A 137490-nucleotide genomic window follows, 5' to 3' on the forward strand; every position below is an offset into this window, starting at 1 on the left:
ATCAGAACAAGCAAGAACTTATTACTCAACTAAAAGATGTTTAGCTCGGAGTAGCAGACAGACATTTCTGATAAAGTTTGTATGTGTATTTATCACACTAGCAAACTGCACAGATCTGCAGGAAAAAAAAGGAGGAAGCAATTGTTCCCCCATTCTAAATGACTTAATTTCTTTTTTTGTTTACAGAAGTGCTTTTTTGTCTTTAAGAACACTGCTTGTTAGCAAGAACAGCTGAAGCCAAGCATATCTTACAGCACTTCACAAGCAAACAGGAATCTAACAGTGGCATATAACTAGTCTCAGTCCAAATAAAAATCTAGTTACCACTTCAGCCACTGTTTTACCCACACTATTACTCCTCATATTTACCCCACTTCCAGGCAAAGGTTACAATCTGGACTTGAGCCCTCAAATCAGCATTCACCTCAAAATAAAAACAAAAGATCCTTTCTGTTTCTGAGCATGCAAGAAACCTTGCTCCCACCCCTAAGGGATGAACACTGAGCTTCTTATGAAAAAGAGCTGAGAAACATGTTCCAGTGCACCTTGCTCACCACAAGAGAGCAAAGGAGGAAACCATCTATTCCTGCCCCTTTTAGATTCAGCTGCAGCTTGCACTGAGCTTGTGAAAGTGAAGTATGTCAGAATAACATCTCTGAATTATCAGATTATAGAGTGGTGAACTTGCATCAGCCAGCTCAAGACTTTCTAGCAACCAGGGAAAAAAACTAAGTTTATGATCCCAGAACATCAGTCTGACAGCAATGGAACAGGTTCTGGAAAGAAGGTGTCAACAGCATTCCAGGAAGATGCTAATTTCTCTCAGCATCTCCCCTTCAGACTCACATTTCTCCTACTGAAGGGTTAAGAGCTGGCACAGGATCTCATGATTTTGGTTTTGTTCCTGCCAACACCCCCCAAGACATTTTTAGGCTTAACAACTCCATCTCTCCTACTACTGCTCCCACCCTTCTCAGACACACCTCCCCAGAGACCCTACAGCACTTGTCAGCAACAGGGGAGTACTGTGCAGATCCACTTCTATCAGTTCCTCACACCACTTTTCATTATGAATTCCACCTCGTGAACTCTAAAACTGACCTCACTCTTAAAAAGTAGTAAGAAGGTTCACCCTTTGTATTTTAACAGTGTATTTGCACCATAGGTTGATGTGGACACATTCTTACTTGTCTCAGACTTGAGGACAAAGAACATACTGGCTTGACCCTCCACAGTCACTATTTCTTTCCTCCAGAGAAAGTACATTTTAATAGGAGTGGCTCATCCTTCAGGCAAGCTTCCCACTCTTATCCAGTCACTTCCACTGATTTTTGAGATAATTTACTTGTCATTAGCCAAGTATTAGGAACAAGCTGCATTCTCCTCTTCGCAGCAGAATAGAGACTAGATTCCCAGTTCTGAATTCTTGCAGGTTTAGAAATCCACCAGCATAGCTGCAAAGAATTTTTGTTCTTTGGCTTACCACTACTAAAACTACATTAAATTCTCAGATGGGGAGCCCTGAGCTATTCACAAGCAAGCCTTGGAATAGAGTGCAGAGAGCACTGAACCACATAAACCATTGCAAGGAACATGTTTGGAGGAAAAACATTAATAGAAAGTACAAAGTTCCCAAAACAGCTTCGCAAACAAGGATGCTTCCTCCAAATATTAGTGAGTTATATTTAAGACCACCTCCTCAGGCTTGCAGAGGTGTCAGCACATGCACTTTTTTGGAGGGGGGAACAAAAACTAAGGCATTGAAATACAAGAATAAACAGTGTTTTACTTAAGCTAATTCTTTTATCCTTTAGTTACTGAGGCAAGACAGTGGTATAATTCTACAGCCTGTGTATTGAGGGTGCAATGGGCACGAACACGCTACTGCCGAGATGTGGGTGACAGAAGGTAATGCCATTTCTTGACTACAACATTACAGACCGCTACTGTTCACAACAGACCACATAAGGTTGGTATCAACCCCAAGGCTAGTGGCAAGTCTGTAAAGAAACCAAGTATGCAGGGTCAGACCCAGCACAGGCCACCCACAAAAATACAAGGGAACTGAAGCCAGCCACCCTGTACCTCATTTACCTTAGTCCAGATTGTCCTTAGACCTGACCACTGGACAAAAATTTAATCCTTTCTCCGTGCATCTCAATAGGAAAACCAAGTCCTTGCAGACCAGCACTAAGTCTTACCTCATCATTGCAAGAAACTTGAACATCAGACCATTACTGGAGTATCTAGTTATGTATCTAGTTATGAAAAACATTGCAGAACTATACCAGTTCCCTCCTTTAGGGAGCAGAGGAAGGGTAAGGAAGGTTGGAGCACAATTCAGCAGGTAAGTTCCTTTAACTAGTGAAATAATTTAACTGCAACTGGTGTTTTGATGCTACATAAAGCACCATACACCAGCCTGAGGTAATTAACAGCTTCCTGACAGCTAACACCATGACACAGACATACCAGTCTAACCTTCTTCCATGATATAAATTAAGATACTTACTATGGATCAAATCAAGTCACTTGACCAGCAAAATGCTTAGCAGAAAGCAAATCACAGAATAGTTATTGAAGGAAGTTGCATAGTGTTATCAGTTATTGGGGGAAGGAGGAGGTTGATATCATATTTCACTTTCACTCTATCCCATCCTTATTTTTCTTCCTCATCTCACAGTGGCTTCAAGCTTTCCCAGGCCACAGCATTATACAGACCGAATTCAGTATATGAGCTTACTCCAAAAGCAAGCCCATCAGGCAAGGCTTACCAACCATTTAAACAAAACAGACTTCTATTTACCTAAAATTCTACTTCGAAGTCTATTAAAATGAAGATACAGCATTTAACAGGTAGTGATGTTCAAGAAGCATCACAGAATATTTTGCATTTTTAGGGGTACTGGAATAGGAAGAATATGGTCATTAACATCTATTGCAAGAAAGCCTTTCCACAGAACTAAGAAATACCTTTCTCCTCCTACTCATTATACTGCTTCCTAATACACTTGTAAGGATTTTTACACTCTATCCTAATAGTTTTCCCAGGACAATATTTCTGCTAGTCAGCATCTTGTTTGAAAGCAGTATCAAGATTTGGATTTTCAGATCATGCCTGTCTGACAAACTACAAGTGAATTTTTAAGAGTTTCCACAATATACCTGAATTGGACAATTGCATGCAGCTGAACTTAGTTTAGAACTAATGTAAGTAACAGCCTTTCTTCCCACATGACACACCTAAAGATGTATTTAGGCATTATCTGATACAGATTATAACTGCTGCCATCCTCAGGTTTAAGCAATCACATGTTCCTGAAACAACACCCCCTCCCTCCCCTTTTTGGCTACTTTCAGAGGAGCAGTTCCAAGATTCTGATGTGCCACAATGAACAGTAACTTTAGTGATACATGGCAGACTTTAAACACAGCTACTATACACACCCACAAATATGCATAATTTAGTTAGCAATAAGCTTAACACTTAAGTCACATAACTCTGGGTTTGAATCTGGAGTCCTAATCCTTTTTCCACCTGACAATGATTAAGCAATTATAAGATTTCATTTATAATCAGGTCAAAATCATCCTCTGTTTCTTTATTCCTACAAGGAAACAGGCATTATTTATTTGTTTCTTCTAGACTACCAACACATAAGTTGAGCTACTCACTTTACTCTGTAGTAACTTGGCAGTCTGTGGAAGTTAAAAGGTAGGTTCTTCCACAGGTGGCAACCTGCAGCAGAAGCTACATATGGCTTAGAATTAGGGCCAAAATTAAGGCAGAACAAAGAACAGTCAGTGGAGTCCAAGCTACCAAGATCCAGAAGAAGGAACACAGTCTAGACTAGACTCTTCAGGCTGGGCGCAGCACCAGAAAGCCAGTCTGCCTGGACTCTGCTCCCCATAGCAAATTATCTCGCTCATAGCACACGCTGCACTACAGGGGTGGCAGGATAAGGGAAAGGGTCACGCTCCCCCTTCTCACAGGAGCACATCTTCACATCTTTTTTTCAAGTTACTATAGCATCAGAAAACCACTCGGTTACCCACGAACACTGATGCCTGCGTAGTAGCGTATGTTAGCACAAGCAAGTTCTCCAGAAGTCCGCTTTGGCAAAGACACACCACGCGCTAGAGACAACGTGGTTTAGTTTACTATGCAGCACTCAACTCATCAATTCTCATCTTCTAGAAGGTTCAGATGTGCATACAAAGACAACCCAGTGTCCATCACCAATCATTACATGGTACTTCAGCACATTCACAAGGGCAGTCTGTGAAGCGTTACTTCTGCTGGTGAGGAACTGGGGCTTCCTGCACTTTCTGACGTGCGATTGCTTGACTGGAGCTAGCCGCAGGCACCCCGGACCGCACACCAGCGCTGCCCCCCGCGCCCAAGGGGCAGACAGCAGTTCTTCCCCCCAGCACCGCCCTGGAGGGCCTGCGGCACGGCGGGACCCCGGCCGCGCCCTGAGGGCTGGCTGGACTCCGACCGCCCTGACCTCACGTCAGTGACCTGCGTCGCCGGGGTTAAATGAAGTCCAACAACGCACTAAACGTGTCCGCCCCTTGCCCGCGGTAAACGAGCGGGACGGAAGGCAGGTGCCAGCGAGACCTTGGGCGCTGACAGGCACCGTCTGCTCGTGCGGCCGGAGGTGCCGCCTGGCCGGCGGCGCCGTGCGCCGCGAATGGCGCGGGAGCGAGCACGACCCGAGCCCCGCCGCAGGCCCCGCGCCGTAGCTCCAGCCCGGGAGCAGGCCGCGGCCGAGGCCGGCTGAGCCCCCACCCGCCGCACGGCGGCCAGGCCGCGGCCCAGCCGCCCCCGGCGCACGGCACGCGAGGGCGCGCGCGCCCTGCCCCGCGTCCCCCGTCACGGAGGGGCGGGAGGGCACCGCCGGGACCTCCCCGGCGGCGGGGCGGCGGCTGCCCCGCGGGCCGGGCCGGGCGGCTCCCTGCAGCGGGTCCCGCAACCGCGCGCTCCCTTCGGCGCCGCGGGGAGCCGTCCTCCCGCCGAGGAGGGGGCCGGGGGCGCCCGAAGCGGGAGCGCTACTTACACCGACAGCATTGCCTCCCTTCCTCCCCGGCGGCAGAGAGCCGCCGGCGGCCCACCTCCCCCAACCGCTCCGCGCCTCAGCCAAGCCCTACCGGGATCCAGGGCGGGCCCGGCGCGGCGGCGGCGCCGCACGAAGCCAATGGCCGGGCGCCGGCAAGAAGCGAGCGAGGAGCCAGGCAGGCGCTGCGAGGTCGGAGCCTGCGGAGGCGGAGCCTGCGAGGGCTTATAGGGCCGGGCCGGGCCGCGCCCGGGAAGCCGCGGGCGCTCCCAGCGCGGCGCCATGTGACTCCGCGGGCGCCCAGCTGGGACGAGTTAAACCGAGTGGCGGCGGCGGGGCAGCGGGCGCGGCGCGGCGCGGCAGCCGGGGGCAGCCAGCTTGCCGGCTTCCGTTCTCCAGAGCTTTAGCCTTCGCCTGTCTCTTTTCTCCTACCTCCTCGGTGTCTGGCACTTTTCAAAAAGCGGCGCCCGATCGCTGGAAGCGCTGGCTGCCGTTCAGCGCGGGGCGGATTAAGCCGCCCCGCTTCTCCTGTGCGGTGGCAATATCCGGCGGGGAGCGATGCTGCCGGCCCCCCGGGGCTCCCCGCAGCCCGACCGGGCTCCCAGAGGCGCCGGCGCCGCCTGAGCAGCCGGCGGAGACGCGAGGCGGGTAAGAGGGTGCTGAATGCATGCGCGACCCGAAGCTACCACTTGCCATGTGTGTTGGTAGTATCTGGCTTGGGCAGCTCCCTGGTCCCGGTACCGGGTAATCGGGGCGGAGCGGCAGCAGGGCAGAGCGGCGGGGACGCGGCCCCGCGCCGCCGCCGGGACCATGGTGAAGGAGGAGTGCAAAGCGCTGCTGGACGCGCTCAACAAGGTGACCGCCTGCTACCGGCACATGGTGCTGACCATCGGCGGCACCTCGGACTCCCAGAACCTGCGGGAGGAGCTCAAGAAAACCCGGCAGAAAGCCCAGGAGCTAGCGGTGGCCAACAGGAACAAGCTCACCACGGTCCTGAAGGACAAAACCGTGAGTAAGGAAGATAAAGCCGAGTTCGAGAGGCTATGGGTGATTTTCTCCACGTGCCTAGAGATCCTGGAGATCGACATGAGGAGAGCCCTGGAGCTGGGCCATGAGTTCCCGCTGAACGTCCCCAAAAAGCATCTGATCCAGACAGGCATGAGTGGGGGAACCTCTGGCGTGGCCGCCAGGGCCATGAGCGTCCAGAACATGAAATACGAGGCTGAGCACAACATAGACGTGGTGGATTTGAAAGACCTAGAGAACGAAATCAACCAGGTAGGAGAGATGATGTACGAGATGGAAATGAAGGTCAATGTCCCCCAGTGGACAGTAGAAGCTAAGCAAGACCCAGGGGCTGAACTAAAATCCACCATCAGCGTGGGCGCTTCTTCTATTGGCATGATCTCTGTGGAGGAAAATAAATCCTTCTGCGATATCAGCAAAGTTCTAGCTGGGATTATTTTCTCCGCTGTGCTCATTATCGCTATTGTCCTGGCAGTGTGTGTGGTGAAACTCTCTTAGGGTGGTGCAGGCTCTGACAAGAGCGACCCCTCTCCAGTCTGTCTTTGGAGTGTTTCACGCCTCACCTTTAATTTCAAAACGGGTCACTTGAATGAGCTGAAAATTTAAACCTAGCACTTGAATAAACAAAGGAAAACTTCTGCTTCTCAATATCCTAAAATGCACAATTTGTTTCTTCTTGCTTTTTGAAGAAAAGAGATGCAAATCAGCCTGCAGAATAGGATGTCCTCATCTGCTGGACTTGTAACGGTTAACTATGAAGTATCAGGGTATTATCACTCCTGGCTATAACAGGGATTTGTCCGCTATTAATAGATTGCTATTCTCAGAAGCCTGTATTTTTCGTTCTTGAATAGGCTCTGCTGTTTGCTGCTGGTCACTGTTTACAGCATTTGGGAGTAACACAAATTTGGAGGCTAACACAGGTGTTTTGTCTGACAAAGTGCGTAAGTTGTTTTTTTCATCAAATACACAAAATATTATTTCAGTGGAGGAAAAGGGGAAGGATGAAAACCCCAATAAAAGAATGTAAACAACCTCTGTTTTAGATAAGTTAATGGTTGGGGAGGGGGGAGGTATGGAGGAGGATGGAGAAAACAACAAGCAATGTTTGATACCAAATACTGTTTGTTGATTTAGACCGGATTGTACAGAACCCAGTTGCATGGGTTGGCACAGTGTACGCAAATGACTAATGGCTTTCCAAATCAAGAGAGAATAAAGGGAAAATTGCATATTCAGAAAAATACTAGCAAGCCTCATTCACATTTACCGTGATTTTGTTTTCCTCTGCAGAACGGCTGATTCTTACCAGTGGTTAAAATTTTTCTTTCTGTAGAAGCGAAGAGCTCATACTTCACAATTAACTATGAAAATAGAAGCAATGAATCTACCCACAGCAGAAGCAGTAATTTTTGAAAACAGATTCTGGCAAACAAAAATGATACTGAGTTAAAGCAGACCTTTCTAATAATAAAAAAAAAAAAAAGAGATCCCCTCTCATGTTCACAGGCAGGGATTGATGCCTATATATGTACAGTCACATTTCTGCAAGCTCCTGAATTCTTTGCAGAAATCCAGACAAAGCTAAAAATGTGTCTCAGTTTCAGATCTCATTCATGTCTGATTAATCATTTGGGAAACAGGAAGCCTGTAGGATTAGTCCGATTTGATACACTGCAATTTTGGGAGGTAAATGCAACAGCAGCATAAAACTTCCCAGTGCTTCCCTATAAAATTGTCAACGTTTAAACGTAAACCTGGGGGTACAGACACTAACTTTGCAGAGAAGCTCTAGAATTTTTTGTAAAACATTTATGTTATGTATTTATTATGTAACTTAAGGAAATATCTTCCGTTACTGTGAACACACACTATCACACTACCTACAGTTCAAGAATGGTTTGTACATACTTTATAGTGCCATAGGTGTATGAGGCACTCCACAGGCAAATATAAAGACCCTGTAATTAATGGGTTTTTAATAAGTTACTATTCTACTTTAATAAGTTACTAATTCTACTATTCTACTACTGCCCATTGATTATGGGCACATTATCAAAAAGTAACAATCAGACATGTTTTGTGAAGTTACTAGACAACAGTCTTCATGCTTGTTAAATAAAATCATGTTGACAACACTCATAAACAGCCAATATTTTTGAGTTAAGAACTAAACATACTTTTTGAAAAACTGCAGCAAACAGTTTATTCTTTAAAACTTAAGAGAACTGGATTTGGGGAGAAAAAGTGTGTGACAACTTTGAATCTGGTCACTTGTAGGTGAGAATAAAAAATGTAGGTGAGGAAAAATAGTAAGTGGAGGCCTGAATTAAAGGCTATAGACTATCATCATGTTGAAGGATAATATGAGTTCTGCACATCGATCCAGTCTAACTCCATCCTTCTGGGAATTCACAGTTTTGTAAGACGACCCAACATTCCTTTCTATTGTATTTCAGTCATTCCATAGGATGTGTTTTATACGTAGTTAATCTAGGTTCGCGGAGATCCCTGGCAGCATGCTAACAAAGTCAAGCCTGTATTTATCGGTGCTACTGTTTCAGTCTGTCTAGAGAAGGTGGAATTACTCTGTGTTGATTTAAATGAGATCTCCTTCACAATCATATTGAATAAACATATTTATGGAAAATACAGCAAAAGCTGCAGGAGAATGTACGTATTTGGATTGCCGTTGCTAGTCACTAAGGATTTGTGGGTATTTTCACTCTTTGCACTCTCCTTTTAGTTAGTTCACCGGAAGGTGGACAAGAAGTTGGACTCTATACTGTGCTTCTTGAAAACTCCATGTTCCTTTTGAAATCAGATTGTTTAACCACATGTTCTGGAAACCCAAGTAATGCAAGTCTGGTTTCTGGTGGATAAGTAAATAGTAACACCTACAGCATTCATTTTGTATCTTGGTATCCTGAAATGGGTATACTGTTTATCCACGGTTAGTTGTGTAGAAGAATTTTTAAGAATACGGAATCTCATCTTCAAAAGCAAGCCTCAGTGAGTTGGTATATTGTAAATTGTAAATTTTCAGTCCATTGCATTTTTTGGAATTCGGACTTTTTGATACAGGACTCAAATAATTCATTTAAGTAGCCTGTAATTATGTAAGTCTTGCTTCATTATGAATATGCACACAATTAGTATTTAAAAGATTGGACCTTGGAAAAATAATGCATTTTCAAATCTTAAGACAAAGCTGGCTAAAGATTTATTCATCATTAGTTTGTTCCTAAAAATCTGTATCATCTTATATTTAGGCTATCTGAAATTAAAAGATTAAGTAGAATTCTAAGAGAGGATTGGCACCATCTAAATGGATAATGTTCCTGCCATTAATCTCCTACACTTGATACAAGTGTACGCTCAATGTGACAGAGTTCAGGCGCAGGAGCGCACCAAATCAAAACAAGATGAAACTACCATTGCCCAAAAGTACTGATACTTCTTTTAAATTAAGAAATAAAGAGATGTTGTAGATTTGCAGTCTTCATTCCCCCCCCCCCCCGCCCCCCCCCGAATGCAACTGGAAGGAGACTGGAAATGCTATTTTTGTAAGTGAAAAATGGGAAATCAAACTTCAAAATACTCTATATTTAAATAGCATGATGAAAATGCAAATACTCTCATGCTGTTCAGTGAATGAGAATGTTACTGTGTTTTCAGTACAAAAGAAGATAGTCATTGCTTAATTTCAATGTTGTTCTGCTTCAGTTCTTTTGTCTTTATTCACAGGATACACATGTTAAATTTGCTGTATACTAAAATCTGATTCCTGACTTGAATTACACTGTTTTTGCCTGTGCATGGGTGGTATTTTCTACATTTTGAGTAATTCAAACTTGTTACTGTCACTATTTATTTAACTTAGAATAAAGTACATTCTTATAACTTACTGGTTGGCTTGCAGCAGTAATTAAAACCAAACAAAAACTGGAATATTAATACAGCTTGTCAGTAAGCTCTTCTAAACAAAAAGTTCCTATTTCAACCACAGGAATAAAAGTAATATGCTAAGCCCTCTCATTACAGTTTTCTTTACATAAATGCACCCTTCTCAAGCTCCCAAAGTTGCATATAGTGATATATCTTAATTTTTACTGCAAGGGAATCAGCAGTCTAAAAAGTCAAGAAATCTCTGCCTTAGGAAACAGCTACAATAACATTTAGGATAACAGGGATGATGTTGCCTTCAGCACTGCTCGTTCAGTGTTGTTAAGTAAAGTACAGAACCATTGACTTGGGCTATTGAAAACTGGAGAACGTATTAGACTAGACTGCCGTATTAGAGCCTCACTGTGTCAGGACCCAAACTCTGCCCCCTTTCAGCCACCAAAGCTTGCATTTACTTTAGCAAAAGATACAAACAACCTAACGAGTGTGAAATTTGGTCCTGTGGTATTGATAGCAACAATGATCAACAGTTGTATCAAACTATCAGAACTGAGTCTGTTAAATGCAGCAATTTGTAATTTTATTCCAGGACTTCCAGTCTATCACAAAAAAGCCATCTACACTGTTTTTTAGCTTACTAACAAAGACAACACAGAACCACAATTAAAGTGATTCTCCTTATGTTGCAAACAATGTAACATCAAACTTCAGCATTATGAATATGAAATAAAATTAGTTTCAAAATTCTTCAAGTAAATCTGAAAATATTTTTAAGTGAATGCAATTATTTAAAAATGGACTAAACGACTGGTGTCATTAGCTTTCAGATTAAAAATTAAACACATGCTTATTGTTTGTAGTCTGAAAGGATTGGTTATGGGCTTTCTTTTCCTTCTCTTGCAAGGTTTGTGTTGTTCATGTAAATTTTCCAGAAATACCTTCTATTAAGTGCTAATGGAACTCCTAGTCAACATATTTACCCTTCACAGATTTTCATTATGTAAAAAGTCATTCAGGAAGACCAGTGGATTACAGATCTCTAAGTGCTTTCTCTCAATACGATTATGTAAGTCTTTTAATGCAGGAGAAGATCTGGACAAAATAGTAGTCAACATGTGAGCAGCATTTGCTATGGTAAGGATCCAGAAAAAGTGGGATTAGAAAAGAACGTCTTTCATATAAAATTATCTGCATGTGTTGAGGGAAGGACAAGAAAAGGATGGAGATGCATGTATGTAAATATGTCTTCATCTTATGTTAGCAAAGTATGCTTTTTGTTAAATATGATACAATAGGATCACAATGTTAAACTATAGCTTCTCTGTAAGAAGGTAGTATCCTATATCCAGTGGGACAAAGAATGTAAAATATCCCTGAGTGGAACTGACTACCCATTCTCTGATTAACTCAATACAGAGTAAGATTAAAAATGTCCTTATTTGCTACAGGTTGATATCAATTTTACAAAAGACAACCCTTTTCTCTCTGTTTCACGCTACAAGGAACTTTCTGTTGGAAGAGGGTAGTCCGAGAAGGCTGGATTGTGTCATCCATCCTGACAGCTTGCTGCTGCAGTACCGTGATGCAGTTGGAAATGCAGCTTAATCAGCTACCACTGATCAAACCTGTGGAAAGGTGAAAAGTCACATGGCATTTAACCAGCATGAAGGCTCTTCTGCATCTTCTCATACAGACAAGCACAAGCATTTCATGCTGGAAGCAATGTGACTAGAAGCCATGTAGGCAAATACAAATAAAATTACAGCATCTCTGAAAACCTGTCACCCACAGAGGCTAGTTAGCAAAAGCAATTATGTTTATTGCTCGGTTCCAGTAATTTTGTCAGAATATCTACTGTGGTTTTCGTAAGTGTCGGAAATTGACTTCTTGAGCCTCCACAGGGTCAGATGGTTTTTTTTGTTTTGTTTTGTTTGATTGAACTGTATGTTTTATTTACACTTTATTGCATGACATTATTTATCCTATACTTACTAATAACATCTCCACCAAATTAAACAACCTAACAAATCCTCTAAAAGCTAGTTCTAATTCAAGTGCACAATCATAGTATAAATGTGTGGTCTGTTATTTTGCTCAGTTTTCCACTGAAGTCTATGATCAGTCAAGTCTGTCTCTTGCACACAAATGTTCAACTCACTGACGTGTCACAGCACTAAGGAATTACATAGCCTAAAACATGACTTCAAAAATCATGGAGTTTTTGTAAGAATAGTAAACATCAGGTCATACAGCCATGTATAATTGTCTTGAGAAAAAAAAGTTATTTAAAAATTCAAATGCAATTCCTTTGTACGATCTGGAAAAATCTATATATAAATAGCATAAACCTTGGGAGAAAAACAAGTGAGAAAGGTGGAAATGAGAAAAGAAGATAAAAGAAAATATTTAACTATTTATACCATATAAAATGACTGAGAAGTACCTGACACACCAAACATGATACCCCTTAGCAACTTAATCTGTTAATTGCATGTGTAACTTTATATATAAATACACATTTGAATTCTGGGTCCTAGACAGTGTGGTCTGAATCATTACCCGTATAAGCCATTACTACTCAGTTTAGTGAGAAATTACATGTGTGAAGACTATTCATGTAATTAAAATCTGCAGAATTAAAACCATGATTTCAGTTTGCATAAGACATGTAATCCATTATGTGTCTGTTGGAAGTAGAACATTTCCAGTTGTTAATACTATCTGTAACCTAGTTTTCTGATCTGCTTTGATTTGTTGGAATATTGTTTTGTATAAAGATAGCTATATTTTTCATTTTTAGTCAATCTATATAATGGTGCTATAATCATAAACCCGCATTTCCTAGATTTGGCAATTATTCACATTTTGGACATAATACTTGGAAAACTATACAGTGAATAATCTATTTACTTTTTATAATATTCGTTAAGTCTGCCTATTTGTTGATATTATATGAGCTAAACAATCTTAAAAGCCTTAAAAATCTTAAAATGTCATTTTGAAATAAGTCAGCTTAAGTAGACATGCTCAGTGAAATCTCTTAATTTTTTATTACTTGAGGCTGTAACAATTTGTTCAATATAGTAGACACTACATCTTTATGGGTACAAAGCTTTTACCAGATGCATATAAGTTAAACCAAGAACTTACTTAGTATAATCATCTCCCAACTCATAGGATAGCATGTAAGCCAAATAAAGTTGTAAGATAATGGTGGACCTTGTTTTTAATCTGAAATTAACTATTACAGTGATGTGATCTGCACTAATCTGTATGTGCAAAATAATTTTTGCAATGATGCGACAAAAAGGAATGAAGTCGTTCTATTGCTAAGTATTCTAATCACACACAAAAAACCCCAGAAAGCTAATTGTATAATCATTTCTGTGTATCTAGTGACCCAAATCTTTTTTGTTTAAACAAACTGAAGTTTTCTTTTTCTCATAAGCACTAACTGGAAAGAAAAATGTTGATGCAACCTCCACGTTGCTGAAGTATGATCCCACAAAGAATTATTATCAGTGCAATAATCTTACAGTGTTTCAGTTGACGTAACTTTGGCATCGCTTCAGATGGGTTTATTTTTCAATACAGCACAATCTGTTTTTGAAAACAACCTGAGATACAAAAGTATTTGGGGTCCATTAGGTTAACAATTGTATGTTATATATATTGTTCGTATGTTGTATGTAACATTAGGTCCATTTGTATGTTCTGGCATACAAGAAGGATGAAAGATAGTCGAATACTTAATTTTTTAGCAAAAATACTTTTTTTTAATCATTTAATCTGGAGGGGACCTCTGATTCTCCAGCCTTCTCTCTTACATCTTACTGAGTGTCACACGTATCTCTAGCTAATTCTTGCTATGGGAAGACTTTTCTCCAAACTAAAGTCTCCCGTATTCCCAGCCTACATACTAGTCCTTGAAGCATAATGCCAGAGCCCAGCTGAATGTAGAATGCCCTTGTGCCGGAACACTTACACTACAGTAACAGAATAAACTAGTATTCTTGGTTTAAGATTGGCATTCCTGAGTAACAGATTTTCTCAGATTTTCCATTCTTTCTGAAATCACTCATAACGCTATACAAATTATAAGTACAAGTGAGATGAGCTCTGCTTTTAGCAGAATACATTGAAGAAAGAAGTCATCTAAGTTGGAGATGAATAAATTAAACATGCTTTATAGATAACCTTACATCTAGTTTGGCTTTAAGACATTTTCTATATTCATTTGAGCTATCTCCAGCAAGTTAGTTAGAGCTCTGAGAGAGTAGATACATGCACACTCACAACGCTTAGCTTTTGCCTTTCCTAGTAGGAAACTGGGACTAAAACACCCCTTTGCACCCTTGATCTTTGCTCACAGAGTTTCTGAGTGTTCATCCTTAGAACCTCCTGCCACCTCCAGTCCTGATAACTGGGTCAATGAAAGACTCATATGCTCCTGGAATTCTGCATGAGATTACTTCAGCTTTGTCACGAACGGATATTGAACTACTCTTTGTAAGACAACACTGAAAGGAAGTTAAAAAATTGCCATCAATAGGGTGAATATGCGGACCCTTAGGTAAGGAATGTCATCCTTCTTAGGGGAAGAGGTACCTTACATACCCCAGGACTGTGTGGAAAAAGGCAGCAACTGGATTAAATAGTAATGTTTGCCTTAACTTGCACACACACTTGTCCATCTTTGGTCCCAAAGGACTGCTTCAGATGCTGAGAACAGTCATGACCAGTGTTATAACCACACAACTATTTCTCTACTGACAGTCCTGCTATTCTCTATGTGTTTGAGGGTGTATATGTGTGTATATACAGCAATGTATATGCCAGCCACACATTGAATTTCCACCCCCCATGCAAGAACGCCTGTGATATTAGATCTGCTAAATTTAATACCAGTGGATACCAGTGAAACCAGAGGAATTGTTTTCCAGGATATTCTTGTTTTACATACTAGCACCTGTGAGACTTTAGATTGCGCTAGGTAAAAAATACATAAAAACATCCCATTTAGAAACTTAAGATAACAATATAATCTGCATTATTCTCTGTTACCAGATTTTCCTAAAGATATTCTGAAACAATGTTCCAGTGACATGGCATTTTTGTCATAGTAAGACAGTTTTGTATATGTGCTGGTATTACAACTGATTTGAAAATGATGCTGTTCGTTACCAGTATATGGCTACTTTCTACTTAAAATGCCTTTATGCTGAAATGATCTGACATAATGGACCCTCAATCTTTTTGATCAGCCATCAAGCTCGTTGAACGTTAAATCTTGAAAAACCTCAGTAGTTTAGCGATATTTCACCAGTAAAGCAGCTTTTAGGCAAAGCACATTCCTAACAAGACGCATACTTGACACAATAAAATAGGTAACTATACTAAGAGTGCAGAAGGCAAACAAATACCAGGTGAACATCATTATTTTAGTTTCAGCGTGCCATCTACTAGGAAACAGGCGCATTAGTGGACTTTATGCTTCCATTGCCTAAGATGGTAATCATTGATGAGCAATAATGATTAAATTAGTATGAAAAAGGAGGCTAGAGTTACAAGATGTCCCAGTTTTGCTTGTCTATTTGGTCATGAGGAAGGAAAGGAGAGCAGACTTGTTCATTGTCTGGCTATACTGCAGCTGGTGTTCTGCCCCAGTTTTAGTATAATCAGCTGGCTGGTTGACCTATTCTCTGCCGACTGCAGTCTGGCATCAGGATGAACTTACAGCCCAGCTGTGTCTGTGTAGACCTTGACTGAATTTTTGGTTTTGTCAATTGACGTATTCCGGCATCCCACTGGTTTAATAGCCACTAAACATCATTCAGTTACGGTGAGCCACATCTCACAGGCATGAAGTACATGCTCAAAGAGAAAATAAAATGGAGAAGTAGTCAGAGGCATGTGCAGGTATGTGGGTACTTGCCAAATGGAACCTAGCAAGAGAACGATTATGAATAGGAGGAGGATTCTCCATGTTATATGCAAATAACCTTCTTACAAAATTTCTCAACCTGTATCATCAGCTTTCTTCTGCTTAAATGCCTTACAAATTCAAAAAAAAAAATCTATGATTAAATTGAGGAATCAAAATCAAATGTTAAATTAACAAAATAAAATGTTTCCTAAAGTGAAATGTCTGTTCAAAGGACTTTTTCAAGGTTTTGTTATCACGCCTGAATATATCTCTTTTTTTTTCAGGTAACAAGGTACTTAAAAGCCTCAAAACAGAGCAGCTCTGTAATAAAAAATAATTAAAATTCTACGCACTCCTCCCCTTTGAAGTCTACTAGAACAAATTCAAACAACTTGGGAGCATGACATGCTTAATTAAAGACCTAAAATTATTTTTGTTATCAACATGCCTTGATGTGGAATTGAGATAAGGAGATTTCTCTGAGGGCAGCTGGCGGGTCAGCAGCAGTATTACAATTACAAATCGGAGTCCTTAGTTCCTGACCCTGTGCTGATTCCTGGGGCTGTAACTACAATCCCTTCAGGAGTACTCGGGAAGACTTGGGGGTCCGTTCAACATTCACATCTTGTCATGCTGTAAATACACTCAGTGCTATGAAACTACTCCAAGCCATAGTTTGTCAAGTAAATGGAAAGCCCTTGCCTCGTTTCTCTCAGCCATTCGCCCCGTGCCTGTAAACCCTCTGTATTTCCTTAAGCTTTTGCCCTTTGAGGACACTACTTACCGGCTTAAGGCTGATCGGGGCTGAGGCATTACTGTTCCTGACCGGCCTCCACCCCACCACCTCTCTGGGCGGGCCCAGCGCTCACTCGGCCGAGGCCCGCCGGGGTTTCCCGCCCGCGGCCCGGGGTTGCAGTGGCTCCTCCCGGAGCCCAGGCGGCGGTGGCGCCCGGGCGGCCCAGCAGCGCGACCGCGGCCCCCGCCGCCGCCGCCGCCTCCTCCACCCCTCGCGATGAACTCGGGGCTGCGGCACTGGAGGGAAGCGGCCACGCTGCTGCTGGCGGCGGGCACGCCGGCGCGGCTGCCGCGCTCCCCGCTCGGCCCCTTTGACTATGAGCTGCTGCTGCTGCAGCGGAGCTCCCGCAGCGGCTTCATGCCCAGCGCCCACGTCTTCCCGGGGGGCCTGGTGGAGGCGGCGGATTTCGCCGCTGACTGGCTGGGGCTGCTGCCCGCCTCGCCTCAGTTCGGGTTGGGCCTCGTGAGGCCGCCGCCTCTCGGCAGCAGCCGGGCCCCGCTCTTCGCCACCGACCGGGAGCGACTGGGCTCGCCGCTGCCGGGGGAAGTCGCCTTCCGCATCTGCGCTATCAGGGAAACATTCGAGGAGGCGGGAATCCTGCTGCTGGTGCCGGGGCGCGGGCCGCCAGCGGGCAGCGGCCCGGCCCCCCTGCTGCCGGCAGAGCGCTTGCCCCCCGCCGCGGAGCTGAGCGAGTGGCGGCGCCGGGTGCAGGAGGACCCGGCCTGCTTCTTGCAGCTCTGCCGGCGCCTGGGCTGCGTCCCCAATATCTGGGCGCTGCACGAGTGGAGCAACTGGCTGACCCCTGTCGGCAGGGCTGGTCGCGGCGGCCGGCGCTATGACACGGCCTTCTACCTGTGCTGCCTGGAGGAGCGGCCGCCCCACGCCTCGCAGGACGACCACGAGGTGACAGCCTTCCTGGTAAGAGCGCCTCCAGCCCCGCCGCAGGGCTGGCACAGGAGGTGCCCGGGCTTCACCGCGCTCCTTCGCACGCCGCGCGAGCAATCCGATGGCAGCAAACGCGAGGGGCCCTGCTTCTGCCCCACGCAGCCCTCCCCTCCACCGGCCTTGCCTCGGAGGAACCGCCCAGCCCCTGGCCTGTTTGCCGTGCAGTCCCGGGGAAAAGGCGACCGAACAGCCGTCCGAAGGTCTAGCCCTCTGGCCGTCCCGATAACGCTCCCTGAAGGCGTGAGAAAAAGGAAGGGAGTTTTCATCGTCCCGCTGATCCTCTCCCTTGTACACCTCTCCTTCCCGTCAGCAACCGCCGCTGCCCCCTTTCGTCAAACGTGCAGCTGTAACCGCTGGCAGAGGAGGGTGTTTCTTGAAGGTCATTTTACATGAAGTTTTATGGCACAGGATGAGTGTCACGTCCGATCATTTTCACACTGAATTACTGTATCTTTCAAAGGTGGATGACAAGTAATCGCTTTTTATACATTCATTCGTGCGGTCTCGATGGAGTAGTGTTGTTATACCCTTAACATTCAGTATGCTTGGAGCAATCCGTGTGGGATGTATAGAGTGTTCCAGGGCTGCAAGAGCTGATAGTCATTTTTATCTTTTCCAAAGTTACTTGGAGTATTTTAAGTAGCATATAAAGTTGTTGAAATAGTGTATTATTAAAAACATTTTTGGAGCTATATTGATTTATTTACCATTTTATTTTAATTGGAGGGGGTAAAAGAGTAAGAAACTTCATGAAGAAACTTCTTAAAGACAGCTCAGGGTGAGGTACATTAGGGTCTTTTAAGTTTTTCTAGAATTCTGAGAAGTTTGAAAGCAAGTTAGAAGTAGATGAGAAACCAGACAGTTCTGTAAAAGTTTACCTAACCATCTTCATATTACTGATGTTTCTGTATTTGTTTTTTGAACAGATCTTGCTACAGAAATTTAAAAGTACCCGAGATCTTATCTTCAAAAGAGTTCATGTTTGTTATAATTTTGTTAATAACAGTATAAATCTACTGCAAATGCTTGCACACATTTATATTATCAAATTCACCATGTGAGATGAAATGAAGATTACTAATTGTTTAAACATGCAGAACAACGCAATGTTTAAGCATTAATAGCTGGGTGTTCATGCTCTGAAAACAATGTGTATAGGAAGCAGATGTTTAGAGGTAACTTGGTTCTTGAAGCATCAGTAGCAATCTCTGTTAACTGAGTTCACATTGAGTTTAAGGTTTTTTGTTGCTTTCAGTAGACTTTTAGTCAGGCCCCTAAAACAAGTCTTCATTTTATCTTCTAAACTTGGCATGCCTACATGTAAAATAAAAACTTATTTTTATAGGAAAAAGAGTAATTTCTACAGATTGCTTTTATTATGTTTTTTCATTTTTTTTTTAAAGTTCTTTTTGTTGTTGTATTTTGGTGTAGTTTATACATGGATTTTATTGGTTTCAGAAAATTTGGACTGTTTCAAGCTCTTTTTCTGTAAAGACTTCCTTGCTAATGTCTTGTAAAGTTACTGGTACTTCCTATCTGCTGATGAAACTATTACTTCAAGGCTTGTTTTCATCTTACAGTGGTCATCACCTCCAGAAGCCATTGAATGCTTTAAATCTCAAGAAATATGGTTTGCTCCACCTCAGTTCTATGAATTATGCAGGCTGTGCAACTTTTCTTCACTCCGTGAGTTACACAAGTTCAGCTCTGATCGAGCTCTGGAGGGATGTGAACGCTGGATGCCTGTGATGTTAAATGCTTCAGATGGCTACATTCAGCTATTGCCAGGTACGAACACAGACGAAGGTTAAGTATTGAAAAACGTGGGAATTAATACATACTCAAGTCACATGACATAAACCCATCTATAACTGTAAGGAAAATATTCTTTTAAGTCAAGTTACTGCACACTTTTTCTACTGTTTGGCTTCCTTCTTTGATACAGTTGATAATGGCTACTGTCAGAGACAAGCTACTGGATCAGACAGCATAGTTATTTCTGTACTTACTCATAATCTCATATGGTTGCCATTAATATCTTTATGAAGAAATAAATTATAGCATTTCAACTTTTTTCAATGTGAAGGATGTATTAGAACTCCTATTTAGTCCTTTTCAGTGGGAATTATCATTTACTTAAGTTATCCATTTGTCTTTGTAAGGGCAAGCAGATCAAGCATAGCTGCAGTATCAGTCTTCACAAATGTAGTGACAGGGCAGTGATCTAAAAAGATACACTAACTCATTTTCCTCCTGACCTTTCTACTTAAGTCTCTCTCCTTTCATAATCATGTACATTTTTGCCTTCTCCTTAAGAAAAGCTGCATCTACTATTTATTATTTTCTGCTTCTTTAGTTCACTTTTCATTATGCTTTCTGCTGTCCTTTTTTTTTTGCCACTATTGACCTCTAGAATTTCTGTATTTGTGGTATATTAGCACTCTTGCACAGGAGTAACATGCATTTATATGGCAAAACACTGTTTTCTTCAAAAAACAGAAGTAAGTAACAGTTTCTTAGTCCTACTGTAGCCTATCTTTATACACTTGGAAAAGTATTTGTCTTGTTCTCCACCTATTACATAAACTCATAGCTGACCAGGCTATGATTATAGCATGTTATTATTATCAGGAACACTGGAACATTCAAAGCAACACCTTGAATGTGTGCTGCAGTATCACTGACAGATACTTCAGAAATTTATGGCTATATCTTTAAATCTGAAGACCTTTAGAGGCAATTTATTTTTGTATTGTGAAATACATTCCCAATGATTTTCAGGTTCTGATAAATATTAAAAAATGGCTAGTGTCACTCAATCAAAAGGCTGAAAAATAAGGTAGGCAATGTATAACAAAAACTTTTTTCCTGCCCCCAGGAGATGAGTTATATCCGGAAGATCCAGATTATACAGGAGAAAAGAAAATAATCATGTCAACAGATAAGAAGGTTGAAGATCTCATGAAAGAGGGTAGTGTATTTCACAGGATAGTAATAAAAAACATCAATGATCTTGCTGTCTATGTTAATATTCAAGCAAAATATAAACATATGAACCCATTGATGATTAACTCTAATTGTTCAGATTACAATAGCAGATTATAATATCTGTTTGGTTTAAAGCTAATTTTTAATTACATATTCACTGTGTTGTTGGTCCTTTCTAACCATTGCCAAATAGTCAGGAAAATATTCCTTTGTCCTGGCAAAGCATATTGTGTGTGTGTCATTTGAGATTTGTGTGTACCTAACTCTTTGAGTCTTTGAAACAGCACAGTTGTGCCAGTAACAATGTTTAGAGGCTACTGAAAATTTAACATAACCATCAACTTAATTATTGATTAACTTAAATGCAATTTGATGGTAATTATACTGAGCCATTATCACCTTATTCTACTAACACACTAATTGCAGAATATGCTGCAACACTGTTGGGTCACACAAGCCCTTTTCTCACTGAAAATTTAAGAATGTATTATGTTCAGAACAAGTATGTTTTGAGTTGAAGCATAGTAGCTTCCCAAAGCCATCCATTAGACAACTGTAATGTGTGTCTAGGAATGAATGAAATCTCCCATTCTATTTCTGCTGACATCTCCCAGTCTATTCTCTTTCATTTTGGGGAAAACCGGTGTATATGTGTATATATAGATTTATTAGCTAAAATTCACTTTTTAAAAAAAATATTGTAAAGTTAACGCTTATATTCAACATACCTAAATTCTTTCTACTAACGGTAATTATCCAAAACCTTACAATTTTCAAAGGTAGATACAATTTAGGCAAACTAAGTCATCTATCAGATTGAGTGCATTCTCAACATTCTTTTTATTCATTGTAATTTCTATCTTCAAGTTGTTCGCAATTTAAAAAGTAGAAAAATAAATTGTTTAGCTCCAAAAAGATACCAACAACTTCAGGGAATAATGTACTATCTTGGAAACTCCCACTTCCATATTTCAGCATCCCACATTTTGCTTCTCAACTACTTCACTAAATAAACTGAGATTTAAAAATTTCAGAGGAAGGATTGCTGCTTCCTTTTTTGTTTTGGATTTTTGTTTGGTTGGTTTTGTCTTTTTTGTGCAATAAGTGGAGTAAATGGAGCAGTGATGTTCTTTAGTTCTGAAGTTCTTTATCTGGAAGAAGAATGAATGATGACTTGAGATTAGCCAGTAAAGTTGTTCAGAAAGCTTTGTTTCAGGTTTTGTTCTGTATTTCAATTAAAATCTTCTGCAACATTTTCATGAAATTGGTTTGTAGCATTCATTTGGATTGGAAAAAGAAGTGTGTCTGTCTCTTCTCTCAGCATGCTCAGACTGTTCCTGGTTTTGCAGGCCCTATTGAAATTTGTATATGTCTGCTAAACATGGATCATGTGAAGCACTATGTTATGTATACTGTGTATTATGCAGTATAGTATCTTCTTCAGAATATTCTGGCTAACTCTTCTGAACATGAAGACAATAGAAAAATTAAAATGGAAAGTAGAGGAAGCAAAGAAAGTACCCTGTATTACTGTCTTACATGATTTTTAGCTTTTTGAGGTTAACACTGGCCACTATAGCACTAGAAAGACAAGAGGGAAAGGCATGCTTATGATCATATTTGTGGTGTCTATAGTAACAAATATCTTGGCTTCAAAAATGATTCACTTATTTATTCATGATGGGCAAAATAAGTCATCTGAGTAATTGCTAGGCTGTTTTACAAGTTACAATGAGAAGATACACAAATGTAACAAGATACATCATTGATAAAGATGTTGTATTGGTTGGGCTCTCTTTTTCACCTTCTGTGTAAAACCAAGATGCCTTATTTTGAGCTGCTAGACGGTAATGCAGCAAATTAAGGTTATCCTGTCAGCCCAGGAAAAGGGGGACAGAGAAACACTTGCTACACAACAACAATCAAATAGAAATAGTCAATGCAACAATGGTAAACTACTCTATTCTGTTCCTGCAGACAGAGGCTTAAAAAAAATACCCTATCTGTCATAATTGGTAATAGAATCATAGAATGCTTTGGGCAGGAAAGGACTGTTTAAAGATCATCTAACCCAAGACCCCTGACATGGCAGGGACATCTTTCACTAGATCAGGTTGCTCAAAGCCTCGTCCAACCTGACCTAGAACACTCCAGTGACAGAACATCCACAACTTCTCTGGGCAACCTGTTCCAGTGTCTCACCACCCTCACTGTAAAAAATTTCTTCCATATATCCAATCTAAATCTACTCTCTTTCAGTTTAAAACCATTACTCCTTGTGCAGTCACTGCAGGCCCTAGTAAAAAGTCTCTCTCCATCTTTCTTATAAGCCCCCCCTTTAAATATTGAAAGGGAACTGTAAGGTGTCCCCAAAGCCTTCTCTTCTTCAGGCCAAACAACCCCAATGCTCTCAGACTTTCTTCACAGGAGAGATGTTCCAGCCCTCTGAACATTTTCATGGCCCTCCTCTGGACCCACTCAAGCGAGTCCATGTCTTTCTTGTATCAGGGACCCCACAGCTGGATGCAGTACTCCAGGTGGGGTCTCACAAGAGCAGAGCAGAAGGAGAGAATTGCCCCTCTCGACCTGTTGACCATGCTTCTTTTTATGCAGCCCAGGATACGGTTGGCTTTCTGGGCTGCAAGTGCACATTGCCAGGTCATATCCAATTTTTCATCCACCAGTACCCCAAAGTCCTTCTCCGCAGGGCTGCTCTCAATCCCTTCATCACCCAATGTGTACCGATACTGGTGATCACCCCAACGGAAGTACAAGAGCTTGCACTTGGCCTTGTTTAACTTCACAAGTTTCACATGGGCCTACTTCTCACACCTGTCAAGGTCCCTCCAGACGGCATCCATTCCCTCTAGCTTATCAACTGCATCACTCAGCTTGGTGTCATCTGCAAACTTGCTGAGGGTACGCTCAATCCTACTATGTCACTAATGAAGATATAAAACAGTATTGATCCCAGTATGGACCCTTGAGGGACACCACTTATTACTGGCTTCCATTTGGACACTGAGCCATCGACTGTAATTCTTTGGATGTGGCCATCCAGCCAATTCCTTACCCATCTAATAGCCCATCCATCAAACCTCTCTCTCTCCAATTTAGAGGCAAGAATGTTGTGGCAGACCTTGTCAAAGGCCCTAGAGAAGTCCAGGTTGCTCTTCCCTTGTCCACTGATGTAGTCACTCCATTGCAGAAGGCCACTAGATCAGTCAGGCACTATTAGCCCTTGGTGAATCCACGTGGGCTGTCTCAAATCACCTGTCTTCCATATGCTTCAACATAGCTTCCAGGAGAATCTGTTACATGATCTTACCAGGCACAGAGGTGAGGCTGACTGGTCCATAGTTCCCAGGGTCCTCCTTTTTAAAAATGGGTGTGATATTCCTTTTTTCCAGTCACTGGGGACTTTGCCTGACTGCCACAACTTTTCAAATACAGTGGAGAGTGGCTTAGCAACAGCACCTGCCATTTTCCTCAGGACCCTGGGATGCATCTCGTCAGGTCCCATGGACTTGCCTCTGTTCAGGTTCCTCAGGTGGTCTTGAGCTTGGTCTTCTCCTATGATGGAAGAGACTTTATTCCCTCACCTTGAGAGTCAGGGACTTGAGAGATGTGGGAAGAGTGACTGCCAGTGAAAACTGAGGCAAAAAAATTGTGAAGTACCTCAGCCTTCTTCATGTGGGTTCTCACTAGATCTCCCATCTTATTTATCAGGAGCGTGGGGTGTATACATTTTCTTAAGTCCTTTTCTGACCAACATATCTGTAGCAGCCCTTATTATTCTTCTTCACATCCCTTGCCAAATTCAGCTCCAGCTGTGCCTTAGCTCTCCTGATCCCATTCCTATACACCCAGGCAGCATCCCTATGTTCTTCTCTATGGATACATATCCCTGCTTCCAGTGCCTATGCATGCATTTCTCACACTTCAGTTTGACCAAAAGGGCCTTACTCAGCTATGCTGGTCTCCTACCCTCCTTGCCCGATTTCTAACATATGGGAATCAACAGCTTTTGTACTTTAGGAAAAACATCCTTAAAGAGCTGCCAGCTCTCTTCTGCTCCTTTATCACTGAGGGCAGTTTCCCAGGGGCTCCCATTCACTAGTTGTTTAAACAACTGCAAGTTCACTCTCCTAAAATTCAGGGTTTTCACTTTACTCTTCATCTGGCCCTTATCCCTCAAGATCATGAATTCAAATATACAAAACAATGTATATAAGAAAATACAAAAAAAATGAAGACATTATGTAATCTTCAACTGCTTTGATTTTACAATATAGTCTTTCATAGTTGCTGGAGAGCCTCCTTCATGATTTTTTTAATTGTTCTGTGCCTTATGGTTGTTCTACCAGTTTACTTTTGTGGTAGAAAGTATCTATTAGGAGAAAATATTTTTAGGAAAGAAATTATTCAGCAACCTAGATACAGGTTAGATTCTTACAGAAGTTTTTACACACCTGCGTGTTGCTGTACATTACGCTGTTAATTCTAATCTAAGTTCTGCTGTCTGTCAAAACCAGCTACTTCAATACTAAATCCATATCTTAAGTGAACAGTCTGCCTCTGCATCTTGGATTGTCTCCTACAACTTTTTTTTTCCCCACCCACAAAAGCAAAGTGGTCCAGTAGGGGGAGCTTGAAGGCCAAAGGACAAAAAAGTAACAAAAAAATACCAAAAATACACTATTTTACACCAAAAGTTATAACAATCATTAACTGCAAGCATAAATGGCTTAGAATATACATACAGTAAACACTTTTTAAGTTTAAAATATTAATGATTAAAGCTGTAGTTTCAAAATATTAAGCCACTCTAAGTATGGGCTTCTGCCCAAAGAGGTGGGCTTTATTTCCCAGCTGCATGTCCCGTGCCCTTCTCTTGGGCTGGCACCTTGTCTATGCAGCCTTGCACAATACTAAATCAGGCCTGAAACACATTTTTATTTTTAAAAGCTTGAATGGAAAGGGTAATATAACAGAGTGAATTAAAAAAAAAAAAAAGTAGCTGCTTTATCACAGAGCTTGAAATGCCAGAGTGAGGTAACATTTTCTTTAAGGCCTAAATGGTATGGGACATTTACAACAGCTGCTTTCTGTGGTGGGTATGTATATATTTAAGTAGCACAGCTGAACTCCAACAGAGAAATGCCAGGTGCTCTTTCTACCCATCTACCTAGTTTTACACACCCTTCAAGAACATGCCCCACTTCAGACTTTGCGGCCCCTGGGAAAAACGCGGGCCGCAGAAGCCCTGGCTGTTACCGCCTCACAGTGAGGGGTGCGGCCCTGCCCCGGGAAGACACCACCACAGAACAACCCCAGCCCGCTGCCTTCCAGCTGCTCCACCGCGTTCTTCTCCGGCCCCTTCCCTCCTCAGCCCGAGGCACCGCCAGTGCTGCACGGCGACTCTTTCCCTGCCCAGACCAGGAACAGGAGAAAGGCAAGTCTCACTTAAGGCTCATTTACCACAACAATACACTTAAAGAGACAAGAACACACCATTACAGTTCCCTATTCCCGCTCTGACGGCGCGCTTTCTCACCTCGGCCACCCGCCCGACACCCCCTCGGCGCGGTACACCACATACACAGCAAACACAACGCCGAGTCCCGCCCACCTGCACCGCGGAACTGGAGTCTGCGGCCTGCCTACGCATGCGCACTGGGCGGAACTGCGCTTGCGCACGGGGTGTGATTTTGGAGGCGGGAGAGCCGACTGTTTCTGGAAGCTTCTAAGGAGAGCAGCAGGGAGTTTGTGTAGGGCTGTGTTTGGGCAGTTGTAGCCATGATGATGTTGGTGACTAAGGTTAGGGGGCTTATTTTTATGAGGAAGAGCGTGAAACTAAGGCAGAATATGAAGGAAACTGGCGGGGGGGAGAGGGAATAAAGCAAAAGCCATCGTTTCTGAAGTCTTTCACTTTTTGCCGTGCTCTTTTTTCCCCTTGCACTGTGCATATTAGATGTGGGTTTTTTGGAGGGTATAAGCCTCACTAGAGAGAGAGAGGGTGGTATAGTGAGTTGGTTATTTTTTCTAGGAGTGTTTCTACCAGAGTTGTGCTCCTGGAAAGGCATGCTTTTATCTTTTCTTGTTGTGTTTTTCCTAAGGTAGCAGTTTGGGGTGAGGGGTTTAGTGACCTCTTGCATCTTTACAAGGTAAATATCCTTAGTGTTGGGTATGGGATTTGAGCAAACATTTGTGGTTTTATTTAGTTGTTAGTAATGAAGTGGGTATGTTGTTATTAGGACTATATTAGGAGAGTTAGCCTTTTACATGGATGTGCTTTATGCTTGGTATTTTGTTAGGTCATTTATTTGTTTGGCACCTCTCAAACTGAGAGATTAGCAGAGGCTATTTATGCCTCTCACATTACTCCTAAAGTAAAAGTGTGTATTTTTTAAGTGTCTAAGGCAGCGCTATGTATCTCGGGTTATAGTATATTATGGTGCAGTGTTAGAGACTTAACATGTAACCTGGAGGATATGTTCATGTCATATGATATTAGGTAAAGCTTCTAAAATAGTTTCAGCTGTTTAATTGTAGTAGCAAACTGGGAATAATTAGTACTATCTCTTAGCAAAGCATGTTGCTAGTTATGACCACAGTGTAGCTGTGTTGCTTCTTATTTAGCACTGACTTGTTCAACACTAGCTTTAGAAGTGGAAGGCCAATATCTTGACTTTCCTCTCCCAAAACATTTTACTAGGCACCTACTTCCAGTGTGAATTAAGTTTTAAGTGGTAAGCTAGACGCTACAGTGATGATACCATGATGTGCTGGTTTGTGCCAAAATGAAATGCAAATTACTTCAGCCTGTAGGTGGTTTATTATTCCATTGTAAATCCTAGGTATGATACATATCATTGCAGATGAATGTAATGTGAAATACCGGTAAAAGTCTCTGTTACAGTAAAATCTTTTGCTGAGGTTGGGTCTTCTGTGTTAGGTTTTTTTAATGATGTAAGCATTTCCTTCTGGTGTTTCTGCCTATTTGGTCATGTAGATAGATTGTAGCAGCCCTTGCCTTCCATCAGCCTATTTCTGTCAGCCTTTGAATGTAAGATAAGTGGCTATATACTGCAAGTAGGTTGAGGATAACAGGTGTGTTTTGGTGTACTAAAAACTGATGTGGTTATATGTAAACAAGCGTGAATGGCAAATCTTAATTGGGCTTTGACATAGTGCCTCATTAAGAAGGCTGGTTTGAACTCTGATAATGTGTAAATCAGTTGCCTAGACTAATAATACTCCTGAGACAAGTAAAAAAAATCTAGATGTTTCCTTTAGGTGTACGCTCTTTAGATATGCTTCAAAACAAATGTCTGCTTTAAAAATGGTTAATCAAATGTTTGGTGTTCTTTTACAGTAGTGTTGAGGAAGACTTTAGCTGAGAAACATGGAAGTCTTGCTATTAGAGGTATGCATGGGGTTTTTTAAGTCTAAAGGATTGCTGTTTGTTTATTTCAGTGCAACTCTCTGGAAGTTGGATTTACAAACAAGATCATGCTTCTTTATTTAAATTCAGCAACACATTCTTACATGTGTGGGGTCATATATAAATTATGTACATTTTGTCATTTCTTTTAGGTGTTTATATTGGTTTCATTTCAAAAGAGGTCAGTAGGGATGCCGCTAAAATCTAAAATGGCAGATGTGCAACATAATCTTAAATAGAGTGTAGTATAGTACTAGATTCTAACGAATTCCATAAGAGATCACGGAAAAATCATTTTCCCAGAATACAGCCCGGACAGCTGACTCAGTGGATATTCTATACCATATGATGTCATGCTCAGCAATAAAAGCTGCGGGGAAGGAAAGGGGGATGTTTGTGGTTATGAAATTTGTCTTCCCAAGTCAGCGTTACATGTGATGAAGCCCTGTTTTCCTGGAAATGGCTAAACATCTGCCTGCCAATGGGAAACTGAATGTGCTCCTTATTTTGCTTTGATTGCACGCGCAGCTTTTGCTTTACCTATTCAGCTGTTTTTGTATTAACCAGTGAGTTTTCTCACTTTTACCTTTCCGCTTTGGTCAGTCAGCCCACTGCAGAGGAGTGAGGGAGCAGCTGTGTGGTGTTTAGCTGCCTACTGGGATTAACCCACAACAGCTGGCGACCCGGATCAGCTGAAAGACTGGGATATAAAGGTTTACAAAGGCTAAGCAGAAAGCTGTCACCCCATTTTAAAGAAACTGACTGTCTTAAAGACTCTGAGGAGAAAGAAAAGCCCATTGGTGGGGTTTGTTGTGTGTTCTGAGGGTTTTATTTATACATACTTCTTGAGGACAATACGGAAGGAAAAAGCTTTATGTCTTTGCACTTTACCCACTGTTTGGTTTAACCAACTTGTTAGATAATGCTACTACCTTTTTGACTACGCGTGGTATTAACTGCAGTGCTGAAGAAACTTGCAAGTTGAGAAGTCATTTAATGAACAAATGGTCTGAAGTTGAAAGGTGTTTTGCTTGTTAACTTCCTGTATGATAAGTATTGGTCACCATAATTTTTAAGGTACCTCACTAAAGATTTTGAGTTTTATTTTTACATTTGCTATTCAGATGTTCCTATCATTTTAGCAGGAGCTAATAGTATTTGTTATTCTATTCTAACCCTGCCCCAGATTGAAGATCCAGGTTGCTTTTGGGTTACTATGAAAGGATGTGGGCCTTACATAGTCGATGAGATAGAATATAAAAACCTGAATGCTGAAATGAATCGATTCTATGACAAATCTTATGAAGATGTGGCTGAAGTAAAACCACTAACGGTAGAAGAAGGCCAGGTAAAATCATTGCTGTATTGTGTGGATAGAGAGAAATAGTCTGTTATTTGCATTGGTTTGGGGGTGAAGTATCCAAAGGTATGCATTAATCTTTTTTTTTTTAATATTGCTATGTAGAAAAGTAGACAATGGCATCTGTATGGGTTATATCTTCTTATCTGTAAACTTTGTAACTACATAAGCTGCAATCTTGCATTTTAAAAGGAAAATAAAGGGCTGTATAATAAATACTACCTTCTTGCCTCTAAAAAAGCTGAGTGTAATTCGCTCCATTTACAAGAACCTGCTGTCTTGTTCTTTCTTTTTCAGACTTGTGTGGTTTTCAGTGAGGAGCTCAAATGCTGGTGTAGAGCGATTATTAAGTCAATCATGTACTGTACAGATCACTATCAAACAGAATGTTTTCTTGTGGATTATGCCAAATACATTTTTGTTAAATCAAAGGAGTAAGTGTTTCAGTTTTTTGACCCTGTCACTGTAATATATTTGTTAGTTAATGCATACAGATAGTATTAATATTTATTTAGATTGATAGTGACAAGGCTTTGGTTTAATTGAGGTGTGGGCTGTGTCCACAAGAAACTGCTAGCCATATGATAGGCCCTTGCAAGTGTGGATGCAAACCAGTCTTTGTTTTGTGAATTTTTAAAGATGCTTGCTATTGTAGGTTTTGGTTTTTTAAAGATTTGAAATAGAAATAATGTCAGTTTGTTGTGACTGAGATGTATGATTGCCAGTTAACATTATTTATATATACATTCCTCTCTTATGAAGTGATTATATACTAAAAAATCATAACCAGTGAAGAGCATTCACAAAGCATATGTGGAAGCAGGGTTTCACTTGCTGAACCAGTGTTTGACATCTAGACACAAATATGTGGGGTTTTTCCCACTGCAGTTTACTAGCTTGTTTAATTTACTAAGAGCTGACAGTCTGTTTTGGCATGGTGCAAAAAGGTGAGTTTTCACAGGTTCTGAGTTTTTAATAAAACCACTATGGAACCTACTGTTTTTGAAAAATCTAAAAAATAACTGTTCCAGCTCTTAGCTAGGTTTAAAGTTAACTTCTCTAATAAAATACGCAACTTTGAGTACAAGAAGCTTTACCAAATGTTTTTTTGTAGTATTCCACAAAATTAAGAAAGCTTATTTAAAATATTTTAAAATAAATCTTAAGTTAAATAATGTTTTTTAAATTGAATGTTGCTGCATTGGAAAACAACCTGACAATGCCCTGAGTTTAAAATGTGTTCAGCTAGAAATAAATGTGTGATTTACTGCTTTTTCATTGTAAAATAAAAAATTGAAGAGCAGTGATAAATATATGGCTCTTAAAAGCTTGCTATCTACTGTGTCTTGCTGGTTATTCAAAGCCTCCAATCAAATCAAGCGTAAAGGATAAGATTAACACTCTAGTGATACCTTTATAAAGAATAAATTCTTCTTAGGAAAATGAGTACAAATGTAAATTAGTGTATTTATTATGTTTACTTCTTGCTGATGTTAATCATACCTGGTTTCTCACACAGAAGTGATAACTGCAAAATGGAATATGCAGTGCCAGGTGGTATATGTGGTAGTATGAGGGCTAAATATCCTGAAAACACTTCAGACTGTAGTGGCGAAGGATCAGAAAGATTTTGAGTAAATAGGAAGTGTATTCATATCCAGAGCAAATCTGTTCACTAATTGCTCCTGGTACCACCTCTCTTGGAAAGAAAAATAAAACAATGGTTCCAGGGTGTTTCGCAGTGGGAACCAAACTTCTGGAGGAACTGTGTTGTCAGAGGGTAACGGAAGGATGTGTAATGAGACCAATGGCTTTTGGAGAATAAAATCTACTCTGTAAAGTGAAATAATATTCTGCTTTGTTTTTAAGCATTCGAGTTGCACTGGAAGCATTTATGCAGATCCCATATAGAGCAAAAAAGTGTAGACTGTATCGCACAAAGCCAGTGACGTTGCGGATCGACTTTTGTGAAGATACTGCAAAAATAGTGTAAGTAGAGTTTAATGAATGTATTCCATTCATAAAATTCTTAAGTGTGACATTTAATTGCAGAATTTTTTTTAGAATAGATTATGTTTCAAGAAGACCATAGGAAATCAGATTTGGAAAACTGCTTCTATTCCAGAGGAGCCTTTCTTAAACAGAACTGCTTTCTTAGTGATTCTTCCTTAATGATTTGGGTTTTATTATTCACCTGTGTTTGACTCTATTTATTTAAAAACCTTTGGAAGTTTAGACAAGTTTCAGGCAGTTCTTGCCTTTGTCTATCATCCCAGAGCTGTGTTTCTTGATTTCTAGCACATGAACTTCTTCACTTATCTGTCCGTACTTGCTGTTTCTTACAGATGCTCATCTTACTCCTGATACTCTTATTTTTGTGATAGTTACGTGCTTAGCTGACCTGAAGTTCTATAGCTGTTCATGATTAGATCACTGGGGAATACAGCTCCACAGCAAGAAAGCTACTTTGGTTTGTGTCATTAAAGGATATTCAAAGCTACATGTGGTCAAGTGTTTTTTTGTGTTTTTTTCATGCTCTGGTTTGGAAGAAGAAACTAGTACTTGATTTCCAATATTCTGACAAAACAAATATTAGCATAGTTTGGATAGGAGTATCATACATCTTGAGTGGGCGATCGTTGAGAATTATCAAAAAAAGTAGTAGATGGTTGTATTTTGTTTACTGTATTCTTCAGTTGATTCTTTCTTACTTTAGACTTGAAGTTACAGAAGATGGTGAAGAGTGAACTTGATTTTCTGCTACAGACATTTCAGTGTTTTTTTAAGTGCTCATTCAAAATTGCTCAATACATATTTAATATGTTCCGCAAGCGGATACTTGCTTTATTTTTGGTTATTCTGTTTCATTTCTAACCATCATATTTTATGTTGGATGTAAGCCATCATACCTTGACAAAGCAGTATCCAGTAATTTTTGATCAGCTCATTTTATTGATGAGCTGAAATAATATTATCAAGACTGAAGTTACATTCTAAGTAGTAAGATTCTGCTAATGTGTCTAGTTGGTGCACTTCCTAAGATTTAGCATGACTTGAAATAATTTCTTTACATGCATCCAAAGTTTTTTCCAAAATTACCGTTTTAATTTTTGATGATGCGGGATTACTGGTTGTGTTTATTTTCCTAGACCAGCCAAAAGATGGGATAGTGCTGCTACTCGGTATTTTCAGAACCTTCTCAAAGGTAAATAAAACATCCTGCAAAATCGTAATTGGCACTTCTATGTTGGGAAAAATAAGCTGTTAGAGAAATGTAGTACTTGTGTATATATATTTGATTAGATTTAAGAATGTTGTATATTAAAAATAAAGGAGCTACATAAGGGTTTTTTGTATGGACTGACTGAGGCAAAAGTATTTGTGGAGCTGCATCTTGAGTACTGTGGGCTTCCATGCTGCATAAATTTCGATAGTTGACTAGATACTATCTGGCTCTTGGACAGGCTAGATAAGGTAGCGCTCATGTAACATTTGTTTTGAACAGTGGAGCCTTTCTGTGTATTTAGCTTGAATCTTTGAATCAGCATCATGGCTGTATTTTTGTAATTTTGTACAAGGGATGGCAAGGTCTGTTTTAGGAGTTTATCCTTTCAGTTGTGTTTTGGCAAGTATGTAAGCACCAGCTCAGAAAAGGAGTGTCTTTATTATAGTTGTTAACAAATTGAGCTCCAAGTAGTTACTTAGTAAGCTAGAACTGCTTTTTTTCCAGTCTGTTCTTGTTGGTTCCCATGTTTGGTGTTTCAGTAGGTCATCCAGTCTTTTTCGTATCAAGCCTTCTATTTTGGTAGGAGACGGCTTTTGGTCTTACTAGAAAAGCAGGTCTTTAGTGAGATTTTCTAATCTTGCTTACATTAGTGTGCCTGAAAAACTACCTACCTGCTCACTCACGAGTATAACAAACTCCACATAAAAGGTATTTGGGGAGGAGAGGATGAGTTTATGAAAGCAATAAAGGGTCTTTAGGCTGATAATTTCACACACTGACTGGGACATAGCACTTCTCAGGATTTACTTTTTTTTTCCCCACACACACATGGAAGTGTCACTGTGCAAAGTAAAGGTTAGTAGGGGACGATACTAACATTGAATTTAATTTCATAGATACTCCCAGACTGTACCATAAGTAGTAATACATACTCTTTTTTTTAATTACTAGCACATCATTAGTGTATGCAGAACAACTGCTTCAGAATTCACTAACGGACTTTTATCAGCTATGTTTGCTTGAATGAAGAGCCTAACCAAGCTATACAAATGTGCAAATATTTACCTTTCTTGAAAGAAGTTATGGCAAGCTTGGAAAGTATGCATTTGTACTACAGATTGTCAGAGTCTAAAAGATAAACTAAGAGTTTTAGTGTAGAACTAAAACTAGTTTTTGTGGAGAGGTCATTAATCTGTTTTGGCTCTCAATCTTTGTTCAAAGACTGAGGACAACTTCATTTTTGTAAGTTTAAGTTTTTATTGCCATGTTACTTTCTTGTTTCATGTAAAAGTTACTACATTTGTACTAGCTTCTCTAAAGAAATAGGTTACACATCCAACTGTGATTTCTATTTTTGTGTATCTCTGAAAGTACAAGTGAAAAATACTGATAATTTGATAAGGGTTTAACCTTTTTACTTGTTCCTGTGTTTATTACTACATTTAGCAACTACCCAAATGAAAGCCAAGTTATGTGCTGTAGAAGATAACACATTTGATGTTTTTCTTTATGTGACAATAAAAGATGAAAAGGTAAGATACTTCTATATCTACAAACTTATTTATGCACTTTGTTATGCAAGTTATAACTTTGCGATTAGTTTAGGACTGAAAAGCATTACTTGCAAGTGAGTTTCATAATTTCTGAGAGATATAGTAGAAGCTACATCATTAACTCATTAGAGGTTTTGTTCTGTATTTCTGTTGCTTGTGAACTTCTGGAGGAATTCTGAGAGGCAGAAATCCCACTTTTCTTTATGTGAACCTCTTTTTGGAAGGTATTGACAAGCAAGTGAAGTCCAGCAAGTACTTCAAATGGACAACTATGTGAATTATTTACTGTACTTTTGCACCTTTTTGTGGTATCATACTTCAAGATGTTTCAATAAGGCAGTTGCATAGTATTATAAAAATAAATAGAAGTTCACACTTGCTTTTGCATGAGACTGAGTCCTCAAACCTTTGGAAAAAAGCCCCAAAACTAGTTCCACTTGCCAAAACGTGTAACTTGTGCTAAATTTCTGCTGTGGCTACTGTCAGACTTAAGCAGCTGTATGGTAGATACAAGTGAATGTATTTGAATACTGCTTCTGCTTGGGTGCTTTACCAAAGCTTTTAACACTGGAGCTGTGGTCTGTGCTATAGACAATAACTTTGAAAGTACATATTAATTTGAACATCTTCTCTCAGTTCAGAATCCCAGTTGGCAATAGTGTCACTGATCTCTGAGCCAATGGAGTTTAAGAAGTTTTAGGCTTTGTATTACTTTTTTCTGCCAGGTTTTGATGCATGCTGAATCAAAAAGAAACAAACCAGTTTGACTTACTAACATTTTTTTTAATTTTTTAGGGCTCATAGAAAAAGTTGAGTACAGAATTTTAGGCAGAAGCTTGAAACTGACAACTAATCAACACCTGTTTAGAGAACATACAGGAATATATGACTGACTTTCTTGTTTTGGAGTTAATATTCTTCAGACAGCATTCACTGATACTGCTTATGTCTTACTGCTATTGCTTAAAGCATCAAATAAATTCTAAACAAGTGTGTGGTGGTGTAGCTTATTGCTTGTTCATAGTAGTGAATAAATATCTTGGTTTTTTTAGGTGTGCGTTAATGATGATCTTGTCTCAAAGAACTTTGCTCGTTTTGAGGAAGCTAAAGAGAATACAGGGAGTTCTGCAGATTATCAGGAGGACCAAACATCATTACGTGTTGAGTCTCTTCCAGTGAAAATTGTTAATCCTGCGCTTGATTTCAGGCCAGTGCTGTGTCAGAAGAAGGTATCAACAAATCTTGAAACAGGTGGGAACCGTGTGTGTCAGAAACAATCATACATGCAATGCATCGTGTGTCTTTAATTGGATATGTTAAACATGAACCTACTGTCTCAGTTCAAATCCAACAATTGGATCAAATGGTACCCTTCTAACAAACAGTGCTTATGTATCAGACTTTACAAAGACCAATCAAACCATCCGATGCAGGAATACCGTAAAGCTTTTTGTACTATATAAGACAAAGGAAGGCTGAGGGTGAGTTACACAAGTGTTTGTTGATATACTTAATAGCATTAGATATTACTGAAATAACTTGTGGCATTGATCAATGATGCATTACTGGTTTTTTGAGTTTGGAGAAATTTAGTTGAACAGAGGTACTTTTAAAACAAGTGTTCACCATAAGTTGTCTGATTTATAGTGATTCAAGTCTGTCTTTTTGAAAGAATGCAACTTTCTATCCTTGTTCACTCAGTTCATCTGCATGGTTATCTTTATGTAAAGATAACTATTTTTTTGGTTGTTCTTTTTGTCATTAGGAAATGATACAAGCAACTAAACAAGTCAGTCACAACCCACTGTAAATAAGAATGCTGGCTTTTTATGTGGTCAGATAATTAGAAATGTGTTTCTGCATTTTTTTTTGCTTATCTTTTTAGGTCTTGCTGTTTCCACTTCATTTCTTGAAGAGACATACCAAAGGTCAAGCACAGATCTAAATGAAAATACTGTGCCTGTAAGTATTATATTTTGTATTAAATTGTCAAAGATGAACTAAATTAAACATATGTGGGACATATTAGGAATACTGTAGTTATCTAGCTTGTTCTTCTATATGTAACATAGATCTGGGGGACTGCTCTGATTCTTGACATAGTTAAAAAAGAACATTCTACTTCAGTTTATTTTTTTTTAATTGCAAGATTTTAAAAACAAAGTGCTACAGTCCTTGAAAAGGTTGTGCCTCCTTTTGCACTCCTTTGCTGTAGTTTTATGAAGATGATAGCTGTCTACACTACAGAGTCTTCTGAATATATAAAAAAAAGTAAATTTTAATGTTTCCCTGAAAACAAAATAGTCCTTATGCTGTACCGTGGTAAACATTCATTGGAGTCTTTTCTTATTTGTTGAGTTGTCTGATACTTTAAATACCTAATATGGTTTCTTGCTGTTTTCTCTTTTTGCTTGCTGTTCTTTTCTGAAACATTTTCAAAAGGTCAGCGCTCATTCTTGAGTTCCAAGTTGTGTACTGAATTGCACAATTGGAGCTATTACAATGTCCATGGGAGGAAAGAAAAATGAACCGATAGATTCTAGGCAAACAATCACTGCTGAGTGTATGCAATCTGTTTTAAAGAGCCTGTGTGCTGTTCTGCTGGATGCTTTAAGGGAGAAATTTACTTCTATGATAGCAATAGAACTACTTCTTCAGTCAGGTCAGGGGGGAAAAAAGGAGTTTAACGAAAGTTGGTTTTTAGGTATGCTGAGAATTGAAGAATGACAACCACTCCTAAACTTAAACTGTTTTAATACCTTATTAAAATATTTTTGAAAGAATGATGATGAAAGTAGTAGTGTGGATTGTTACTGAAGCAGAGCAGGATTACCTTTATACCATTCTGCAAACAGTCAGTGAATTACCTTTACCAGCCATTTGAGTGATGCAAGTCTTCGACCAAGTCAAGCCTATTGATTGCTGGTGACTAATGATGAATACTAGAAAATCCCCTGTTGAGAACCAGACATCTGTGGGGTAACTCTGGATCCGGTATCTGCTACTGGTTAGTCCCTTGAGGATTTGCAGCGTTGTTCAGTTTACGTTCACGTGCATTGTCTTTGTAAGTGTGCAGCTGGGTAACCTGTTTTTGTTTTTCCTCCTGTCTGTGGTGTGCAGGCTTTCCGTGATTTTTCTTAATTTTGTTTTAAAAATGAAAATGTTTGAAAACTAATCAGTATGTGTTCATACTAGCTCAAGTCCCCAATTACGGCCATAGCTTGAGATGTGACCATGAACTTATTTTTTCTTTTGTGTGGGCGATGTTCTTGTCGCATGCTTGATTCTTAGTAAAGAAAATATTCTGTAACAAGTTAGACAGTTTTCTGAAGTTTGTTTCATCAAAGTTTCCTTATTCAGACAAAGTTGTCCAAGGCCAACCCACCACTGCAAATTTTCCTAGTGATCTTTTTTAATTGTATTTTGATTTTGTAATAGCTGAGTGCTAGCTGTACACAGAACATCTAGTGCATTCTCTTGAGTGGTTTAAGACAGTTGTGGTAAGACAATCTTGATAAATCTTTCTTTAAGAAACACTAATAATGAGTATTTGTCTCACCACTAGTCTGTATAATTTATCAGTATGTATGAGTCTTTTAAAATGTATTTACAATTTCTTTGGCTATTTTTCATCAAAATGCCTAGTTTTAAATACAGTAAATGCTTCTGAGTCACATGTAAGCTAAAACCCTTTTAATAAGTATTGCCTTTGTCATCTATTTGTCATATGGTTTCAGAGTTTTCAAAATCTTAGTGAAGAAACAAACTGTGTCTTTCTAAGCAACAAAATTGAGCCATCGTCAATTCTGGAAACAGCACCGCTTTTTGATGATCTGAAAAAGGTAATGCTAATGTACTGTATTACACTGAATATCTTTTTAAGGCTAGCTTTAGATACTAAATATTATAGTAATACCTAATTTTGATTGAGGAATGTCTAGGAGGTTGTTCATGTGGTCGAATAAATAAAACTTTGGAGAGGTGCTGTAAGGATTGTACACATTTCTTCTGGTATATCAATCACTGCCACAAGTCATGGGCTTTGAATTTTAATAAAATAATTTTACTCCTCAGCCCAGAAGAACTTTTTCATATTGCATGTTAAGGACATCTATTATGTAGTGGGTCAAAAGCTTTTAAATCACTCAGTGTTGTGTTTTGTCTTGTTTTGGCAGTGTTTTAAGTACACAGTTTTCATGTGGAACTCTTAATTTCTCTTTCTGTAGGAACTTACTCGGAAAAAATTTTTAGGCCCTAACTTCACAGAATCTTACTGTTGGCCGCCAGTAGCTCGAGGATGTGATGTAGTTGCCATCTCATATCAGGGAAATGATCCTTTTTTATATATTCCACCAGTTCTTACATTTTTGCAGTCGGGAAGTTGCTACAAAGCCTTGCCAAACAGGAATGGAGTACGTATCTATTAGAGTAGTAACAGGTTTTCTGTTCTAAAGCGCAGATGTAGAATAATGATCCAAAAGACAGTGAATGTTCAGAATGTATACATTTAGTGTGGTTTTTTTTAGTGTATCTTCATGATGCTTGCCAGTTTATATAAGCCCTCTGTTTAGAGGCTTACAGAGATGGACTGCATGAAGCTGGGAGTCTAAAACTTATTTATCAAATAATATCTAACAAATGGTTAATGTCATATAACTTTGATACTTTGATGAAGCTTTGTTTTTAAGGGGATAGTATGTAGTCATTAATTAAAATTTGTATTAGCTGTTTTAAATACTGTGATTCACTTTCTAACTCGTATTAGATCACAGAAACATAGAATTACAGAGATCGTAAGGCATCTCTGGAAATTGCTTAGTACAACCGCAAGTAAGACAAGATGCTCATGCTTCTGTTAAATTTTTGGACCTTTTACTCTATGTTGCTGCATGCATCCTTTTTTGTCTCCAGGTAGCCTGGTGCATGGTTCCTTGGGTTTGAATTCTGCCTTTAGGAGATGATACAGTACTAAAAGCTTCAGTTTTGAAGTACTTAAAGGCCTGTGGTGCATATTTTGTTTTTGCCCCAAATGCTGAAGTAGTACAATTCCTAAGATTCTGAACTCTTGTCTAACACTATGGTGTCAAATTTTCTACGTATGTATGTAGCCACTAGCACTTATTTTATGTCCTGGGTGGAAGAAGGCACAACTTGTTTTTGAGCTACTGAAAACATACAAGAGATGCTCCAGACAGCTTCATCCAATGTTGATAATACTTGGGCAGAACAAAGAAGAAGCTAGAAGTGTGAAAATCCAAGGATGTAAGAACACTTTCTATCTTTTTAATTATGCTTGAAAACAATGTGGGCTGCCTTAATTTCAGGAAATTGTGAAAGAAGCAATTTATACTTCTGACTTTTTTTTGTTCTAAAGTGATAATTCTACTTCTTTAATGCTGTAACTCTGTAGTGATACATGAAGCTTCAGTACTGCTATTTAACAGTAAATGGTATTAAAGCTGTTTGAATAGCTACATGTTCAGCATCTTCTTTTTAAGTTCCATAACAATTATTTTTGAGCCAAATTAGTGGTAGGGATTTGCTGAAGATCATGATGAATTAGGATTAATCATGGACTTTCTTCATTTAGAACCAGATTTTATAATAGCTTTTTTTGATACATGAGCATCCATTGCTGGACAGAGGTACTGGGTCTGTCAGGGATGGAGTTCATTTTCTTCATAGTCTGTATGGTGGTGTGTTTTGGATTTGTAACTGGAACAGTGTGGATAACACACTAGTGCTTTGGCTTTTGCTGAACATCACTTGCACAGCATCAAGAATTCTCTTCTTTCCAGTCTGCCACCCAGTGAGTAGGCCAGGGCTGGGCAAGAAGCTGGGAGGGAACACAGCCTGGACAGCTGACCCAAACTGACCAAAATGATATACAATACTGTATAATCTCATCGTCAGCAATAAAAACTTGAGGGGTGGGGATGATCTGATGAGTGGCTGGGCATCTGTCTGCTTGTGGGATATTATCAGTGGTTGCCTTTGCATCGCTTCCCCCTCCTCCCTCCTTCACTTACTACATTGTCTTTTTCTCCACCCATGAGTTTTCTCGCTTTGGTAGTTCCTGTTCTCTCCCCTCTCCCACTGGCAGTGGGGGGAGTGAGTGAACATCTCTGTGCCTTTTAGCTGCTGGCCGCAGTCAGCCCACCACAGTAATGCACATCTGTATGTTCTTAAAAATCTATTTAACAAATATTTATGTATTTAAAGTACATGGTTTTTATTTTTTTAGATTGACAGGTATTTGGGGGGCATGTCTAATGCTGCTTTACTGCTTGTATACACTTAACACAATTCTTCTATTCTTAATTTCAAAAGAATATTGGAAAAGTGAAGGATTAAAAAAGAGGTAATGGTTCTCTGCAGACAAAGTTACATAAATGTCCAACTTAAATTTTAGTTGGAAGTAATTTTTTTTTAATGATGGTTTCCAACTTGCTTATTGCAATAAATTCTAAGCAATTTGTGCATATAACTTCAGTAGCATGCAGAGGATACTCCATAGAGAAGAGGCAGCATAGAAGTAGTAGAAGAGATGTTGGGAGACTTCCCCTACTTAAGTGTATTTACTTAAAACACTTAGTACTCTTGTTTGGTCTTTTTGTTAAGCCTTAATTAATAACTGTGTTTTTAAAAAAGTGGCCCTTTTTGCCAAGGAGACAAGAAATATGGATAAAACTATGAAGGATTATGTAAAGCTTTCAGTTTCAGCAGTTTGTAGTCTTACATTCATCATTCAAGTTTGAGCCTGGTGGATGAATTCAGATCTTTTATTAGTAGAGCTGTTGGTATATTTGCACAGATTAAGATTGGTTTGGTTTTTTATGTGTATATACACATATGCACACACATACATGTGTGTGTAGATGTCGAAGCTACAATGTGTGCTTTATTCCATTTTTAAAACTGAACTTTTCTAAAGGCTGCTCTTGCACGTATTTAAATATTTACCTTCTGTCTATCTGGTTCTGAAGTTCTTATCTCTAATTCCATGACCTTATTGGAAAATGAAATGGCATCCTGCTTTGTGAACTTATTAACGTTCAGACCTTTCACTCACTCAAAAACTGAGTTTACCCACTCAGGTCTTGAAGACATGCAGGGGTAGAAAAAGGCAAGCAAGCTAAAAATGACTGTTGACCAGATGTGAGAAAATGGAGTTCAGTGTGATCTATTAAAAAACAAACAACAACAAAACCAAAACACCCCACCCAAAACCAACCAAACCCCCCCCCCCCCCCCCCCCAACTTCAAGATGATGCATCTGAAATGCAAATGTGGCCTTTTTAATAAAACTATCATGTCCTATGGTGTCTTACTAATACTGCTTCAAGTTGTAAGTTAATGTTAATGGTCTCTTCTTCCTACTTGTAGGTGAAGTAATCGTGACTACACCATATAGCCTCCTGAGACTGTTGGAACATCACAGTTTATTATTTTGTAGACTTTGCCATCTTGTTCTTGATGAGATTGAGGTACTGTTCTCTGACGCTACTGAACAGGTAAATGGTCTTGTCCTGATCTACACTACTGCTCCATTATGCTGTCTTCCTTTGCTGTGGATGGTTTCCCAAGGACTTGCATTTTTTTCAGTTTGGCAGCAGTAGTTTCAAGTCTGTAAGGAACTTCCTTTTCCTTCTTACCAGTGCTGTTTGAACAGCTTCAGTTCAAGAACAGTCTTTATTGGTAAGCTCCTCACTTTGTAGAATGAAAGGCAGAAGTGAATAATCAAATAGTCTTGGAAGCAATCATAAAAACTCTCCTTGGGCCTTAATGAAAGTGCAGTCAAAAGGAGAAGTTGATCCCAACTCAAAAGAATCTTGGAAGAGGAAGAGCATTAAGTTCCCTGTTGACAAGGATGAGTATATTATATGATGACTTATAACTCAAACTTGAGAAAACTCCGTATTTTTTTATTGCTGCTTTGAGGCTTTTTAGGACAGATGCTTTCTGTTACTATTACAGCATATTACATCATTGGTATGCGAGAAACAGCTTACACGCCTTTTTTCACTGTAATAAATTTTCTTAAAAATCATTAACTTGTTAATATTACCTGTTTAAAATTTAGTGGTAAGACTAAGGGGACATGTTTCTAACTGTGAAAAGCTAGAGAAACTTCTTAACGGAGATAGATTGCTCAGTTTGCTGTATATGAAGCTGTTAAATGTGACTTAGTAGCAGCAAACCTCAAGTGCATAAATTGGATGAAATGTCATCCTTATCCAGTGGGACATTCCTTCTTTCTGTTCAGGCTGCTCTTTCTGTTGTGTTCCTGTACTTCTTGAGACAGAGTGCAGGTATACCATATGAAGATAGTGGGAAAGGTGGTTTGTAAAACACTGTGCATGTATTTGCCATTTTTATAGGACCTTCTCAGTTTCTTAAAAGCATCAGCCTTGAATAGGAAAAAGGAAGAGATGCTCTTTCAGATGGAAGCGATCATTTGATAATGTTTGGACTATTGTAGCTCTTCTAAAGCATTATGTTACAGAAATGTTATATTGTTAAAAATATTGCTGCTGTGGATAAGTTTACTGCCAGGTTGAGAGAGATCTCTTAGAATTGTGCCAGAGCCCTAGAATACCTCTTAGTGTGGTAGTGCCTTGCCAGAAATCCTGATGTTGTTCCACAGCTGGACTGCTTGTCACTTAAGTAAGGTGATGTCATCAGGAGTATATTCATTCTTAGTGATTTTTATTTTTTATAAATGATTTTATGGCACACACACCCCCTTTTTTTTTTTACTGTATTGGCAGGTTAGGCATATCTTCTTACCTTATAGTTTTTGCTGACTGCTTCTGACCTCTTGGATCTGCTTTTGCCTAGGCTTAGTATTTTTCAGGTTTGAACAAATCCTTTTTCTGAGATTTCCATCTTCTCTGCGCAGAATCCTGCATTATGATCCTGTGTGCGTGCACATGCTGTTCCTTCATGCTGTCCTGTCGCTTTCTTGCTTCAGAAGTCATTCAACTAATAGCATGAAAGTGCGCAAATCACTTTGTTTTGGGATGTGAAATTTGTGTTCTGCTGTGGTGGTGTTTTTGTGACTGGAAAAAACAGTTTGCTGAAACAGTGTACTTCTCACTGCTGTTACATACTCATTGGAATAGGATAGAAAAAAGCTTCTTTTTTTTCTTTATAGGTTTTTACTGTATTAGATTATTACAAGAAAGCCATTATTACTGAAGAGCGGGAGTATATACCACATCAGATTATTGCTGTTGGAACTCGTTGGAATAAACATATAGCACTCTTGATAAAGGAGTTCATGAACGATCCTTACATTGTGATAACAGCTATGGAAGAAGCTTCCATCTATGGAAATGTGCAACAGGTAAAAATTCGGGGATGATGTCACTATTTCTTTACGAAGATATTTTGCTCTTTGTACTGATCGAGGTCAATATACGTGGCTGCTGATTGTTTTATTTCAAGTGGGTAGAGCTACAATCCTAACTCAGACTGTTCAGGTGCATCTCCTATATATGAACTGAAGTGACTATTAGAAGACCTGTGCAAGTTAATCACTGAATGAGACGAAGGTCTTTTACCTTGCTTTGTAGGACTGAGGTAAAGATATTCCCTCAAGTATTTCATTGTTAGTGCAAATGAATCTGAATTTTATGTGAAGAATTTGCAAATGGTATGGTTTGTGACCAGAATTTATCAGAGTGTTTTTGCAGTTGTTAATTGTGAGTGGCAGAACTAGAAGGTAGGTTATCCCAAGACAGAGCTGGTAAAATACTTGTTTTACTGCTGTGTGCCACACAATACAAAACTTAATTTGACCTAAAATTTCCAGAAAGTTATTACATGTTCTTAGGTGTCTTCTCATTTAATTTCCAGTCAATGTGGTCTAGCCCTTAAGAATAATACAAAATGTTGTAAGTATAATCTGAATTCTTCTGTGTCAAAAGATGTAATAATTTGGGGATTGAGAATGTTGGGAAATCTCTTGAGACTAGACATTCTGAGCATGACAGGAAACTGAAGAAAACGCACTTTTTGTGAGAAGTCTAATTAACGGTTTGGCAAGACTGAAAATATCAGTGTTTTGATGCTTTAATTATTAAAAGTATTTCAGGTGGTACAGTACGCTTTTGGAGTGTGAAGCTTTTTTTCGTGGTACTTGAAAATGCCAAACTTAAAGATCAATAAATCACCTAAAATTAAATTAATGAAAAATCTTAATGTGGGATTTTGATTAGTGTTGGATTTTAATTATGCTTCTGGAAGCTGTCCTAAATGCAGTCTTTTTTACATAAGATACCACTCTCACAAAAGGAGAGTCTTCTGTAAGTTTAACAGAAGACCTACCGCTTACTGGAGCTACCATTTACTGGATTCTCTTTGGTATTATGTAACAATGCTTAGTGCTTATTAAAAGGAAGAATTACATAGTAAAATATGTACAGATTACATGAATTATCAGCCCTCTGCTTTGTATCTATTTCTAGGTCGTGCAACCTTGCACAAACCATGAGAGAACTGCTGTGTTACTCAAAATACTGGATTTTACCCACAATAATCTTCAGAAGGTGCTGGTATTCACGAATTCAGTAAATGAAGCAGAAATGGTTCATGAGGTAAGAAAGTATTTAAATTTACATAGATAAGTCCTTTTTTTAATTGTTAAGATATGACAAACAAATATCTTGACTTTTGAGAATAAAGGAGGAATGTGAATTTGGAAGTTAATTATTTCTGCTAAAAATAGCCCCAACCCTGCTCTTCTGCCAACTAGACAAAAGCCTAACTGACAGGAACGTCTGGCATAGAGTACTTTCATTACTAAATTCTTAACTACGTTCTGTGTGTCAGGTTGGAACTTTGAGTTGAATCAAATTGGCTTTTTTCCAGTAAAAGTTCTGTTAGGTTTTTTAATTTTATTTTTTCCTGTTTCCAGGAGTGGTATGGGGGGAGAAAACTTAAGCCACTGTGTTAAGTTCTGTTATGTTGCTTTCTACTGTGGAATAGTTTAAATTGTAGAAGGCTGTTTCTCTGATTTGAAAGAAATGTTTTCTGTCATCCTATGAAAGTCTACCAGAATTTAGTTAAGTTTCAATTCATAGGGCGTGGGGGGAAGATAGCATGCTTAATACATATTTTCTTAAAAACTGGCATAAAACGGCTTCAAAATTATCTGCAATAGAACACGCTCAAGTTTCCCACCTTTTTTGTGGGATTGTATACTCAGCATTTCAGAGGTGGAGACTAAGAAGGAGTTTTCATGCAATAGTTTGTTCTTCAGATATTATAGCAATGAATATATATAACAACATAGCAATAGAAAAATCTCTTCTGTACTTTCATTGTCTCTCTGCTGGTCATCCAACAGAGCTAAGAAAGAGGGGTGCAATATGATTTGACTGGGAAGCAAGAGATGGGAAGCAGTTCTGTTAAGCCTGCATAGGGTGATGTGGATGATGGGGATGATATTGCTAAAGGAGGCAAGCTGGGAGGATATTAGAATTAAAACCTTTAGTGACAGCTTCAAGGATGGGTAGCAAAAAAATGTGTGGCTGGATTGTTCAGATGTCATAGGAAGAGATATGTCAGTCCTGAAACATGGGAATGTGTTCCCTTCCAGAAGCTAGAATAGATCCTGTGATATATAAAGGATTCTTCTTACAGAAATGTTAGTGTATCTGGAATGTTTAATCTTTTGATTGTTAATGGAAGCAAATCTGGTTTTGTCTCATGGCTTTCTAACAGGTTTTACTTGAATATTTGAGGGTTAATTTCTTCAAGCATATCAAAACTGACCCCACCACCACTTAAAGGAAGAGTGTTTATTGATGGTAAAGAAGCATTGAAGCTGTTCGTAGTAATCCTTGTGTACACCAGCTTCAAATATCTTAAATGGTCTACAAAAATATTTTACGTGTTAACTTAGTTCGTTAGGCATGCCAGTTTACCAAATAACTAAGGCTTTTGTAGTCATTTATTTGTGAACCTTGAACTTGATGAATACATAAGCCTTTTGAGAATACTACATTAATGTAGGTTAAGTATGGGTAGATTAGTGAGGGGTTTTAGTGTTTTTTCTGAGAGACTGAAACTTGAGTTGCATCTAACAACTGCATGTTGTTAGATGATTGAGTCGACTTAGAATAGAGAGGACACCTTAATGGTGCGAAAAGGTTCAAAAGGAATTTGTACTTTCTTAAACATCTGTTTGATGTATTAATCCATAGGAACCTGAGCTTTATTAGTTTTCTTTTTGTACAGGAAATTAATAAGCTTAATCTCCATAATCTCAATTTTCTTTTTTTCATATAAGCAACATAAATTTCATTAACTCTTTCCCTGGGCTCTCTTTCCAGTAGCTAAGGTACGCTAGATACTAATAAGATATACTGTTTATTAGTGTTTATTAGAGCAGTTATTGCTCTACTGGAAGAACGTGTAACTTTTTACTTTGTCATCCAGGCACTGAAGAACAATTCAATATTTTCCTTGAAAATACATAAAGAGAGTGAGTTTAATTTCAAGTATATCTTAGAGGAGTGGACAAAAAAGTATAGTTCTGGCAGTCATGTTGTGTTAGGTGAGTATTTTCTTTTTGTCTAGTTGTGATTATGTTTTCATGGTGACTTACGTTCTACACTAAATACTTACACTAGGTTATCTCATCACTTCCACAGGCCCAGTTCCCTATGAATTCTTTCTAGTTATCCCTTTACTTACCAGTGCTACAGCTAGTCTTTTTTTCTTTCCTTTTTTTTTGTTCTTGTTGTTCCTGGGTCCCAGGGTTAACTGCTGCAAGGGAGAAACCTTAGTTATTAGAGGGAACATAAAGGAGGGGGTTTTTTATGCATTAGTTAAAAGAACTACTAATACTTTCAGAGAATTGCCATAATTTCACAATTGTCTCCTGCTACAGAGGGTATTTTCAGTCTGAAATAATTTAGAAACTCCGAAGACTTATTGTAATAATTTCCTGTATGTTCTGGTAGAATTTTATTTTTTCAAGTTGTTTGCAGTAGCGAAGACTCTTACCCAGTTTCAAACTTAATTCTTTCCGTTTTGTACACCAACAAGAAGATTGACTTAATTACATCTGCCTTGTAGGTTCATACAAAGGTGTTAGCATTCATGCATTACTTAGTGTTCTCTATCTTACTCTGGTGAAGTACTTGGCTGTGGGCAATTCTATTTTTTCTGCTGTGCTGATATGAGATATAGAATTACACAAGATTATTAGAGACTAACATGAAATGCTGTTTCTGTCATATGCTTACGAAGTGTATTGACTAAAGAAATATAATGCCTTATGTAAGTGTATTGGGAAAAGACCTTTTTCTTAATTCTTAAGTCATGGATGGGGAGAAGGAAACAGTCATTGCTCATGTGATGTAATACTTCGTATGTTTGCAGTACTGCAGTTATCTTATATGTGTGTATAAAACATGTGCTTAGTTTTAACAGATGACTGCATGCAGTCTTTGGGAATTACAGATGCAACTTGCGTGATACATTTCAGTTTTCCTTCTCCAAGAATCTTTGGTCAGCGTCTATACAGCATGTCTGACAACTTCCATAATGTGATAAAGGTTTGAGTAAATCTTTAATGGTTTAATACTAATTTGATTATTAAGTGGTGGATACATAAGAGCTCTTAAAAATATATACTTTTTTTTTTAGGATTCTTCTGTAGATCAGGAATATACACAGGCAAGGTCAGTCATTCTGCTAACAGAAAACAGCACATGTCATGCACTTGGGATCCTGCGCTATTTGCAGCACGCAGAAGCTGAAATTCCACCACAACTGCATGATATTACTGCCAAGACACTAGAAGCTGAAGAAGATAAGAAATTCTCAAGGCCACTTTGTGCCTATCTTAAAACATTGGGGATTTGCAAGTAAGGAAACAGCAAGTTTTCTTGACACCCATACTGACACAGGAAGGCATTGTATGGCCTGAATGGTGACTGCTGCTACTTCCTTGATAAATTTTCCTGTTGGATACTTTTATTCAAACCAGGTTTTGCTTGTAATTTTTTTTTCTGTTCACTGTTGCATCTGTTCCACTCTTCTTAGGTACTTCTATGAAAACAAAAATAGTAATGTTGTTATGGAGACCAATCATACATAGTAGCATAATTATAACTCCTGCCTGGATGTACTTGAGGGAACTTTAAGCCATTGTTTTGATTAGTATTCTAACCATAATTGCAAAAGGTTTGCTTTACTCTCTCCCCTATTGTCTTCTGTCACTCCAGAGTGGTAAGTAGATGATGACTTCTTTGAGCTCTGTGTAACTGAATTGTAAGTAGTACCTGAAGGAGGAAGCTAATGTGTTCTCAGGTGTGACTTCTAATGTAGATAACTGTTGTTTCAAATAACCGAAAATTCAGTGTTCGTGTTTGTCTTACTCTGAAACAAGTTTTCTGCTGTTTCTTGTTTTATTGTACAGACTTTTCCACCAAGAGCTTTTTGGCCATTTTGGTCTAACCCCCAGAGTCATTGGTGCTATTTGAGACAGAAATAGAATATTGAGGGATGATGAAATTGTAGTGTTTAAAGCTATTGTAAGTCACATCAAAATAGTTTACAACTGAAAACAAAGGGCTGTTTTCTAAAACTGTTTTCTTAATACATAGGACTAGAACAGTGTGTCCAGACCGTCATCAGATTAATTTACAAATAGATGTGCCCCAGAATATACCAGATAAAATTACACTAATGCCTGGATGTGTGACAGTAAGTTGTTGTTATTTACCTTGGGTTTGGGTAGCAAGAAGACAGGTCTTAAACAGCTACTTACCATATTACTTTTTTTTTATTACTTTAATATTACTGTAGTATGTGTACTATATCTCTTGGATATTTGTTATTTTTTAGGTTTTTTCCTCTCTCCCTAGCATAAATAAGTGTGCCAGATTTTCCCTTAATCCTTATCTTGAATTGAAATGGTTTTGCAGGTGATTCTGAGTTTACCTCAGATTTTCTTCTGCATGGAAGTTTCCTATTCTATGGGAAGAAGGTTTATGTTCTGTTTATTCTTTCCCTCTATAAATTTGAGACTGTATACCAAAATTAACAAAGATTAAAGTTCCTATAAACTTCAATTATATTTATTGTAGAGGAAACACAAATTAATTAGAGTGAAGAGAAGTTGAAGTGGAAGATAATGCATGTTTTGTTGGAAGTGAGGATTTTTTTCTTAGCTGACATGTTCATGCAGACTTGCTGAAAAATGAGCATATTCTAGCCTTGTCATTTGAACCTAGTATTTTCATTGGCAGTATCCACAGAAAATGGGATACAGCTCCTCCCTTATCTTCTAGATGGAACAGTTATTTCCTACTAAGATGTCAGTGCTTTTTGAAAACTTTTTGATACAGAATGCTGTTCTAATTGGACTTTCTTAATAGTTTCACAGTCATGAAACCTTCGTGGTTATTGGGTTGACTTAGCTATGGTGGTTCTTCACATCCCAGTGACAGTTTGTATCTCCAGCTCCCTTCACCTGGCTTTTCAGTCCCGTCTGTACTGGAGTGTCTTCCCCTACAGCAGTATTGTGCAGTCTGTCTCCTTGTTGGATGATGATTGCTGAGGGCAAGCGTGTAGACATCGGTGCTTCTTTACAAAGTTAGCACTTGGATCTAAGAAGTGCTGGATGCCTTCCATTTGGATGAGCTGCTTCTACCTTCTTCCAGTCCTGTGTTTTCCAGAATTCAGGTGCCTTCAGGTCATGCAGTTAATGGGTGTTATCCACTCCCAAAAGTCATAGGTTGTGAGAATAGGAAATAAGGAGAACTGGGTGGATTCTTTGTTGTCACTCCATTTCTGTATAATAAATAAGCTTTTGTTGGTAAGGTATGAGTTCCAACCCTTTGACAACTTACATGGATCTGGTTTTAGTGCAGGATGGATTTGCTGGATTTGGTGGACAGATTTCATGACACTCCTGTTGGAAACTTGCACTTACCTGTGGTGCATTCAAGATGGCAGTTGTGCCTTTTCCATTTCATCATCTCCTTCTGCATTTGCTGACTGCAGAGCCTGGGCAGCTCTCTTAGAAATCAGTTATCACTTTAAGTATTCACCTTCTTTTTTGTTTGGAACGCAGTATAATGTTTCCTTCCTTTAAGAACCTCAAGTCGCATTGTGCTATTTTTAGGGTTTTTATTCAGTGGAAATTACCTTTCTGGTCCTCTTACTATCCTGTCTGGCCTCATACACCCAGCTGTATCTCAGTACTTCTGCCTGGCATGACCCTTTGGACAGAATGCACCCAGCATTTTATGCATTGGTTTTGATAGCAGTCTATTTGTAGTTTTTCATTTAAGTAATTTTGGTGTAAAAAGAGTTGAAGACCTCATGCTTCCCCAGTCAGTTCTTCTAAAACTCACTGTAAGGTTGGAGAACGCTTAGAATTAAGCTTGAATGGTATGGAATGCCTTAGTGGTTAGTAGCTTGGCAGCTAATAGTATAGGTCACTGATGTTCATTTAAGTGGAGTACCACCAACTGAGACCTAACAGTTCTTGCTCTGTAAATTTCTGTGCACTGTTGATTGGACTGTGGGTAATTATTATATTATGTATAAGATCATGAATAATACTAATAACTCATAATCTTCTGAAATGCGTGTATGTAGTAGCAGCATCTCTGTCACCTATTTGGGCTGGAAAGAGGTAGGTGATCTTGAATATGAAAACTTACATTTCATTAATTTAAGAAATCATCCAGTCCTCCTTTTTTCTGATGTATCTTACGCTTTCAGATACTGCCTCTCCATATTGTAAGTGCAACAAACTACTTCGGTCGAATCGTAGATAAACAAAAGGACCAATATACAATTCTTGCTGAAGAAATTAATGAGTATTTTAAGAAACCCAGTAATAAAGTTTCTGTTAAAAACGTGGAGAAGCTAGCGTTTTATGGATTATGTGAGAAAACACTTTTTCACAGGTAAAAATGTTGGGTTTTTTAAATTATTCATGTGCACTTTTTTATACAAAGTAATTCTAGAACTTTCACTATTTAGTTAAAAGTCAACTCATCCCCAAAACCAGCAAAAAATCACTGCTATTCAAATTGTTCTTTAAAAAGCTATCACATACTCTTAAGTTACTGAATGGAAAACAGAATGACTACCCACATGTGCACACACACAGTTAAATATTTTGCTATGAAAGTACCATTTTTTTTAAACTAGTAGAATAAAAAACTTAGTACTACTGATTATGTGAATAATAATTCTGTGTTTCCTCTCCTACTATATGAAGGGTTCAGGTGGTAGAGATTTCCCCAAGAGAGGAGGAAAATTTGTTCTTTAACGTCAAAATTAAATATATAGACGAAGGCAGAACAAGTCGAGTTCAGAGCTATCAGCTGCTTCACTTACCTGCAAGGTTTCAGTGTCTGCCACCTCAGGCTGTGGAATTTGTAGTTTGTAGAGTGAAACCCATTGATAATGAAATGGAGTGGAACCCAAAGGTAATATTTATCAGGTTTTTCATGGTATTTCCTTTAAGTTCTTTAATTTCTCTCTGTGTTTTATTTTCTACAACAAAACAGTTATGAACTGCAAATTTAGTTATCAAATGTCATTTGCTTATTAGTATTACCAATAAATATCTGCTATTGGGCCAGAGTCTAAGCAGTCAGTTTTCTTGTTTGTTTTCCTACAAAATAATAAAGTGAAATTTATGGGATTTTCTTATCTATGATTTAAATGGCTTCTTCCAGAACAAGTTACTGCTGCTTTTGAATCTGTGGGGAGTAACAGGGGAAGGGTAGCCTCTGTAAATTGACCTGTGTTTGAGTATTCTTCCATTAAGGAAACTCCATCCTTAAAGGCTAATACTATTCTAACCTACAGTAAAGTTGGAGTATTTCGCTAGTTTACTCAAAACTGTTTTTATTTATTGAATACCCTTTTAATTGTTAAGCTTAGAAGGTTGCTTCATTATAATTAAAATAACTGTGAAGTTATGTTGGTATACATTTCAAGTGCAGTGAAAATTTGCTTTTCCTAGGTAACTCATTATATTCATCACAAAATTAAAGGAAAACTACATGAAGCAAAAATAGTTCATACCTTGGGAAATACAGCTTGGGTTGACCCAATGGTAGGTATAGAATTCTAGCATTACAAAAGATTTGTATCTAAACTCCTTTATAACAAAAGCACCCATTCTTCTCTTTCCTTCTGTCCGTTCCTATTTTAATTTTATTCTACATGGTAGTCATGTAATACTGTTGGTTAATTTACTGTGATGGTGTCTGAGCACTGGAACAAATTGCTCAGAGGTTGTAGAGTCTACATCCTTGGAGATACTCAGAAGGACATGGTCCTGGGCAGCTGGGTCTACGTGACCCTGCTTGAGTAAGGGGTTTGGTCGAGATGACCTCCAGAGGTCTCTTCCAACTTCAACCATATTGTGATAAGTATGTATGCTTGTATATAGATGGAATACATGACCGAGTAAAACTTGGACTTTAAATCTGGACAGCTGAATATACATCAGTAGCAGCACCAAATTAATTACAGATGTCATCCAGACTATTCCACAAAGTTAAAAACAAAAGTGTATTTTGGAAGTACTAGTTTTTAGGGTTTTGTCTTGTAAAATCAATTCTGTAATTGGTCACACATTCCTCTGAGAGAATGAAACTTTGATCTTCCAAGGTGGTTTGCTGATATCTAACACCTCTTGCACTAGTCTTAATTTATTCTGTTTATATTTAGAAGTCTTTGCTATCTTTTATGGTTCTTGTACTAGTTTAGAGTTAATTTTATTCTAAATTTTTCCGCAAATTAAAATTGCTTTTAAGCTTTTTTCCTTAGTTTTCTTGATCAGAATAGGAAGACTGGGTGCTCTTGTTCTTGGATGTTTTTTACAGTTTTACTTACACTAATATCTAGGAGACTTCTTGGTCTTGTGGAGTGTTCGTGCATAGTGTTTTGAGTTTTTCTACATAAACTGAATTTCTTTCTGTTAGCATTCAAAAGAGGACCTGTAACCATCAATTGGATATAAAGGCTGTGATTCTGACCTTTTTATGAACTGTGGTTTCCATTTAGTATGTTTTGTAATTAAAGGTCCGGGTTACCAGGCTTTCAGATTTGAAGATGTCTGTCAATGAATACAACGTTCGATCTGAGATTTTGTCTACGGGTCTGGGAACTGACAATCCAGAACATATAACACAACTTCAGAAGTTGTGTGGACGCATGAAGGCATTAGATCTTGCAAAGAACTTGGAACCTTTGTAAGTGTTTACAAATTTTTTTCAGCATATACTTTATTAGGAGAAAAATTCTATTTAATTTTCACTGGATGTTTTCGTGATTAATTTTACTGAATGTGAATTTCATTTAAACACAGAGACAATAGTGTTTGTGATATGTCTGCTTTCCTTTATTCTTTAGCCATATAATCATAATGGAAAGAAAAATATCAATTCTAGAAAATGTTAAACTAGTATTTGATGCAGATAGTGAAGTTTATCGTAACAGAATTTGAATTCGTATTTTTATCTTTTATTATGGTCAGTGGCTTTTTTGAATGCTTACCAGTCAGTACATAGTACTAGTCAGCACAGTAGAGCATATTGTCGCTGTTTGTACAACTGCCGATTTCAAGGTGGAAACTTTATAAACAGTTTACTTTAAAAGGATTAGGGCCATACACTTAATGAGTAAGGCTACGTGACGCGTTTTGCATTAACAGCACTGTACTTTTTTTTTCCTTTTGGAACTGAGTAAGTACTGTATGTGGTAGAAGGGCACATCTCGCTGGTCTGTCCTGGATACTAGGCCCCTTGATTTAAAATGCCTATGAACAAGACATCTGTAGCTTTTTTTGTTCTGGCCTCGGTATGGCACCTTTTTCAGGAGTTTCTTTAGCCACTTAATCTTCAATTTGGAGAGCCATCACTGAAAATACAACTGAAATGCTTTTATCTGATCAACCAAGTTTTTTTAATATTTACAAGGAAGAGAGAAATCTCAACTGTTTTCTTTCAGAGAGTAAATATTGCTTGATAAACAAAAACAAGTCTCTGGAATACCAGCATGGACACTGTATGTGTTGTCTCTGGGTTGGTCAAGTTAATTAAGGCTGTTGTTTCTGTGACTTAGCCAGTCAACAAGATGAGGAAGCCTAACCCCCTCCATAGTCCATTTCCATCTTAAATTGAGGTTCCTGCATTTCTCTCTAGGACTGTGCTGGAGTTTAATCTTAACTAAAGGATTTTGGTTTTCCCATATTTTGTTCAACCTTAAAAATCAGTATTTGAGAACAGCGTTTGCACTGTTGATGCTGGGAAGGCTTTTTTTCAGGTTTTATTCCTCACAGAGGATTCTCGGGCTCTGAGGTTTCTCCTTACCTTGAGCACAGCCTTTTTTGAATTTATTTCTTGTTTCATGCTGTAACTGCACAGGAAGGTTGGTAACCTCCTAATGGTCACTAGAGCATGTAATGCCAGAGGCCAGCCAACTTTATTGTAGTACTGTGTGCAACAGTTCCATCTCAAATATCTGTAATGCAACTGCTTGGATTACTTTTGGCAGATACACTAAGCCTGATACTACTGTTGAAACATTCAGAACTGACTGCAGTCTTGTTTAGTAAGGTACTAGTTAAATAAAGGGGACTCCAAGAGCTCCTGTAAGGCGAAGTTGACTGAGTAACTTCATTTGTGTTTTTTGCAGGAGTATCTTCTCCATGTTGCAGATTATGCATAGTTACATGTTGGTTATGCAGATTTCGGATGCTTCCTTGCAGGTTTAAATTTTATAAATGAAATTTATACTTCATAGTATGTGGCAGATCACTTTGCCTCCTCTTAATCTGTGCTATTTCGACAACCATTCTGTATTACTCTGGTTTTTGTCTAGGATTTGTGTGTGCGATGTGGTAGTCTCATACCTATTGTCCTTCATGGCTATGAATATGGCTCATTACTTAACAGGTACCCATAATACTTCTATCATCCTATTTTTCTCTGGTCATGATAATTGCATCAAAGAATGCTTCTGCTCAGTAAAAGATTTTATAAAAACTAACACAAAGATAAAGGATACTTCCAATGCTATTTTGAAAACAGTCATTTTTCTCTGAACTACTTGACAAATTGCCTACATTGCAGAACTCCTACCTGACATCAGCAGCCCAAACTACCTCCCATTAGTGCATCAAGCAGCACTCAGCATAGCGGATAAGCTTTCTGTTCTTTTGCGTCAACCATTCACTTTAATTACATGTCCTTGCTACAGAGTGCTGGTCGTCTTGTGATTGTTCGTCAGTCTCCCTCTTTAGTTCAAAAGCCAGAAAGATTCTTCAGCTAATTAAACGCTCGTGGTTTGTCATGTGCAGTGCAAGGATCTTACCTCTGTGACCAGAATGAAAGTGGTGTTCTACTCCTCCCACAGATACTAAGAGTCTTCTAAACCAGTGGACCTTAGCATATATAGGCTGCACAGCCTTTCAGGCAAGCTTGGCATAGCCAGAATTTTGCAAATTGTGAACAGCACTTGTCAGCAAGATCAAGCTTAGTCTTAATTGCCTTAAACATTTTTGTCCTGGAAAGAAAATGGCTCACATCTTTATCTCCAAGATGGTCTGCGGATATAAGCGGTTTCCTTGCTTTGGGATAATCCATCAGTTATGAATAAAGCCACTCTGTCTCTGGGCCTTCTCTCCAAACCTTTTTGTTGATAATGGAGGAGGTCATGGCCCACCTCCTAATGCATAGGCATCTCTCCAATTTGCTCCTTTGTTGACTGTTCAATAAATGCACAGTCAAAGCACTAATCCTTCAGTCTCTTACATGATCTTTGGATATCATCCCATGAAGACTTGGCAAATACTCCAGTCACTCCTGATTAATGGTGTTTGAGAAACACAGGCTGTCCTTTGTTTCAGGTGTTTCCACAGTTGGAGAGGTACTAGGCCTAGGTTGAAAAGTGAGCGTTTTTGCCAGGAGTATCTTCTCCTTGTTGCAGAATATACAGTTACATGTTGGTTGTGTCGATTTTGGGTGCTTCATTGCAGACTTCATGTACAAAGCCTTTGTCTAACTTCATACTCTGTTTGCCCAGTTTTCAGTCCCCTACCTTTCAAGTCCTTTTCAGCTTGTGAGGCATGTCCTTGTTTGGTGGCTGTTTCTAGCGTTTCTGTGTGGCGTGTGAACAAATAAACGTTTTTGTAGAACCTTGGTTGCTTTAAGGTAAGGTTAGATTATTTCAGACTTTGGCTTTCCAAAGCTATTCAATAAATCATAGGAGACTTGACTTTCAAAAAAAGTGTTTGATTCCTTCAAGTACTTAACTTGGAAATAGTTCCTAAAAAATACTGTAAGTTGAACTTCCTGTGCTGTATTTTACCTAACCTCAAAGAATTGCTTAGTTGGAATTACTTGGAAAAGATGATAAGCATTTTTTAAAGGTGGAAGTGGTTAAAGGTTACTTTAATCTTACTAATTTACCTCCCAAGTAATTAAGGTAAGCTGTGTCAGTTCTGAGTAAAGATGGCTGCATAGGTATTTAATACTAAATCTTCAATAAGGATTAATTAAAAAGTATTTAATTATGCAGTCTGAAACATGAGGTGATGGCTTACTAGACTGGATTCAGACCTCTTATGCCACTAGTTGATTGGAGGTAGTAGAAGAAAGTTTTTTCATTTGGACAGATGACTCTGTTTCAAAAATTACGCAGCGCTGTGTTCTTTTCAGTAATGTTTTGACGGAGACTTCCTAGGCTGTTGCAGAGCAGAGGGTTGTGGTGCTTATCTCTAAGCTCTTAAGTAGACTTAAGACTCTGTTGCAATGTTTCCTGAATCTTGAGTCCAGCTAGCGAAGCCCCTAGCTGTACAGCTGGAAAGCCAGAGGTCTCTTACTAATAAGTGAAGAACTTGGAGTATTCTGAAATATTTACTTTTTCCAAGTCAGAGTGAAATATGACCAAAAAGCCCCCAAACCGACTGGAATTCTTTGTGAAAAGGAGTAATTTTCTTATCTAGGTCTATCACACACAGTAAGGCCAATAGCTTTTTATGATTCAAAGGAAACGCTGGTACCATCAGAATTTTAAATGTTCTTCTGACTTGTTTTTCTATATAAATGTTTTTTACTGAGTTACTGAAGTTCGGTGACCCTGTGGTGAGACTTATGGTTTGCTAGAAGTGCATTTTATTGTATTTTTTGTATACATTAGAATGAAAAACTTAACTTCAAAAAGATTTCCAACTATGATTAGGAATCCTTTTAAATATTAAAAGAAAGGGTTTAAATATGTTTAAAAATGTTTTTTTTTCTGTGTTCAGAAGCATAAAGGAAGATACAGCTGGTCCAGAGAATGTGTCCAATCCACAGAATATGTCAATACAAGAAAATTCTACTGAAAACTGTAATTCTCCTAAAATTACTTTTGGGTATCATCCATATGGTAAACCTTCTTTGTAATTTCCAAAAATTTTAAAACTTTAATTAAAGTTAGGTGCTTAAATGTCAACCTAAAAGTCATTTTGCCAAGTGCAGACTTCTCTGAGTATACAGAATAGCACCATATAGCTAATGTTTACAATAAGCCACAAATACCTTACAGTTAGCAGCCTGGGGATGCTGTGAGAGTAAGCCATACTAATGTAGCTGTATTGCTATTTGGGAAATATTCTGTCCTTGAGAGACTTATAATTGTTTGCCTGTGAATGGAATGTGTGAGCAGGAAATCTCTCCTGTAGAGAGGACAAGCATTTTGCTGTCAAAGGCCATAGGGTTTAAGGAAGTAGAAATCTGTTGAAATACGAGGTGAATAACAGCATCGTTCTCTGGGAAGTTTTTTTTTTACAAGATTCAGGGTGGTAGAAAAAGGCACTTTTTTTTTTTCTTTTAAACTAATGCTCAAGGATGTGGTATTCAGTCAGTAGAGGCTTAAAAGCACATGGCTTTGTCAGTCATTGAAGGGGATGATCTGGCAGCAGTTCGCATGTGAGTTTGGAGCAATGAAAGCTGAGTGATTAAAAAGTTGCAGCAGACAAGTCAGATAAAATCCTGGAGTGCTTATCATAAAAGCTTTTTTTCCTGGTGTAGTAGAGTGACTGTAATGCCATGTTTCAAGCTGTGACGGTAACATCAATATTAGTTGTTTCATCCCTGAAACTCTTAGTCAACTTCTAAAATGACATGTTTCAGGTTTCAAATAAATAATGTCTTGAAACTGGAAAAACCTTTACCTGACCTGGAAAACCGTGTATTTTTGGTGGTTTTTTGTAATTTTTCTATACCAACTATAATACTTTTTTTAGTTAAAATTTTCAGTTGAATTATTAACTTTATGAAATCTTTCCAAATAGGAAGTAACCAATATAAATGCCAAATAGTAATTGGTAGTAGTATTTTGCCAGTAGTAATTTGGTTACTTATATGATGGTACTGGGGTATTCTGGAAGTATCTGGTTTCTATAGTATAGATATGTATAAAATACCTTTCTGGATTTCTTATTTTTAGATGGTGTAGCTCAAACTAAGGAAGCAGAAGACTCTATCCTGCGTCAGCATAAATGGTACAAAAATTCAGAGTGATTTGTTCCCATGCTTGCTTTTTTAAATGTGAACTGCCAAACAGGACAATCAACCTTACTGAGATTATCTGTTTTGTGAGTAAATAGGTATAATACAGGTACAAGTATTCTATTACATCACTGTTGAGCTTGAGAGGTTACTGTTGCGGTTAGAGATATATGTATATACACGCATTGTCTTGTGAATCCCTTAAGTAATTTAAATTGCTCTTTAGCTTTCTCCTGGAAGCTAACTTTATCTGTTGAAATTACGTAATCTTTGATTAGACACCATAGTATTAGGAAGTCAGTGAAAACAAACACTTTTTCAGCTCAGTCCAGAGCTGGTGTTTTATACCCATGACTTGCATTTGTCTGGATTATGTTTTAACCAAAGACTGCCCTAAATTGTAACTCCTACCCTTCTGTCTCTGTGCATTGGTATCTAATGAGATGAATCCGTTTTGTGTCTCTCCTCTTAATGCAATTCTGTTCTTGAGAAAGGAGAGAGAGGGGAAAAAAAAAAGATTTTATTTTGAGAATGTGTCTGCAACACAAAATTATAGCCCATTTCCTTTTCTTTCCTTTGTTTGTTCGAAAGTAGATCTGTTATCCTTATTTCTTTGTGGATAGGACAATTTCTGTTGATAAACAATTTGAGAAGTCTCCAGTAGAAGTGAATGCTAAATTTGTTTGTGATTATGAGTATGCTGAGGGACATCTTAGGTATGGTTTGTGGGGAAAGTCAGCAGACAGTGGATCCTGAGAAGTTTTTAAATTTCTTACACACTTTGGGGCTAGACAGTGCTTTCTTCTTGGTGGCTTATTCTTTTTCTTCTACCTATTAATGCTAGTTGTGGGTGACTAACATTTTCTTGTGCAAGTACCGGAAGTATTTTGTATTTTAGCCTATTGGAAAAGTTCTTGGTAGGGTGATTGAATCCATGTGTATCTCCTGCAGCTTGGCTAGCACAGTTTAAGGTTGTCTTTATGTAATATATGTTGAGGTATGGTTTAGTAGTTAAATTAATGAGGGTCTGGATATGACTGAGGGTATGATAAGGGAAGTAACCTGAATGACTGGATATTGCAGTCTGCTAATAGGATTTATCTTTCACTGGTTAAAACCCTTCAGCCTTCGGGGGACGCTTGAGGCATAACAGCTGTAGAATAAGCTGTTGAAAACCTTGATGGGAAATGTGTATTTGTGTCTATGGTCAGTTGAAAAGTGTGTTTTGTCTTTCAGAGGTTGGTCTTGCTGCTATTACCTTTTCCTTTGTCATTTCAAGATTAGACTATAATAGCATCCTTAAATGAGGCAGTAAGTTTGATTCCTTTGGATATCAAAGTTAATGGAGTGTATCTCCCCACTTGAACTAGTAGATGTTCTCCTCCAAAGTGTGAGATAGCAGGGCTTTTGTAGCAAGCTTGGCTGACATCCTATCACGTGTCTTCCTGACACTGCTATTCAGTGTCAGATTATTATGGTTGAGTACATGTACAGATACTGAAACTCAGATGGTTGGTTGTAACCTAATGGGAAAATTCTGGCTGTATTTGAGACAGCTTGTCTATAACTCAGTTGTTTCCTATTTTGGAAAAAATCCAATTAAACTTTCTTTATTTTAGCTTCTATCCAGAAATAAAATGGTTTCAAAATGAAGAGACCGTTACAGTGAAGGTAAAAATAGCAAGTGTAGCTGACTGTAAGTGTGAGTTCTCTAAAGAGAAGGTGGTTTTCAGGTAGGTTTAAGAAATTTAAGTATAATAAACACAACGTTTGACTGTCAGCTTGCATTTAATTTTTCAAAACTTTTTTATGATGTAGTGCTTGTTCAGGAGACAAACTTTATTTGGCTGATATGGAGCTGCATCAATATATACTTGCAGAAAAGTCTACGTGTGTGATTAAGGATAAAGAGGCTGTTATTGTTCTCGTGAAAGAGAAAAAAGGAGCGTGGTGCAAATTAGTGAAGAACAAGGTGAAGTGGAAATTAATTTGAGAATTACTGAATGTTCTGAACACTGTGTGTCAGTGCAGATATTTCAAATAATGTTTTTTGTCCACAGAATCCTCATGTGTCTTTTGATTTTGAACACTGGGAAGATTTAGAAGATAAAAACCCTTTTCCAGTTGGTAAGGAATGAATGAGTCAGTGTTTATAATGCATAAAATGACTAGCATCCTCATTTTTGCATAGGCTTTATGTGAAATACTCATTTATTTCAGATATGTGACACTTAGCTGGCTTGCTCAAATTCTCTGAAAACAGGTGAGAGGACCTCTAATAGCAAACTGTAGACAGCAGGGTATTTTTCTGTCAGAACAGCACAAACAAAAAGCAATTTGAAGTAGTTTCTAGTGTTTTGTTCTAGTTTGTAGTCTAAAACATGGGGGTTTTGTTACGGGTTTTGTTTTAATTCTACTATATATTCGTTCTGAAGCTTTTGTTTTTTCTTGCTTTATAGATGTTACATTTTGTTAATTACTTCTAGGTACTAAAAAATTGTATTGCACTGCTGCAGTAACAGAAGAATTGGTTGACTCCTCAGAAGACAGTGGAACAGAAAGTGATGAGTAATTTGGAGACAGATCTTTTTCCTCTGATAAGAATTACACTTCAAAATAGTGTCCCTTGCATGAGTATTTCCACTGAAATTGATAGAACTAAACATATAGGTTACAGAACTGTCCTTAATTTTAGGAGGAAAATAGTGAACAAAGTCCTTACCTTTGGGCACTGAGAATCTGAAGAAATACTCCATAGAAGACCATTATGTATGTTTTCCAGTGCCTTCACTATAAAATTGTTGGCTTTAATGATGATGTGCACATATGTACCTGTGCCATCCAAACAGTAAAATCTAAAGATTAAACTTGGGTTGTGAAGCAGTTGAATTTATTAGTAATTACAGAGCTTCTAGTTTACTTATCTGAGTGAATGTGCTGTGCTAGCAATAGTTAGTAATTTTGGAAGTTTCACAAATGCTGATGATCTGTCAATTGTTTCTACCATATCCCTCATATTCATACAGTATCAGTTTGTTGGCAGTCAGTTCCACATGAAGAAATGATGCCTCAACTCCAATGGCAATTTTTGTTACTTGATTGGAAATATGTTGACTTGATAGGAAATATTGTACAGTGCAGCTCACTGTAGTAACTAACTGCTGTACAGCTTTTGTGGAACGAGCACTGTGATAGTAGATTCAGTATTTGTTTTCAGTTTGACATTTTCACTTTTTATGAATACTATTTCATTCCCTCTCATTTATCTAAAATTCTTTTCTCCTTTGCAAATGAACAATAAAATCTTGTCTGTTTAGTCCTAAGGCTTTGCCTTTTAATATACTATCTTTCAGTAAATAGTTTTTCACTGTTACATTTTTGCACATCCAGAACATCTTGCAGTGAAGTAATAATGTAAAATATATTTATAATACATTAATCTGGTATAAATATCTTTGCATCTGTAGATTTTAAAGCACGCTAGTTTTCCCAACATAGCTGTATGGTGATTTAGAATAGACTTAACTTCACAATTTATTTTAAGAAGCCTAAAATTTTGTTGTGTTCTTGACAAGGAGGAATATACTTGCTTGTGGGGATTATTCTTTCAAGAAACATTGGGATGTCTTTGCTTCAAGAGTGGGAGAAGGACTGTATTAATATGTTTACACTGACAGCTACAGTTTCTCTAATATTAGCATATAATAATGCTTCTTCTTTCTGAATATTTAAGAATATTGATGATGCCAGTGGAAAACTGCTGTGTGACAGAAACAGTTGTAATTGTTAATGTGTGGTTAAAAAAATCAGTGCTGTTGGGAACCTGACTACAACTGAGCTTAATTATAACCTTCACCTGAGTACAGGTACTTGCAAAGCTGTAATTGTTGTAAAAGTACTTAAGGAAATCACTAATGTAACTGTATTCTAGTTATGCTCTGCATTGTGATGCAGACTGTCAAATCACCTATTTGAAACAAGCATAATGGGGCAGGATGTTTTCCTTTGTGTGTTTTGTTCTTCTTTGACTTGTCTGATATCTAAATATAATGTAAGGTGATTTTTCTGCTGGTAGATAAGTCTAGTGGGTTATTTAATAAGCATAAATTAGCTGCAGTTTTTGTTTGAAAAGTAAGACACCTTATATGAGGTAAAGCAAAAGCTGTTTTTAGCCATACATTCTTAGCAGCTGCCAAGAGCCAGTTTATAAAGAACAGTGTAAAAAATGTAGCAGTACATTCCAAGAACATTAAGCAATTTCTGATCAGGGTCTTCCCCAGAAAGCCTCTCTCTGATGAGCTCTTACCTGAATTAGTTCAGTTGCATTTTTGAACCTACGTCAACTTCTAACATTTCTCCTGCACTAAGGAAGTCAGTCAAACAACATATTTTGTGAAGAAAGATTCCACACACACCTCCACCCACACCCCCCCGTGTTTTGAAGCCATCCCTGCTCTGTCTGCTTGACATGCTGTACCCTCAAGAGGTAGTAGGAACAGATAGCTTGCTTTCCCATTTTCTTGCCACTTAAGACTCTGCCTATGGACCTCTGTCATAATTTTTCCCCATGTCCCCCAATCATGTATCTCTATTTCAGCCTTCAAAATTGTAGTAGATATTCATTCCTTATACAAAAGTATTCTATTCCTTTCGTCTCTCCCTGAACCTTACAGTTCTTCTGTTTGAAGTGATGCTTTTAGCAACTGGGGTAGGGGAACAGCAGTTGTAATAGTGCAATTGGGACAAAACACTGTGGCAAGTAGGCACTTTGTATGTCATGACATAATTACGATTTTGTTTTGCACTCAATTGCCTTTCTTAGTCATTCTTAACTTTCTTTTTGCTTGTTTTACCCTGATTGCACATGGAGCTGATATTTCGATGGATCTGACTATAATCACAAAATCTTGTTCAAATTAATCAGAACCCATCATTTTTATATGTACCTTTGGGGTTGCTTTTCTATGTAGGTAGATGCAAAATGAAATATATAGGAATTTAAGTTTTACTTACTACTTTGTAGCTGCAGGATGATAGAAATAGCTTCTTTAGTTGAATTTGCTAGGCTGGAGTTAGTATGAACTTACGATCTTAAGACAGTTGCTTAATATTCTTGTGTTTATGCATTTAGGTTTAATGTGATTAGAAGTTGAGAGTACTTTTGCTTTCAGTATAAACAGTCTTTCTCAAATTAATCACTTTATCAAGTCATTTGTCAATATTTTAAAATTCCTTTATCCGTTTGCGCTGAGGGAGTATAGTAGTGAAGAATGTTATTGAGAATCCTTAAGTTTCTTGGGCAGGGAAAGTAAAAGCTGCTTACATCTGTATGTTAATGTAGTATCTATTTTTTATATTTTATTTTCATCAGCTACCAAATGGAGTGTATCTAGGATGAAGTTACCTCTGTAAAGTCACATTCACGCTGAAGATAATTTCTGTGGCATTTACTCGCTGTTCTGTAACTTGGATGGTGTTGGAGAAAACAGATACCTGAGAAATTAAACTTTGATTATCTTGTTTTAATTTAAAAAAAAAAAAGAATCAGCCTCTTCTCTTCCTGTCAACTGTGCTTTCCATTTTTACTTGATTCCCACTTCCTCAGTCTTTAATTTTTTGATAGCTGCTGTTCCATCTGAGAAGGGAATTAGTCTGGTTTTACATTATTTCTGTCCTTTCTGTGTGGCCTGTTGAATGTGATGCTGTAAATGATTGCTTCGTTCTTTCAGCACAGTGATCAAAAGCATCTTGACAGTGTTGCTGGTAAGTTTTTTACCGTCTTCATAATCAAAAAGTTCCTCTTGTTTATTTTGAGTAATTTTAATGTAGAAAACAAGATACCATAACATACTAGCAAACAATGAAAACAGCTCTGAACACTGTAATCTGGCTCAGAAATCTTTTATTCTTATATATTTAACATTTTCAAAGTACTAAAGTGTTGCAAAAATAATACACCAGTACGAACATAAAAATTTAGAAAGTATAAATGTGTGCCAAACTAAATTGAATCTCCTTCAAACAGTACAGCACTTAAAAACAACATGGTACATATAAAATATTTTATTCAGTAACTTCCTCTGCTGGAACTACTTCCAAAAGCATCTGAAGGTGCATAGTGATGGGCTCTGAGGAAAAAAAAGTTACTGTTAGAGGCTTTATGAGAAAACAGTATTTCTATTCAGTCTTACACTATTTTTCTAAGTGAGAAAATCATCCTTGTGAGTAGTTGTCTCTGTATTCATGTCTCAAACTTAAAAAAATAAGGGGTGGGGAATAAAAATCTCAAGATCCAAGCTACAACATTCCAGGGTTTCTAACCTTGCTCTTTGTAGAGTACAATGCTTCTAATTGAGTAATTACATAATATTTAATAATACCGAGGGGCAGGATAGACAGATGATGGATTTTTTTTAATGTCGGTAGAACATTCTGCCCATTCTGTCCTCTTCAGCTGGTTACATTTTTCCCTTTTAGAAATACCTGTGTATCCTCTTTTCCCTGAGATAGTTGCACTAGAGAGTTTTTCTTGAGACTATGCAAAATCATTTTATAAATGGTTACACTGGGCTCTTGCAGCTTTCACTTTACTCAGCAGCACTATGATTAATTTTGGTCTTAATGCTGTTAGTATTTTCTTTAAGTATAGTAAAATGGATAACCTGAGCTAAAAGCAGAGTATTTTGTGGCATAAGAATGTATGTCTGCTAATCTTTAGTTAATGGCTAAAGCAATGTTTTGAAATACGAAGAATCAAAAAACGAACTTTCCAGATAAATATTTCTGTTGATTTTAGAAGTCAATTTCTTAGTACTACTACAGTGATATATTGCTTTTTTGTGAATTAAGTTTTGTTTTTCCTGTAGTCAGACATCACTTGTTTCCACAGGAAGAAGTAAAATACAGTATTTAGTAAAGATTACTGTATGTCCCTCACTATACGTCTGGAAAATTGCCTCCCTCCACACCCTGCTCATGTGACTTAAATGGGATGGACCATATAATGAGCTTCATTACGGTAATCTCTTTAATCTAAAGCTTAGCAATGTTCTGTTAAATTTGGAGCTAGCTGTGTGAGGTATACTTACTTGATATTTTTTGGGGCCAGTTGAATTTAAAATGAACAAAAAGTACATAAACTATGAGTCCACTAAGTATAAATAAAACACAATACAAATAGGCCAGTTCAGGTGCACTGATGATTGGTGCCAATACCAGTAAAATGGAGACTAATGTCACTATGACTGGAATGATGATGGGTATCTGCAAGATACAAAGCACAGAATTACTTGTTCATTCTTTAGCTGTTCTTACAGAAGTTGCATATATGAAAGAATAATATTTTCATTGCCTTCAGCAGTTTTTCCCTTTTAAAATTTCTGAAATTAGATGGGGCAATTGAAAGAATAGCAAGAATATGGATAGGGAAAACTCTTCTGCTACATCATTGACCAAGATCTCTTTTGTCTATGTTGCAAATTGGAGTGTAGAAATTTGCATTTTAATGAACCTGGGACCTGACTCCAGTGCAATGACCTGGGGTCTTAGTTCAGGTACTCTTTTAGTGGTAGTCTGCTGCCTGCAGTTTGCCATCCCTGAAAATCTGGCTTGTGCCAATGGTCTGTGCAAATAAAAATAAATACTGTGTAATCTTTTCCCAGTCCTTATGAGCTTTGTCCTAGTGCAAAACTGGAACAAAGAGAAGAACTACAAATAAATGGCTAGGTTTCAGGTAAGGGGGGGTGGGGACCAAGGAGGGGTGTGCCTGAGGATGTTTAAATATCCAAATATTTAGGATGAGTTTGTGTTTCAGTATTTATGGGAGTGGAGGAAAAGCCATACTGAATGCTGAACTTACCCTTATTGGTCTCCTGAGTTCCCTTCTTGTAAACCTCATAACAATGAGTGCAAGTATGGTTAAACCATAAAATATCCAGACTGCAAAACTAAAATAATTTATGAGTGTGTCAATGTCACCAGGGATAATATAAATAATAGCAATGGCCCCCTAAAAAAGAAAGCAAAAATTAATGTAGTCTACTATAAAAGAAGGCTGAATTTTACTTACGTGTCAGTATGGGCGTATGTTTACGGTGTTCCAGAGTGTGATCTGTGAATGCTTTTGCTTAAAGATTTGGGTGTAAGTGTATTGCAACACCTTTAAAGGTAATGTCCACATCATGTGTTTATTTTTGTAATCTTAATTCCATTTTAAGTCAAAAGACTTGCAGTTTGTATGTGTTGATCTGTTTTGTTGTTGAGCGCATATCTTGGAGGAAGTGAAGATACTAGATCTATTTTTAGGTTTTAATAACTGGGAGTTACTGGGAGTCAACAGAGCAATTGAATTTTGAATTTATCTTGTTTTACCTTGGAAGACAAGATAAATGGGTAAAATATATAAAAATAACGAGATATTCTAGATTTATTTTAAAATGTATTACTGACTAGAACTGTTTTTAGGGAGATGTAAATGCATTCTTACAGGGAAGAAATAGAGTAAGAATAGCATTCTTTCAGGCATCCTGTGAAATAAAGGATTTGACTAATACTAATTCAATTTTTTAAATTTTGATTTCATGCTGCAGACTCTTAAAAAAACTCTAAAATCCAGTTCTGGAATGAAACTGTTCAACTTGAGAAATTGGGGGGGTTTATATAGTCTTTTTGCCTAATGTGTATTTAGCAATTTTCTTGTCTAGATAGTCAAAGATACATGTCAAGACTGCTGGTAAGAAATTGTGAAAGCATGTATTAATGGAGAATTTTTGTTGATAATTTTTCTGTACTTAAAATATGTACTTACATAAAATATGATAGCAGGTGCTGGTGTTAAACGCTTAACACTAATGTAAGATAGCACCTTTAGCATGTGCCCTTCACGACCTGCAACATAAACAAGTCTGACAAAACAAAAACAAGGCAATCTAGTTAGTGTGGCACCTAGACTTTAAGTGGTGTTAATTTAAAGAAAAAAAAAAGGGTACCATTCATTTTCAGGTTTGTTTTATTGTGTGGCTACATATGACTATAATTTAATCAGTATTTCCTTTGATATGCAATGGGATTTAAGGAATATTGTAGTGGACTGAAATAAGGGAAATAACCAGTATTTCAAGTGAACTTGAAACTAACTTCAGAATCATTAGTTCGCACATTTAGTTTAAAATTATTTGGGAAAAAAAATGGTAGCTACTGTGTCTCTTTTAATTAAATATTTCAATATTAATTTGCTTCATATTAAAAAGCTTCTGACAAAAAAAAATAGTCTTTACAGCCCTGTCATATTCAGGTGGATTTGAAACTAAAATACTTGAAAATAGTAAATGGAAGCCTTGAACAACTGATAGAAAGGAATAGGTTCTCTTTCCAATTCTTATCTTTATCATTACTGGTGTAATCATGTTCTTACTGGTAATTTTTTTTTAACTGTTTAATTCTTAGCTTTAAACTTGATGAGGTGAAAAAAACCTTTTGTGCTATACCTGCTTTGATTTAAGAATGAGACCTTATTATCTAATTTTTCAAACCTACATAGCCACCGCTTCTTTTGGAAAATTAAACAATATAGCTAGAATTGGCGGTACTTTTTAATTACATTTTGTACATCTGGGTCAGAAGAATCACTTTATCCTTATGTGTGTAGATACATAAATGTATATATAATTTTTTCCATACTTTAAAAATCTTCATTTTAAGATATTTAGAATGGGAGCTTACCTGCCTGCAGTGAAACAGGTCCCATTGGCAGATCCAATTGTAGAAAAGGCCACAAAGAGAGGAACTATCCAAGAGGCTGGATAAAGGACTCTATCTCCGAATGTCTGGGATATGGGATTAAAATTAATCACTTCTGTCATTTTAACTACCAAATGGTATGTTCAGTAATGTTGGAGCCCCTTTAAAAGTACAGTAAATGGGTGTCTAATGTATGTTACTGATAAAAACATGTTGCCTATTTTGTGTAGTTATTAAAGAATGCTTTGCCAGATGAAGACCTGGATTAATTCATGAACCACTCTTTATAGAGTGGAATATTGTTTGAGATGCAGCATCTGTAGGAAATATTGGGAGACAGATGTAAAAAATACACAAAAATTAAATTCTGTTAAAGACACCTGGTTTGGGGATGTGTCTGCAAAACAAAAGGAAAGATAGCATTGCAGCAGGGAGCCACGCATACACAAGCTGGTTTCAACCTATATAGAAGGAGTAGCACTAGTAGTGACAGCATGACAACCTAGGCCTTAGGGGTGAACAAGGACAAGCTTGCTAAGGTCTTTTACTACACTTCAGTTTTGACCTGTGCCATGGTATGTTAGTTGTTACTGCAGGATGGATTAGATCTAATGTAGGTATGTTGATCTACTGTAAGGTAATTTGAATTAAAACTTTTTTGACAGGTAGGGTTTGGGGTTTTAGTTGGGGGGTGGTTAACTCTTTTTAGTAAGCGAAGCATAAAGAGTTCTGGTTTTGCAGAAGTGTAACATCAGTGTTGTTTCTTTGTCCAGTAGTAGGACACTCATCAGTGCTAAGCAAGAAGTCTACTTACAGATGTATAAACCTCTTTATACAGTGCACTCCTTCTGCTGTTCGCTGTACTGCCTTTGTACTGCTCGGTGGCAGTTCTGAGATTGTGTTGTTAATTTAGTCTGGTAAGTTTAGTGTGCTAGCTGATGTGTGTTGTTCACAGATGGTAAATTTAGTGGTATACTGAAGAGGACTAGTTCTTAAACAAGATATAACTTGGTATACATTGCTGTACCTTTTGGTGCAAACAAGATGCTGAAATGCACTTAAGTTCTACATTTTAAAAGATTGTATTTTTTTAACATTTTTAAGTGTTTCTACATTAGTATACTTCACTGTGCTACCCTGCATTTTGCATGTGTGTCGCATACTGTTTCTTTTCCACAAAAACTAACATTAGGAAAAGTTGCTGTATGACCTCTCAACAGTTATTTCAGAGACAAATGTCCCATAGAAAATTTACTGAGTGGAGCTGAAGGGACAGATGTGTTTTTTTAAGACCTTAAAAATTTATATAAACTTTCATTTTGTCTGTAATAGTATGTCTTGCGATAATGTACAAAGGATATTTCTTAGCTTTGTTAAGAAAAAAGCAAGCATAAGGAGGAAGTGAATTATGGACTACTTGCTGTTATCTCAAGAACAACAAACTTTGATCTACTGTCATTTTGCATATGCTTGTTTCTCAGAAATAACGGGAACACTGAAAAGGGCAAAGCAGCAGTCATGTTATTTTTCCTTCCATCTTTTTGGTGCTCAAGGAAAACAGCCTCTGAGCTGCAGTGTTTACAAAAGACTGCATTACTTTCACTTGCTGTTTTCTTTTCCTTGGGATATGACATAACTACTGTTTAAATTAAGCATTACTGAAATAAATTTTATATTAAGAAATGACAGTAGGTAATGGGGAAAAAGGTGACACTGACAGCTGAGACAGAAATTAATTGTATCTTAAGAAGAATTACAGGTTCCTTTTTGCTCAAGATTTTAATGTATACAGCCTTCTTCAGATGCTCTATTACGAAATAAAGTGGCTTACCACAGCAACTGCCTGGGACTGCAGGAGTTCTGTTGAAGTCATTACGGTGAAATATGAAATGTTTATCAGAACGTAACAAACTGTAACCAAGGGGATTCCAATAATTATAGATAGCGGTAGATTTCTAAAGAATGCAAAAGTAAGACTCCATCAGCATTGCTGTATCACTGGTAGAGTTGTCATAGTAAACTGTGGACTCTTACTTTTCCCCATATGCTCTTTAGGTGTATTTACATTTCTTCATTGTAGAGCCATGGAAATCAGGATTTTAAAAAAGGAAAAATACAACTTTATGCAAATTTATGAAGCCTGTAATAATAGATGGTAATTAGCTCTGTCTGTTAATGCTCAAACCTTGAATAACCATTGCTTTTAAAACCAAACCAAAATATATGCCTGCTTCTACAAAAATATTGTGTTTGATTTCTGTTGTTAGAAACGCTGCTTTCCTATATAGTTTTACCTGTAAGGATTTTTAAGTTCTTCTGTGATGTAATTGAGTTGATTCCTGGAAGCAAAAACATTCATACAATGTTATTAGCGGTCAGGTGTTGAAATACTAATGTATTATGGAGTCAGGTGTTATTTCTTGTGTTGTTACTGTTTTTTACTTTTTCAGTTAAATAACTTATGATACAACCAATCTTTAAAGTGGTAAAACTGTGGGACAAAAAAAAACTATGTGAGCTTCTTATCTAAATGTCAGCCTCTTGATTCACCATCTTCTCCTCCATTATCTTTTCTTCCTCACAGTTTTAGAAGTATCTCTGAGATTTTTGAAATGAGATTGTCTTAGTTCTTGGATAAAATATCCCAGAATAACAGAACAAAAATTTGGCAGACGTTTATCTCAAATTTACAAGATTGCTTTTGAACTTCAAGCTTTGCAATATCTGAGTCTTTTCAAATAAAAGTGCAGGCATACCCACTGCAAGGACTGAAGCAAGTCTGCTAATGTTTCACAATAGTGCTGTAAGTCATATTGTCTAGAAAACTGTAATCCTTTTTAAGGATTACACCTATCAGAATTATAATTTTCAAATACTCATTTTTGCTAGAGCATGTAGACTAGATTAAAACAAGATTTTTACTCATCCACTTCTGAAAACGTGAGGAGGAGTTGATATTTATAGTTCAGTAGTCTAATTATTTAGGCACCAGCTTCCCTGCCCCCTTAAATCTAGTTGAATATCTGAATTAGCAGATTTGCATGCCTGAGTTGAGACACTCAAGCATGGAAGTAGAGCCTGAAAGAGTAAACCATTTAAATATAAACTCAATTCAGTTTTAAGCATCTAAATGGGACTTGCTTTAAGTTAAGAATTACATTCTTAATTCCTTCCAAAATACATATCTATATGCAAACTTCTACAGTTTGAACATTTTAAGAATAGCATTAATGGATCAGACCTTGATCTTAGATTTGTGCCAGCAGAGCCCTAGACCAAGTAACATTCCCTTTAGTTTCAGGAAATGAAACGTGTAAACTATTTTCTGGACTGTGGCAGAGATTAAGTTAAATATTCCTGCCAGTAAATAAGTTTATTCTTACAAAAATAATTCTGGAAAGCACTTTCCTACATACAGCATTTGTATTTAATACTCGGAACCTAAATGTAGGCCTAAATCCATCCATATTTGTGATTATTTTCAAATGTAAGTGTTTTCTTAAATCTAACATGGTAGATGATAATGGATAAACAGATGTGGAGATTTAAAACTGAAAGCTTCTCAGGGAAGAAGACTTCAATGTTTTTTACATAAATTCCAAATGAAAATGAGTAAGAAAAAATTTGAAAGTTGAACCTTATGAATTCTGACTGTGGTTTTTATGTCCTCCTGTACTAATTAAACACCACTACATATTTCACAACAAATGGAATTTGATAGGGTAATCTGTAGGGGCTCTGGGAAGATTATTTTGCCTAATGCAATGGAATTAAACTGTGTTATATTCTCCTCATTACCACAGTATCTAAGCACCTTCAGCAGCAAAGCAGTAGCCCTTTGAGGATATAATATAGTTTCTTTCCCTAATAAACAGTAACTTGAAAATTTTGGGGGTTGGGGAAGGGGGGGGGGGGGGTTGGTTTGTTGGGGTTTTTTAATCAAACTGGTGTTACTTTTCCAGAATTCATTAAGAGATTCTTAGTAACAAGTCAGATGTTAACTTTTTCAGATTATGTCTTTGAGTTCTACAAGGAGAGACTAAACTAGTTAAAGGCTGTTAAACTGTACCCGTTAACGCTAGTAAAGATACCTTACCATCCATCATATGCCCAAAGTCCATTATAAAATGCCAAACTGATAGAGCTAACAGAAATTTTACTGTCCTTGAAAGAATCTTTAAAGTTTTCAGTTTTTCCTGCAAATAAGACATAGATAACTGATCAGTGTAATTCTTCTGATCCCCACCAGATGAAGAAACATTCCAACATCTGTTTCATGTTTTGAAACATCTCACTGTTAAAATCAACTAATACCTATTTTTATGAATTAATCTGTAGTGTTGCATTTCCCACCAACCCCCCTTCTCTGAAAGAAAATACCATAGTTCCCAAGAGATCTGGAACTAAAACACTGAATAAAGAGAGCATTATTGTTGTACCACTTCTCTTAGTGGGAAATTTTTAAATGGTCATAGCAGAAGCTAAAATAATTTTTGCAAGTAAAGTATATTTAATTACCTTGTGCAAGGAGAACAATTCCACTTACAATAATGATTGTGACAATGATCATTTTGGCAGCCGTGAGAAAATTCTGCAGATAGCTTCCCAGCTTCACACTCAGTGAATTCACTATTGTAATTATCACTAAGAGAAATAAATTGGTATTTCTGCATTAAATTTGTCAGAATTGAAAGAAAAGTTACCTCTTAAAACCTTCCCCCCCCTTACTTACTGTACTGCTTTTTCCTCCTACTGTTTGTCTCTGTTACTCAGTTTTTTAACAAACTATGTTTGGATAACTTTTAAAATAGTGAGGAAAAACAGTTTCTGAATTAGGTTTTTGATAGTACCTTTAACAAAATGTGTATATATATTGAAGTCGCATAGCATTCTGATAAATACAGAAATAGTATCTCCACGCTTAATTTTTCTTTCTTTTCTGGTACAGATGAGCGTTCATGGCACAGCTGTATTTATCTTAGTAAAGAATAAAAAAAACCTTAGACTAGGAACAAACCATTTTTAAACCTATCCTTTCTATATGTTGAATATTGTGAGAAGGAGTCACTGTACTGTGTTCCAAAGTTTTCTTTTGCTTTCAGTGTAGGGTCGTTTCCTGATGTTTTCATGAAGATTAACCTACTGAATCAGCATTACAGTGCTGAAATACAGTCATTGATGGAGCTGAACAGAAATCACTATGTGATTATGGATCTCTTCTCTTTCTTAAAAAGTATGAATCTTACCAATGGCAGCTGCTGCAAGACACTTGATGACAACTTGGGGTGGATCGCAACCCGGATAAAAAGGAGCTGATGCATATTCCGCAAAGCTGAGACAAATGATTGCAAATGAACTGGGTTTTGTCACGAGTAAGCTGGTCCAAGAAAACAAAAATGCTGGAATTGGGCCAAATGCCTCCATAAGGTAAGGATATTCTCCCCCAGATTTTGTGATCATTGTACCAAGCTCAGCAAAACAAAGTGCCCCTGAATAACAAGAAAAGCATTTGTTATTGGTTTAGTTCATACACTTCTTAAGCTATGACCAGCTAGAGCAGATTTTCACCTTTTAGTAGGTAGAAAAGTTAAGGAAATGGATATATACAATGCATCATTACTCTTCTCATGTTTCTGTACGTTTTACTGGATATGCAAAATAAAGTTTCAATTGCTTGTGAGCACTTGGAAAAAATACACTGAAGCTATTAAGTTACAGTCCAGAATTTACTACTATCGGTGTTTAAGACTTCAGCAAGTAAAGTACAAACATTCTGATTTCATATTAGTGTTGGTTTCTTAAAAAGAAATCTAGAAGAAGCATCTAAGTGACAACTGCACTGGCTCACCTACCTTTTGGAAACTTGACAAAAATATATTTGCTGCAGAATTCTGAAGTAAAATGTCTACTACGCTCAAAGTACAGTGGCACTTCTAGATTTATTGCTGTAGCTAGCATCTTGCTTGAAGGTTTTTTGCGTATGCTGCATACCTGACACAATGCCCAAAGAATTCTTTTCTGGTTTACTTCACGAAATATTTTGAGGTGCTTAAGGCTAAATTTTCAGATGATAGTGCATTAGATTTACACAATTACACAAGTAGAAAAATAGCAGAAGTACCTAGCTCACTGCCAGTAAATTTCACATTTTGCCTGTGATTTAAGTAGAAAAGCATTCTCTTTATTACAGTTAGTGGATGAAGTAAGCAAAACTAAAACTTGCTTTCAAAATGTGCTTTACAATTTTAAAATAATTATAAGCAGCACACATTTTAAATTTTTGCCTGGGTACTGCTACACTCATCAGGATATGATTGATTTTGGTCTAGGTGCTATTAGCTAATTTGTGAAATGAGAGTAGTATGCAGAAACAGTAGATACAAAGATTTAAGCGAAGATTGAAGTTCTTTGACTAGTTTACCTAATGTTGCAAGAATTCCACAGGCTGCCCAGATGGTTAAACAAGGACCTACAGCTCCAACATTGGCAAGTACTGATTTTGGAGAAACAAAGATACCTGAGCCAATAATTGTACCAACAATCATACAGATTCCACTGATGAGGCCCACCTTGAAATAAAAGGAGACATTTTGGTAAAGTAATTTCTAATAATTCAATAAATAGTTTTCGGTTTAATACCGTTAATAGTAATTGTCATTACTGATTTATTTTTTCAGCTTTCAACATACAGCTTCTACTAAGTAATACATTGAACTATGTGAAGTTCATCTTTTCTTTCCAAGATGCATACACCCTGTGGCATACTCCTGCTGTTTCCAAAAATACAGTTACTTGTACTTTGCCTGCCTGTGTATTTGCTTTATTAAACCATCCTTTTGATTATGTGGGTCTCAAATCTAACCTTGTACAGGTGATGATCCCCTTGCCCCTCTTTGATTAAACTCTGAAATTCTTTTATGAGCACTTGAGGAATTCTGAATTTTCTGAGCTTCAAAAATTTGCTTTCTTGGATGGAGTCATCTTTTTTTCTTTTCTCTTTTAAGCAGTTGTTTTCCTCCCCTTGCTTTTCAGGTATTTGTGCACAGGAATTATCTTGATACTGCTAGGTGGTGAAAAGATCATGTTCTCCTGACTTTGTAGTGACCTATGTGTTACATTAAACTACTAAAACTTGAGGAGTCTCCCACTTAAAAGACAGTGGCATGGGCTACTTAAATTTTCCTGTTAGTTATGGATAGTCTAATAACATCAGTATTTTGCCAGTCTTGGCACCAAACTAAAACGACATAGAGACTCTTTTTCCAGGTTACTTAACAAGGAATTCCACTCCCTCCTGAGAGCAAGTGGCACATCTGTTTTCTAAAGGGTACGTCATTTTCTGGGGGAGACAAATTTTCACTTGTCTGTCTTGTACCAGTGGCTATTTTACGGCCATAAACTGTTGAACAAAGTTTCAGAAGCAATGACCTGAACCAGCCCACTTCAGCCTCTGAGAAGTATATGTGAAAAGAAACAGTGACGTTTATGAAGTGTCTGATGTTGAGGTTATCAGATAGAAAAAATAACGCAAATACTTAAACACAATTAAAAAGTAAGAATACACATTTTTTTTATGTCAGAGCTCTTTAACTAGTAATTAGCAGTTTCCTAAAATGTAAACCAACCACACCATCAAGATATTAGTACATCGGTGCTAAATTGGGACACAGTTGCAGTTTTTGTACAATGCTGCACGTGCACAGATACCCCCCACTGCCTCCCTCTGCCAGCCCCTCGCACGCATGCTGTCTGAAGGGGGAGAAGAAAAAGTTTTGCCTGCTTTTGTAGGTTCATCGTTTGGGGTTCATGACTCTGAATGGATTGTCCATCCTCTTTTCTGTTGTCCTCTCCTTTTCTTTTCCTCACGCTTTCTTCACCCATTAGGTTTACTTGTTGAAATCTCTAAGGAAATAAAAACAAAATAATCAGTCTAGTATATTAATGTTTGCTTGAGTTTTGCTGATACATATATCGGTCCAAAATAGTGTAGTTAAATATTGCCAGAAAATATAAAAGCGCTCTCTCTCCCTGTCTCTCTCCCATTCTGCCCCCACCGCCGCTATCTAACTACCTGCTTGGAGATTAAATCGAAGAGGTGTTATGTCTACTTCACTTCGCCCGTCTGACTGGATTTCCACCTAGCAATGAATGTGTTTCTATCTTCTGCCTCAGGTTACATTCAGTGGAGAGGATCTCCTTCCTGGAACAATCTAGTTTTTATAGCTAGTCCCTCCTTTGAATTCCTCCAGAGGTCCAGACAGATTAAATCTTTCTCCCAAAAACTAGTCTGTTTTCTTATCTAGGAGTCCCTTCTTTCTGATCTTCGTTAAATTAGGCCTTGTCTCAATTCCTTGGAGATGCAAGTACCTGCTAAACCAAGTGTTCTCTCCTTAATTGTCTAATTAGCAGCTCTTTGCTTCAAAGAGTCACCAGTCTTCTCCGTGTTGCCTCAGGGTGAATGTCTTCTACTGAACATTTTGTTCTGTTTAGAATGTGAACAGTTTTTCTGATTGTAATTTAAATTTAGACTTTTTTTTTGCGAGGATTTTGCTTGTTTCCCGTAGCATTGGAATAAAATACAACCTGAGATAGTGAAGGAAATTGATCAGGTTAGGCCCTGATTCGTAAGAGTTGATTCAGTCGAATGTCTCTTCTCTTTTCAGACCCTAAGTCTGTAATTACTAGAATCTGAATGTTGAAGATTATTTTGCAGTTACACAGACAGTAATTCAGGAATGCGTCACGTTCAGGCAATTTAAGTAGGATCCAATAATTCTTGGCTACAAACATTGTAGCATTTTGAATTGACAGAACAGCTATCTCAGTAGTGCTGGTCTTCAAAAATATTTTGGATATGAAGACATCCGGTTTATGTTTTGAATTAAAGATTTTTAAAAGAAATCATCATGAATCCAATTTTTAAGATTAAACCTACAGTAGAAAATTGCCCACGTAAGGAATACAGGGCTTGGGTCACTGAATGTTACAGCTTTGTGCCCAACTTCTCTCTTTAAAGCCTTGTATTCAGAATGTTCAAATCATCATCATTTAGCAATTCATACCTTCACTTACCTTATTTATATTTGTTTGGCTCCAGGAATATTTGTATAGTGTATTTCTTTATTTCTCCCGTTAGATTTACCAGCCAGTTAGACAGCAAGACATGTCCATGTCTGAAACCAGAATACGCAGAAGCAGCAGCAGCTTAAGTACAGAGGTTATAAAAGGTAATCATTAAACCCATTCTCAGCCAAGAAGCTTTGAGATAGGAACCACAGGTAAACCAATAGTCCAATTAGTTTATCTTTAAAAAAAAAAGTCTTTGTTCCATTTGTGAGAATGTTTGTCCAGTACCTAAGTAGTATATTACATAGTGAGAGTGAACCATAATTTGAAGAGTCTATTTTGATGATTTTATATTGAACACTTTCTAATTTAGAAGTACTTTGGAAAGATAACCTTGAAGTAATTGTTGTGTTATGAGTGCATTAAAAACATATGTCCAGATGTTAGCTGCATCCTATAAAAAATAGTTGATGTTTTTATCTTGAGAAGGTAGAGAAGTGTGAGCAGAAACCTTTCCTTTGTTTTTCATTAACCTGAAGGCAGCTGAGTGGGCAGCTTGTGTTCCCTTCACTTCCAGTTCCAATTAATTTTTCATTTTTGTAAATGTTTAAAAATCTTGCTTTAGTGAAGAATGCCATTCTGTTATTTCTATACAGTTGTATGTCCAGGAAAAAGGCACTGTTGTATGGAATGCCGAAATAAGGTAGCTTCTTTCATTCCTGCTAGTCATCCCTAAAATACTTGCAAAAAAAAATCCTCAATCATGTTTCACTTAATTGTTTTTGGCAATGCAGTTGTACAGTTCCTTTCCTGTACGACATCCAAACCAGTAAGGCCTGATCAACGTGATCTAACTTCACCTGACTTTTTTTCAATGTATGTCTACTGTTAAAAGCTGAAAGATGTACTAGTACTAGTCACTGATGTTAAGATTTGTTATCTTGTTCAGCTAATGCCTCATGAACAATGCTAGTACAGGATTGGAAGTAAGACCAAGTTGTTGAACCTAAGTATCAACAAAACTGTATCCTGGTATGATTTGACAGTTGTTTTGTGGTTTTTTTTAAACTTTCTGTTTAAGCACATCGGCTTGATTAACAGCAATTCCTGTCTTTTGTAATGTTGATGTGACTAAAAACAGACTCTAAGAAAATGTGAAACAGACCTACATTGGTTTATATTTGCCATGTTTTGTGATGGTTGAGCTGGACTCTGTGCTGTGAATGTCTTTTCTCCAAGACTGAGATTGCAAAGTAGCGTAAATACTGATAACAAAACCAAAGCTGTATTTTTTTACTCAGTCTTACTCTTTCCTCTCTGTGTTGTTTAATTCTCACAGAAATAGGGTTAAGCTTCAAGAGAAGCTCTTCCATCTTAACTAACTTCTTGTTCAAAAATTACCATCTGAATGATGGTTGGACACAAGTTCTTTTTTTTCTGTAGGTAAAGAGAATAAAGAATCTTAAAATTATAGTGTTACTACAAGCATATGAAAAGCTAGGTATCAAAATCTTACTCCTTTTTCTGATCTTTTACAAGGACTTCAGAATATTTTTCATGGTAATTGTGATGTAGGATTAAATAAATTTTATATCCATCAATTGCAGATGCCTTATTTGGGATCAGATATTATGTAACATACCTCTGTGTTCTGTATAGCTGATAATATTTAAATTAAGATTTATAATCTTATCATTCCTACGTTTTTCCTGAAATATCACAGAGACTATTGAAATAGCTAATGTGAAAAGAAAAAAGAAAGAGGGGAATCATATTATGGGCCTAACTTTGGCACTCAAATTGAAGTAGACCTTTCACATCACCTCTACCCTGGAATTTCCAGACCAACAAAAAAGGGGAAAAACCTTGCATAGTTTTGAAAAGATAAGAGTGTCATATTTAATTCCACATTAAGTAAAGTTTTGCTTAGGAATTTTTTTAGATTTAGTGTAGGTAATCTTTGAATTTTTTGTGCAGATGTATGTTCTATATGTCTCGTGGTTTTCAGACATCTTTTCCTTCTGTATCAGATCTATACTCTACTTTGTTTCTTCAGATACAATAAAGGCAACATTGAAAATATGTTGTTTGAGTTTTTGCCTAAGCAACCAGTTTCTTTAGACAACCTGGAATGTGTATTTGGAGAGTTCCCATCTGTTGAATAGGTGTCTTAAATCTCTGCCAGTGACTTGACCTTAACTAGCCTGTGTTTCCTTATAAAAGTGGAAAAGTATCTTCATTTATTGCCTAGTTTTGTTTTAGGGGTTAATCTTCTTGGGATGCTATAAACTTGTTAAAGGATTTGCAATTTTATGAGCAATCCTTCTTTTCCTCAGCCACTTAAGGAAAAAATAAACATTGAGCCCAAGGTTTCTACTGTTGTTTTCTTCAAGGACAAGAGAAATGGCATTTTACAGCCATGGGAAAAGACTCCTTCCCTCTCAAATACATACATAGATGAAGAGTTCAAATTCCAAGGGGCTGCAGAAGCAAACATTCTGTGGGCTGGTCCTGTCTAAACAGTGTAGTTTGAACCTTTTCAAATGCTATTTACCAATTAAATCGTAAAAAGTAATTTTCAACTTTAATTCGGGAAGTAGCAAGGGCACAGTATATAAATACACCTTTTATTATCATTAGTCACTAATATAAAGGTTAATGTTTGTTAGGGTTGGTATTTATTGCTTGCAGTAATGCACATGTTCTGCTTTGACCAATACTTAAGCAAATGGTAAAGATCATTCAAACTTGCAGATTTTAATTGTAGCTTAGCAGTATCTCAGAATGGGTACTTTCCATTCTAACCTTGCTACTCAACAGGTTACTTAATTTTAATCAGAGGATGGGTCTGTTCACTTGCACTTGCTCTTCTTTCAATCCTACCATTAATAGATGTGCTTTAAGAAGTGATCTCACTACTGTAATCCTTAAATGTATTTTAATTCTTTTCTGAGTAACTACAGGCATGCTGCAAATGGAATAAAGGAAAGTGTCTTTTTAGTGTCTGTGTCGATGCTGGATTATGCTACTGGATTGCAAGATCTTTGCATCTTGTGGGAGTCAATAGGAAAGATTAGATGACTATGTAGTTCATAATGCCCATAGTATATATGGTTTTTAAATACCTGCATTTTTTTCCTTACTTAGTTCTTGGTTACAGTGTAGTTGGTTTTGCCCCTGTGACAAATAAGGCTGTTAAAAAGATCTTCAGGTTTGTGAAAAGTTTTGCACTAGGCCTGCCTGAATAGTACACATTTTCTAGTAAGACAAAGTTTTTTTGTATTACCGTTTTTTAGCACAGCTGTTCAGAGACTCTTCATAAACTTGTAAATGCTGGGTGTGTCATTGTATCCAAAAGATCACAAAAAATCAAGGAGTCTCTTCTCAAGGATATTCTAAAGGAATTTTGATGGCGTCTGAAGAAAATTAGCTTGACTATATCGAATTAGGTTTTTTCAGAGCTTTCAGGAGCCAAAGTTTTTAACAGTGTTTCAGAGCCTGATCAGAGTTGGTAAATTCCCTAATACACAGCCAGCTCATTTTGACTCCAAAATTCAGGTTGCCTTCCACTGGTGTTTCATCAAGGAGGGATTACCAGATAACATTGGCTTTGGAAGATTGCACCTTTAGCATGCCTGTTTTTAGCTGAGGAAGAAAGCAGTGAATACTGAAGCACTCTGTAGAGGTTATGATGCTCTGTGCTACCTACTTTTGAAGTCTCAGTTTAATTTAAAATTTACCAAAACCAAACATTTGATACGTAAAACAACTTTTAAGTACAATACGATATCTTTAGATATTTCATACCTGAATGCATGTTTATGTAGAAATGTTGAAATTAATTTATTACAGGAAAAAAAATTCAGATCTAAAAAAATCTGGAGATCTCACTCACTGAGAAACCACATTTTTAAAGGTAAAGAAGCCTTCGAAGTGCATCTGCTCTTCTAGATTCAAGCTGATTGACACTGTAGAATTTTTACCATATTTATTTACATTAGATTTGCAGAGTAGGATGAGTGCTCAGAGCTCTCCTAAATAGAAGAGCTGTGCCTGGGCAGCCAAGGATTTGTAGTCCCAGAAGAAAAGCTCTTAGAACTCCTGATGCAATGTGCCGGTACAGTGGCATGAATTTTTCATGGTGAAAAATCTTAGGAGGCTCTCTTCTGAGCTGTTGAAGAGCAACGTTCTGGCTAGAGAGATAACAGCGTCTTTCTGGCTTAAAAATAGAGGAAGGGAAAAAGAAAACAGCTGGGTTTAAATTATATGTAAATGGTCGGGGGAAGATTTTCTATTAGTCTAGAAAATGAATGACCCTCAGTTCAGAGGACCTTAGGGCATACTTACCTTAATGTGTCTGCTGAGTGTCAAAATCTCCCTGGTATTTACACAACTGAAGCACAGAGTATGTGATACTCTGCTCTGACAACAGAGTAAGAAGTAATGCCAATATATTTTAGCAGCAGTTGGAAAATGCATTGGAACTACTGAGGTTTACTCCAGACTCTCCAGTGGTTTGTTCTGGAGAGGTGGTGGCAGTGTTTGCTTTTTGAATTTATAATCACATTATTTAATCCAATTGTTTTTCTAGGGAAAACTATGTTCAGTTATTACAGACAGAATATGTTCTGTAAATTCAGCAATGAAACTTTAATGTGACTACAGTTCCACAAATTCTGAATTGTTTTCTTAGTTTCTTGATAGGAATTGAAGAACGCTCCATGTTTTTATTTTGTTGTATGAAAGGAAACTGGAACTACTTCATTGGTTCAATCTACAGACTGGAAGATACTGTAAATAGAAGGAAGGTGTGGTATATCAGAATCAGTATGCTCTGTCAGCACTGGTTGAGGTAAAATAGGAAGTTGCTAATGTCAGGTGGGTAATAGAAAAAAGGTAAATTGGCATGGGTAGAGTTTTTGTGGTAGAATAAAACAGCCAAATCATTTTTTTTAGTGTAGTATCTGAAACAAGGCAAAGTAATGTGATTAAAAAAATCTCATTAAGTTCTGGGGTTTTAAGGTACAGTTTTCTTCAATACCTGTGTACTAACCAAGCTCAGTTACTTGATTATACAAAATTCCAACACATTCACACTTGAGTGTCTTTGGAACTTGTTTCTAAATACAAGGTGATGATTTACTCAGAACAGGATAGTTAATTCTTCATTTCAGCACTTTAAAGATGCATAAAAGTTGTTACCTGTGCAAATAGGAAGAGTATTCTGTTTGGTTTTTTGCAGTACTATAGTGTCTAGCAGTAAGAGCTGTGACACTGGACTGCAGAGAATGAGTTGGAGTGAGTATGAATTTTTTGGTAATTCTGTCAAAATAAACTGGTTTTATTTCTCAAAGTAATAAACCAAGTGGATAGGGAAGAAACAGTAAAGTGTATATATATCAATTTTGGAAGGGCTTCTATTAGTGACTCTCTATTCTCACCAGCAAACTGCAGCGGGAAGGTCTAAAAAATACATTAAAAAAAACATCTACTAAAGTAGAAGAAGACCCAGTTGCAGAACTTAGGCAGACAGCAGCAGTGGCTCACTATCAGGCTGGGAAAAGGTTTGTTCTGCGGGAGTGTCCCCTGGGTCTGTTCTGTTCAGTGGATGCATTTATGTTGCAACTGATGGAAAATACCGTGAATGTACAAATTTGTGAACAGTACAAAATAGGGAGGATGCTGTAATAGAGTGGACTGGTGAAGGGCTAGAACATATTGCCCGAAGATGTTAGAGGGATTCCTTCCTTACACAAGTCTAATGAACGATCAAAGCCGTATCTGCCAGTCGTGGCCCAGTAAATCCTCCTGTAAGGGCATTTTTCAGTGATCCTAGATTTTCTGTAGTGTGCTGAAAACTATGCCAAGCCTGGGAGACAAATCAGAACAAACGTTCCAGCTTCGTAAGACACAATAGTTAGAATGATAAAAAGCTTTTGTGGTTGCTCAATTATTGTGTATACAAAACAACCTGAAAGCTTTGAATTCATGTTTGTGAACACTGAGCAGGATTTGCAGTATGTGCAAAGTGATTTCTAGGCAAATCATGCCAGCCAGAGAGAGAAAAGCAGGCCTTTGTCTATTTGATTGCTGCAGGAGGTCCAGGCTTCAAAGATTTACAATATCCATATAATGTCCACAAAGTACACTGTAGTACTTTGGAGTTTAGGTAACAAGTTCTGCATGAGTGTGTGTGACAGAAGCTCTGCAGCCTCTGTCAGCTTCAGGATTTTTAATTTCTTAAGGCAGTTGTCTTACAGTTCAGATTGCGCCTTTGCTACTTTTTCCCAATGCTATTTTCTTTCATGAACTTCATCCCATTACTTAGTGTGGCTTGGTTCAAAGGTTACTTGAAGTAATCTATTTCCATCCTTCATGTTAACAGAAAAGTGAAGAATGATTACAAGTTTTGTTTTTTCCTTAGTTTTCACACACTAGTTAGAGAAGAAATCTGTAACTTTGTGTTTCCCAGAAGCTCCCTCTGAAGATGAACCTACAGTGAATGTTGCCAGATTATTAGCTTTCTTGTGGTTTAGCAGTGTTGAATTTTTGTACATAGTAGCAAGGAGCAGAAACAATTAAATTGGTCAATGGCTAGTATTGTATAATATTAGGGTTAGGGAGTTTAAAAAAAATTTTAGCAGGGGAAGTCATCTTTCACTCTGTGGAGAAAAAGTAAGATAACCAGATCCTAGTAGTGGGGGTCAACTGCAGCCATGTCTAATACTGTAAGAGATAATGTATTTAAATGTCTTAATTCTTAAAGAATTATCTATCGTAAAATGCACTATATTGTTTACTTTTTATTCTTTTGCATTGTTTGCTTTCATTATTTATTTCTCATCTGAAGTAAGGTGAATGTGGAGCTTTCTGCTGTGTTGGTACAGGTTAGTTGAACAGCCTTTTGCAGGTGCTAGCAGAAGGATTTTTACCATGTGTCAGTTATTGCCTGATAAATGTAAGTGCAGAAGCAGCATACGGTGTTAGACGGTGAGCACTTTTTCTCTAAGTAAAAGCACAACATCCCTGGCAACCAAAAAAACTTCAGAAAGTTGCAAAGGTGGCAAGATCAGCTACTATCTTGATATTGTAACCCTTGCCCATTTTGCATGCTTTTTCATGCTGTCATTTTTTTTATAGCAGTACTCAGTTTAGATGCTGTTCATCTCTTCTAAGCATATCCTGTTGTAAAGAGAAGCTCAGCGTACTGGAAGCTGATGGCTTTTAAAGACCATTTAATGATTTATGACCACTGTCATAATCTTTGTTCATAAGGATCACAGACTTCGTGAGGGCAACTTCTTCTCTGAAAACTAAAGCTTTATATATGAAGTTTGAAAAAGCTGAATTCCTACTACTTCTGAAAATGTTTGTGGTTACAATTCTTAAAGCAGGGTGACTGCAATCCCTAAGTAAGAGTTAAGAGTCCTGTTGTTCATGCACTGCGCAATCACCTCAAAGCCATCAAATATATTTTCTCCTGATTTGGTATTTTAACCACCCAAGCAGTTGAACATCATAAAAATACTTGTTTCCCTTTGGTAGGGACATGCAGGTTTATTTTGAATGGGTAGGAGGAGTTTCTTTAGTTGCTTTTAGTCAGCTTTTGTATCAGAAAAAAAATGTTTGCAATGATGGTAAAAAGCCTGCATCTGGTTCCTAGCAAATGCAGTGCTGCGAAATACACTTTTCATTGCTGAAGGTTTCTCTGACAAATGTGGTTTTTAAGTTGGCCTTTTGAAATACCTTATATCCACCTTATATCCACCTGTAAGTTCTGATGTGCTAATGCAAAATTGTTTACACTGGCTAATTAGAAGGAAGCTCTAGTTCTTGTGTCTGTGCTAAATAGTTCTAGTTAGTACTAGTTCTTGAGGTTTACAGAGCTATTCCTAGTACACTGCTAAAATGCAGGGCAGAAGAATTAATTTTCAACTACTTTTTGTAATGCTGTCTTGATCCCCTGTCCTTTTGACTGTGTTATTTTAGATTATATAGGCTAACAAATTTTTTTAAACCAAAATCTGAGAAATAAATGTTTGTGCTTCTGCTCGGAATTGCAAGACTATTAAAATCCTATGACCAGTGGGGAGGAGAACTAATAAGTACTAAGTAGTGTTCAGAATACTTGCACGTATTTGTATGCAGGATGATTACCACAGTGAAGATGGAAAAATTCAGATAGACCCATCTTTGTAGTGAAAGTGATGGCCGCCTTTTCACCTTTGATCTTCAGACCACAATTAATCCTTAATTAAACATTAAATTGACTTAGATTGGACTATGTGACACCATTCTCTTACAATAATCTGATGCTGTTTTAAAGGGAAGAACATGTACCAGCAACTGTTTTTCATTGGTTCAAGTCCTATCCTAACTTGCCTTGTTTGCTTCTAACTTCTGTAGCACCTCTCTTTCCTATCTTCCCATTGAGTACTGCAGTAGAGCGAGAAGAGTATGACTGTGGAGAAGAATCACTGTGCCCAAGGCAGCTGTGTGTTTGAATTGGGTTTTCAACATAGCCACAAAAGGAGAAGGTAAGGAAGGTGGTAGCACCTGACAGCTGAAGTAAAACGGTGTAATGCTGTCTTGCCTAGCCACTTCTCCTTAAGTCCTTGGTGGCCATACCTGAGAACTGCCAATCGCTCTATTCTTTATCTGTTATTTCACGCCATGATGAGATGCATCTATTTCTGTAGACTTGTCTGCCTGATACCCCTTTATTTAATCTGTCCACTTTTCCTGCTCCTTTGGAAAAGTAAAATGTGTTTCAGAAACACTGTTTGTGTCAATCTCTTACTTGACTGAACATACTTTAAATTATGTTATAGACAAGACTTTCCAGCACTGGCATCTAATTCACTGATTATGTTATGGTGTTAAAATATTGTTTCATTGGCAGTGCATCTTTATGGAATTAATTTGTAATGAGAAATTAATACCAGAGGAGAATGTTGTCTATTGATTCCAAAAGGATGGATCTTGTACTTGCATGATAGCATATATTTGGTATTAATAAAAAAAGTTTTCCATTTTCCACATTCTAACCTAACCCATTAAAAGTTTTTTTTTTCTGATTTCGGATGGAACCAAAGTATTCTGTAACTTGTTTTAGTTACCTGACTTGAATCTGGGTTCCTTCTGCTGGATAAATGCCTGTGTTCTATGGCAATATATGGAAAAAAGTATATTCCAAGTATGTACAGTCAGTGAAATAAAAAGTCTCTGTATTGGAACAGTTAAGTTCATCCCATCTATCTGTCATTCAATGTGTTGGTTACATTGCATCTTTCTGTGGTTCATGATCGGTTTATTTGCTGAATCAGAGTTGTAATAAAATGTAACACAGCAACTGTGTTTATGGGCCTGTTAACCTAAGGACAGGCTGAAGGACCTCTTCACCCAGTGGCGAAAAAAAGCTGTTTTACTGAACTGCACACAGTTCTGGTAGCTAAAAGACAGAGGAGGTTTCTGGCCCGTTGTCACAGTTCTGTGCAACTTCAGTCACAGTTCCTAGGCATTACCAAAACTTCTGTCAGGCCAGCGGTGGGTGTCAGCCTGCCATGGTGCAGCTTCAGCTGACAGCGGTTAATGCCTCAGTGATGCTCTTGGACTGTGTCACCAGTGGGTTGGGCCCTGACTGGGAGAGGGCACTGCGTTTTGTACTGTATTTGGAAAGCCTGAGAACCCAGTGTGAACAAACTTTTTTCTACTAAATAACTTGTCACTTTTATAACACCCATTTTCAAACAGCATGTAATTGCATATGATTTGATCTGTAATGGTAAGTTGTGAAAGTGCTCAATGCTGCTTAACCATGCTTGGTGCTGGCATCAGGAGTTCAGCATCTTCCTCAGGTGGCATTTTCAAGTAGTTGGCTTCAATATCATGTGTGTATGTTTGGGGGGAGTGTATGTTGTGAATTAAAAATCTATGTAATTTTAGGATTTAAAAAAAAAAGTACTGATAGACTCCCAGTAGTGATTCCTGGTGGGGTTTGGTTATCAAATAAGGCAGTTAAATTCTCCTTAATGGCACCTCCTAGAATTACCTAACTTTCAATATTCTGAAGCTGGGAAGAGTCAGTAACTGCCAAAATACACGAAATGCCTCTAACTGGGTTGGTGTCTAGTGGGTCATTTGGGTTTTTTCCCAGTGCTCAAAGAAAATTACTTTAACTGTTTCTTAAGCATAGAAGTGACGGTGATCATTCTTTAAGCTCTTTTACATTGTTTCTTCCAGTTTGAGACACTGGATTTTTGTTTGATTATTTTAAGTAGTGGTATTGCCTGCTAGGCAGTCTTAACTCTTATAAGTATCAACTTTGTTAGCAATTTCAGTGGTATTTTTCTAGCGTTTTTTGTACTTAGTGTTTAAATGTTGTGTGTGTTAATAAAAATTTATTTTTTTCAAAAGAATATATGTGTAATGCCTCTCATGTTTTTCTAACCCTAAAATTGGTGGTCTGCAATAAGCATTATTTAATGTACTTTTTGTACATAGAAACATACTAAACCCAAGTGTTTTAATGCAAGATGAAAAACATCCAGAGCCGAAGATTTATCTTTAATCTGAAAGAGACTTAAGGGAAAATGAATTCTTTTAGCTGTTCATAAAATAGAAGGAGAAAATTTAATTTCTTTCATGTCAGAAGGAGTTGGAGAGAAGCACCTGTCTAATCATTAATTCTATTTGTACAATACTTGACACTCTTGCAAATGTGTTTGCTTTTGTTAATCTGAAACAATTCCAGGATTTTACTGTCCAGGAAGGCTAAATGGGTGGTATGCACATAGGTATCTAAAATATCTTTTAACAGGATTATTTGGTATGCCAAAAAAGCGGACCAGAGCCAGAAAAGGACTTTTTCATCCGTGAGTCATGGTGTTTTCTCAGTTTTCTTGCAAATGCTGTGGAAACAGAGTACAGATAATCTCCCAGGGATTTGATTAAATGTTAGCTCATTTAACGTTTAACATAATGTTTTAATGATATGCAAATGAAAAAGCAAGTGTAGCATTTCTGAACATAGTGTTAGCGTCACTGTCAAGGTGCTGTCCTTTGAACCATATATTAAAACCTACTCTAAAATGGAGCTGAGAAAATGAGAAGCAGGTGTGGCAGAAGTGTAGTTCTAAGACATTCCCAGTTTACTTAAGTAGAAGGACAGTTAAGCCAATGTTGAGAGAGTTTTTAAAATCTCACTTCTGTTTCTAAGGAATTACCAATATGATAGCGTTTTCCCCATGAAACTGTAAATTTTTACAAGATCTTGAGACCTATTCAAAAGGGCAGTTAAAAACAGATGAGAATATGTAAATCACTTGCAACCTTGGAACTGCAAATATATTTGCATAGGCAGAGATGCTTATCTTGAAAATATGATAAAATACTCGATTTTCAAAACCTGCCTTCAAAAACATGAAAAACAATGTGGGTATTAGCCATGTTTGCTTGATGTTCTCTCGGGATTATCGTAACTGTACATGCAGATTGGAGCTTGTATGGAAATTAGGGGATGTCTAGGTATGTCTATATAGTCTATGTATATATCTTGTCTGAATAGGTATTTCAGACCTTCCATTTCAAATTAGTTCTCTCAAATTCAGGGAAGACAGGACACAGGACTGGTTTAGCAACAGTCTGCTCTGCCCCCCCCCCCCCCCCATATATTAAGCTCAGTTATTTAAGACCGTGCTTAAAAATAATTTCTGATGTTTTGGTTGTTACTGTGAGCCGTTGAGTGCTAAAATAATCAAGTTGAAAAAGCCAGGAGAATGAAAGAATTTGAAGATGTATCTCTTGTTAAGTCTCTGGGAGGAGACCGTAAGATAGTGGTGCTAGTTTTGTTAGTCAGAGTCTTAATGAGGCATGTTGAAGTTTTATCTTGATGAGCTGGTAAGGTGGTTGCACTTGTTTTCTTCCCAGCCAAGGAAAAGTAATTAAAGTACATATTAAAATCCCACTGATGGTAGGACTCGTATATATTTATGACTTAGCTACCTTGGTGTTCTGTCTCTCGTCAGGGTAGTATCTGACTGCACTTAAGATTTTGGAAGTGCTTTGGGAGTCTGTAGAGTCTTTGACTTTCCACTGTACTGCGGAAGCTGACTTCAAAAACAGTCCATAAGCACTGAAAATGTGGTGTGATAGGAGGTGGTCTCCCCAAACTCTCCTAAATAACTCTTTTGCTGAGTCATGGCCTTACCCTGAAGGAAAATGCCTCAGGAAAGCAGGAAACTCTAGACACAAACAGTATGTATTCTTTTTGGTATTTAACTTTGTTTTCTATTCTTTTTGTTAACTTTGATCAAAGCTAATGAGATTCTTCACTATTTCTAGTATTACACAACTATGATACTTACAGGTTTTTTGTATTGTTACAGTTCTCTGGTACCATTTAGGTTTTGTTACGGAAATAAAGCGAAAGCAAAAAGCTGATCCAAAGAGTTATATGTAAATCCAAAATAAAGCCACTTCAACCTCGGAGTAGCGTGTATTGGTATGATGTGCTATATTGTGAAAAATCAAGAATTATGAGAGCGAAGACAAATATGCGTCATAATAATCTAAAGGTTGGTGCTGCTGCAGAGAATGCTCTGGGAAAAAAAAAGTGGCTTCTGAAGCTACTGAATCTGATGCGGGATGAACAAGACGATGTGGAGGAGGGCTGCGTGCTCTGCTGGCACCTTGTCCCCTTGGCAAAACTATGGTAGGAACTTGCTGATGCCTGGGCTCCTGTAAACCTACTTAGTGGACAGTTGTGCATTCAGGCACCACCAGCCGTCAGGAGGCTGTTTCTGCCTTGTCTGCTTCACAGTCCAGTTTTTCTCTGTCCTTGACAAGATTTCTGGCAGATGGTCTGGTGTAAGGACATCTCAGGATGTCAAGATGCTTCATCACCAGTAATGAGAACAGACAACACACTTTTTTTTTCCCCCCAACTTTGATCATACTCCATCTATGCTTTATGTGGTGATTTGGGGAGAATTTATTGCAATTTGACCTTTTCATTAAAACATATATAATAAGAGACACATTATTTACCATGTTGGAGGCTTTCTGTATTGCTTTTCACTTGTTTAGTGGCAAGGTATCTGTCTGTGCTAGAACACCAAACTTACCAGTTGTTTATCTTGTTAACTGGATACTTCTCTTTTTATGCTAATTTAGAGCTGTACCACATTTTGCCTTAAGGAATAGCGTTTTCTTCCAAAAACCAAAGTTGTATTTTAGGCTAGACTTACAGTATTGACGGTACAGCTGGGGAATATGCTGTTGTCATTTTGACACTAAAATATACAGTAATTTTGAAAAGGGTAAATGTTCTATTACATCTTGTGTTGCTGAAAAAGTCAAGTTCAGGCACTGAGGTCTCTTTCTTGGATGAGATGCATAATGCATCTTTATGCTTATCACTGAGATTCTTGTTGAATTTCATTTTTAGTAGAGGATGAAGGTTTCACATCACAATAGCTAAAATCATGTCCATAAACTAAGTCCTTCTGAGAGCTTTCGTCTAAGTGTGGCGCATGAACTGTGACAGTACTCCACATGTTGTTCTTCCCCAGGGTTTTATGTAAGAGTTCTCTCATTCTCCTGTTTTCTTTGGATGTGGATTCCCAAATGATTTCAAGTTCCCCTTCCACTTTCCTAGAAAAAAAAAGAAGAGAAATCCTCATTTTAAAAACACTTTTCAGCAGTATGCAATTACAGTATGTGGATAAGCAAATTATAAAGTGCATATATTTAGATGCTTGAAATTACCTGATTGAAATTAGTTTCTGTTTTTAAAAAAGCCCATTAAATGTAATGCTAGAGAGGGCATGATCAGAAAAAAAAAGATTTGAACCCATTTAGTAAGTTGGATTAAGTCCACACAGAAGAGCGGTGCATGTGAGATCCCAATATTGTGACTGCCACTGCCTATGGAATCGGGATCCATCCTGACTGCAGGTCTGCTTTCTGTAACAGGTATGTCCCTTCTGCCAGGTGCCACCAGTTCTGCATCTCCCCACTTGGAGGCTAAAAATACCTGATCAAACCAAGTGTCAGACTTCATGCGTAGCTAATGCCTCGTTGTGGAGGTCAAACACAAGTGGTGTATGTTCTTTTTTTTCAGGGGGGAGGGAGGCAAAGGTAGTGAAGGGCAGTCCTTAAGGCATTATAACCTTATGGCCCAATTTCTCTGACTGCCCAAGCATAAATGAATGAACTATTTAATGTTTTTCTCAAGAAAAAGGTTATTTTTCAAACATGGCAGCTAACATCATTTAATAATGCAGTGTATTCCAGCTGCAGACTTTTTAGTAAGTTATATTTGGTCAAGGTTAAGCTCTTGGATTTCCTCTGACTTGATTCTAGTATATGTCAAAATACAAAATCATCAGAAAATAAAGATCATTTGAAGTGGGAAGAAAAGCTATTGCATAGAAAATGAGGACACAAGTCTTAATGGTATAGACTTCTCTAACACAGTCACTTCAAGCCACTACCTGAAGCATGTGATAGAGCTAGCCCTTTACACAAATTCTCCTCAATACCGGGTTCTAAGAATGAGAAATCAATGCAAAACGTAAATGGGTTGAGATTAAATGCTGTCAGGTTACACTTCTGGCAAAAGGCGGTGTATACTAGAAAATACATAATCAGTACTTCTTACAGAGCTCTTTGTGATCAGCAACACTGAGTATGTTTAAAAAAAAAAAAAAAAGGTGGCCCAGACATAGTACTAGCTCGTTTTGTGTTTCACCTTATGACTGGATATATAGATGGAAAGTGAAAAAAAAACCTCACTGAGAAGGCCTTAAGATTATCCTTGTATATAGTGCTTGGAATGAACTTTTGGTAGCAGAAGAGACCATTAACTATTAAGAATGGAATTAAAGCAAAAGAAGGCAGGTGAAAGCTATTGAGAAGCAATCTCTCATTTTTGAAACACCAAAACTGTAGATGACTTTGTTCTCACAAAGTATATTTCTCCTTGAGCCAGCCGTAAGTGTCTAATCCTACCAGTTACTCAGTATGTGCTTCAGAATGTTTTAAAAAGGCAATTATTGTTACCCTCAGCTTACATTTTGGGCGATGTGAGGCACAAAGAGTGAAATACATGATTGAACTCCCCCAACAAGCCATCCTGAGTTTCACCCATTGGTTGACTCTGGCCCTTTGTATTGTGATCTTGGAACATTTTCAGCATTTTCTTGGTTTGTTTTTAAATGAACTTTTATATCTTGATAGGGACAAGTGCCTGTTCTCTGTTGCCGCTTCTCTCCAACTGGAGTCTGCATGCAGTGTGCACAGCACTCATATGTTCTACTATTAATACACAAGAGCTTAATCTGGTTTGCCCTTACGGTAGTACAGAACATTATCAAGGCTTTATTTCATCTGCTAATTTCTAAAACCAAGACTTTTTTTTTTAAAGATTGTTTCATTGTTAATGCTGGTATGAGCTTGAGGCAGAGAAAATTTGAAGAAGATGAAACTAAAGATTACTGAATTCTGAGTTGTACTTTAATGCTTCAGCATGCCTGACAAATAGGATGCTCATTTTCAGTCGGTTATGTTCAGTTCAATGGCAACTTAGAAAAAATAGTTCAAAGAGATTAGTTTTAAAAGTATCCATGTGGTTAAAATTACCTTGGTAGCAAGGAAACAGATGCCTTTAGAGGTAGTGGTGTATCTGAACTCTTCTTGGAGGATTAATTTTTAAACAGAGCTGAGATGCAGAATCTGAAAGTGCTCGCTGACTTTGCTTTGGAATGAGCAGTCAAAGCACGTTGTTGTCAAGGAAGCATGTTGCAGATGTCACTTAGCATTTAAAACTAGGTAAGTACTCAGTAGTAAATGTGTCCTGTTTCCAGATGTCTTTAGGCAAACAGCATTAGGTTTGTTTCTCATAAATGTAGGCTGTTGTTACTTAATAAAAATTCTATTCAACCCTAACCTAGTCAAAATGTAAGCTTTTATATCTTCTTGAGAATAAGAAAAATGCCAATACTGTACTGATGTTTGAGGATGAAAAAGTTAACAGAAGCAGATTCTAAATGCAGATTCTTCTTTGCAAAAGACAGAGCTTTCTGCCCTCACTGAACTAAACTAATTCAGCCTTAATCTCTGAGAATCTTATTTGGGCTGCTGGCTCGAGAATTAATTTTTATCTATCCTGTAACAGTTTATTTAAATAATCCTTATCACACAGATCAACAATTTTTATCATGGTTGCAATTTTATATATAACCTTACAGGTAAGACAGCTCCTCTCTCTTGCCCATGGATGGCTGCAAAGCTTTTCTACTGTTGACCCTCTTCTGACGACAGTCTAAGGCAGTTTCATTACTAAGGCTTTCAAACCTGCACTTAACATCCAAAGTACAGCAGCTGCAACTATCTCGAAGTACTGTTCCTGGAAAACGTTATGACCTAGAAAACTCATAAAGGTAAGTGTCCTGTGAAATAAGACTTGAGGCATTTATGAACCTGGTTTTCTACCCTAGAACCACATTAACAACTTTGTTGATATCTGAAACATGCAATGTATTTCATTTAAGGAAAGGTATGTGATAATGATGACTCGTAAGATTACTCTGTACACAATAAAAAAGTCATTATCAGCTGCCTGAGGAACAGAAAATGATGCTGCTTTCTCATCAGTTGCTTTAGGCAAAAGGTTGCTGTGAATTTCCAGTATTCTCTAGCAAAGGCTGTAATTATTGAGAAGGCTCTACAGAGCAGCTTCTAAGGAGGTAAAATTTGCATATCTTTAGAAGCTTTAAAAGCTTTTATTTATCAAAAGAACAATTATATTAATATGCATTTCTTTTTGAAAACCAAGTGGAAAAATTCTGTTCCCTTGGTCGCAATGGGTTAAGTAGTGCAACCCCTGATTTTTGTCATCAGGTGAAAGATGATGCAGGAGGGGAGAAAATTTCAAAGGCAAAAGTTACCTTTGTTATGTTTTGTGAAGCCCATGTTAGTTTGGATGTAGACTTGTTAAAAACAGAATGATGGGAGAAGAAACAAAACCAAGGAAAGTGCATGAGTACTGCTACTGTGCAAATGTCTGAACAAACATTACTTCAGAACATGCTGTGATCTGCAGTAACTCCACCTCGGGGCGCGTTGGTACTGTGTGTGTGCGCAGTGGCAAAAGGGTCCTGACCTGCGATCAGTCAGCTTTGCCATAGTTCTATTCAGATTAATAAGGCGGGGCTGTTTATCTCTAATGCAGTGTCTTGCTGAAAGAACGGTGCTGCTTCCAGCCCTGAAATGGTATCTTCCCTTGTTTTACAAGAAAATCTTAACCACCACCACTAGATAGAGTAAAATTCTATGATAAAGAATTTCATGGCAGTAGCTAAGTCAGACTTGGTATGATTTCCTAACTCCACTATTATAAAACTAAATGCAAGAGCAAAAGCAATTCTATGAAAAAGTTTTCTGTCTTCACCTACTTATAGTGCTTTTGACTGAACTGACTGTGGTCAGTGCCTTTAAAATAGCTTAATTTGTTTTATAGTCTTCCTAAAGAGAAATTGTAACTTCAATAAAATATAAAATCAGCTATCCAAATAATCAGCATATTTTCAGCTACATTTTAAATTAAACTGGCTTTCCTGCTTAAAATGTGGCATGCTACTTTGATTTTCATTACTTAAACACTGAAATTAGATAATCCAATATACAATATATTTATTGTATGTGCTTACCTTAATGTTTATACAGGTATTTTGAATTGAAACATTCTCAGCTAGACAGTTTTCTGGACTATAAATTTACTCTGTAAACAGAGCTAGTGGAAATAGAGGTAAACGTTTGGTACTGTCCTGGCACTAGTGACTTTGTTTGCCAAGTTACAGATGACTAGCAACGTCTAAACTACAAATAATTTTCCCTTCCTTACTCCTGTTACTGTGTGGAGGAAAGGGAGAGAGAAAATAATAAGCATTATAAAACCATGAACACATAAATCTGACCAAAATACATGTTTAATTTCTGGCAGATAGGCATAACAGGGTACATATATATTTGGATTATCTTGGGAAACTACTTTATATTACCACAATACTTGAGATGAATAAAGGAACATGAGGAAACTAGTTTATATGAACTGTATCAGACATGGTGTTAGCTGGTTTTATTGATTTTGTTTTATAAGAATAAAAAAATATATCCTTTCAGGTGTAGAATTCAGCTGACTTCTCCATGACATTTCATTTTTTTAATCTAGATTTTTTAAGATAGTTATCAAAGGAAAATAGTGGATGATGAGATGAACCAAAATACAACTTGAAAGATGAACATAAAAATTATTTTTTACTTTCAGAGTTGTGCTTATTATGTTATACTCTTAACAAACAGTGCTAAGGCCTAACTACCACCAGAAAAAGGCAGTCACCAACTACACTGTTCATTAATGTCAGAGACTGCAGAAATGCAACACATATCTTTGTGAGGTTTATCTTGTTCGTGTATCCATAAACCATTTTTCTTCATCATCGTATTGTTAAATGGACTACTATGTTGTAGTTCCAGTTGCAGATCATGCTGCTTGAGTTAGCTGCAAGTATTAATTTCATGTGCTTGCTGAAGGAAAAATGAGTCAATTGAGATTGTAAAGGAAAAAGTTATTTCGCATAACTTCTGTATGGAAAGTGTAATTAATTATTTGACACAGCTGTGTTACATGATCTCATTTACCTACTTTGGGGCTAGAAAGGTAAATTTTGAATGATCCATATTATGGGACTTTGAACTGTGCTCTATCCTACATTGAAAAAACCATATTTATTTAACTAGCTGTTCTCTACTATAAAAAATTGTAACATGAGCCCAAAGGTGTGAAAAGCCCTCAATTAGTTAAAAATCTTAAATAACTGTTACCAGAGAAATGTGGAATAGTCAAAATACTGCTTTCTCATGCAAATTTTAGAGATTAGTGGGGTGTTCATTGTATAATTCCCAGCTACTCACACCTGTTTAATAGCACTGTATAAAGTAATTGAGAGGAACTGTGCTGATACAAGGTAGATGATACCAAGCCCTGTTCTTCTATTGTCTAAATCTATTATTTCACAATGGTAGAGATGACTTGCAGAAGGACTGCTTAATTACCTTTCCTCAGTTATAAAAAGTTTTTCCTGTATGCTGATAACGTGAATGTGCTATGAAGCTTTCCACTACCAGAGGGGAAAAATGCCTTTAAAGAACTCTGTGTAAAAGGATATTTCAATACTGACAGTCATAACCTTGTGTAAGTCTGTTAAATTATCTTTTCTTCTTTTTATTCTGCATGTAGCCAATCTACATCACTTAGAACAGTAAGGTAGATTCAAAAGGAAACCCATCATATATGTACTCACTAAATTCCTTTAATTTCCTACTATTCTGAAAACTGGTGAGGGGGGTGGAGAAGAAAGCGTTCAGCCTTTAGTAGAAGATGCTCTCAAATAATTAATATACATCTTGATGATTTATAGACCCCCCCCAAATCATCAAAGACTAGGCTCAGATTGGCATTCTTCTTAAGAAGCTTAAGAACAGCAGCAGTCATCCAGAATACATTCCTCCTTCAAAAGGTTTTCTTTTTTGGAGTGGGAAGGATGGAATTAAGAGGAGCATTTCAGCATTTTCAGTGTAGCTAAAACATGAGTGAGAAAAGACACCCGGAATATACCATCTCCAGGCTCTGATGAAAAGCAAGAGCTTGCGGTTGCATGCGGTTGCCTCCCCCACCTCTTTTACCTGTCAGGTGGAATTGGATTGCTTCTGCCTGTGACTGAATTACCTTTTCTGCTGCAGCGCTTCATCGAGGGTTTCCTGTTTGTCTTGCAGCAGACGCTGGAGGTGCTTCATTTCTTGCTGGTACTGAGCAGTCTTCCCAGCAAATTCTTTCTCCTGCTCAGTCATCTTGAGACTGATATCCCCAAGCTTTCCAGCTGCTTTCTTTTTATATACCTGTAAGGGTTAAAGATAACAGTAAAAACAGGTTTATAGGAGAAATAAGGACAACTCACTACCAAGAAAAGAAATAGCTAGAGATACTAATTTGCAGTTATACATCAGGTAGGTTGCATTATGTTTTTTTTTACCTATTTGTTAATTTGAAGGTATTTTGCTCTGCATATAAAACCAGTGTGTACAGTGAATACCATACTGTATGTTTGTTTTATGAGTGAAAAGAATTTGTTGCAAAAAAATGGGTTTGTTTTCCAAGATGCAAAGCTACACATTATAGCACATTGCTTACCACTTGTCCAACAGTCATATTTATCAATGCATACCATGAAAGAGTGTTTGTCTTCTGTTAGTTCTTTAATCTTAAGAGGAAGAAAAGAGTGGCTTCATGTTTTAAAATATCTTGCTGCTTCACATAATAGTTCCTTCTGTTCAGTGAAGCGCAAGTGACTTTTTGCTTATTGGCAATAATAACCAAATATATTGGTCTAATCTCAAAATCCAGAAATAATTTTTGTACAAGGTGATTTTGCTTTCTGAAATAACTTTCCCATTAAATTAAATAAGCACACAGGAATTGAAAGATACGGCTTGTGTATTGTTACACAGTTCTACAGGCTGCTTTCAACAAAAGAACAGGTGTTATCCAGTATTAGCTTTCTTCTCGTGATTACAAGCAGAATGCTTAAACTGTTATTCTATCTGCAGAATGCGATGTTTGATATAGGCTATAAGACAGAGTTTTGGGATGGAAGCACATCCTTTAATAAAACTGCAAACTATTTAGTGAAGCTTTGAAAATACTGCTATTTATGTCTTGCTAATATGAAGTTTTATCTAAGGTGTTAAGCACTAAGGTTTTATCTTCATCTGAATCAGAGCAGAAAGTTTGAGTATGACTTTTGTAGGAAGCAAGGGAAAAAGGCATTTTTAGGTATATGCTGCAAGCTATGTAATCCTTTCCACAAACTGCTTCCTTTTTAGCTCCTGTAAAATGTGTCATGTTGGAGTTTAATTTTCTGGAGGTAATAGGATAGTGATAAATAATAATATTTACCTAAAACATTAGTCATTCAGTATTTAAGGTTGACTTTCATAGGTTTTTTTCCTAGCTTCTCCCTGTCAGTGCTAAGAAAAGAATTAGAAGCCTGCAAGTTAACCAGTCACATCACTCAACTTTTTAGATTCCCAGAGAAGTCTTCAAAATGCAGAGTCAGATGCTTGCGGTTGTAATGCTATGGGAGGATAAAGGTAAACATGTTCCTTCTGAGCAAAGGGTTGCTTAGAGTTAGCCTGGAGGAAGTGCAGAGCATAGGAAAACAGCTGAACTTTCACCTCTGTCAGTAAATGCCTCCTCCAGCTCCGGACCCGGAACCTGAAATGCTCTATTTAAGGCAGGTGCCTATAATTATTTCAGAGAACTAGAGAGAACTTCCTCTCTCTTTTAATACATAAAAGGCTGAGAAAGCAGCCAATGGTATTGGTGAAATCAATTTTTTATCTAGTGATCATTGATTATCCAGCTAGGGGAGGCCTGTGTTTTAAGCTGCACTCTGCCTGAGATGGTTCAAGCCTGTGGCTCCTATATATCCTATCGCCATCTCAGTTGGCTTGGCACACCTGCTCTTCATTTGCCAATGGAAGCTGTGTCACACATGCAGGATGGTTGCAAAAATCAGTGGGGCACAAAGGGCAAAAGTGCACTATTTTCTGACCTAATGATTAGGGCATGAAACTAGATATGACGGATACACAGTTCTGATCTTGCTCCTACGATTGATTATAATTAAGTCTATTTAGAATGCTAAGCTATCTCAGCAGAACTTCAGCAGGATGGGTGAAGAGCACGTAGACTGCTCCATACTCGCCTGTGGGAGCCAGGCCAGATCGAGGTGCTTCTGGGCACACTGACACATACAGCTGCTGGCATAGATCCTTCACAGCACGCTACTACCTTTAAACTGTTCAAGACAACCTCCTATTACGTTGTTCAAGACAACTCTGAAGTGAAGCAGGTAACAGTAAACAGACAGGTGGAGATGACAGTTTTCAGGAAGAGGGTGGTAACTCGTAGCTGGAAGTGGTAATACGTTCCTCTAGAGCTGAAAAGTGTAGTCTGCCCAAGGTCACGGCATCACAGCTATATAGTAAGCACCCAAGATGAGGAATGATCATGGATGCAGCAGCTGCTACTGAAGAGGACATAATTTACACTCTTCTAAAGTAGTTTCAGGAAGGTATACTCCTGGGCACCACAATTCTTTTACACCTCATGTACTGAATTATAAACTGGAAATTGGAGAATTCTGGACAGAGAGCCAGGAAAACATTATTTCTACAAACCTAGGCTGCTGGCCGTGATACATGTAATGATCTGGTCCCAAGATCCTTGTTGAGGCAACAAAGCTATTTTCTGTCAACCATGTATTGTTTTTCTCCTATCCTTTACCAGTAAAAATTAGTATCGTCCCTTCCAAAGGAGATCAGTCAAAGTACCATCTAAAGAAAATTGTCTCTTCATCTCTATAAAAAGTGTTACAATTCTGATCCTGACAGAACAGCCCTGTAATGGGGAACCCTGATGAAATTTTTACTGGGTGCTATGGAATGTTGCCAATTGTTTCCCATGGCAACTAAAAACTTCTAAAATACATTAATTAAGATCACACACAATTATCTTCAGGGCTGTGTAAGAAGTTCTACATTGCGGGGGGGGGGAAGTCCCTTTTTAGAAGTAGACAAGGACAATGTTTATACCTATAACCTTCCCAGTAAAACTGGATGTGACATGAAAAGTGACAGCCTATATATTCAGAAGTTTTAGTGAAAGAATGTCTTTTGTCCAACAGTATTGTGGTGTTAATAGAAAAAAAAGTTTACTCACAAAAACTAGGTTTCTGGTCTGTTAAAGGTTTGTTTCTTTTTCTCAAAACCTCTATTTAGTCTCTGTGAAAAGGATGTGGGCAAAATGTAGAAACTTAAATTCAAAAGCCAACAAAATGAAGAGAATGTTCAGCTGCAGTTGTGATATTATGTGCCACAGTAAATAAGCTTCCTTATTTGCAGATTGATATTGGCACATAGATGAAGGGTAAATAGTTGGGAAATCAATTAAAAAGGGAAAAGCTGTTTATGCTGGAGAGACTTTAAAACTATGTGTCCAAAGGTATGAGATAGTTGTGTGTGTACATGACCTGCTTTGACAAAACTAATCTAGTATTAGATAAACGGAACTGACTTTCTATTTTAGACACATAAGATAAAATTGACACAAGAAAAGGAAATTGAAATTTCTATTACTTGAGTCTTACTTTATTCATGAGCACCATGAACATAAACCTCTTTGCAAACTAATCCAATATTGTGAAATAAATTTTAAGCTGGAATTATCTTAAAATTTGATAGCTCACTAGAGAAATCACTTTATACAGGATATTTCCTTATTTCTTATCTTACTCTATTCTTTACTCTATTCTTATCTTACTCTATTTCTTTAACTTATTTAACATATTTATATCCTAATTCTCTCCTCCTACTCTAAAGAGGGGGACGATGAAATATTCTATTCTCATATAGAACAGAACTTGCATAAATACAGGAGAAGCCTCAACTTTACTTGTCTAATCTTCCCCCTGTTTTTTGAACTTGTAGGTTGAACTTGTCAAACTTTAAAGATCTCTATAGCCAGGAAGGCTAGAAGCTTATTTTTAAGAAATGGTTATTTTTTTCCTGGTAATAGCAAGCTTTTGAGAGCTGAGGGAAGATTTGGTAATGCTGAAATTTCCATTTTCTGAGCAACACAGCAAGTGACTTAGTTTTATTAATTGTATGAAACAGAGCACTGCTACAATAGTAGGACAGATCAATAACGCAAATATTTGGCTGTAAATAATAAATAAACATTGCAAGTTTATCCTAAAAGCTTCAAAAGACTTTAACCTGAAGTTCTAAAAGGTACTTAAATGTGCTAACGCTACACGTTTACTCCTAATTCCATTGCTTTATGCCACCACTCTCCTGACAGATTGTCTAGCCTCCTCCTCAAGCTCTAGTAACAAAGTAACTTGCTAAACTTTCTGATACATGCAGTTTCTTCTACCTCAATGAGGTACAAGTAGATCTCAAATGTGGTAGGTTAATACTTTGAAGAAAAAAAAAATCCATTAAATATACATAACAAAATCCTGCTGTAGAAAACATGACCTTTTTAGTTTGTTGTTGTGACAAATTTGAGGCTTTGATCTAACCCATCCCTTTGGTATCTAGTTACTAATTTGGAATTTTCTGCATACAATGTTAAAGGTGATTCTAGTTTGTCTGCAAACTATTTTGGCTACCAAGTGTACTTTAGAGGGGCTTAGTGTGGTCATTTGTTCTTATTCAGAAACTGTCAATCTAAATTTTTATTATTTGGCTTGGAAACCCCCAAAAATATTCTAGCAGGAACCTAGCACTACTTTTTTTAAAAGACAAATCTTTCAGTTCATAAAACTGCTGTCTGTGCTTACAAAATTTTCCTTCAGGATCTTTACCTGTGACTGGTTCTTCTTTTTAGAAGATTTAAGGAACCAACACACAAAACTTAAACTAAAATAATCATCCTTGAAGAATAGCATACAGGAGAAAAAAAGTATATAAGCCTTTTTTTTTTTTTTAAGGGCTCATGCCTTTGCTTCCTACCTGGAAATAGGTAAAATAAAAGTCTTAGAGGGGTTAACTTCTTGCAGTTTTGGATGTTTGTTAACTTTTGGGGTTTGTCACCATTACATGACTCTGTACTGCAGTTATAGGCCAGGATTGTCTGGAAAACCAGAGGTCTGTTCTGACTGTGACAGAGAGGGAAAGAGCAAACTATGCTTTTTCATTTCTGACTCTTTGCAGAACACACTGAAATAATGCACTCCTCCATTTCCCATCCACTGCTTAAATAGGATTGACTGAGAGAAAAGCCACTTGCCAGAGATGAAAGCATGCTTCTGTGGAGAGCAAAGGTGACTTCTAGCTGCTGGTCATCCTCACAGACATCACGCAAGAGTTAAGCAGGGTGATTTAGATGAAGCAAGGAAAAAGTAAGCTGCTGTGACAGAGACAGTGTCTGTTGCTAACTAAAGCATATTGGAAAATACCTCTAAAGTACCTGCTAACCTATGCCAGTGTATTCAGTAGCTTTTAGTAGAGAAGTTTATGGTACTACCCTGTATGCTCAAAACAAGCCACGCACAGTCACACAGGGTAGGCACCGTGCTATTGTTCTGTCTAATCTCCTAAAATGACCTTGTTTCCTGGGTTCCTCACAGAGATCTTGGGAATAGATAATTTTGTAGCAATGATGGAAAGACAGGTTCTACTTTGCAGGTGGTTCACGATGCCTGAAATACATAGCCAAAGTTACTGGGGATATCTGATTTGTAGCAGTGCTTTTGTATGAGTGGCAGAGTACGCAAATAATCTACCTGTAAGTAAGTTCACAGTTATGACTGAGTAGAGAAGTATGAGGAAATTGAAACAGCTTCAGACAAAAGCCAGAATAAATTTGGGCACGTCTCTCTCCTGTGCATATAGACAACCTCAGGTGTGTGAAAAGAAAACTTAGGGGAAAGGATACTTGTTTTTAATGATGTTTCCTTATCAGTAAGACGAATGCATTTCCTTTCAATTTTGGTTATAATTCCTGTTTTCTATGCAAACACTGTTAACTGGGGAGTAAGCCACCTAGTATACAAAACAGTGACGTATGCTTATGAGACTCATTTAGGGATTCTTTGTATACTTAGGCCAACATCACAAAGTCTGAAAGATCTTGAACGTGTCCTAGAATGAAGGGAAAATAGGTGTTGCAGTATTATATGCTGTACTGCCTGGGCCCTTGCATTTCCCACTTGGTAATTTGGGACAAAAATACGGGTGCATATTCTATCAGATGTTATCCTGCCTGATAATCAAAAAATCTGGACAAAAAGTAGTTCTGTGGAGTTTTTTGTTTTAGTTGGTTTTGTTTAAAGTTTGCATGTAAGGAGAAGGAGACAGCCACCTGTCTTGATGATAACAGTGGGGGGATGAGTAGGTGCAAGGGGGACTTACTTTAACCCCTGTTCCTCTGGCGACTTTGTATATGATAAGAATTAGGGCAGAAGGATTAATCTGCTATTCTCATGTTCTGATTCAGAGATCCTCCTTTTTTTGATTATGACTACACTCTCTAAAAAAGAGACATAAAATTTAAAAGGTTTAAATAAAATTTTCTGCTATTATATGATGGTTATGATGCAAAGAATAAATTTGTGCATCTTCTCAAGAGACAGAACCCTTCTCTCCCCACCTCCATCAGGTTCCCCCCCTATGTGAACAAGTGATATCCTCGACCTCCTGAAGTTAGTGGCAATGCTTCATTAGGTCTATTGTTGTATCCAAGACTGAGACCAGGCATGGTTAAAAAATTATTATGGAAAAATTCCAGGAAGGTGGATTCTTTTTTAGGTACGCACTGAATGATTGCTTAGAAAAAGCCTCAATCCAAACAGTATCAAATGGCTAGATGGATGTATTATGATGACAAAATAAATATGGCATTAAGAACAAAGTATGTCTTCCAAAGGTTGAATGCAAAAAACAAGCCAACAAAACAACACATCAAAACAGTAATTGCTATGCTAACCTTTCATACTGAAATCGTTGGGGGGGGGAATATAAAATCAATTTTAACCTTTTTTTTTTGTATATAAAAACTGCTCTGTACATAGTAATTTGGTAGTTCTGTCTTGATATTTAATTCTATAGAATAGTTCAGTTGGAAGGGACCTATAACAATGATGCAAACACATGTATCATTTCACTTCGGTCTTAAAAAGTTTCATGTGTCAAGGACTCTTACAATTATTGCTGACAGCATATCAACTCCTAAATGCAATATTGATTATACAGGTTTTATAGGTAGTTTCCTTGGCTGCACTTTTCCAGGGACAGGATGTAAATTAGTCTTCCCTTCTTGCCAGAAGGACCATGATTGGGTACTGCCAAAATGGGGTAAAAAAAAAAAAAAGTAACCAATTCCTAATGCTTTCTACTCCAGTCTTATTAAAAAGTACATAGAACAGATGTTAAATAATTAAGTTGCCTTTCACAACTGATGGCTGTAGATATAAAAAGAGGATAAATGGTTTTTATAAATATACAGGAAGATAGATTTACAGAGCCAACCAATAGAAACTACATACTGAAACTGAAAACATTTTAGTGTGCCAGGCATATGCTTAGAATAAGGAAAGCAAGACAGCTAAGCATCTCTTGGATGTGCTGAGGTGTTCAAACTTCTCAGTGAAAAGTGAGAAAGACTGAAGTGCACTTCACATTTCTCCTTTAGTTTTATTCACTTTGACTTGATGTGAAAGTAAGAGGCAAATTGCATGTGGTTAAGGTCCACCTTTAGGACTGACAGAATCACAGAAGCAGTTTCTTCTGTGGCTGCATCACAAAAACTGTACTGCTGCTTGAATTTTCAGGGGCACCAAAATGGAAAAATTTAAATTCTAACAAAGTAAAATAGTCTCTGGACAGAAAGCCCATGTTTGCAGTGAGACTTAAATCCATGGTCTCCTGCTGTTAGACCCAAAGCACCTTTCCCTACATCCAGATTAACATTGATAGGAACATGGTGAAGAAGCACCCTTGTTTCATTCAAATGCACTGGTGTGTGCAACTGGTTTCCAGGAAAACAGAGAGTAAGCTATGCATTTCTGAAATACACAGTTCCTCAATGTTCAGGAAGTGTTAAGAACAAACCTTTAATGCTTTCTCTTCACCAATAAAAATTTTGTGCTCTAAATGCAATATGTAGCAAGATGGTAGGGAAAAAATTAAGGCCAGCCTGTTTGGTCAAGTTGAATGAAAATGAGGGGTGTTACAGGGGGAGATGCTAGATACCTGCAGGATAAAGGTTGTTTCTACCTATTTTTACTAAAATCTTATGATTCAGAAAATTATTATCAGAGATTCAGAACCCATTAAACAACTTGTTATAATCTGACTACTTCTTTTTGACAGTGTGTCTAATTTAAAGATGAATTACACTTGCACTGAAGGAGAAGAAAGAAATGATGCACTGGAGTGCAAAATCTGTTACCAGAGATTTACTGTTCACAGTGGTAAGCCCAAAATCTTGGATTGTCTTCACAGCATTTGTGCTAGATGTTTGACTAAAATACTTCATATAGGAGGCGGATCTCCCTGCGTTAGCTGTCCCTTTTGCCGCCATGAGACAGAGTTGCACGAAGATGAAGTTGAAGGACTCCCCAATGATACAAACATTATGTCCAAGCTCATATTAAAAGACAAAACAGCATGGAATTCTGACTGTAACGAAGTAGTTTTAGCACCAAAAAATTTGGCTTATTCAAGTTCTTCCCACAGATCATCAAACTGCTTAGTTATTACAATTATGGAAGTACAAAAAGACTGCCCAAGGACTCCCAGTCAAAGTACTGCCTCCAATTATTATGCTGACCATGGCACTGAGTCAGTATCTCTAAGTTCTCACAGTCAGCTGGACCAAGATCTCTTTTCAAAGCTATGGAAGCATGTCCCCAGAATACTGGTATGGCTGCTTGGATTTCTTTACTTTAGTTCCCTCCCTCTTGGGATCTACTTACTAGTGATTCAGAAGGTGACCCTAGGTGTTGTGTGTGTGAGTTTTGTTCCCTCCAGTCTAACTGTATGTCTCGTGTATGGCTTCTGCCAGTGCCTCTGTATCAGCTTTGTGAAGAGCAGTCACAAATTCCGTGGCAAAGTGTTTTATCAATTGGTAAATTTTTAACTAAACCATAAAACAACTTAATTGCAGACTTTAACCTTTATGGACTGTTAAAAACGCATATAGTATGACATATACGTATTTTTGTTAAAGCACAATAACTTGTGTGCATACTAGCAAAATGACAAGATTGTGTTTTTTCTTTTACTGAAAAAGAAAAATGGAGGTTACTATCACCTGTAACTGTCACCTGTTCCTTAAGTAACAAACAGTTTTAGACCACCACCTCATTAACTGTGAACAGAATAGATATTTGAAGGTTATTTATTATTTAAAAAAAAAAAAACAAAAACAACCCACACCCTGTTTCTATCAAATACATTGTCACTGTTTTAAAAAAAAAGATGGAGATCAGAAGTGCTCTGTGTATGACCTGTTTAAAAAAAGAGCCCCATTACAAGCTAGTTTGGACTTGAGTCAAATATTTTCTGATGTCAAAGGGAAATAAAGTTGCATTAAATATGCCGCTCTACAGCCAGATTTTTCAGAAAAGTTTTGAGTTATGAGCATTATGACAAAGAAGCTTGTAGCTGAATCTTAAAGGACCAATTAAATAAGTTTAAGTAAGCTTTAATATTTTTCATGATTCAGTATGCCTGAAGAATTATCTGACATAACCCAAAGTATATAAAAGTAGAAATTAACCTAATTTTTTTGAAAATTAAAATACCAAAGTAAGTTTTGTTTCTTCAACATAGTTCCTCTGCAAAAATGTTTTCATTTTCTGAATATTTATATTCAACCTATTTGATACTGCTCTGTTATTTTCTGAATTTCATATGGTTGTACTGATAACCTACAAAACATTTTGCACAGTGAATTACTTTAAAGTTTGTTTAAAGTAATTGCTAAATCCCAAATTAAAAATGGGTATTTATAAAGAGAATCACTTTTAATTTGCTCCTTTACTTAAGCGTACACGGTTTAAAATATGTAATAAAGCTGTGTATATAAATATCTACATGGTTTGGGGTTTTATTTTATCAATAACGTATTATTTAGCTTTAAAGACTTTCACAGTGATTCTGTGTTTAATAACAGATCTGCCAGATCTTGATTTATTTTGAGGCTTCTCAATGAAAAACAAAAACATAGGATTTTTGTTCATTTACTTTCTCCAAAAGAATTCACTAGAATGAAGAACTCTGGACCAGAAGACCTGATCCACTTTTATGTGCAAAGCACAAATGACCTGACTTTTCCTTTAGAGGGAAGTGATCTAAAGGGATGGAATTGCCAGCTTTTTGAACAACCACTGTCCATAGGGTACGTGCCATATGTTTCCCGTGAAGAATGGCTGTCCCACCTGGCCGCCTTTCTTCCCTCCCCTCAAATAACATTTGCAGTGATGTGAAAGAAGCCCCAGAGAATCTTTTGACGCACACACATGGTGCATCTGACCTGTAACATGGTTTTGGATGAGCTTGTGCCTGCTGAGATAGGAGGCAACGAATTCACCAAAAGGTAAACGTAAGATACCTGGTTACGTCCAAAAAGTAGAAAATACAGACTCACTTTGTAGGCACTTGTAAGTAACTCCAACCTGTAGGCTAGAAGCTTTTCTCTCATCATAACCTAAGGACTGTATGATCTAATTCATAGGATATAATTTGTATTTCTTATCTTGAGTTTCACTGAAATAGCTGAAGATGGCTAAAAGCCTATGCAAAACACCCTTTCCTAAGATAAGAAATAGTGCAACACTCACATTACCAATAGTTCTATCACCCTGTCAGAAGTATTACCCTTTCAGAAAAATGAATGCATGTTAAATACTATTATCACTGGAGACAGAGTACACATAAATACCTCATAAGAGGTTTATCCTCTAACTCAACATACAGGCAGTTACACAATTTGTGATTTCCTGAAGCAGCAGAGATTCCTCCAGCTGATATAATCAGCCTAATAAGACCTCCAACCTATCTCATTCAACTAAGTAGGAAGTAAGTAATATTGAAGCAAGCTGCTGTTCAAGTTTCATGGTTGTTAGAATTGTGCATGAACCATGAAGGCAAACATGTATCTTCCAAGGGAAGAATCCTTTTGCCTTTCCACATTCACCTAATTTTTTATCAGCAGCACCTGAAAAAGCAATGTGTGCAATATGGCCTGTCCTGTCTGAGGAACTGCATTACATATTGGGATTAAAAAAGTCTTGTGACTAGAAAGAACCAAACTAAAAACTTGACAATGTATTTAGACTTATGAAAATACCCTTTTTTATATGTAAAACAAAAGAATCCCCATAACTTTCCATAAATCACTGAAGAGAACAAATTAATAAAGCTTCTATTTAGAAAAGTGGATTACCTGACTGGAAGTGTTAAAGAAATTAAGGTGTTTTCAGCAAAGAAACAAATGATACTAGCTTTTAGCAAAGTTCAACTAATATGATAACCAAGTAGTAGATGATATTTTAAGGTGTGACTGTTTAAGCCCTCTGATTTACTGACAAAAATTAAGAGCAAAAAAGTTTTGCAAGTAGATTAATCTTACTTTTGCTAAATCAAAACAGCAATATTTAAGAACTTTACTTACAGGCTGTTTTTTCTAATTTCCATTAAAAGTTGATGGGTTAAGAAGGATTTTTTAATTTTATTTTATTTTGTTTTGCACTTAAAATTCACAGCATGTACTGCATGTAAATATTTTAATTTTATGCAAGTCTCTTCTCTATCCCTTATAGTAGTCACAGATCTATTAAGTTGCAGAAAATCTGTATTTAAGAATACAAGCCAATGTCTTAGTAGGGGAGATGTTTTCTAAATTTAGATAGACATGAATGAGGGTAAAAAATGGCTAAAAACTTTTTATAGCTGTATTAGTATAATTAGAGAATTCTTTTATGGTAGTGTTTCATGCGTTTAGGTATTTTATGAAGGGTTCCTTACAAATTATAGCTATTTTTCAGCTTACTGCGCTCTCTTTACACCTAGGATTTGGTTTATTTTCTTTCTAATTCATGGGCTGTATTGATTCTTACAAGGGAAGTGCAGAAGGAGCTGGTCTCCATTAACATAGCGGTACACATTTGTGTCATTTGATGCAGGAATAGCAGCGTCATGACTGGAAAAGTGCAATGTATGGAGACTCTCTGCTTTTGGGTAAACTGCACAAACTTGACAGTACAAAACAGCTTTTGAAAGTAATTTATATTACTTTCTATATATAGAAACAAATATGCCAGGTATCCTTCTCCTTCCTTTTTTGAGTTTACAGTAAAAGCAATTACTGTAGCACAAAAGATGTTAAAATAGATAATTTTCAAATGTATTTCATGCTATACACTGTTATACTGCAGTTAGACACTATGCTTTGTATTTGTTTAGACAGTTGTAAAGATAACCTCTAATGTATTCTCTAATTAGGCTAGATGTTTGAACATCCTCTGTGTTTCTAAACCTCCTATCCTATGGCCATATGAAAGTACTTGAGGATAACTGTACACTCAAGATATGTTCTTCATTCTTCCAAATCTAATTGTAATGGACTTCAAGTTGAAGCATTAGTGCAGCCTCAAAAAAGTAGAAGAGAGAATAATCAGGCTACACTACAGAGCAAAAATGAAACACAAAGTATAATTTTTAATTATTTTTACAACTAGTCATAATTCTCCAAGTAATGATGCAAATGAAATGACCTGGCAGACATGCAATGTACAAATACAATGGAAAAGATATTTGTGAAAACTATAATGATGATCCATTTTGCTTTTTAAAAACTCTTTATGAAATAATCCGTAAGTCTTTCATAAAAACACTGACACAGATTAACTACTGACTTCTCTCATTAAAAACCCAAAACATTTTACATAATATTTAGCTTAGAAATACTGCTTACCTTAACCTTTTCTTCCAACCTTCCTAAGCGTAGACTACCTTCTACTATTTTGTTGAGAACACCATGATTCTCATTTTCCAAACATTTGGCCTGCAAACATATAGTATACATAACTCAATGTAATCATTACTTTAGACAGGGCAGACAAAATACATAACTGAGGAAGACAAAGCTATTCTGTTTAGAGCTCCAATAGTCTGAAGAACCAAGATGGAAAAAGAATCCTGAAAATTATTCCAATAATGGCTAATTAATAATTTGTCAACTGACTGAGAATACTATCTCACTAACAAAATAATACCTTGAAACAGTTTTATTCTGAAAGGATCATAGCTACTGATACTGTAAACCCAACCAATTCCGCATATTTTTCTACAGATGTATGTATGTTATGTAGGGATGCCATTTGTATGCATGAGACTCATCCTTCTGGGTCAGATTTAGTAGTCTGGTCTCAAGATCCCTTGAAATTGGCAGGACCTGTAACTACCTATATCACTCCAGAGACATATATCCTTTCACAGAAGTCAAAATTAACTAGCATCGCTGAAGTCTTCAGTCAGTGACATTTTGATTTACTGTGTGGTAGCTGAATCATACAATACAAGAAAAGAATAATTTTGACAGCTGCTAACTCAGGATTACAGTTCATCATCAGTGTTGTACTATCAAAATTGTTTTAAATAAATTTGTTGCTGCTCTGTTTTACTCTTACTGGATTTATAGTAGGCTGTCACTGTTCCTGGAAACAGTAAATTTAAGACTATCCATTTATTTTTGTGGAGATGGGGTTACTATGGATTTTTTTTTTTAATCCTCATTAAGGAAGACTATAGACTAATTTCTTAGAGTGCTGTACCCTTTCTGGTCTCCCCATCCTTCTCGATTAAGTTTACATAAAATTAATTTTAATGCTTTAATTCAATTAGTGAAGTGAAAAAGAATAAGGCTAGGGTAATAGCAGTAGTTGAAAGGAGTAAATAAACCTGACATTACTGAATTTTGAGGTGAGGGGAACAATAATATGTTTTTAGTTACACGTCATGCTCAGTAGTGGCTCTTCACAATTGTTAGGGTCTGGCTCTAATTTTTTTGTTTGTTGTTGTTTTCTAGGCCTTCCCATTAGACAACCTTATCAGATTACCTGACCACAAGATACCTGCCGTCTAACTTTCTGCTAAGGTAGGCTTTCAGTTCAGCAATTAGAAGTAGGAACAAGTTGCTCTGATTCAGCTCTACCAGGCAGCAAAGTAAACTGGGTATTTAAAGGTTTTACTGATACTAGGCTATTTCAGTAGAAAAGTTTGTCTCAGAGTATCTCTGCTGTCAGCCCAGACACAGTGAATTAATAAAAAAAAAAGCAAGACTTGTGTGCTCTTTAGTATTTAAGCCACAAAATGGAAAAATAATGGACAGCAAGTAAATATGTATCACCATCATACAAATACACAAGAGAATGTGATCCAAAAGGAAGAGATAAATTCTGGTTTGCATGACAAGACTGGCTTCTAATTGCTGGATCAGTTTACACCTGTCTGAAGAAAGACTGGCCATAGTTGACTGCATTTTGGGCTGCTTTCCACAGACAACCTCTGAGCTTTTTGCACATGTATGAAACTTGATTCTTCTAGTGTGTACTTTCAGGTGTAGGTTTCAGAAGGGAAGAATATGATGTCAAATACTGCACACTTGCAAAGTTACAGTTTACACTACCTTGTGGTGATTAAGGTTATGTTAAGACAGCTTTCCTTTTGAAACAGGCTTTTACTACTAAAAGTATTCTGTACATCCACTAGGGTATTATTAAGCCAAACAGCACATCTTGTACTTATAGGTAATTCTGGATCTCTGTGATATTTCTAATATGGTATGCTGAACATTTGAGAGTAGATGTACCAGAGATTGAGAGATAAGAACTAGTTCCCCTAATTTCTAGGAGACATTTATTGTGCCTAGTTTCACAATCCTGAAGTCCAGTTTGCAAGGATTTGAGTTGGGTCACCAGAGTTCCTCTTCTAGAATTAGGAACTAACTGCTATAGAGTCTTTTTATCCAGCACTGATGACAACCTTTGTCTACCACTTGAACAAGAGAAGCAAAAGAAGCTTTAGTTTAACAAAGTTTTGTGAAATGGTTTCCAGGACCAATTTGAAGACGGAGTACCAATATGTAAAATTTAAATTTTGTCCAAGATCTTGTAAAGGAAACAAAGTGTGCCTATAAAAAGTCCAGTAACTTCCATGCCAGACACTTCCGCTAAACAGAAGCTGTTCCAAAAGTCTCAATCAGCCTGTCAAAATGACTGCTCACCAAAAAGGGGCAGTAACATGCATGTGCTTCCACAGCAGAAGGTCCATACAGATCACTTCAAGTATAATATCATATATATAATGTTTATAATACCATATATATAATGTATATAATACAATAATCTGTAGATTCAGAAATGGATATTAAAAATTTATGATTGCGTGCTATTTTTCAATACATGTAGCTTCAACAAGTGAAGCCAAACTCTAAAATCAGATGTAAAAATTATTTTAAACTTGATATATACCATTGCAGACCCTAAGACTGATGTGAGTTAAGGCTTAATTATGTTATTTCCAGAAACCAGGGTAGTTGCTTTTAACCACTTTTCTATAAAATAATCTTTTACTGTTCCTGTCCTATTTGCAAAAGCCTATTTAAATAGCTAAATCCTTAAATTGAAAGCAGAGCTTTTTTTTTTGATGATGCAAATTAACATCAAATTGTGCTAGTAGGATGATAATTGCGTGAAATATCACTTAAGTCATATTAATTATTTAAAGGTACTTACCAAAAAAATAAGATGATCACGTTCCTGAGCTATCTTCTCCACCACACCAATAAGGTTTGTTAGATAGTGATGAGCTGCAATTTCTTTTTCCATTGCTTCCTCCAACTGCAGTTTCAAAAGACCTATTTTCTTCTTTAATCGCCTATAAAATTAACAGAAAAAGGAAAATCTTCAGATTGGGGATTAATAATGGCATTAGAAGAACTTGCATTGCATGTGCAAATCAACTTGTACAAGTTTCAAGCAATCAAATATGCTGTTAAAGATGCATTGGCTCAAAATATTTGCAATGCTGGAAGTATCATTTCCCACTTTTGGGGGCTGTTTTTCTTTACAATATGTTGTGTGAATAACAACAGTAACAACGATTCAAAAGAACAATTTGCGCAATGGCTACAAGCTCGTATTTCCTAAGAAATACAACAATAATATTGTTTTTACTTTTTAAAGTATTGTGAGCCCACATCTGAACCACTTGGGTGCATGAGAAGGTCTGCAAATAGTGTAATACCCTATTTTTCAGGTAAGTACACAATTTATTAATTGCTATAGCTAACTATTAGCATTAAATATATATTCTTAATTTGCATGTAGACATAGAAAAGTATGCATGAAAACATATAAAGCTTAGCAAAGTTACTTTACAACCAGGCCTTTAAATGTGACAGATGTGTTTAGAAAACATGCTTTTTCTGTAATAAGTAGAAATTACACACTGCGGGATGTCAGACAATATTTTTACAGATATTTCTGCTGTTATTTTTAGAAATATGAGTATTTCTACATAAGAAAATAAGAATACGATATGACCTGTTCATCTTTTGTGTCATTTCCATCTCAGTTTCCAGGATCTTGTTGTCAGCCATTAAGTTATTTTTCTCTAAAAGCAGCTTCTTGTTTTGAGCTTGCAGTGATGCTATCTTTCCCATTAAATCTTCCACCTCACAGCGCTTTTTCTCCTGCTCCTGTTGTAAATGGCTGCAAAAACAAACAGCGTGGAACAGGCGTCATGTGTAGACCTGCCTCACTAAAAAGCTAAGTTACAGTAAGATACCCATGTTGAACATATGAAAAAGATACATTGAGAATGCTTACTATTCAGTGGTGACATCAGAGAGGTATTACAATCTCATGACACATCAAATCATGAAAGAAACATAATACAAACAAAATCATTCAAATAATTCATCCTGACTGCACTTGGAATAGAATTTGAATTATAAATATATCCTATATAGTCCAAATGTATTCCCTTCCTAACTTTTTTTTTTTTTAGTAAATTACTAGCAATGCCAAAAAAGGTCTGAGAACTCCTCAGGAAGGCATTGTACCAAGAAACAGTAACTTGCACTATCCTAGGCTTGAAAGCAAGCAAATTTACAGAATATCTTTAGAAAAGTATTATTTTACAGACTATGCTGCATGACAGCAGTTTTGTGTTGTGTTGCTTTGCGTTATTTCCATATTATAAAGACTGGAGAAACGTAGTATTTTTAGTTTAGAATTTCAGGATCCTTCAGACATTTTCCCAAAGATGGGAACATTTTATAGACAGTGTTGATAGAATTTTTGTCAAATTTAATTGCTTCTATTTTTAATGACTCCTCTTCTTCTATTTAAAAAGTTACATTTAGCAGTAGGTACTCTATACTAGAAACACTTCTACCGATGTCTCTAGAGCTGGGATTTCCTTCTGTAATTTTGTCTACAAAAAGCAAGACAATATTTTTCAACTATTTTTTTACCTTTCTTTGTACTTTGGTAGTTACTTTCATAGATTACCAGCATGTTTCCACTCACCTCCTACCTAGAGAGTGATGCATATGTGAATTTTTTCATGTGAATGCTTTGCAGAATTGTTTCTCTGTGCACCATATGTAAACTCATACCTTTTTAAATCATTCACCAAAGCAAAGTGCTCCTCTGCTGCTATTCTGCTATCCAGTTTGGCTTTCAGCTCTTCACAAGTAGAACGCAAAGCTTCCAACTGTTTCTGGTACTCTGCTATCTCTTCTTCTTGACATTTTTTCTTATCTTCTAAGATTATTATCTGTTTGGTCAATTTTGAAGCTTTTGGAGGGAAAAAAAAAAAAACAAAAACAAACTTGGGTACAGCAGAATTAATTCAATCACATAGTAAAACTAGAACTAAACCAGTAATATGTTAATTCCTAGTTGTTCAGAGCATTATGTAACAGTGGATTTGACAGTTTTGTTTTGTATTTTAACAGTTTGGATTTTTTTTTTTTTGCTGTCTCAAGCAAATGAATATATGGCAGATGAATAAAAAATTTCAGAACTGGAGTTTTGCTATATAGGTTCACTTAAGGAAACCATTCTCATCAGCGACTCACATTAATCACACACAATTAAATGTTTTTCAGAACATCCTAATCCGTGAATTAAGATTCAGTCTTGCTTTTTAAACTTCACTAAGAAATCTTACTTTCAGTTTTGGAATTTTAAACTATAACATGCTTGTTCTCTTTTTAATATCCAGTCAGAAGGCTATTAACAAGAAATATCCAGAGGAATCTGCCGATGCAATAAATAACTATCAGCAGAAAAATTAATCTTGGTCAAGAAATAACATTTACAAGCAAGACAAGGAATATCAAGTGTTCCGAATTCAAGCAAATACAAACCTCTGATAAAACAGCAATAGATAACAGATTATTACTTGAAGATGCATGTAAATTTAAATAGTATCAAATTATAAAAGTGTAAAATCAAATACTGCTACTGATGATATAATTAACTATATTTTTATTAAGCAATAAACATTGGTTACAAAGCAGAAAATGAAAAAACCCCTACAAATTCTAAACTGAACATTTAAATAAGCAAATAATACCACACACAAATACCAACCTGTAAAGTTTAAAGTGCTCTTAAATTATGAAAATGACTGTATTGCTGTTTAACAGTTCTTGTTACTTTTGATTTGCTTCCTCTGAAAAATGTAGTATGCTGTGCAGTGTCAATAGGTGATAATGACATTTCTTTTCAGTATCAGTTGACATCCAGAGCTTGATCTTGTATTAGTGTTACATGCATTCAGTGATGCTTTGTAGGCATATATGGAGTTGCAAAAAAATCCCAAAACCCAGAAAAGCCACCAAAACAAATAAAAACGCAGAAAACCAAACCTGCAGTACCATCTTTGGTGTAGTTCAAATGACTAGCAACTCAAGCGCTTTACCTTCTTGGACATGTTGTTTGTGACTGTCTTTTGTTTTAGCCTGTTGAATTTCGAGTTGTTCCATCAACAATCTGTTTTCTTCCAAGACCAGCTTGGCCTGAGTTTGCAGCTGCTGCCTGCAATGACAACCAGCTTATAAATAAAATATAATTCAATTACTAATTTATGTCAAAAGAAAAAACACAACTGACTTCCACCAGTGTAAACTTATAAAATCGTATTTGAACGTCTTTAAAAAAAGTAATTAAAAACCCTTATTGAAAGCAATGTCAGAAGCCAAGGTAAGCTTATTAGAGACATGAACTCACAACCCTCGACATGTAAATTATTTTAAATAGTGTTTTAAACCTTTGACTAACTAAAGCAAAAATTCCCTATAGAAAGAAGGAAAAATGTGTATGTGTGAACTAGAATCATAGCATCATAGAATGGCTGAGGTTGGCAGGTACCTCTGGAGGTCATCTGGTCCAATCCCCCTGCTCACTGTATAAAAATGCCTGAAGGGAGGGTGTAAAGACAGAGCCAGGCTCTTTTTAGTGGTGCCCTGGGACAGGACAAGAGGCAATGGGCACAAACTGAAACACAGGAGGTTCTCTCTGAACATAAGGAAAGAGTTTTTCACTGTGAGCAGTGCAGCTAGCTGTCCAGAGAGGTTGTGGAAGAGGCAGCTTGAGTCATAAAGTCCTCCTAGTGTAGACACTGTGCCATACGATACCTTCCATACAATTACCACCTGTGTCATGAGTGCAGTAAGAATTTCTATGTTCACTACTCACAGGGGGTGCTGTTCCAAAACCTGTTACACTGGTTAGGAATCATCTTCCAATTTCTACTTTAAGTTTATGGTGAATGAACACCCAGATGTTGTTCTAATAACACTGTCTTCAGTCCTATAAATGCAGCTTAAGTAGTTCTTTGTATACTCCATAACTCCTTTTCCTGATGTGCTTACAGAAAGCAATATCGTCCTTTCTCAGCATTTGTTTTGCTAAATGAGAAAGGCCACTCTGTCTAAACTCTAAATAAAAGGGGACCTCCATTTCTCCTTGGCTACACCACAAACCCTTCCAGCTTTGTTTCTCTGTACTTAAATATGGATGACTGGGACTCTCCAGAGTTTTCCATATAATTGTGTTGTTATTGCCCAGCCTCTACTAGAAGGACCTATTCTAACATACCCCAGGACTATACTGCTTTTTTTTTTTCCTTTACAGCTGTTGCCGTAAAAAGCTCACAATCATCTTGCGATGAACCAGTACGACCAGTCTCTTCCCCACCTCAGTTACCAACTGATGAATGCCTGACTTATGTAAATTGTTATTAAGCCTCATATGTATTTTATACTACTTAACTTCATTATGTTTGCATTGTTTCACTTCTCAAGAACATCAAATTCTTCTAATGCCATATTCCAATACTGTTTTATATTAATGAAAAACTGATGTCATTGGCACATTCCTAGTCTTAGTAGAAGTGTAAAAGTTAAGTATGTAACCTGCAAGGTCTGGGACAGAATTACATGGGCTTCAGGTGCAAAACTGCACATTCACTATAGAATCTTTACTGCAAAGTTATTTCAGGCATTGCAGATCAGCGTTGTTGCAACAGGACATAATCATGACTCTATTAACTCTTCAGCAAAACTTAATTTGCTTGAGGGGAACAAAATTTTTCCTTAAGGTCTGTAATCCTAAAGTTTGCATGTAACAAGTAGAATAATGAGTAGCTTTTAAATTAATTTCTAGTAATATAACTTGCCATTCTGTAGGGGTAATAAAGTTATTTTTATTTAATTGCTCATGCAGGTCTTCATTCTCCTTCACCAACTCTTCAACTCGTACTTTAAAATTCTTCATATCCTCCTGGAAGACAAACGACTCCACATAAAATTCTTTAGAGGTAAGGATTTTGTTTTAATTTTTACACCAACAAAAACTTTTATAAATAAACATGCCTGGGTGCCTTCTAATTCTTCTGTTAACAGCATGTTATCTCACTACTCACTCATCTTCAGTTCAGATGTGTATACTTAACTTCTAAATTGCTTCATCAATTTAGTAATATTTGATTTAAAATAATACAGATATTTGAATTTTACCACATTTTTTTGACAAGCGTCATTTGAATTAAGCAAGTTGCAAATGCTTAAAATATGGATTTAAAAAACTGAATTCTGGAATTTACTACATGATACTATACATTTTCAGTATGACTAACATGAATTTGTATATGGTAGGACAATACAGTGAATTTACAGTAATATAAAACCCTCTGTGTTTTCTGCTCATTTTATGGCTTAATTTTTTGAAGGAAAGAAATTACTTTGCAAAGCTATAGCAGCTCTACTCTGAAGTAAATCACTATTTTTCAAAGATTCAGTGACAAAAAAATACTTCTAAAGAGCAAAAAGAATACCCATTCCTTAAATAACTAAAAATAAATATTCTTCTACCACAAAATCCACAGGCCTGTAACTGGAAGAGCAGCTTTGCATCACCATTATGAATGACAATAGTAAATTCATTCTACCACTGATTGTGTTTGTGCTCTCTGAATAGAGTAAACCATAATTCTTGTACATCTCAGTGTAATGCCTGCTTCTACATCTGAACAGGCTGACAAAAACAAGCAAGCCAAGTAGGATAAGATAGCACAATAACTATGCATGGAAAAGTAAAACAAGTCACTTCTAATTTTAGGCAGAAAACAGCTTTGGCAAATCTCTTTAAAAAAATGTCAGTAATTTATTTCTGCTTTAGTGTAGAAGTATATTTTCTTTAAATGGCAACTTGCCTCATGTTCAAGATTTAAATCTTCCTTTTCTCTTATTCTATCTTCATATGCCAACAGAAGAGGTGACAAATACTTCATATCCAACTTAAAAAAAATTAAAGAATCAATCCATATAAATCAATTACAAACCATAATCTCATCAATATTTTTACTACTTCTCCTGCCATATACTACTAGTTTTAAAAGCTATTCAGGGTTTTCGTATATGCTTTGCAGACAGAAGTGCAGGACTTATACAAGCACACAGACCACCATATGCAAAATGATGCTGCAGAAGCACTTAATAGCACCATTTTAGGAGCAAGCTTTGGAAAGGACAAGGCTGGATGCTATACTTGCACACTTCACTAAAAAGCAGCTATTACTTATCAGTATATGTAACACAGCAGAACGTGGATGCAAATGAATACAAAACCGAACTGAAACACTACAGTGAATACAGTTAATAATAATCAAATTTAGCCCAGATTCATTAGTATGTGGGAAAGGAATTTTTACACTCTTGAACCTGCATCTTTAAAACTAAATACATACGTATGTGATTCTTGGATATTATAGCTAGAAAGACAGAGCAGAAGGAGGACTTTCTTATTTCTGTATAGTTCTGAATAGCAATGAGGAAGGAAAATTTAAAGATCTGATTAGCATTTCAAGGAGAAATTGTTTGACACATTACAAATGCATTCAATTTCACAGACTATTTGCCTTCTCCTTGCCAGAAGTTCATAGGCTACTAGTGGAGCCATGACCATTCCTACCATCAGAATCACTGAAATATGCTATTTTCTTTTAGTATCATCTTAAAAATAATCACAACAGAAGATTAACAATTAAGAAGATTAACAATTAAGCAACAGACCTTGAAGCAAACTATATGTTAGACAATACTAAGTGAAGATGGTATTTATGATTCTCAGGGTAACAGTACTTCTACTTAATTTGCATGCAGTAGTTCAAAGTTGGTGATTGTATGCACTTTGTAGCTTACTGTAAATTCAACTGGAGCTGCACACATTCATTGCCAAGTTCTGCCCTACATCTTTTTATGCAACAAACTTAAACATTTATAATATTCTACTAGTACGTGATAGTTCAGCAGAGTAACCAAATAATATCCTGAATATTTTGGTTCCAGTAAAGAAATTCTACTACTTTACTTAAAAAGGAATGAACAGGTAAGTGAAAATATTATTTTACTTACCAGCCACGGTGGTGGTGGTCCTTTCACAGGTAAACTTTTCAGTTTTAGATGCTGAAGTAGATTTTAAAAAAGATACTGAAATTATTTCCTGCTTTTTGAAGCACCAACCACCGTCCACAGCAGTCACAACTATTACGCCAAACAAGCTTATGTTTCTAATTACATATTTTGCATATGTAACACACACTCAAAGTCAACAAAACTGTAAGTTCAATATCTCACTTAAATAGGAGAAAGTTGTCACTTCTGAAAGTTAGACTTAACAATAAACACTTATTTTCAATTTCAGGAAAAGCCTATGCTATTTGTAGACTTTGTGGCAAATTTTGACAAAATAGTCTTAAAAAAAAATCAAAGATGAATGAAAGGACAATGGGACATTTCAGTAAAAACTGCCATTATAACCAAGACTCTCACCTCTTCTTGGGACAATGGCCTGAATTTAGTTTGATAGCGACTTAATTCAACATTTAAACGATGGACCGTCATTTTCAAAGCATCATTTTCATCTACCAGTTCTTGTGCTTGTTGTCTGAGAGAAAGTAATTCTGTAGCCTCCTCTATTAAAACAAACATCCAACAAGAAAGTTCAATCAAGATTCAAGAAATGTTCACAATAATTTGTTAATTGTAAAGAATAAAAATCTCAATAAGCTAGAATCATAAGAGAAGTCCTCTCAAAATACTGTAATGGAAAAATCCCATGAAAAATTACTAACAAAAAACCATTACATTTCAAACCACCAAGTAATTTTTTTCATGATCATGTAAGTATTCCTTGACAAAATTTCTACAAATGTAGAAAATACTGTCTGGAAACTACTTCTGCATAGATACTTCCTCAAATCAATGAGTGGAAATGTACTACTGCAGGAATAGGTTGTAAGAAATTAGAAAAATCAAACAAGGTAACTACAGAATAGCTTATGTTTCTCCTACCTTCTCTACGTGACTTCTCTGCAGCTTCTTTAATTCTTCTGTTTTCTTGTTCTAGTCTCTTCAGTTTTGCTTGCTGTTCTTCCATTTGCTGTTTTGTTCCCTCAAATTGTTGGACCATAGCCTGGTATGCCTTGTTGAGAGACCAGTTTTCTTGTTTCAGTTCTCTGAACTTTTCTTTAGTCATATTTTCCCATGCTTGCCTTGCCCGAATAGACACATCTGTAATGCCACAGTACAATGTATTTAAATGGTATTCAGACTTGAATACGAGTTTCAGCAAATTATAATCCATTTTTTCTAATATTTGCATTACGTATGAGTGATATTTTATAAGATATAAATCAGCTCATGGCTCCCAGAAGATAAGGCCAGAGAGAACAAAAAAAGTGCATTTGGAAAGAGAGCTATATAGTGGAGTGGCTGCAAGTTCCCATCTTTTCTCTCAGACACTGAAAACATTCCTTCCTTAAAGGGCAAAGAAAGTGTCAGCAGATCTCCCTCTCCCTAGCACAGATGACTAGAGAGGTGAGACAGAAATACCCACTGCAGTAAGCAAAGTGTATGTGCCCCACATGGACTAGTCAGTCCTCTTGCCCCCTTCTTATTTTAATCACCTATGTAATGAAAGCTTTACTCTCCTTCCCACTGAACAGGCTTCAATGATCTGTTACTGAATAGAAGTTACTTAACAGTCCTTACAAAAGTAAACTTTTACATCATCTGCAAAATCATGGATATACTGCTGCATTAATAATAATGGATCACACTTTCAAATTTTTCTTTTCATCTGAACAGCTTACCTATTAAAATGAAGGCTGAGATTTTACCCTTATCATCAGATTTTTAAGAGCCAGCAGAATCTAATAGCGTACAGGCGTGAATATAACTTAGTACAGAACAGTTCCTTAGTATAGGATATATATGAAATACAGAGCTATCTCTGTTATTGATGACATATAACAGCTTCATGTGTTTATGGTCACTGTTATCTTGCTGTGAGAAGGCGTAAGATACTTGGACAGCACAGAAATACACAAAACCCCATGAACTTGTGACAGGCAACACACAAAGTTCAGAGGTGCTGTGCCTGGAATTGTCACATGGATGCAATAACATACAAATAAGGCACTAGCTGAAGTTAGACCACGGATCTCGTATCACTGTGTGTTCACCACTTCAGCTGCGATGGGATACTTAATAATGGTGACGTTCTCTAGTGTAGATGAAACTTAAGAGATTGGAGAGTTCCAGTATGACTTTAATTTCATTACATCGTTTCACAATCATTTACTTAAGACTTCAAAAGTCACTCAGATTGGAAAACAAAAACAACTCTAAAACCCCTAACATAAAAAGCCTGGAACTATTGTTTTTATACGTATCAAGGAGAACTCAGTACTTTCTCATCTCCTGTACAGGAGAAATACTTTTTTTCCCCCCACAAATTAGGCTTAGAGAGTACAAGCAGGAAAATGTATTTTTATATACATATGCATATTATTAAAGTGAAGATTTGTAGTAAAGTCACAGAAAAATCAGAAGTACCTGGGGATGGCGGAGGCTTTTCACGTATCAGATTTTCAGCTAATGATTTTTCTTCCTAGCAGAGAAAAAAAAGAGACAATTTGCTTTAAGAGTTATGCTTTCTGAAGTACTCTGAACAGCATCCCTGTTGGAGAACTTAAGAAACAGAACTTTTGAAGCAGTTTCTTTTGTATCAACAAAATTTAAGGTTGGATTCACTACTGACAATATATAACTTGTTATTCACCCATCTTGACATCATTTTGTCACTTATCACTGCCATCAGTCACTTGTGGATACTTGAAACTGTTCATATTTTCTTTAGTTGTCAGAGATGTACAGTTCTCAAAACAATTTTATCGCTGACATAAAAGTTACATAAACATAAAGCTGCTTGACCAAACAGGTTGTATATTGCTCCCACTTGTTAAGTTTGTGTAAAGTATCACTTTAGAATAGTCCATTATGATATGAACTGTCAGTCCCTAACTGGGAATCAGTGAATAGAATAAAATGTAAAATGTTCTTCAACAAAGTTGAAGAACTTTGTTTTCCCTTTGCTGGTTAAAAAAAAAAAAAAAAGTACATATTTTTACATTTTCAGAAGGTTCTTTTGTCAGAAAAGAACTACAGACCAAATTTATACTAATGTATTTACTTGATGTGAACATGATCAATACAAAAAACTCTCTCCATGTTTTTATGAAACAGCAGTAAAGTTCTGTAAGGATATGATGCCATGTAATTTAACATACCAAGACACTGATGACTAAATGGGTCAAAACTCAAGAACAATTTCAAAAGAAAATATATGTGGTCAAGAACTCGAAGAAAAAAACTGATGTTAACAATGGAAGAACTGACCATTTTTGTAAATAATATTCCAGCAAGTTGATCTGAGAAACTAAACTTTTGGGTCTTCTTTATCAAGCTTATGAAAGCAGTCAGATGGGCCCAGCTGGAAAACTAGATAAAAATCTGGTGAAGCCAGGCTCAGAATTTGAAAATTATCAGTAAGAGCTATCTCTTGCTATAACTTGATGTCTTCCACTCGCAGTTTCTTTCTTTTGCACAAGGAACAACAGAAGATGTATTAAAAAAAATAAAATGATAAACCCCAAGTTTTGTACAGCCTATTTACCTATATAGTGGTATTTTTCAAAATGAATGATTAGCCATTCTCATACTCCAAAAGAAAAAGATTCCCTAGTGGCAATAAATTAGTTCTCTTTTAAGTGACTATAAACTATCAGCTCTTTATAACACCCTTTTTTCCAAAATGCATCACAAATTAACCTTCATATAAGTCTTACCTTTAAATTCAAGCCAAGATGCTGGTCTTCTGTTAAAGAAAAACAGATCTTTCAGTCAATTAAAACCAAAAGTATTTTTAAGTCCATAAATTATAAGGGTTCATACGGATATGTAAATACACATATTATATACTGCAAATAAATGTAAGAAAGTACTCACAAACCCACAAATTAGATCACTAACTTTCCATTATCTCTTTCATGGGGTATCAGGATACTGATATGAGACCTTACTTTACCTCATACTGTATAGATGCAACTATGGAAGAAATGAAGTTGTATTGTTGTCTTCCACTATTCTTTTAGAATTTGACTAAAGGACAAATGAAATATTTTCATTTATTTTACTGGGCTTGAATCCTATTGCATCTCTGAACAAGGCAAGTGCAAATCTGACAGCTTCCAAGATCTGCAGCACTTACTATGTAAGAGAGGGATTTGAAATGGTTTATATATCCTGTTCTTTTCAGTTTAATGCATCCACCTCCCGAACGGTTTTAGCAAAGCAACGCATTCTTTCTGGATATTGTTCTCTATAAAGCTTTTCAAATAACTCCACTGAGCTAATATTGAAACAACACTGGGATCCAACATGAATAAAACTTAGAAAGACAAAGATTTTTTTCAAAACGGACTCAGTTCTGCTTTCTCTTTCCTACCCAATAGCTACTAGAGTGCTGCCATCCTCTGTAAAAACTGCATTTCGCAGCTCTGGAACAAATTCTGATCTCCTGTTTTACTGATTTTAAAATAATGGACAAGATAATTATACAATAAAACTCCTATGCAGATAGATTGGTCTTGCTCTCTTGTCATATTTTTTCTCTAAGATATTCTACTGTTACAAGCAAACAGCTCAACAACAGGTCCAGTTATGAACCAAATGTCCCTGATCTAATGAAATTACCTTTTGCAAAAAAATTACTTGTGAAGCTTAACAGTTCAGAGCTTAGGGTGCTAACCTGAGACTGATGATCATGTTCAGCTTTCTATTCTGTCAGAACCTTCCTGTGTGACCTGATGTACAATTTTAAGGTCGAGACCTTAAAAGATGGCAAGAATGATACAAATTCTGTAGAAAGGGTAAACAATCCCAGTATCATGACACCTGATTATTAAAAAAAAAGTTCTTACTGCTGATTTTCAGACATGACATTTTTTTTATCTAAGAAAAATGACTGATTAGAAGTGTTTTCTTCTAGCTCTTTAGCTTTTTTTTTTTTAACGTTGGTAGTTTCTACTTTTTTCCATTTTTTCAGCACAGTAACACTCCAATAGTTTCCAGAGTATAAACTGGATTGATTCTGGCACATGTATCAACAGAAACATAGTAGAAAATGACTGGACAAGACAAAGAGTTCACAAAAGGTTTTTGGTTTTTTCCCCTCTCTTTTTACACTGGCTAATAGTGGATGTTTAGGAGTTTCAGTTATACAGTGAATATAGACCAATCTTCTCTCTTTATGCAGACTTTTAATTTTCTGTAACTACTAGAAATGGCTAAGTATTTAGTAGCATTTCTTCCACCGTCCCTTAAAAAGTAAAAGTAATATCGTTATCATATAGTATTAAATTTATTTTATTCAAAAATTATTTTTCCCCATGGTATTAAAAGGTACATTATTTTGACTAAAGTAAGATTATTTACCTTCTATTTGCACATTTGTCTCATCCACCAGCACCTGAAACTCAGTTTCATGAGAAGGCGCCTCTTTCTTGTCAGCATTAGTACTAGGAGATGGTGGAAACTCTTCCTATGTAAAAATAAGACAAGCCTATCTAAATCATGATAACACTGTTAAAATAGCCTACATGTCTTTGTATCTGTGTGAAACCTTTAATGTACTAATGTCCCAGTCACATTCAGAATTGTACTTCAGTATTTCAAGATAATAAATGATAAGACATTTTTTTGTTTTAGGGCTCTATGTAAATAAAATCTAAACCTTACAATGATCAACAGGAGGTAGGAAGCTGTGATAGTCATTTAGTTCACAGGGCTAATATTCCCTGTCACCTTATTCAGTCACAAGTGTCTGTGAAATGATCCTACATTTGCTTGTTCTGTGTTGTATCTAAACTTGCTCCTAATAAAAGATCAACCATTTATCTACTGTGTCACAGCACTGAGGGATTCATGAATAATTTCTAATATTGTCTCTGCTGGTTTTCCCCTGTTGATCACATACCTGTGTCCCACATATTCCACTCACTCCCTTTTTTTTCCTCCCCTCCTCTTACTACTATCTCTTCACCTAGGGGTGTTTTCTGATTTCTTTCACATACATAGCATTTTACTGCCTCTTTACTAGTCAGTTACTTCTTCCTGTTTGTTAATTTTTGTATCATTTTGGATAGAGATGCAAACTGAAGTTTAAAGGTGCCTTAGGAGCATTAACCTGCTCATTGCTGGTTAAGACAATCCAAACCTATAACACAGAAAAATCCACTGGTCTTCAAGACAACAAGGTAATTTATTTTCTTTGATTCTTAATCTCCCTGTCTCTATATAGGTCTCTGCTCATTAACACAATACTGAATCAATAACTAAGCTTTCACCATTTGTAAAGGTAAAGTTCCTAGTGCTTTTAACAAATAATCTACTATATAAGTATCACGCTCAACAAAAAATATTGGACATTTTACATGACTAAATTATGCACAATAATTATACACAATACCAGTGTTTTCCTAATAAGAAAAGGCTCCTAATAATCAGCAATATGGAATCTATGAGGCTCAACAAACAAACCTAACTCGTATAGGAGTAAATGAATCACAAAAAGAAGCATGTGAAATAAAAATTAAATAAATGTCTAAAAGAGTAAGAAGAGAATGAAAAGCCTTAGAAATATTTAATGTTTGCATTAATATATTAAAACATGGTAAAGGAATTAACGCATTTTAAAATCCTACCTTTTTATTTTTGCAGGGAAGAGTATAAATAGCATTGGTGCTAAAGCTTTCTCCCCTTTTCTCATTACTCTGACAGCTGGACTCTGCCTCTTTGTCAGCATCTGAACGATAGGTATCCATGTCCTCATCCTCACAATAATTGCCTGATATTTCCAGGGACTGTACAGGGGATCTGTCACTACCATCCAGTTTGCAGTTGGGCCTGCAAGTAGAAAGCAGTTTAAAGCCTGTTTCAGTGTTGCTTACTCTTCCAAAAAAATAAACACTAGTAAAGTAGAACCATCAGTCTTAGAATATACACAACAAGTCCAAACAGCTGACACAGACTTCTAAGCTTCTGTTAGCTGCAAACAAGGAATCTAGCCTTTAAAATAGATGATTAACGCTGGAGCTACATTTTCTTCCGTATCTTAAAGAAAATGCTGGATTAGAGATAGAAGGTTGCCAATTCTACCAAAAGAGTCTGAAATAATTATTTAGCACAAATGAAATCTGACATGTAATTCAAATGATTCCTCAGTGATTAACTCTTTGTATAATTGATCGTCATTTAGCAGAAATAATACATGTTTTTATTTGTGACTGCTGTACAATCCAAATCTCCCTCTCTGAAGATTGTATGTGTGATATCACTTTATGAGAAATGGAATAAGGATTGTAGACACTTCAGACCCAATTTATGACGTGGTAAGAAAAAAGTAAGTTGCTATAACACCAGGAGTTGAATTCGTTTGCTGTAACTCTTCAGCAAAATGACATAATTGACAGATTCTAGTTCTAATTTCTCAAAACAGAAAATATACACTACCCCATTCTGAGCTGTGTGACTGTCGCATATGGTTCGAAGCATTCTTGTTCCACATAGGTGGAATCACTTTCAGAAAGAGATCGCTGACGAGGCTGGGGAATAGCAACAGTGCGCCCTGTTAGTGTTGTTGCAAGGATAGCTGCTGCTAGAGCAGATCTGGAAGAGAACAGAATAAAGCAGAATAAAATAAATGTCTTTTTTGTGCTCCACATTTTATATTTCTTTCCATTGCACGATGTCTTCACTATTAAGCAAAACAAAAAGTTCACAGTTAACAAGCATAAACACCACTGAAAGTGCTAAAGGACTGACTATAAACTATTAACTCCCAAAGTAAAGCACAAAACTGGGCAAGCTATTGTAATGCAGCTATCTAAGAGTAAAGTACAATACCTATCAGTTTTCCCAAATCACATGCATGAAAATCATGGAATATACTGAGTTACATTCCCAAAATTGACATAGATAATTTACAGTACTTAGCATTCACTTTAGCCATAACAATACTACCTGGCGTTGTGTTGAAAAAATGTTCCATGTTCTGCTATTTCGTTTCCTAGTTTCCATTATTCCCTACTCTGAACTTTTACTGATGATTCAGAAGCTGTTAATAAATGCTGGCACATTGCAAACTAGGGCAAGCATAAGTAGATAGAAGTGCCTATTTGTGGGATGCTGCAGAGTATAGAGAAGGGTAAGATGAAAAGAAAAAAACAAGTAGGAACAAAAGTTAAAGAAAAGAAATGGTGAGGAATGAAACAAGAATGACAACAACTAGAGGTCAAAAAGGAAGAAGAAATTATCTAGGATTAAGTAGGAATGTTACACAGACACTAGAAAGACCATAGAAAACAACCAGAATTGAACTAAATACAGAGGAAACATAAAAGAAAAACTGTAAGAAACTATAAATGAAAAGAAAAATAAATTTGTATTTCTATTTATGTAACTTGACTATATAGCTAATTCAAATCTAATCCAACATGGTTTTCCATACCAGTTTTTTTTAAGTCCCTGCTTTTTTTAATATGCAATAAAATGGCATGTTAGTAACTTTTAATTTATGCTTTTCTAATGAGTTAAAATTTCCTGACTCATGATACTAGTATTGCTACAGTCCTACACTCTACTCTAGCAGCCAAATTAAAAATGGCCCTAACTTTAAATAGTCCATTTGTCTTTAAGTAACTGATATTTATAGTAAGTTACATATTCATAATGGTCATTGTCCTAATTATTTAGCATGCTTAGGAGTGTGAGGAAAAAAGATATCTTTAAAGTCCAAAGAAGGGAACTGCCCCAATTAAAGATATATTCTATTTATGAAAAGGTTTATGTAAATACTGCAGCAAGGACATGCAATTCTTCTAACCTCGCTTTTCTAGTATGCTATTGTAGCTGATTAAACAAACAAAAAAATAACTCAAAACCTACCTGGGCCTTTCTGGAGAAGGGTTTGGACTACGAGGGGGAGGGGTGCGGGGAACTGCAGGTTTAGGAGCTATGGTAGCGGCAGGGACCAGGCCATGAGCTATATGTTTCTAAACAATTTAAAATAAAATTAGTTGACAATGACTTTAAGGATCACGATGAAAAAAAACACAGAATTGAACATGCACAAAAACTAACAATGCAAAATAATATAAAAGGGAAGAACAATTACATGCAATTAATGTAAACATAAGACTTGAAATGGTTCCAAGTCTAGCTTTTTAACATGTATGAACAGCTGCTAATGAAGGTTAGAAATGTAATTTACATAAGACCCATGAATGTAGGTTCTCCACCCACTATATCATAATCTGCAAAACCAGAATGTTAACTTACTCAAGGTTGGTTCTTTCCTGTATATACACAAGAAAAAAGGAATACTAGAAATTCACTTTTTTCAAAATATACGAACCCTGCTTCAGAGTAACAGTATTACTCCCTTTCTTGCAGAAAGTCTGTCAGTCAGAAGTAATCCTCAATCACGGCAGTATGAGATGGAAGAAAAAACTATCACTAAACAAGTCTTGCAGTCAAAGGTTCAGCCTGAATAATAATTAAAAAAATCCTAATCCATTTTTATCAGGAAGCCCAACAATTTTTTTTAAAAGGATAATATTAAATACCAGCTCAGAAAAACTGGGACCAGAGTTCCCTAAAAGAGTACTTTGAATGGAATCACATAATGGTTGAGGTTGGAAGGGAGCTCTGCAGATTGTCTAGTCCAAGTCCCTGCTCAAAGCAGAGTCAACTAGAGAGGGTTGCTTGGGATCCTGTCCAGTAAGGTTTTGAGTATCTCCAAGGGTGGAGACTCTACAACCTCCCCGGGCAACCTGTTCCAGTGTTGGACCACCCTCACAATATTTTTTTATTATTATAATGTTTAAGTTGAATTTTCTGTGTTTGACTTTGTGCCCATTGCCTCTTGTTCTCTCTCTAGACATCAGAAAATACTATGTCATAATAAAGTCCATCACCTTCAGACAGATATTACTTTTTATGTAGTAAAACAAGCTAAGTTTCTGCTACAGAGATTTTTTTTTTTTTTGTAATTATGCTTTAGTTGTCTTCTCCAAAATGATAATGAACTGGGACAAATATTTCTGTCTTTACAGGAAGCCACATCAAATAACTAAATGGTACATTACAAAGACTGTCTTTTTACTCAGTCTTATCTTGCAAATGCACTGTTCCCTAATTCTGGAAGTCAGTCTGGCATGCACCATTTTGTTTACTAAAGGCTGTTGACTGTAAATGTCTTATATTCACCAGGGAATACAGCTAAGGTAAAAGTATGCTGTCATCTCACAGTAAAAGTAAGACAACAGAAGGTCAATACTTTATTTTCATTCTGATATTAACAAACCTTCAATTACTTCAAGTACGTTAAAAGATAATACCCGCACCACTGCGGCCAATCCTACAAGCCTTGGCTGCTGCTCTAAGCTTTCACTATGAACTTTTTATCAGTTCACTTTACGGCAGTGAACGTGTGCTTCGAGGATCACCTCGGCAAGCGTTGGAAGCGAGCGAGCTGCACTTCCACTGCGAAGGCTCCAGCCCTCGCCAGTTCCCAGAGGTCTCCCTGGAGGGGAAGGGCGTCGGGAACACCTCCCCCCCGCGGCTAAAGCCCAGTGTTTCTGGAGAACATGGGCAGGCCCGTGACTGAGGGAAAGGAGAGCACCAACACCCCAGCGCCCGGGCTCCGGACACTTTCTTTTCTTTGCTTAGGATCTGTTTTTCTCCCCGTTTTTCACTTCAAAATGCCCAGCGATCACCGGCATCAACCGCAGGGTGCAGCCGCCTTCCCTGGGGGCCTCTGCTTGTCCTGCCCGGACACGGCCCCCGCCTCCCCCGCTGGCCCCGCTTCACGGGGACAGAGACCCGCCCTGGACGGGGTGATACTCACGAAGGGGCCTCTCCGGCCTCGCCTGAAACTAAACGCCATCGGGACCGGATAGGGGACGAGTCTCTGCTACCGCCTCTCCGACTACTCTCTCCCCGCTTCGGACGCTTCCCCCGTCGCGACCCGCCTGGTAACAACAGCGCGGCGGATTTGCTGTAGGTTTGCGCTCCCCCAATCAGCACGCGTCTTACTCACCCCTCCTCCGGCCTTAGCAACCTACCAGTGGCGAGGCCCGCCCTATCCCGCCTCCTCATTCGCTCACGGGCGGCAGAGCTCTCGTTTCCTATTTGCGGCTGCCGCTGTCAGTCAGGCGCGCACTCTCTGGCGGGCTGTTCGCCTGGCACTTGTGAGGCGACGCCTCTCTCGAGGGGGATGGCGACATCCCCTTTCTGCCGAGTCTGCGCTGCGTCCTGTGCAGCCTCCGGAGAAGAGACTGCGACCCCGAAAGGTCGGGGCGCCCGGGACGGAGTTCAGCCTCTTCTGGGCAGGTCAGCGGGGGACTGGTGGCTTAGGGCTGTCTCCCGCTCCTCTCAGAGCGGCCCTCTGGTGAGGGCTCGCTCTGGGCTGGGCTGCAGGATGTGGCTGAGGGTGGTGCTGTTTGTGGTGGTACCGGCTCGCCTTTGGCTCTTCTCCTTAAATCGTGCCTTAGCCTCAAAGACTTAAAGAATTTGCAAGCCTGTATTCAAGTAAGCAGAGTTGCTTACTGATTTTGATACATTAACCATAACTGTAACATAGCTTTGGGGAGGAGATAGTGTCTCTTCCAGAGTATTCCATCTTAGAAATTTTAATCATAAAATTAAGTTTGGAACAGGTTTATGAAATGTGTTAGTATCTCTTTCACATTTCTTTCTAGGGTGTAGCTGCTACTGAAGTAAAGATTTAAAGGAGGTCTGATGACAACAAAAGCAAACTTTCCTGTGACAGCAGGATCTATAGTTGTCCCTTACGGGCATGTGATTGGAAATGAGAAGTGGAGAGGGTCAGAGATAGCCCAAAGGCTACAAGGTAAGCACAAACAAATTGGAAGAGGAAAAACAATTCAGGCTAAGCATTCCCCTCTGTCACCCAGTATTGTTAAGAGTGGCTGTAATATGTTTTAGTCTGTGCCTGACTGGTCCCTTATTTGTGGTACAGCCTATGTTAGAGGGCTGAAAATTCCTATTTGTCTATCGTGTATCTACATGATCAGTTCTGTCATATTTGCTTAGTTGCTGAGCACTGTAGAGAAGAAGCAGAAGTGTCTGCTTCTTGGGAACGCAGCGGGGCTATTGTGAATATGCACCTCCACTGAAGTCCCTTGAATTTACACGGATACTGGGACTGTGCTATAATCAGTTGGCACAGCAAACTAAATTGAGATGATCCTTTCAGAATAGCATGTGATCTTTTTGTTGAAGTCCAGAGTTTACTGAGAAGCTATAGTAGTAATAGTATAGTAATTAGCATTACTAAAGTTATCATAGAGTACTTCGGGTTGCTTATACCAGTTTTGCTTAAAGAGAAGAAAGGCTTTTAAAGAATATGAAGTTTGTTGTCAAGTCACTAGGATTACTGACATGTTAGAAAGGTTGTGCTGTGAAGTAATTATTAGAATGTATTTTTTTTAACTACTGTATTTTTTTCTTTTAACAATCTCACCTTAAGGGAAAATTAGACTCGTCTTTGAAGATGGCTTGGGACTTGTGGATTTTCATCTTTCAAACAGAACTTGCATTTTGTATATTTCCGAAGCAGATTTGGTTGCAGGGGATGAATTCAAACGAAGATTGGTTCGGTTTAGAAATGTAAGTAAGTACATAAAGAGAAAAGGAAAAGTTTTAAACTGATATTTGTTTATTCTATGCTTCTGAAAACATTCTTCTTGTGTTATTTTTAAATTCTAGTGGAGCTAAACTTTGTGATAATTTCCACCTGAAAACTGAAAAATTACACAGCTGTGTAATAATGCTGTATTAAACCTCAGTACTGTTGCTGCAACTTCTATTCTTCCTCTGATTTGCTTTCAGGTAGCTCATACTTGACAGAAGTTTCCTGTCTGTTGCATTGCATCAGCTTGTCATTACAAGGTCTTTTCTTTTTTCCTTTCAATACAGGCCAGCACCGTTGGGGGAATTGTAATTGTGGAGAGAACCCAAATAAGTGATCAGTACTTCTTAGCAGTACAAAAGCTTGTTGTGCTAGAACTTGGAATGGTGTTGCTTCCTGTGGCAAATCAAGGAGAAGCTTCTCAACTTATTACTCAACTAGTAAGTTTCTATGTTAGTGGAAAAACATTTATTAAAATATGAGACATGAGGAGAATTACCTGTTTTCCTGCAATCATCACTCATTTCAGAAAGAATACCTGGAATTATAAAGGAACACAACATACTTTGTTGTTTGAATGTAAGAAATAAATATCCTGCAACAGTAATGTGGTAGTATAGTTCAGTGGAAAGAGGGTTTATCTGGGAACAAAGAAAAAAAGTTGAAGAATATGATACTGGATTTTTTTAATGTAATCTTGTATGGAGATGCCACTGGATAGCATTAGGCAATCCTCACTTAAGTTCGCTGTCAAAATCGACTTGAGATTTTGCTTTGTCTCAGGCTGGGGAAATGGTGTTCTTATGTTGTTTCTCTTTATCCTTTCTGATTGCATCAAAAAGATGACAAAATCATTGTTTTAATTCATGGTTGGTATTAAGAAACTATTGGTTTCCTAGTGAGACTTTGTGGATCTCCATCAAAACCCGTAATAAGGGCACACACGGAAGGAGGGAGCTTGTTTTAAAAAGTCCTAGTGATTGCATTGAACTCTCTTGAGATGAAAGAAACTATTTTAAAAAACAAAAGCAGTGCTCCAGCAGAGGGCACTCAGTGTCGCTTATGGTTTTGTTTTGCTTCAGGTCCGTGAACAAAGTAAGGATCACAACAGTAACCCCTTTCTTAGTAAACAGTGTTCTCAGCTGGCAGAGCCATCAGTGTTTCGGACGGTGCAACAAATTCCAGGAGTTGGGAAAACAAAAGCTCTGCTTTTACTGCAACAGTTTGGAAGCATCCACCGGCTTTGTAATGCATCTGTCAAAGAGCTTGAGCTAGTAGTTGGACAAACAGTAGCACAACAAATTCACAGTTTTTTGTGTTCGTGAAGTGTGTGTGTAGTGCTGTTTTGGAAAACAAAGACTTCTCGTTTATTTCTTGTGAATTATGAAATTTTGTTTCTAATAGTCACATATTATGATAATTTCTATAATCCTGGTAACAACTGGAGGGTGTTGACTAATTGCCTAGGTATTACTTTGCTCCTGCTTCTTTACAGCTGTTCTGCTCACATAGATTGAGCTGTCAAAATTACCTTGGAAAGAAGGCTGTAAAGTGCTTTCCATCTATCTTGTACAAAAAACTGAGAGAAAGCTGTCACTTTCAGCATCCACAGAAAAAAATGGAAAAGCAATTTGCTTGCCTGCTTTTGTCTTCCAGAAATAAACGCTTTGTTAATATGTGGGTGGTGTGATCTTCTCAGTAAGTGCTTTAAAAAAGTTAGCATACATTGCTTTACAGTAGTATCTTTGATTTATAACTTTTTGGAGTTACCTTGGAAAGTCCTACTGGAATATATCTTTAACTTTGCACTAACTTACTTCTCTGGTTCCTTTTTCAGTTCACAGGGTGTTATCAAATTTATTCCTTTGCATCTAATATCCAGAATCTTGGTTAGTTCATGTTGTGCTTTTAAATATAGGTTGGGATAATTATAATAATTTACAATGTATTTTACATATTAATTATCTAGTATAATGTATTAATTATAATATCAATTATATTATAATGTATGCAGCAAAGAAAATAATATGGGAAGCTTTGATCAGAATTCATAATTCAACCTGTTCTTCCAGTATTAATCTTTTCAAGAGTTATTTGTAGAGAGGAGGATTGGTTTTCCTGACATCTTGCATTTTATTTATATTCTTATCCTATTTAGTAAGGGTAAAATGGCCTTTTGCCTTATGCACCCATTAAGGAGGTGTGTGAAAATCTTCTTTCATGCTACTTGAGTTTTGGATCACAGCAGGAAGGCAGTTGAGGAGGATTTTCAACTCCCTTTCTTAAACTAAAGAGAAGTGAATAACAGAACGTTGGCACCTCTGTAACCAATCATCTCATCCACCAGTTAGCATGGACAGCAGATAGACCTGTTATTTATATTCATTCTTTACTTGGGATGAAATTATAATTTGGCCATAAATATTTAATTTACTGAATAATAAACATCAGAATTTCTAGAACTACAGAACAAGATACTACTTTCTTACAACTAGGGAATGCTTAAGCTTATTTGTAACTGTTTGTTTAGATTTTATTCCCTCTCTCTCAGACTTTGTCACTTTGCTATGGAGACTGGATTTCACATCTGAAGGTATGTGGCTATTGATGTTGCAAGGCAAACACCTTTTTACTACTTCAAATGGCCATCTATTCAGTGCATTAAATAAAGTCCAATTAAAGTAGTAACAATTAGTACTAATGGAGTTACAGGCTGAATACTGATCTATTGCAAACCTTTATTTTTAGGGCTTTATAGTAGCCCTATACATCTTTGTGGATAGAAACTTGTTACAAATATGTTCTTGTTCAGACTACAGGAAGAACTTGCTGTGAAATTAGTATTTGCCTTAAGTTAGCTGTTGGCTACCACTCAGTATAGAATGAGTCTTTAGTTAGCTGACAGAAAAGAGTAAGTATGTATTTGTATGGCACTTGAGAAGCCCAAACTTTGACTTGAATGGGAGTGTGGGGGGGTGGCAGCTAAATAAAATAAGACCCCCAACCCTTCCTTAAGGACTAGTGAGTGTGATAATGGGAATGGAAAGGCAGTTAATCATGCAGCTAAGGGGGAAGATATTTGCAGGAAGACTAGCATAGTGGGCTAAGAGAAATGAAGAGCTGGAAGGGTGATTCATGTGACTTTGCTAAAGATTTCATTAGCTGGATAGTAATTTTAGCCCTACATGCAAAGTAAATCTCTTCTGTATGGAATAGTGTATGGCAGGATCTTGCATATGACTGCTGCTGCTTGTGCATGTAAAAAGTACAACTACAAATACACATGAAGAATAACTACTGAGGATAGGTGAGTCACAAGTAATTTACAACTTTTTTTTTTATGTAACCTTCATAGGGAAATGCTAGAAATATGTTAACACCCTTTGTAAGGAAGCAAGTTTTAGACTGTGATTTAAAAGTTTATATTGTATAATACAGGAACTTATAAGAAAGACATTTTCTTAGATTTTTGTAAGCAACATGACAGAAACATGCAAGAGGTATGCCAGCAGTAAATAGTGAAACCTGTAAATTATGCTGTATCAGCCAGGCTGTAGCAGAATCAAAAAGCTACTTCTAAATGACAGCATCTGATTTTTATTCTTAAATAAGTGTCATCAACATATTTACACTTATTACATAAGAAACTAAAAATAAATGACAACTTTAAAGTTTATGCTCAGATGCACTTCCCCTTATTTTAAGTTTTGAGTATCAAACAGCATATATCTACTCTGTAGATGGCAATGTTAACTAACACTACAGTGTTAGCAATTTTCAATTAATTTCAATTTCAGGAAATAGAAGAATTTCAAAGTAATGCTCACACAGTTTTTCAGTTTTTTTCTCCCTCCTTAATATACATAGCCAATACTTGCTCATGAATTGTTCCAAGGGTGATTTTCTATCTATCTGGTTTTTTTACTTGGTGTGATAGTAAATAAATATTCTGCCACTTAGACTCACAAGCACTTATTTTCTCGTATTTTAAAGCATCACCACAATTTATGTACTCTTGATCAATATACTGGAATGGGTCAGTTTTGAGATTTGTTCCCCAGCTATCAATTTTATCAAGACTAATGAGATGATACAAGTCTTATGGTAAAGTAGGTTAAATAATTTCAAGTTTGGAATAAAGCCTGTTTTTAACAATTGAATCAGCAGGCATTTAAAATGTAACCTAGATCAGACAAAGAGCAGAGTAAAAGCCTTTTGTAGTTCAAAAGATCTTTGACTTCTAAGCCTTCTAATTCTCTTCCAGAATTAAATTAACTATTCAGTAGAATACACCTAGTACTCTCAGAAAGAGAATGTCTATGCGTAAAAACCACAACTACATGACATTGGCCCTTGGCACAAGGCTAGTTCCTCTGAATAACATTATTCTCTCTCGCTTGTGGTTTGTTAAGATAATTCTTTAAAATGTTAAGTGATTTATTATTGACTCTAAACTTCCACAGCAAAATCATCCTTTAATGTGTCCCCCATTGTTTTGCATGCAGCACAAAGTTTGTAATAAATAACTCCCATCTACCATAGTTATAAAAAATTAGTCATGATACTGTATTTTGAAA

The 137490-nt window shown here is 37.2% G+C and overlaps 7 protein-coding genes across 9 annotated transcripts; 5 read left to right on the forward strand and 2 right to left on the reverse strand.

The window, feature by feature from the left end:
* Positions 1-5842: 5842 nt before the first annotated feature.
* On the forward strand, positions 5843-11642 carry RGS9BP (regulator of G protein signaling 9 binding protein). Of its 3 annotated transcripts, XM_059824857.1 has the most exons (3): positions 5843-6335; positions 6938-7023; positions 11492-11642. In XM_059824857.1, exons 1-3 carry the CDS (start codon positions 5868-5870, stop codon positions 11592-11594), a joined length of 657 nt encoding a protein of 218 aa, XP_059680840.1. In that variant the 5' UTR covers positions 5843-5867; the 3' UTR covers positions 11595-11642. The 3 variants fall into 3 exon arrangements, with proteins under 3 accessions (XP_059680840.1, XP_059680839.1, XP_009817687.1); XM_059824856.1 differs by lacking the exon at positions 11492-11642 and having other exon boundaries at positions 6938-9587; XM_009819385.2 differs by lacking the exon at positions 11492-11642 and having other exon boundaries at positions 5843-6978.
* Positions 11643-16927: 5285 nt separating this feature from the next.
* NUDT19 (nudix hydrolase 19) lies at positions 16928-21887 on the forward strand. The gene is made up of 3 exons (XM_059824888.1): positions 16928-17629; positions 19237-19444; positions 20535-21887. The coding sequence occupies exons 1-3, from the start codon at positions 16928-16930 to the stop codon at positions 20759-20761; spliced, it is 1137 nt and encodes a 378-aa protein (XP_059680871.1). The 3' UTR covers positions 20762-21887.
* Positions 21888-28052: 6165 nt separating this feature from the next.
* On the forward strand, positions 28053-61353 carry TDRD12 (tudor domain containing 12). The gene is made up of 28 exons (XM_009811036.2): positions 28053-28073; positions 29278-29439; positions 29749-29885; positions 31321-31440; positions 32601-32656; positions 34124-34209; positions 35283-35481; positions 36116-36192; positions 37968-38072; positions 38457-38642; positions 39339-39492; positions 41617-41744; positions 43388-43579; positions 44703-44831; positions 46678-46795; positions 47668-47801; positions 47893-48113; positions 48855-48954; positions 50983-51170; positions 51488-51698; positions 52241-52333; positions 53308-53477; positions 57536-57657; positions 58720-58774; positions 60401-60514; positions 60600-60753; positions 60842-60908; positions 61268-61353. Exons 1-28 carry the CDS (start codon positions 28053-28055, stop codon positions 61351-61353), a joined length of 3585 nt encoding a protein of 1194 aa, XP_009809338.1.
* Positions 61354-64844: 3491 nt separating this feature from the next.
* Positions 64845-76400, reverse strand: SLC7A9 (solute carrier family 7 member 9). Its single transcript, XM_009811037.2, has 12 exons — positions 76296-76400; positions 74941-75088; positions 73766-74008; positions 73038-73163; positions 72616-72715; positions 70814-70858; positions 70351-70474; positions 68502-68605; positions 67588-67684; positions 66640-66789; positions 65870-66044; positions 64845-64909 (listed from the first exon to the last, which is right to left on the reverse strand). Exons 1-12 carry the CDS (start codon positions 76398-76400, stop codon positions 64845-64847), a joined length of 1482 nt encoding a protein of 493 aa, XP_009809339.1.
* Positions 76401-90580: 14180 nt separating this feature from the next.
* Positions 90581-131161, reverse strand: CEP89 (centrosomal protein 89). The gene is made up of 19 exons (XM_059824854.1): positions 131108-131161; positions 129145-129251; positions 127711-127866; positions 126903-127104; positions 125635-125740; positions 123987-124015; positions 122695-122749; positions 121150-121368; positions 120628-120770; positions 120211-120261; positions 119010-119093; positions 117971-118078; positions 116217-116328; positions 114904-115084; positions 113825-113992; positions 113015-113156; positions 110194-110283; positions 97375-97544; positions 90581-91238 (listed from the first exon to the last, which is right to left on the reverse strand). Exons 1-19 carry the CDS (start codon positions 131144-131146, stop codon positions 91001-91003), a joined length of 2400 nt encoding a protein of 799 aa, XP_059680837.1. The 5' UTR covers positions 131147-131161; the 3' UTR covers positions 90581-91000.
* LOC132318232 (E3 ubiquitin-protein ligase RNF182-like) lies at positions 105601-106353 on the forward strand. The gene has a single exon (XM_059824864.1). It carries the CDS (start codon positions 105601-105603, stop codon positions 106351-106353), a length of 753 nt encoding a protein of 250 aa, XP_059680847.1.
* Positions 131162-132000: 839 nt separating the features above from the next.
* On the forward strand, positions 132001-134238 carry FAAP24 (FA core complex associated protein 24). The gene is made up of 4 exons (XM_009821740.2): positions 132001-132112; positions 132752-132891; positions 133201-133353; positions 133996-134238. The coding sequence occupies exons 1-4, from the start codon at positions 132001-132003 to the stop codon at positions 134236-134238; spliced, it is 648 nt and encodes a 215-aa protein (XP_009820042.1).
* The last annotated feature ends 3252 nt before the right edge of the window (positions 134239-137490 follow it).

This window comes from Gavia stellata, chromosome 15, assembly GCF_030936135.1.
Source record: "Gavia stellata isolate bGavSte3 chromosome 15, bGavSte3.hap2, whole genome shotgun sequence".
Taxonomy (NCBI): domain Eukaryota; kingdom Metazoa; phylum Chordata; class Aves; order Gaviiformes; family Gaviidae; genus Gavia; species Gavia stellata.

Excerpts from the sequence above, each read along its gene's own strand:
- RGS9BP (XM_009819385.2), top strand. The coding sequence starts at position 5,868 with ATGGTGAAGGAGGAGTGCAAAGCGCTGCTGGACGCGCTCAACAAGGTG.
- NUDT19 (XM_059824888.1), top strand. The coding sequence starts at position 16,928 with ATGAACTCGGGGCTGCGGCACTGGAGGGAAGCGGCCACGCTGCTGCTG. Across the intron at positions 17,630-19,236 it reads ACGAGGTGACAGCCTTCCTG|TGGTCATCACCTCCAGAAGC; the intron begins GTAAGAGCGCCT and ends TTCATCTTACAG. Across the intron at positions 19,445-20,534 it reads CTACATTCAGCTATTGCCAG|GAGATGAGTTATATCCGGAA; the intron begins GTACGAACACAG and ends TCCTGCCCCCAG.
- TDRD12 (XM_009811036.2), top strand. The coding sequence starts at position 28,053 with ATGGAAGTCTTGCTATTAGAG. Across the intron at positions 31,441-32,600 it reads GAAGATACTGCAAAAATAGT|ACCAGCCAAAAGATGGGATA; the intron begins GTAAGTAGAGTT and ends TTATTTTCCTAG. Across the intron at positions 60,909-61,267 it reads TAAAAACCCTTTTCCAGTTG|GTACTAAAAAATTGTATTGC; the intron begins GTAAGGAATGAA and ends AATTACTTCTAG.
- SLC7A9 (XM_009811037.2), bottom strand. The coding sequence starts at position 76,400 with ATGGGTGAAGAAAGCGTGAGGAAAAGAAAAGGAGAGGACAACAGAAAA. Across the intron at positions 74,009-74,940 it reads TGGAATTCTTGCAACATTAG|GGGCACTTTGTTTTGCTGAG; the intron begins GTAAACTAGTCA and ends CTTGTTATTCAG. Across the intron at positions 70,475-70,813 it reads GAACTTAAAAATCCTTACAG|AAATCTACCGCTATCTATAA; the intron begins GTAAAACTATAT and ends TGCATTCTTTAG.
- LOC132318232 (XM_059824864.1), top strand. The coding sequence starts at position 105,601 with ATGAATTACACTTGCACTGAAGGAGAAGAAAGAAATGATGCACTGGAG.
- CEP89 (XM_059824854.1), bottom strand. The coding sequence starts at position 131,146 with ATGGCGTTTAGTTTCAGGCGAGGCCGGAGAGGCCCCTTC. Across the intron at positions 120,262-120,627 it reads GGCCATTGTCCCAAGAAGAG|CATCTAAAACTGAAAAGTTT; the intron begins GTGAGAGTCTTG and ends AATCTACTTCAG. Across the intron at positions 113,993-114,903 it reads TTGGTGAATGATTTAAAAAG|CCATTTACAACAGGAGCAGG; the intron begins GTATGAGTTTAC and ends TTGTTTTTGCAG.
- FAAP24 (XM_009821740.2), top strand. The coding sequence starts at position 132,001 with ATGACAACAAAAGCAAACTTTCCTGTGACAGCAGGATCTATAGTTGTC. Across the intron at positions 132,113-132,751 it reads GATAGCCCAAAGGCTACAAG|GGAAAATTAGACTCGTCTTT; the intron begins GTAAGCACAAAC and ends TCTCACCTTAAG. Across the intron at positions 133,354-133,995 it reads CTCAACTTATTACTCAACTA|GTCCGTGAACAAAGTAAGGA; the intron begins GTAAGTTTCTAT and ends GTTTTGCTTCAG.